This window comes from Triturus cristatus, chromosome 11 (genome assembly GCF_964204655.1).
Source record: "Triturus cristatus chromosome 11, aTriCri1.1, whole genome shotgun sequence".
NCBI lineage: Eukaryota > Metazoa > Chordata > Amphibia > Caudata > Salamandridae > Triturus > Triturus cristatus.
Genome location: NC_140594.1, coordinates 691,331,185 through 691,475,363, shown reverse-complemented (window position 1 = coordinate 691,475,363; position 144,179 = coordinate 691,331,185).

Sequence of the window (144,179 nt, the reverse complement as noted above, 5' to 3'; positions counted from 1 at the left end):
ACACACACACGTTTGTTTTTACAATGTAGGTGCCCGTATCATAAAGATGATGTGGTATCTTCAAACACACAAAAGACGATGGGAAAATGTTTGTAAATAGTCTAACTACTGTCAATCCCTTGGGTACTATTCCCACCTATTGTCCTTATGACCACCATGTCACCTCAGATTAAACCCAGCCGTACGAAATCTGACTTGGTCCTGCTCCAATAGGAACAGTACATCCCTAACTGCCAAGCCAGGTTCTCTCTGAACCAGAGCAAAAGCAGCCCAAGATCATTTTCACCTATTTAGGCCTCTTCTTTGGGGTGCAGCCTGGTTTCAATGGCACAGTGAGCATGAGTCCCACGTCTGGGCATACCCTTGGACACTTGGTTATTGCATCAAACGCACAAAAGGTGATGGAAGGAATGCTTCCAGATAGTCTAATCCCTAGCAATCGACTGGGGTAGCATTCCAACCCACTGTTGTTTTGATCACCATACCACTTAAGATTAGATACAGCTATATGGAAATCAGCCTTGGTTCATCTCCAATAGGAACAGTCCAACCCAAACTGCCAAGCCAGGTCCTCTTTTAACCAGAACACCACCGACCCAAAACTGATTTCGGCCTATTTAGACCTCTTCAATCGGGTGCAACTGGGTTCCAGTTGTCTCTTCCTCATACTCCTGTGTAATTAATGGTAGGATCTTTATGTTAACAGAATGTTATGTAAATATTGTAATGTGAGGAAGGACACAGTAGGAGGTGTCTTGACTGGGAGTAGATGTGTGCATCTACTTAAGCAGCTTCTAGAGATAGTTGCCTGTACTGTTCAAGTAGGCATAGGACTTGCTTCCTCTGCCACACAAATGTACCTCATTGTAAGGTTACACATACAATGCGAGAGCTAGGTGAGACCAAGTTAGTTGTGGGCCGCATTTCTTCGAGCCCACTCCTTAATTTTACTCCTGTTCAGATTTTATTTTTGCTCAAAATTTCCATAATTTCCCTACTTTGGCACATACGTTTCTATTTCTTTAAAAGTCATAAATGCCTTCACTTTATTTGCTTTTGTTTTTAATTAGCTTTTTCCATTTCCTTCTATTTGTTTGTACTCAGCAGGACATTGCCACTTTATTTGTATTTTTGTATTTCAGTTATCCATTTTTTGCCCAATTTCTTTGTTCTTTATTCCTTTTCCATTTATATTCTGATGTCATTTAATTAATTGTTCAGGAACAAGAAGAGTTTCCCTTCATCCCTCAGCTAAGTGAGCAGACATCAGATCATACATATAAAGATGCTCACTGCCTGTGTCCTTCCAAACACGGATGGCACTCCTGATTCCTACACACCCTTTCCCTCCTTATAAGCATAACCAGCCCCTTAAAGTCCTCAATGTTTTCCCACTCACCATCAAGTAATCAATCTCACATTGCTCACCAGCACTATAAATTGAGTGCATGTACTGATTAACCCAGCCCTGGCCGGATGAGTTATAAAAGTTATCCTCTTTACACTGTCCCTCTTTAATGTGCAACACTGTTCGATGTGATCACAAGATACTACAAAAAGATTGATTACATATATATTAGGTGACAAAGCTTTCCAAGTTCATCTCCAGAATTTGAACATCAAATTTACCTCATACTCCCAAAGTTTTGGTGCAAGTATACTTTCTCAGTTCAATTCTGCCAACAACTTCTAAATGCATTTTCTTTTACTTTATGTTGCTCCAGGTACTGACCATTTATTTTTTAAATGTGTGGAGCTTAGTTCTCAGTATACTTCCCAATATGATGTATTCTAAAATTTGGTAATCTAAATGATGGGATTTGTCTTCCCACTCTACTTTTGATGTAATCTACAGTACTGGACTTCTCTGTTCTTAATAATTATCATTTAGTGACCACAGCAGATCACGACAATTCACCCTCTGGTCATCTTATATGCCCTATATTTAGCTCCATTTCTCTGGTTTCAGTGAAGAACATTACATCTGAAATTAACACAGTGGAATTCATTCCAAATTAAATTATCTTCAGATCTGCACTTCCAAGACTTCCAAATGCATCCATCTTCTAGAAGAAAGTTACATCTGATCTCTTCCTACTAAGTATGATAACCCATGTATCATTGAAAAGCAATCCACATATGTAGAGCTGAGGCTTTGGCAAGGTTAGGGTTATATCCTGCATGGCAGGAGTTTACAGCGTGGGGTGGTTTGCAAACTGTATAAGTCATCCTTGTACTCTTAGTGGTTGGGTGGATGATGGGCACAATGAATTTGGGACAACTATACGAAAGTGGCATTTGCAGCACCATTAGCCCCACAGGAAGAGTCACAAAGGGTTGCAGGATTTATAGCCCATTTTAATGAAATGCGTGTGATTGCGCTGTGTTAGAAATTGGGTCTCTAGTTGGTGGAGGTTTTGCACCCTGTCCAAGTAGGGACCACAATCCTAGTCAGGGTAAGTCAGATAGACAACCTAAATTAACTTGTGTTCACTCTCTGGTAGCTTGGTACAGAGCAGTCACGCTTAAATTAAGAGCCAATGTGCAAAGCATTTGTGCAACACTTTATTTACAATAACACAGTGAAAACACTGCAAAAAGATTCCCCACCAGTTTAGAAAAATAGATTTTTTTTTATCTGAGTAAAAGAAGAGCAAAACAACAAATATCCAATAAGTAGATCTTGAGTTGTGAATTTTTAAAGAATAAACGACAATAAAGTAACTGAAAGCCAATTGCGCTTAGGGATTACTTGACGTTGGTCTGGTCCGTAGTAAATTCAAAGAGCAGGCCGGCTACAGGACCCATTCAGGGCCTGCTGAAAAAGTACCTTGGATGGAGCAAACATCATGGTCGAAGACTCAATGTGTCGGTTCTGATCCACGCAATCGGGTAGATGTGTCAGTTTCGAGCCTCACAGTCTGGTCATGTGTCGGATCGTGAAGCTGAGCTGAGATGTCCACGCGCTGGCGCTGCGTCAGCTTCGAATGGCACTGTGTCGGCGCCTGTCGGTGCAACGTCATCATTGCATTGATTGTTTTAGAAAAAGAGCTGCAGAATCCACTTTCAAGGCCCAGGACTGGATTAGCATCTCTTGGCCGGGCAGGACTCACAGTTGTCAGAGTCCAGCAACTGAAGGAGAGTTGAAGGAAGTCTTTCATGACCCTGAGACTTCAAAACAGAAGGCAAGCCAGCAAGCCCTTGGAGAAACCTGGGTTCAAAGATGTAGAGAGCAGGTCTAGTCCTTCATACTCCCAAGCAAGAAGCAGCAGGCAGCAGACCAACACAGCAAAGCAGGTAGCAAAGTGGCAGTCCCTCCTACGGCACAGCAATCAGCAGAGAGCAGCCAACACAAAAAATCAGTTAGCAAAGTGACAGTCCCTCCTACAGCACAGCAGCTCTTCATCCTGGCAGAATGTCCTTAGTTTCAGCAATGTTATTAAATCATGGTGGCAGAGGCTCAGTACTTATATTTATTTGAGCTTTTGAAGTAGAGTGAGGTTCTGCAGCGATCCGAACCCGTGTATTCGGTATCGTAGTACTGACACGATTTTGGTACCAATGAACCGTAAATGATCCATTATATATATGACAGTGTTTTCGCTGAGCTACGAGCATGAATTCACTGAGAAATAGGGCATTCTGTTGTAAAGCCATGGCATCCATTTTAGATACGGCACCCATTTTGTCTCTTGCCCTCACATAGTCAATGGACGAGCAATGACCCCGGCAGAATCACCTTGTTAAGGACACGTAAGCCCGAGCCCGAGGAGGCTGACGCTGCGTGACTAGGCAGAATCAAGCTGCCTCCCCTGCCTGAGGCCAGCCCTGCTATACTGGTTCTCGTGTCCATTGTCCTGATTGAGAGGCCGAAGACGGTAGCCATGCCCGTTTATGATCCATAAACATCCCTATCCTACTTTTCTATCTCCCACACCTGGCTCTGGTCCTCTCCTTCTGGGCTTTTACGATGGGGAGGATACGATTTTTATGATGTGGAGGATCGGTCAAAGAATGGGAAACTGACAAAGGGATTTGATCGAATACTGAAAACCTACGACTAATTATTGTTTGGTGTATATTTATTGTCTGTTTGGGATACCGGGTTGGGCATGAAAAGTATTCATGTAATGTTGCCTGAAGGCATATTTTATGTATTTAAGGTACAACCCACTTCTTGCAAATCGAACAGTCTCGTAGATTCTGCCGTTGTGTGGTTCCTATGACTTCTGTGTCCCTGCAGTAAATAAATCTTGGTCTCTGACGCCACCATCGAGAAGCCCGCGTCTCTGTTTCATTTGTGCACCAAGACAGGAAGGAACTCAGGGGTCTTTGGGTGTTGTTTCCCTGACACCTCTGGACTCTTAAAAGTCCAGAACCTCAAATTGGCGCCCAACGTAGGGCGACGTCATCTGGTACCGGTCCAAAGCCTGAAGATTTCGAGGAGTTTCGTGTGAAGATTCCGGAGGGAGGTACCCCGCTTCATCGATCCCTGTATGTCGTAAAAGTGGCCCGACGATCTCTTCCACGAGGGTTCCCGTTCCTAGACGGCTACAGAGGACCGTTGCCCTGACTGTCGCCCTGTCTTGGACCCGAGGTGCAGACCTTAGTACGGCGAGACGTAGACGGGTTCTCCTTGGTGACGTCTTCCACATTTCAGTTAAGTATTAAGTGGGTTGTGCTTGGTTGCTCTTGTTTTGTTCTCTGGATACGTTTTGTTTTTGAATTCGTAGATTATCATTGGTTGCTCTTGTTAAGATAATCTTTGTTTTGGTATTAGTTCATTTGGTAGGCCTAAGTTCTTTGCGCATTTTGGTTGGAATCTGTCCTTAGTTTATAATGACTAACAGTAGTAATTGTTTCCTGTCCTGGTTAAGTTGCAACGGGGATTCCCGGTTGGAGGATCCGTGTTCGGTTCCTCCAATTGGAACTCCTACATATGAGCTCTATTGTAAACACGGTGTAGGTCCTATCGCTTATAATGAAGTATGGGTCCGTTACACCAGGAAAGATGGTGTCCTTAGTTGGCCACCGCATGGTAGCTTTGAAACAGAAATTCTCGACAATCTAGAGATGAAGTTGTTTAAAAAGAAAGCCCGGCCGGCAATGTTTGATTCTTTTCGCTTATGGCGTAAAGAAGCTAAACAGAGAGAAATTAGGAAGATGAAGAAGGAACAGAAAGAGAAAGGGTTGACATTAATGGAGTCTGCTAGACAGTTGCATGTCAACGAGACTGAGAAAGCAATAGAGATAGTGAATAGAAAACATAATTTGGCGATTGATAAATGCTACCCTGTCTTGCCATCTTGTCCTGCTAAGCCGATAGAGGACCCTGAAAAGGATCCTCTGTTGTCTTATCTGTTGAGATCACCTCCACCGTATGCACAGGGTAATACAGCACCACAGTTACTACCGGTATTGCAGCTGCTCCGGCACATTTCCATAGAGTGTGGATACACATCCCTTGGAAGCGGGCAGAAGTATTAGCAGTAAAACAGGCATTGCCGGACCCGCGTAAGAATCCTGCTGGTTACTATAAAGAGTTAACGCAGACGGTTCAAGCGTGTGTCATGAATTTGGCAGACATCGAAATGCTATTTGGCAATGTAGTGCCACAGCCTATATGGGCCAAGATTCGGCAAGAGAACCACCCAGTCGCCTTAGGAGGTGATTGGCCAGCTATTGTAGCGGCAGACGCGCAACAAGTTGGTGGTGCTAAACCTGAGCCACTGATTGCTGCTTTACCTGGCAGAATAATTAATCTGATGAAAACGCTGATGCCAGCGTTACGGGTCAACTGGGACAAATTATCAGCATGCAAGCAAAAGATGGACGAAAGCGTCTCTGACTTCTTCACTAGATTTGAAGAGACCTTCGTAGACCACAGTGGGCAAGATATGAGTACTGAAGGAGGTCAGAGGTTGTTTGTCGACAAGTTTGTGTTTAATTTACTGCCTGAGCTTAGTAACAAATTAAAAGATTCTGAGAGTGCATGGGCAGTGTCGACGACAGCACAGATACTTGCAACTGCTCAGTATTACGAGAATAGAGAGAAAGAAGAGAGGGAAAAGTCAGAAAAGAAGACAAAGGATTTAAAAACTAAAGTTCTTTTGCAACAGGCATACCCACCTCGCACAGTTCAGTCAGATTCACAGCAGCGACCTCAGTTTCAGCAACAGCCACAATTCCAGCAAGGGACGTCCCAAAGATTTAATTATGGTTTTCCCCGACAACAGTTAGCATGGAATCAGTGTGCCTATTGTAAAAAGGAGGGCCATTATAAGAACGAGTGTCCAGTACTGCACACACAAACCAGTGGTGTCCCAGCTCATAGAGGTAGTGGTGGGTTTATGCAAGCTCCTAGAGGTAGAGGACGTGGTACAATGACTCCACAGGCTGATCGCCCATCAAATTATTTCGATCAGCGAAATGTACAATCTACGCGACCAGGTAGATCTCCACAGTATCATGTTGAGGATTACTATGATAATAATGAAGAGATTCAGAAAAGCGAGTACTAGGACAGCCACAGGCAAAGAGAGGGAGTAGTATCAGTTCCAGTTGATCAGAGTGGACCTTATGTCGCAGTAGTTACATCAGGCGTGGTCGAAGCGTTTCTGTTGGATACTGGTGCGGCAAAAAGTTCAATTATGCATGCGAAACTCCCTGGCGCACCTTTGTCTGGCTTAACGAACACTTCAGTAGGTTTCTCAGGCGCCCCTGTTCACAATCCCGTTTCTAGTCCTTTGACAATTTCTGTTGGGCCATGCGAACTAGAAGCACCCCTTATTCTGACAACCGGTTGTAATGAGAATCTGCTTGGTTTAGATCTGTTGAAACGCCTGCATGCGACACTGTACTGTTCTCCTTCGGGAGTACAGCTCACATTGGGTAAGAGAGTCATTTCTCCAATGTACATGTCGATGGATAAACTCCCACCGGAGCTGCGTTCTCTCCCTGATACTCTTTGGGCAACTGGTCCTAACGATGTAGATCTTTTGAAAATTCCCCCTTATGTGGTGAGTCTGAAAGCGAATGTTAGATTCCCACGAATCCCACAATATCGGATTTCGAATGAAGGTGAACGTGCACTTTTACTGATCGTGAAAGACTTAATACAGAAAGATGTGATAGAGGAAACTAGAGGAAATGTCTGCAATAGTCCTGTTCTGCCGATTTTGAAACGCACTGACCCTTCCAAACCTCCAATCTACAGATTTGTGATTGACCTCAGAGAGGTTAACAAAATAGTGATTCCACAGTTTCCTGTGGTACCAGATATCACTGCATTATTGACGTTGATTCCTGCATCGGCCTCATGGTTTACAGTGATAGACTTGAAGAATGCCTTTTTCAGCATCCCGATAGCCGAGGAAAGTAGAGACATTTTTGGTTTCTCCCTAGGTGGTCGCAGTTTCAGGTTTAAGCGCGCTCCACAAGGTTATTGTGAGAGCCCTTCAATTTACAGCCAAGCATTAAAAAGTCAATTAGATGCTCTTGTACTTCCTCCTGGTGTTGCCCTGATCCAATACGTAGATGATCTTTTACTGGCTGCTGATGACAAGGAAACTTGCAAAACAGCTACAATTTCTTTATTACGTAATTTGTCAGACTTACATCACAAGGTTTCACCTTCTAAACTGCAATATTGTTGCCAAGAAGTGACCTACTTAGGTCATCTTTTGTCAAAGGAGGGAAGAAGATTGACCCCAGAGAGAATCAAAGCAATTTCGCAGATGACGGTACCAAGCATACAGAGAGAAGTGAGTCTGTTTTTGGGTATTACGTCATACTGCAGGCAATGGATCCCAAATTTTTCTCTCATGACAAAACCATTGGTAGCCCTGACTGGAAAAGGTGTTCCGAGCCCTTTGCCATGGTCTGATGAATGTCAACAGAGCTTCTCCGACTTACGTGATGCGCTGTGTTCAGCTCCTGTGTTGGGTACTCCTGACTACAGTAAGCCGTTTACTTTATATGTCCATGAAAGAGAAGGTTGTGCGTTGAGTGTTTTAACGCAACAATTTGGTGACAAACAGCGACCTTGTGCATATTTCTCATCCTCATTAGATCCGGTAGCCAGAGCATTGCCAAGTTGTTTGAGAGCTACAGCAGCAGCTGCAGTGTCTATTCGACAGTCTGCTGGACTAGTCATGAACAACATGTTAGTAGTCATGGTTCCACATGCTGTGGATACACTCATGAATCGAACGAAAACTCAACACCTCACCAGTGCTAGACTATCAGGCTATGAGCTGACGCTTTTGGCAAGTCACATTCAGATCAAGCGATGCAACATATTGAATCCAGCAACGCTGTTGCTGACTACTCAAGAGTCGAGTGATTCAGAGCCCCATGATTGTTGTTTTAGAACTGAGGAAGAGACAAAAGGTAGGATTGATTTAAAAGATACTCCGTTACTAGATCCAGATGGCACTTTGTACGTCGATGGGTCATGTTTTAAACTACAGAATGGTGATGTGACGGCCGCGTATGCAGTTACGACTTTGAGCACGATTGTTGAGACCGCAAGAGTAAGTCAGAATTCTGCCCAAGCTGCAGAATTAATTGCATTAACAAGAGCGTGTGTTTTAGCTGAGGGAAAGAGAGTGAATGTGTTTACCGATAGCCAATACGCCTTCGGCGTAGCACATAGTTTTGGACGTCTGTGGATAGAAAGAGGTTTTCTCACGTCCCATGGGACTAAGATCCAACATGGACAGTTAGTCAATGACCTGTTGGAATCTCTGACCTTACCGAATGAAGTTGCGATTGTGAAGTGCAGTGCACATCGGAAGATTACGGATGATGTTGGCCATGGGAATGCGTTTGCTGATGAGGTCGCCAAAGAGACGGCCAAGAACATGATGAGTCGAATGTACGTTGCAACGTCTGCGAGATGGATTGCTGAATCAGGAATGTGTGAGAATACAATTGAAAGTGTGAAGGCAATCCAGAATGAAGCAACTGAAAATGAGAAGAATGAATGGAAGGAGAAAACGGGTAGAATGAATTCAAGTGGATGTTGGGTTGATTTGTCTGAACAGCAGCGTTGGATGTTACCTGATGCGTATGTACTTGCGGTAGTCACGATGGCGCATGGAGCGGCACACATTAGTTCGAAAGGGATATGTAAGATGTTAGCTCCAGGATGGAAGAACGATGGAATTACTAAGTGTGCGGAAAGAGTGGTGAAAAATTGCATGATATGCCTGATGCATAATCCTGGCAAGGGAACCCCAACCCCAGTTGGTCACTTTGCTCCCCCTTCTTGTCCCTTTGAAGTGATTCAGTTGGATTTTATCCACATGGACAGATGTAATAATCTTAAATATGTCCTAGTGGTAGTCTGTGCTTTTTCAAGATGGATTGAGGCGTATCCGTTAAAGGACAACACTGCTATGTCCACTGCAAAAATCCTCCTCAAAGAGTACTTCCCCAGGTATGGTATGCCACGGATTGTATGGTCGGACAATGGAAGTGAGTTTGTAGGGAAAGTTATGAAGAGTGTGTGTGCGGGTCTGGGAATCACCCAGAAATTCCACAGTGCGAATCACCCACAGTCAGCAGGCTTGGTTGAAGGGTACAATGGTACCTTGAAGCTAAAACTTGCTAAGATTCAAGCTTCCACTGGTCTATCGTGGCCAGACGCACTGCCTTTAGCTTTACTGTCCACCAGAGCGACTGTACACTCTCGAGTAGGGCTTAGCCCATATGAGATTGTGTTTGGTCGTCCTGCTAATGTTTGGGGAGTCCCTAGGCCAAAGGAATTCAAACAGATCGAATATCCAATGTTGATCGATTACCTTTTTGACCTGACTGCTAAATTGAGCCTTATTCATCAACAGGTATTTGAATCCTTGCCTAAATTGCCAGAGAGTCCAGGCCACACGTTGAAACCCGGTGATCAAGTGGTGGTGCGGAATTTTGAACGAACCCGGAACCTCCAGCCAAGATTTGTGGGACCGTTTCAGGTGCTCCTGGCAACAAGAACTGCTGTACGCCTAGCTGGAAGAAAGAATTGGGTGCACGCTAGCCATACGAAGCGTGTCCCTCTCCCACTCCCCTACGACAACTGGGTTAGACAGGGATTTGGTGTATCCGAGACAGAACCTGTTCCTAGGCTCATCCCCTTCAGTGATGCAGAGTACATAACGGACAAACGAACTGAAAGGCAGAACTCTGATACCCCACCAGGAACTGTTCTTTCGAACCCTGAACAGAGTGTTGTACAAAGTGAACATTTGTCACCTGTGGATTCGAACATTACTGCACCTGTAGACCAGCTATTTCAGGATCAGACAAGACCCGGAAAGTACAGATATAACCTACGTTCTCATTCTATGAACCAATAACATTGCATAATTACCTTTCTATTTGAAAACTGTTTTGATCTTATCACATTTCCATTCAGTCAGGAAGTTTGCTCTATAATTTTTGTGTTTTGTGTTTTTTTTTTTTTTGTGTTGTTCCCTCACCTTGCCATCTGGGTTACCGTAGGGTCGTAACGTGTGCCTTGTTTTAACTTGCAGGGAACCAGACACAAGGTCGGTTTCTTCTGTTTATCTTGGGAACTCCCAGGGTAGACAGAGGCAATTTTTAACCGGTAAAAACCATCCGTTGCGAACGGTTGTAGAAGATGGAGCTTCCTGAACTGCGACGGGCTAACGTCATAAATGCTCGCAAGACAAAACTGTATGAAATATTATATAGCAAATGTTTTCTAATGCAATGTGCTCTGACATTTCTGATTGTTTTAATAACTCTGGTAGGCGGAATTATTTTTGGTATTCAACTGATCTTTGCACCTGTTACATCTACGGTATCTCCCCATGTTTCTGTTTCTCCGACTACTGTTTCTGTTCATTCTTTCCATCCTTTTCCTGCACATGAGCAAGCTTGACGCTCTGAGTTTATAAATAACACTTTCATTCAGCTCTTGCACCAACACCAACTAGTGGTAAACACAACGAACTGCTGGGTGTGTGGTTTGATACCACATACCATGGACAAGGGTATCCCTTTTCTGGTTCTGCCATTTAGTTATAATGGATCATTCTGGGCATTTCAGACCATGTTCGTCTATGCTCTAGAGACCTATCCCCCGCGACCTCCGCGTTCCACTAGGTATAACTCCGCTAATAGAGCCTTGGTAAAGGGGATTACTGACATGGTTAGAGATGTCAATAACACTCCGTTTATTCCCAAGGATGAATTGCGAGTTTACATGGGTTGGAACGTTACGGAATATGGCATTACTTTGGGTGAGAACAAACGTAAAAGCTCGACTCCGATCTGGGTCGTACCCCACCAAGGTCAGGTCTGTCTGCAAGGAAATGGGAGGAATCCGAAAGCTCGACTAGGGAAGAGTGACTGTACCGAGACATACGTTTTCCCGTCACAGTTTTCCCCTGCATTCTTAGCTGCTAAGGGCACCTATTTTGTTTGCAAAGACAGAGCATATACGTGGCTGCCCGCTGACTTTTCAGGCTCATGTTATGTCGCTCAACTGTTGCCTCCGACATACACTGCTGCACCGGATTATCACAAAACTAGAGTTGTGAGAGGTGTTTTTAATAAGGAAGACACCGCTGGCCAAGAAGCAGGAGACTTCTTCAAAGGTTTCCTTCCGTTCTGGGGGCCTATGGCCAACAGTAGAAACTTACGTCAACTAACACGGGTAGTTGAATCCACTATTACCGAGACTGCGGGTGCCCTTAGCAACCTGACAGCTGAGCTTCAAGCGGATCGCCTCATGACGTTACAGAATCGTATGGTCCTTGATGTATTACTTGCAGATCGAGGTGGGGTATGTAAGATGATCCAATCGAGTTGTTGTGTTTTTATCCCAGATAATGCACCAACGGTATATAAGGCCATTTCGAAGTTACACAAAATCTCTGACTCTATTCATGTAGAGGAAGGTGACTGGTCACTAATGGGATGGTTCTGGAATTTGTTATCTGCGTGGGGATGGAAGGTTCTGATAGTCACTGGTGTTGCGTTGGTATTTTTATTCTCGTGCTGTCTCATTGTTCAGTGTGGTCCTGCCTTATGTGGCCTTTGTGTTTCGACATGCGTAAGAAGACCACCTGTTCTTGGAGATACGCCACAGGATAGAATGATGTTCCAGCAACATATCAGTTACCTGATGAACATAGAGATGGACTCTGACATAGAGTGAGTTATTGCCTATGTAAGGGCAAAAGGACGGTCTGAGGTTCTGCAGCGATCCGAACCCGTGTATTCGGTATCGTAGTACTGACACGATTTTGATACCAATGAACCGTAAATGATCCATTATATATATGACAGTGTTTTCGCTGCGCTACGAGCATGAATTCACTGAGAAATAGGGCATTCTGTTGTAAAGCCATGGCATCCATTTTAGATACGGCACCCATTTTGTCTCTTGCCCTCACATAGTCAATGGACGAGCAATGACCCCGGCAGAATCACCTTGTTAAGGACACGTAAGCCCGAGCCCGAGGAGGCTGACGCTGCGTAACTAGGCAGAATCAAACTGCCTCCCCTGCCTGAGGCCAGCCCTGCTATACTGGTTCTCGTGTCCATTGTCCTGATTGAGAGGCCGAAGACGGTAGCCATGCCCGTTTATGATCCATAAACATCCCTATCCTACTTTTCTATCTCCCACACCTGGCTCTGCTCCTCTCCTTCTGGGCTTTTACGATGGGGAGGATACGATTTTTATGATGGGGAGGATCGGTCAAAGAATGGGAAACTGACAAAGGGATTTGATCGAATACTGAAAACCTACGACTAATTATTGTTTGGTGTATATTTATTGTCTGTTTGGGATACCGGGTTGGGCATGAAAAGTATTCGTGTAATGTTGCCTGAAGGCATATTTTATGTATTTAAGGTACAACCCACTTCTTGCAAATCGAACAGTCTCGTAGATTCTGCCGTTGTGTGGTTCCTATGACTTCTGTGTCCCTGCAGTAAATAAATCTTGGTCTCTGACGCCACCATCGAGAAGCCCGCGTCTCTGTTTCATTTGTGCACCAAGACAGGAAGGAACTCAGGGGTCTTTGGGTGTTGTTTCCCTGACACCTCTGGACTCTTAAAAGTCCAGAACCTCAAGAGGAAGGCAAAATGTTTGGGGGTGACTGTGCAGATGGACCATTTCCAACACAATCCTCCTACAGCCAGGGTAGACTAATAAATACCTTAATGGACTTCTCTGCTTAGGGTGATAGAACATTGAAAATAACCCACTACTACAGTGGCATTTGCCAATTCTATGCCTCCCTGAACCCAATTGGATCCCTCTGTCTATACTCTTGGGCTAACTGAAATGACCCATGGGGAACCCTTTTCCTCACCTGTGGACCCCATCTGTGTAGCTCCTAACATTGCTTTGCTCACAGATGCATCCCAGTAGGCAGACAGAGCCACCATGGCCAACAGTGTGATGTGGCCCATTCCACCCCTTGGGTCTGGCTTCAGTCCTCAACTCAGGGAACACTATGACCACAAGGACAACAACCAACAGACGCCACTGGCAGCTGTCAGTGTCAAAAGCCAGGTCCCAGGCCATCCAGGGCTTTCTGACTTCTGTGGTTTCTCAAAGTGTGGGTCAGTAGCCCTAGGTGCCTTGCGCCCTGGTTCTACTTCACCTCCTACCAGTTATTGTGTTGTATCCTGAGACTGGACACCCAGTCCAGGGTCTGCACCCTGAAGCTGAACAGGTGACAGGGTTAGGCTCTCTCTCACCCTGCTGCTCCATCTGAGGTCCTGTACCCTCTGCTTGGGAGTGGTACTCCCAGAAACCTGAACTGTTAGGGCACCTGTGGTGGCTGCCCCTCCAAGTACCCCAGACACTGTGTGCAACCCATTCCCCAGAAGGCACGCTATGGGCATCTGGGAAATAACTATGACCATCCTCTGGGTCACCTCCCCACCCCACTCTAGGGATGCCAGAGCCATAGGGCAGAATAAATCCTGCCCATGGTTGAAGTTACCCTACACACCTGGCCATTGTACTGCTCTTGGGAAATTATCCCTTCCACAACCATGGCCCGGCTAGCCCTGGTTTTTCTCAGATCAGTGACTAGGGACACTATCCACTGTCACCTGGTGGAAGTGGTGAATCCCAACCTCAGGGATCACAAACTCACCCTCTGAGCTTACCTTCCTGCTGAAGGAAATCATAGCATGGTCTATGGCATGCTCCTGGGGATTACTTACTCCTAAGGCCACATTGGCCACCCGTGTAGAAGTATCACCAGTGGATGATTTCCTAGGACACACAGAGTCCCTCTGCTTGTGCCCTAGCTAGTTACAATCAAAGCAGCTGGGTTGGAAATGGGGCGCTCTGGGCCACTGCCCACCATAACCCCCTCCCTGTTTCTCAGAAAAGGCATAACATCCCTTTCCTCACCTCTTACCCCAGAAACTGTCGGTGTCTCCCTTGACCTCCCTCTCACCGTTCGGGGGGGAGCCTGAACCACCCCTCTCGGTATAACTCCCAGGTAACTTCGTTTGGACCCTGGTGGTGATCCAGAGATCTGCCCTCTTAAGAAGCTCCATGAGGTCAGAGAGCCTCCTGTCAACAAGGTGCTGGCGCAGATCTAGAGCAAAAAAATCTGACCATGTGCTCATTTGTAAACAAATTATACAGCTGCTTGTAGTCTTTTACCTCACTGCCCTTCACTTAACCCCTTCGGTGCCCGCCCCTTTCCCCGCCCTGTGCCGGCCGTTACATTAGCGGGCGGGGTTTGTGACGAGCTGGACTCGTCATGGCCACAGCGCCACCGCGGCCCATGACGAGTCCAGCTCGTCACGGGCATTGAAGAGGTTAACCAACCACTGCCTTGCAAAAATATTCTACACAACCCACCCAGATCTGTTGAGATAGCTTCTGACTGTCCCTGAACTTTTGCCTATACTTTTCTGCAGTTAAACCAAATGTCCTTATTAGGGCCTCCTTCCTGGAGGGGGTATACCTCATCCTCTCACTCCCTTCTAGGGCTAGTAGAGTGTCCCTCCCCTCACTAGGGATATAACTCCACAGACTAGCTCCGCAATCTTCCTCACAGACCTTGTGCATCTGTAAACTTATTTTGTAGGCATCCAACCATCTGTCTATGTTGTCTCCACCACAAAGTGAGACAACAGACCCTTGGGTATGTGGACCCTCCTGTTAGAGGACACTGCAGAAATTCTGCCATCAATTTGGTTAAACTCAGCCCTCATGGATTTAATGTCCAGCTCCCTCAGGCTCAGCTCCTGAGCCAACATCATTTTTTTCTTCTATAGCCAATTTCTTTATGCTTTCCTCTATCTCCATGGTTAGCCTTTCCTCCTCTATGGCCTGTTTCTTTTGCTCTGCCTCTAGCTTTAGCTTGGCAAGTTGTACCTTTAGATTCCTCTCATCTCTCTTGTACTCCAGTTTCTCTTGGGACAGGTCTTTAGAGAGCACATTGCTTCCTACCCTGGGGGAAGCATCTCTCCTTGCAGGCTGATTGCTCCTTGTCCCCAGGCAGTCCCAGATTATCCACTGAATCCTGGTCCAGCTCTTCCTCATCCTCTATTTCCTCATCCTCTGAGGTTTCTCATGCTGCATCTCAAGATTCCAACCAGGCCCTCAACACCTTTTGCAACTTTAACTTTGTACTGAATCCCTTGGTTAAAACCTTAAACCCTTTTGCAAAAATCCTGAAGTTGGGTCACTGTGTACTTCTCCAACTTGGCTAACTCAAAATCCATTCTTGCTGGTGCAGATGCAGTTATGGGACCTCCAATCAGAGACATGATTGCAGGAAAAAGCAAAAATGGCAATCAGAAGAAATGGAAAAATTAAAAATGCCAAGAAAAGAGATCAAGAACAAAATACCAAATGGGGATCAGAGACAATTTATTTGAATTGGCCTTAGGTGTGGATAATAGTCTATACCAAATTACTGTAAGGTACTCCACAAACACAAGTCCTAGCCCATCGCTGTCTCCATTGCTAGAAATTGGGTCTCTAGTGGGCAGAGGTTTGTACCCTGCTCAAGTAGGGACCACATTCCTAGTAAGGGTAATTCACATACACAACCTAAATTAATCTGTGCTCACCCTCTGGTAGCTTGGCTCTGAGCAGTCATGCTTAACTTAAGAGGCAATGTGTAAAGTATTTGTGTAAAGATGTAATTAAAGTAATACAGTGAAAACACCACAGAAAGACTCTACACCAGTTTTAAAACAAAAGAGACTGCTTATCTGAGTAAAGCAAGATCAAAATTATAAAAATTCAATAAGTAGAACATAAGATATTACTTTTTAAAGAATAAACTGCAATATAGTGCTTAAAAGCAAATAGCGCTTTGCGGTTACTTGAGTATTGCTGGAACAGGGTAAATCCACAGTTCAGGCTGACCATGATGGAGGGCAGGGTGGCTACAAGACCTACAGAGAGCACGCTGAACAACTACCTTGAATGGAGCAAACGCCTGGGTTGTAGACTCGATGCTGGGGTTGTGGTCCATGCGGTCGAATAGATGCATCTCCACTGAGCCTCGTAGTTGTGTCCCATGTTGTCGTCAAACATCTTTTGATGTGGGTGATGCGTCATAGTCGAGCCTCGCAGTCGGGTCCCACTTCGTCATCAAACTGCTTATGATGCAGGAGCTGCGTTGTCATCGAACCTCGCAGTTGAGTCTAACATCATTGTAGAGCCACGCAGGGATATCCTCAAATCAGCGCTGTGTTGGCGTCGAAGTGCACTGCATTTGTGCTGATCGGTTGCTAGTCTGTTACTTTTGCAGAAAAGCAGCCACGGAACACACTTTCAAGGACTAGGACTAGATTGGCACCTCTTGGCAGGGCAGGACTCACAGTTGGCAGAGTCCAGAAGCTGAAGCAGCATTGAAGTTAGTCTTTGATGGCCCTCAGACTTCAAAACAGGAGGCACGCCAGGAAAGCTTTGGAGAGGCTTGGGTTCAAGGATGTAGAGAGCAGATCCAGTCCTTCTCACTCCCAGGCAAGAAGCAACAGGCAAACACAGCAAAACAGGTAACAAAGTAGCAGCCCCTTGTACAGCACAGAAATAAACAGGCAGCAGGCCAACACAGCAAAGCAGTTAGCAAAGTGGAATTCCTTCCTACAGCACATCAGCTATTCTTTTTGGCCGGATGTCCTTAGTTCCAGAACGTTCTAAAATCATGGCACAGAAGTGTAGAAAAGTGGGTTTCTAGTGCAGCAACCCCCTCACTTTTTGCCAGATTACTGATGCACGTTTTCTTGGTGTGCCCTGGGTCCCTGCCAACCAGGTTCCCAGGGCCTGTGTTCTTTCCCCAAAACTAACCCAATTGGCATCCTTGGCCACAGGTCAGCCCCTGGTAAATGGTCCCACAGGTACCCAGGACACTGGGACCAGGGAAGACCTCTAAGGGCTGCAGCACTTATTGTGCCACCCTTAGAGGCCCTGTACCTTTACACATACACAGTGCCTTTGCAGGCTGCGTGTTTTGGTGCAGAACAAAGTGAAGAGTCAACCTGGCACACATCCCTGTGTGCCATGCGTACAACCCATTGCCCTGGCATAGATCAGTCCCCCCTCTAGCTGGATGCCCAATGCCAGTGGTGAGGGTACAGGTGCATAAGTCCTGTACCCCTACAGTGTTTAAGTCCATTCTTAGACATTGTAAGTGCAGTGCTGCCATTAAGAGTATATGGTGCTGGGAGTTTGTCATTACGAACTCCACAGCACCATAATGGCTACACTGAAAACGGAGAAGTTTGGTATCAAACTTCTCAGCACATTAAACCCACACTGATGCCAAAGTGGAATTTAATGAAGAATGCACACAGAGAGCATCTCAGAGATGCCTCCTTAAAACTAACTCACCTCTAGTGTCCTGACTGCATGGCTGCTTAGGCTGCCATCAACAGACATGTTTCTAATCCCCTGGGTCGAGATCCTGCTGCTCTCGGGGGCCTGAAACAATGCACATCATGGGACGAGGTGCCAAGTCTCCTCCCCCAGGATGGGCAGGGTTCACGAAGGGGAAGCTTCAAAAGCATGCCATCTTTGTGAGCTTCCCCAGACCACTTGCTGCTTTCAGCATCTGGTCCCCACTGGTCCTACCCCCACTTTTGGGTGGGAGAACCGGCAGGAAAACAAGTGAGGAAAAGAGATGTGCCCACCTCTGCCAACTCCACCCCTCAAGAGGGGGAGGCGAGGTGAAGCACAACTCCGAGTCCCCACCATCTTGAGGATGGGGGGCCAAATGAACCAGGGACAGGCTCCTGCCCCCCTCCCACAGGAGGGTGGCACGATAGGGGGTGTACCCACCCCAGGGAAGGGACCCATTGGTCCGTGCCCTTTACATACCTGTAACGCCCCTAAATCTAGTATTTAGGGGCACCCTGTACCTTGCTTCCTCAGATCCAGCAACAACAAGAGGAAAAGAAGAAGAAGGACCGAACAGCCGTTCAGCCAGCTAACAAGAGGAAGATGCCCACTGACTTGGTCCCAGCCCTACAGGCCTGTCTTCCCTCGAACCTGCTCCTACGAAATCCTGCTGTGTCCTGCTGCCAGCAACCTCAAAAACCACGGTGGACCTGCCTGCCTTCACTTCCAAAGACTGCTTCTCCCGTGAACACCAGATTTATTCAACTACAACCTCTGACAGCAGCCGGAGACCGCAAATCCAGTCCACTCTGCACCTGCCGAATCCGGCCCGAGCTCGAGTGGGAAAACATAACGAGGAGGTCCCCCCTGGCGATCCTGACCTGAGATCCAGCGACCCCTGACCTGCCTCAAACCTCCAGCTGACGCCTGCAGCCTAAATCCAGAAGGCACCCTGACCGCGACCCGGAGCTGGTAAGAAGATCCGACCCCAAAAGGCACCACCCCACCCGACGCCCCATGGCCTTGTGTGCCCAAACCAACGGTGCCTAACCAACCCTTACCTTCCCAACTTACCACTCGAAGTGGTGGTCGCACCCAAAAGTCCTTCGTCTCCCTGCCTGCAGTGCTTTTGCAAACCGGAGTTCTCCATTGAAAACAACAGGGCACCCGACCTCAAAACAGCACCCTGCACCCGGCCGCTCCAGTGGTGCTGAGAGTGCACCTTCTGTGCTACTTTGTTTCCCCATTTGCCCTGACCTAAACCCTAGGAGCTTTGCTCCCACAACCCAGTGGCATGCTTGCCAGCAGCCACCAACCGGAGGCCCCCTATCCCTGATTGGATAACATTGGGCCTCAACACTCCGCACCCGGCCACCCTAGTGCCGCTGAGGGTGCAACCAGAGTGCATCACTGACCCTGGGGGACCCCCGAGTCTAACCCCAGAACCTTAACTCCTACAGTCGATAACCTACCTGTGAACCGATAACCTGGTTTTCCCCCCATAGTGTAACATTGACAATTTTCCTCCAAAAAGTATCTAAGTGTGGAGTTTTGAAATCTAAAAATATTCTTTCAAAATTGCACAAATAACCAAAACGTATTTACTTACCTGTTTACAGGAAATGTCGCAGTGCTGAATCTAGGTATCCAGCACTGAGTTAGAAAAGTAATGTAAAAAGTAACGTACCTGTAATTAACTGAAAAAGCCTATTCATTTCAATGTACTGCATTTGCTAAGTATTGCAACCTACTGCATCCACTGTAAATCAACCAAAGTACAATTCCTATTGCATTTTCAAACTGTTCTACATTCAGCAACTTATTACTGTAAAGGATTTAATGCTTACTTGTGCCAGGCTTGATTGGTTCTAAAAATAAAACAACAGTATATTTTTTTTATACAAAAACAATTGGCCTAGAGTTCAGTTCTTGAGTGTGTGAATTCATTTGCTGTCTGAGTGTGCACATCAAATGCTTAACACTGTCCTCTGATACTGCCTTACTGCTCGACCACTCTACCACAAATAGAGAGTAAGGTTCTATCTAACTTTAACCTCTGCCTACCTCTGGGGTCACCTGAACTCGATACACACTGTACCTCATTTTGGTGTAGTATATATAGAGTCAGTTTCCTGCAAGAGGTCCAGTACTTGTACTCTTTTGAGCCTTGAAGTAGGGAGAATTCACAGAGATGCTTTGAAGTGCACAAGGCCCTGTTTTTCCTGCCCTGTCCCGAAACTCAGTATAGGGGGTATGCAACCCTTTGCGTGGAGAGAGGCACAGCCCTATTCAGATGCAAGTGTCAGCATCTCCCTCTCATTCTGCATCAAGATGACCCTTTAACATGCAAATGGCTGCTCAGTTGCACCTACACTGCCTTCAATCAATCAATCAATCAGTGAACTTGTAAAGCGCGCTACTTACCCATGAGGGTCTCAAGGGTGTGAGGGTCTTAGGGGTGAGGTTACGGTGGGTCATTGTTGGTCCTAGCGCCTAGACACCTCCGGGTATATGTGCGCTCTTATAAATTTCCTTCACATAACATAACATAACAAGGCACTGGTGGGGGGGGGGGGTGCTGCAACTGAGCAGGTCTTGGGTCTGTCGTAGATAGGTGGGGAGGGTGTTCCAGGTCTTGGCGGCGAGGAAAGAAAAAGATATGCCGCCAGAGGTTGTTCGTTGGATGAGCGGTACAGTGGCAAGGGCGAGGTTGGCAGAGCGGAGCTGGCGGGCGGGGGTGTAGAAGTTGAGTCTGTTGTTCAGGTAGGCTGGTCTGGTGTTGTGGAGAGCTTTGTGTGTGTGGGTGAGGAGTTTGAATGTGATCCTCTTGTTGATGGGGAGCCAGTGCAGGTCTCTGAGGTGGGAGTTGATGTGGCTGCGGCGGGTAATGTTGAAGATCAGTCGGGCTGAGGCGTTCTGGATGCGTTATAGTCGTCGCCGGTGTTTGGCCGGGATTCCTGCGTAGAGTGCGTTGCCGTAGTCCAGCCTGCTGCTCACGAGGGCTTGGGTCACTGTTTTTCTTGTTTCGATTGGGATCCACTTGTATATCCTGCGAAGCATGCGGAGGGTGTTGTAACAGGAGGAGGAGATGGCGTTGACCTGTTTCGACATGGAGAGGGAGGAGTCGAGGATGAACCCTAGGTTGTGTGCGTGGTCTGTGGGAGTTGGAGCTGCTCCTAGTGTGGTCGGCCACCATGAGTTGTCCCACACAGAGGGGGTGGGACCTAGGATGAGGACCTCTGTCTTGTCCGAGTTCAGTTTCATGCGGCTGCTCCTCATCCACTCGGCAACGGCCTTCATTCCCTCGTGGAGGTTGGTTTTGGCGGTGTGTGGGTCCTTGGTGAGGGAGAGGATGAGCTGGGGGTCATCGGCGTAGGAGATGATTTTCAGGTCGTTCTGGCGGGCCACTTGTGCGAGGGGAGCCATGTAGATGTTGGACAGCGTCGGGCTGAGGGATGAGCCCTGGGGTATGCCGCAGATGATGTCGGTGGCTTCGGAGCGGAAGGGCGGGAGGCGGACTCTCTGGGTTCTGCCAGAGAGGAAGGACGTGGTCAAGTCCAGGGCCTTCTTCTGTATACCGGCTTCTTGGAGGCGTGTTCTTAGTGTGCGGGGGCAGACCGTGTCGAAGGCGGCTGACAGGTCCAGGAGGATGAGGGCTGACGTTTCGCTGTTGTCTAGTTGGCGCCTGATGTCGTCTGTGGTGGCAATGAGGGCAGTCTCGGTGCTGTGGTTGCATCTGAATCCGGACTGGGATGGGTCTAGGATGTTGTTGTCCTCGAGGTGGTGGGTCAGCTGCATGTTGGCGATTTTCTCGATGACTTTTGCCGGGAAGGGGAGCAGGGAGATGGGCCGGAAGTTCTTGAGGTCTTTGGGGTCCGCTTTGGCCTTTGTGTGTGGCAGTCTAGAGGGAATGCAGGAAACCAGCTTTACTTCTCACTGGGGGCAGCCTTACCTGCCCAATTTGCGATAGGTTCCTCTCAGCACCGTCTGTAGACCCAGGTCCATGAGCCTGAGGTGAGAACTTTTTGTTAATGGAATCAGTAACAAGAATTACATATACTTTGTGGCGTGCATGAATGTGTTTACGGTATTACTAATGAGTTTTGCATTTGCATGGATAAAACATTTCTGGTTGCTTCTCTAGGGGTGACAGGCTGTTACCTGCCATCCTCCAGCTGTGTCAATGGCCTAGCTATTTTCGTTAAAAAAAAAATAATTATTTATTGTGTCAGAATTCATCAGAGCACATATATAATGCTACAATGAGAAAAAAGAGAAAGTACTAGGGGACACAGCCCCTTTGACCAGCAAATGGGAGCACATCATTGAAGCAGACATTAATATTTCCATCTGAGAGGAGATAGTAATCAACAGGTATAGGGAGGGAAATACCATTAGAAACAAAAGAATTCAATGACCAGCACATAAATAAATAAAGCACATGAAAGGCCGACAGAAAGTGAAGTACAAAAAGTATAAAATTTTACAATTTCAGCAAGAGTCAAAATTCTGCTCAATCTAAAGACCTCAATTGAACCCTCCCCATATTCTCTCAAATTTCTTAAATGAACGAGCACTATTGTTCTAGCAAGAGCTTGTTCTGAGTCATGTATTTGCTGGATAGTCGCCCACAACTCGCTGGGAAACATACTGAAACCAAGATGTAGCAATGCCAAGTCTAGCAGAGACTATAAGTATAGACAGCAGCCTTCTTATCCCAATATCATATTCCATTCTCTATCCTAATAGTATCTCCATAGGAGTAAACTGAGTTTGATATCCTAAGCTTGCCATAACCAATTGAGTGACCCATTCCCAAAACTCCTTAAGAGCGGGGCATGAATGTAACATATTGAGACTGTCCACTGCTTGGCATCCACAATTGGGACAACTAGCTTTATTCGAGTTAAGTTCGCACCCCACCTCATGAAAGATACGGCGTATGGTACAACATGCAAACAGTCTTGATTTAAAGAATTCACCACGCCCTCCACCGATATATGTCTGATGGTAAGACCTCGCAAAAAAAGCACTTTGCTGCATTTAGCTGCCAAACGGTGGCTATTGTCACACCTATGCTCACAAAACCCTTGATTGTCGTACTTATCAGAGATTTCCAACTAGTTTTAGGAATCTTTGACCTAATAACGGAGCCTTCCAGATTGATTGAAGTTTTAACCTCAGGGGAGCAGATAACCTGGCGGTGCAATACTCCCCATGGAAAGCATCATCTAGAGGTCTATGGGAAGTTCTGGACAAAGCCCTTGTCCCGTACGAGCCGCCATAAGAAACCGCTCTGCTCACACTTGCGTGCAGTACAGTACCTTCCGAGCAAGAGACCTGTTGAGGACTAGAACAATCTACGACCAGTCCAAAAAGGATATATATAGTTGTATCTCTGTCCTATCATCCTCCTCAGCTTATTCCAATCTGTCCTGTACTTTCCTACCTAAGATCTACCTTCTTCACAAAAATATAGCCAGCAATGGTGGACCCGACCGGAATGTACTCTATGCTATTTTTATACCATGTTAGACCAACGGGGGTAAACCCAGATAACAAATGTATGAATGTATAAAAAACTTATAAAAATAAAAAAATAAAATATTTTTTTTAAAAGGGTTCATTAAGGGCATCCTAACTCTGAATGCTCAGATCGATGCAGTCTGCTGCAGCTGTATATTTTTGTTCTTTTAAATGAAGCTGCTAAAATAAACTTGCCTTTAGATTTCTCCTACAACTGCATCATGCCAATAATATTTCCTTGGGATGCCATTTACGAGTATATATAGGTTGCTGTTTGTGCAGCATGTGCCTGCCCCTCCTTCTAAAACATAAGTATGTTCAAAGCTCTCTGGCATTCAGATCTTTAAAGGAGAGCCCGTTTAAAGTCCATTTTTCCTTGCCCATAGGCTTTGCTTTTTCATGAGTACATTTCTTTGCTATTGGTCAAGGTGGTCTCTCAGAAACTTGGGCCTTGGATCTTAAACTGCACCTTCGAGAGTGTATACTGACCAAAATCTGGTGAAGAACGTTCACAGTACGGGATGATTTGCTCTGGAACACACAGCCTGTTAAACAAACATCTCAAACATGGCTCTTTATCTAATAAATTTCATATTGGTCTTTTATGCTCCAGTCTTGTGCACAATATCCTTAGGGCCTCATTTATGGGACATTGGTGTAGGGCAGATCCGCAAATCTTCTTGCTGCACTGCCATACACTAATATGAAAGGGCAGAAATGCCCTGTATTTATGAAATAAGGTGCATTCCTGTCCTTTCCCCCCTTCACTGGCGCACAACTTGCTGCCTAGCGCCAATACAGGCACCCTTGCACCATGGTGCAAAGGTGTCCGTGTTGCATGCAGGACTGGTTTTGAGCAGGAAGGGGAACCTTCCTGCACAAAAACAACACAGAGAGGCTTTTTTTTTTTCTATGAGTGAATGATGCACACATGGAGAGAGTTTCTCTTTGTTACGCCTGCTCTGGGGAGGCATAAAGTTTTGGTGCTGTCCCAGGTTTACGAGACTAAGTAAATCTGGGGTAGTGTCACAATCCATGGGTGTTGCTTGGGAAAACCCTCCACAAGGCCAATGGACATCTCCCTGACGCAGAGTAAGGCAACGCAGTGACTAGCGCTGCTTTGTCTCACTCCATATCTATGGTGCCATGCAAAGTGGCTTTGCATGGCCTCATCGGTATGGTTTAATTAGAGGTTTGTGCCGTCGGAGCGTCAGAGAAAGTGACACTCCGGCGGCGCAATCATCTCATAAATAAGCCCCTTAGTTTCTACAAAGCTAGAATGCTTTGAGTGAAAGCATGAACTACAACTACCGTTAACATACTTCTCCTGGTGCGCTTTCTTTATGTATCACCGGAGTTTGTTTTTCTCTCAATGTTTTTGCCCTGCCTGAGGACTCTTCGAGCTTTCCGATAAAGCTGTTGCCCATAGAACATACGAGCACATGTCCAAAGAAGTGTATAATTCCCCTGTTTACTTTTTGGATTCATAAGGTCACTACCACATTCCGGTGTCTGCCCCTGTACATTTCCAAATATGTGACATATTTTGTTCTATCTAATATCCCACTCCAGTTGCATTCAAAACCCACATGTTCTCCCAATACGCACCCCTCAAAATGAGCTTCATAGTGTCCCTTGCTTGCACCCTAGAAGTTAATTGTGTATCTGCTCTTATTCTCCATTTAGGAACCTTAAGTCTTCTTGATCACACCTCAACATAACTTCTCTTTCATGTCCCTTTATTTCTCGTACCTGGTGTTCCTTACACACCCTTCCAGTTTGTCATGCTCGTTCACAGACTCACCAAGCATCACTGTCTCTCTCACTACTGTTATGAACATGTTCCATGGTGATTTTTCAAACTTAGACTGGTGGGAAAAAAACTGTTCCTTAATTGGAACCTAGAGGGCTTGCTGATGGTGTCGGGGTAAAATCCTAAGTAGGTTTCTAGACTTAAATAATGCAGTGACGATTTCTAGATGAATTCTTTGATTGATAGATCGATTGGTGCTTTGCAGAGAACATGGCAATTGATAAAAGGGCCTATTGGTGCTGAAGAGGCCTACAGAGTGAGTGGAGAATAAATTCCTTTAAGAACAAAGGTGTTTTGAGAACTTTAAGTAAAATCGTCAAGCAGAGGTGGGTGGTCAGACTGGAAGGAAGATTGTTCCTTGCATTGGAGGTAAGAACTGGGAAGCTCCTACCTTTGATTAGAGATTTCCTAAATCTGGGGCAACGAGGTAATTGACAGAGCTTAAGACCAATGTTTTAGGGAAGTCGAATTTTGAAAAGAAAAGACATGTCAGCGAATGATGATGAACGTATCACTTTGTGACATAAGCAGGTGCCCTTAAAGATACATCTCTAATTGATGGGTAGCCAATAAAGATGATTCCGGTTGTGAGAAAGCATAGATTGGCAATTAAGACCGAGCTTCAGGTAAACTGTGGCATTCTGAGTGCAATAAATGTTGGCTAGAGAATAGAGAGGCAAACCTGGTAAAAGAGCATTGCAGTAATCCAGATGGGAAAACATAAGGGTCTGCACAGCTCTTGTCTGGTAATTAGGGTGGAAGAAGAGGAAGGAGCTTCTTATAAGCCTTGAGGTAGGAAAAGAGAAAGTATTGGAGAGTTACAGTTTAGTGGGAGCCTCCTAATCTTGCAAAATCCTCCTCAACTGGCAGGTCTGGCAGTCGATGGCAGGTAAGCAGTTCCCGGGCTCTTTGGGCTGGGTGGTGCACACTCTGGGTCATGTATGTACTGAAGTCCAGCGACCCCCTTTCCTGGCAGATAGGAGCGGATGGCCCCATGGATTCACTTGGTTCCCTGAGCAATGGCCATGACAAAGCTCTTGGGTGGCCTTCTGGTGATCCAATGGCAATGGCCCCCAAACAATGCTAATGGGAGCTGTTCCCAACGATGACCCTGGGTGACAGCCCACAACACACAGGCAAACTACCCTCGGTGCACTGTGGTGGTCCTGCAGCCTAGTCAGTCCCAATAGACCTTCTGCCTCACACTTTGCGCTCACCAGGATCCTCATCTCTGGATCCCAGCTGGGCCCCTCTCCCTCCAGGCTTACCACCTACTCACAGAGCACAATGGTCTTGGCAGTTAAGCAGGCTGGGGCTTCAGGTTCAGTGGTAGTGTTCTTGGTGTCCTGATCAGTGTCACACTGCACAGCTGGAAGACCAGCAGACCTCAATCCCTCGTCCTGGTGGCAGTACCTCAAGTCACGATGATCTTGTCACAGTGCTGAACAAATGGGTTTTCATCTTCCACTTGTATAGTGTCTCTTCAGACACAAATCTGATTTAGTCACCGGCCCTTTGAAATTTGTGTTGTGGATGTAGGGCTCTTTGAAGTGTTCTATTATTTGTCCAGTGGCCCATCTGCCCAAACAGGGGTGGCACCAGAGCTGATGGTACAACACAGGTCTTGGATGCAGCAAAGGGTTAGTTCTGGGTGTCAGGCTACAGTGATATACGCATCTAAAGGGTTCAAAGGATTAAACCTCTCATCTTTTATGATTTTGTGTTCCATTAATATTGTGCTCTGGATGCCCTACCCAGCACCCTTCCTGAATCATAATATGCCCTTGATGTGCACAAGGGGTGCTCTTCTCCCCTTCTATTGTAGTGCTTCCAGTAGCCCCAGGAAAGTCAGCTATAACATCACCTGTCATGTCTGCTGTCCACACAGCTCCATTGTAGGGTTTCCTAGTCCCAGGTAAATTATTATTAACTAAACAGTTGACATCGGAAAAAGCTATGACGATTACAAAACTGTGTGAGTACATCCCAGAACATTTCAAACCATTAGAAAGAAATGAGGTGGAATAATGTAGTGTGGAAGATGTTAAACCTAATAAAGTTATCTTCAGCTCTAGTAGAGGTGTGGCATTCAGGGGGTTTCCTAGGTGCAAAAGAAAAGAAAGAAAATAGAAAGGACAGTGTGTCTTTCAAGATTGGACATACTGGGCATTTAGCATCTGACAAATGTTTTCCAGCAAGCAGACAAATCTGTAAGAAGTGCAATCAAAAAGGACATTATGTGTGTATGTGTAAATGAAAAATCGTCGAAGGGCAATGAAGCAGAAGAAGATGTCCAACAAGATGAGGAATTTGTTCTTCATATTTGTGGTACGTGGTGCCCCATTTTGTGAAATTCGTATAAAGGATAAATCTATTCAGTTGATAGCAAATTTAGGGGCAAGGTATACTTTGATTGGCAAAGTCGCAGTACAAGTGTATCAAGATGAGAAGTTAGATGTATCAACAAAATGGTCTACTTCAGGAAGTGAATCAAAGTCAGAGAATGTTATGAAGCAAAAATGAGGTTAAGGGGAGAGATTCGCAATCTAAAATGATTGTAGCCATCGGATGGTGAGTGCTGCTTATGATGGCCTCAGCTGCAACATTTAGCCATAACTCTGGATCTCAACCATCCTGACCGGGTATTGAGCACTGAAGTTGACAAGAGAGGAGAATTGTACAATAAGTGGGAAAAAAACAGAAGTGTTAAGTGATGAGCTTGAGCTGTTAAAGACATTTAAACACAGAATCATTTTAAAGGAAGGGAAAAATGCTGAAGGCTCACACAATTTGGCCACATCCTTTGGCATTAAGAGAGGAGTTAGAAGGCCGCTGTGAGGAAGTAGTATTTGTTGGTCTGAAGAAGGAAGTTTGTTAAGCACTTTTTCCCAAACCATTGGCCATGTGTTGCGAATAAACACTAGTGACAGGTACGAGTGATTATGGGTTGGGGTGGTGCATAAGCAGGTGATAGATGGAAAACATTTGTTAGTATTGTATACATTCAAGACATTAAAAAATGCTGAATTCAAGTACTTGGTGGTGGAAACAGACACCCTGGCTGGATGGTGGGTTGTCAATCATTTCAGCTAAAATGCGTGGAGGACAGATTTTGTCTGGTGATTCATAAGCCACTGGTAGATCTATTTACCACAAAAGGAGTGGGCAAGGTAGTAACTCCACATTGCCATATGGTTATTCGAGCTACAACAATTTCCTTTCGTAGTTGAGTATGTTCTTGGATTCAAGAATGTGGCATGTGGTTGTTTGTCACATCTACCAGAGGAAGATGATGATGAACTTGTGGTCACAGAGTTTCGGGAAGTAAAACAAAGATGTGTTTCTTCTGAGGAGTGGATGAAGGAAGGAGAAGATGATGACACTCTGAAGTAGATTTCTTTATTCAAGATCTTCTCTTTTTATAAAAAAAAAAGTTCTTCTTTTATCTTGAAGTTGGCTAGGTCAACATAAAAGAACGTTTTTCTATGAAAAAAGAGATTTTGTATAAAGAAATCTAGATGGAGTCTGTGTATTATGTTATCTGAGTGTTACGTAACAGTATAACTGTATTTAATTGACTTATGCATTATCTGTGATAAGTAGTGGGTGCTGAGTCTTTTGTCCTGGAAGAATTCACAGAGTTTTCTCCTCTGTGGAACATTAAGGTGACTGGTCTTCCAGATTCGTGCACCACTGTTTTCTACTACTAAACCCACTATAGTGATAGGTGCGTTTTCTCATTGTCTCAGTGTCTTTTTGTAAAACATTGTTGGGTCTTGAGCGCTGTGGTGTAAATGTGCCTTCTTCCTTAATTAGAAATGTTAAGGAAGGGGAATGTGTAGCATCCTATTTACATGTGTGCCGAGTCTGATTTGGCAGTTTGATGGCGGTCCTTCTCACATTAGGATGTTTTTTGCTTTAAACATCAAATAATTTTAATAAGTATAATCACAGAGTGGTGATTTCATGTGCATTGAGGAGCAGGTCTTTAACCTGTAGGACGATTGTTATTTAACGCGTCAGCCATCTCAAATCAGGCACACGGTCACCAAACACTTGTTGAAATTGCTGAGTGGAATAGGACACGTTACAACGGAAGCATTTACAATGCATGACTTTACAACGCGGTTTTTACATTGCAACATCCATTACAACGCATGATTTTGCAACGCATGCCATCACAAAGCATTTTTTGAAACTACATTTACAACGCATTCCATTACAACGCATACCATTAAAACACATAATACTTTTAGGGCAACAGTAGGTTAAGTGTTGGATAGTGGAGGGGTAAACATTACTATTCCCACTCCAGTGAGTGCAACAGTAGGGTAAGTGTTGGGTAGTGTAGGGGTAAAAATGACTATTCCCACTCCTGTGAGTGCAACAGTAGGGTAAGTGTTGGACAGTGTAGGGGTAAAAATTACTATTCCCACTCCAGTGAGTGCAATAGTAGGGTAAGTGTTGGATAGTGTAGGGTTAAAAATTACTATTCCTCATTACTTATCTTATAATGCTTTGTAATGGCATGCGCTGTAGTGACATGCGTTGTAATGGCATGTGTTGTAGTGAAATGCGTTGTAATGGCTGCGTTGTAATGGCATGCGATGTAAAGGCAGTTGCGTTGTAATTACTGCGTTGTAAATGTAGTGCGTTATAATGACTGCCTTGTAATGGTTGTTTCCCGCTGAGAGCCGCTACCAGTGCCAGATTATCAAATAGGCAAAGTAGGCCCCAACCTATGGGCCCAACTCCTTCCAGGGGCCACTCAACAACGGATACAAATAATACAGATTTGATCTTGAAAGAAAATTACCATCAAGCTTTCTTAAATATTGTTTCCAAAAGATACAAAAAAATGAATTAACTCAAAGAAACGAAACCTTCACATTACAGGCTCTGTAGAGAAAATACTGAATTAAGGTAATGTAACGATTAGCAAATTAAAGTAGGTAAACCAGACACATCAGCTTCACATAACAATTTGTCTCTTAAAAGCTCATCTTCCGGCAGCTGTCAGTTTGTAAACGTAAATCCGGTGCATTGGGTATGAGGAGGTAATTTACAGGGGGGGGGGAGCGAAACGTCTACTGCACAGGGGCCTCCACAGGGTTATTCCGGCACTGTCCGCTACTGCATATGAAGGTGAGGAGTCGGTGTGTCTGATTGAACATACATCAGACTGATACAGCACACACATGTCCCAGTGCCCCAGACATGTTCGCATCCTCTGGCTTTCACGTTCGTTCGAGAGTCGATGCGCTGCATTCGTTCTTTCTTTGTCGCTACCAAACAGCTTAAACGACTTGTCTTGTCCCATCCTTTTCCGTGTTGGTGGCTCCTGGTTACGGGGATGTCTTTCCCTTTCAGTCTCTTGGTTAACTTTCTATTAACACGCTTGTCTGGTCGCGTGCGGGCATTCTGTAAATATTTCTGCCTGCGCCCATCTGTCTGTCTGTTTCTGTCTATTCCCGTGTAAGTGTTTCTGTCTGAGTGAGCGTCTGCTGGCTTATTTCACTATATATGCTTCTGTCTGCATGTTTATCTGTCATGTCTGCATATTGCCAGTGTATCTGTGCATGAAATTGCAAATGACAAAAACGCTGCCAGGCTATCTGGAGAGCAGCAAGCAGTGCGCTTTTAGCAGCTTCGCATGTGGTGCTGCTGAGAGGGGGAGGGGCGGGGGCGGGGGCGGGGGCTCCGGCTCCTCTGCTACCCTGTCTTTAGCATTTCCTGTACACTGCGTTCTGTCTCCAACCAGCCTTTGTTTATCTATGGCTGCCAGTCCTTGTGCCCCCCACATGGGGGAGGAAGGGAGCAAAACAGAAACTAAAGGAGCAGCCAGGTACTACATCTGTTTTGGTAGTTAAATTCCTCTCTGTGGCAGGAAGAATGGCCCAACACCTTACTTAGTCAAGGGGGGCCACTGCAGCACAGGGTGGCCCCAAACCTTAAGGGGACCTCATTCGGCCCAAGGCCAATGAATATCTGTGAGACATTGGAGACTCCGGGGCCCCTCATCACATTCTGCAGAGAGGCCTCATCGTTTCCTTCACGCCACCTACTTAGCTATATCTGTGCATCCCAAAGTTGCATCATGGTTTGCCCTGCCCCAGTCTGCGGGCTTTTGAAGGGGAGCTCTGGCTACTATTGGTCAGGGTCAGTCTGAAGGGACATTGAGGTCTTTATTTCTCTGCTGAGCCGCTAAACTCTTGTCCAAACTACAACCAAAAAGATGTGCTTAATTTGTAATGAATATCTGCCAGGGCCCAAAGTTTTGCTCAGAAGTTGACAACCGGTTCTATCGAAGTTCCGGTTGTCGAACACTAGGGCTGCCTAGGCTTCACCCAAGCTCATGTTTCTTTGACCCCCCCCCCCCCCCCCCGCCCACCATCCCCCCGAGACTCCCTGCCTTTTTAGCTCACTCTTTCAGGCTCTATTTCATCTCCACATTCCCACCTTGTCACAGCTTTTCTGTCTTTCTCTTCCTCCTTCTTTCTCCCTTTTGAGATTTAGCTCTCATGCTCTTGGCCCAAGTCTGTTGAGGAAAAATAAGTTCCGGTCTCCAAAGATGAGGGCCATTAGGCCCCACCTGCGACCACCACTCAATTTAAGCACTGCAAGGGGAGGCACCCCTACAAAGCAAGAGGGTTGGGAGATAAATAGCCTTTTACAGTGAAACACCACCCTCCTGTGCAATGTCAATAAGCATCCATCATTGACTTCTAATTTAATCAAGAAAAACACCAATTCAGAATTCTAAATTCAATATTCTTTATTTTGTACAAAAGCTTCTTATATGGCTCTGAATGTAAAAGTGTTTTAAAATGTACTCGTATATATCAATCAATCAACCTCATTGTTTCAGCCTATGAGTGTAAACCGTACAACATACAACAGAAGCACAGATTCTATAAATAATGCATGACTAAAAGCATGTACAAAAGCATATCTAAAAATACAAATATTTAAAATGACTCATGTTTACCAATTACTGCAAATGTATTTTCTATCACTTCTGGTTTTGAATTAAATATGTGAATACTCATTTCCAGTTGCTGTGCAGTCTGATCTTTACAAAGCTAGGACTAGTTGTGCTGGACGATTTTGCACAAGTTGAAGTTGGTTTATGGACGTTCTGTGTAAGTGGATTATATGCTCTTACAGTAGTCTAGCCATGGAAGAAGCAACAAGGCCCACCCAACTGTCCTAGAATCGTAGAACAGCTTCCATGCGAATATATGTCGATACTACGCATTCCGTTGCAACGCATGCCTTTACCACGCATGCGTTACAACGGAATGTTTTTTCTACGCTTTGCCTTTACCTCGATTTTTCCTTTACCCCGCTTTTTCTTTTTTTGAGGGGAGACCCCACCAAGCCCCCTTTCTTCTCTTTTTTATTTGCCTTTTTCGCAGGTCTCCGCCGACACTGAAAACGGACTGACGCATTTTTTCGGATTAGGAAGACGTTGTTCCATGATGACGTTGCTTGCGTGGTAAAGATGGTCGTTGAAGCATTATGCGTTGTGAAGACGTTTACAAGGTAAGTGTACCGTTGTAAACGTAATGCGTAGAAAATGCTTCGTGGTAAAGGCTGTTTCCCCTTCCATGCATGTACGGCAGAGACTCACCAAACTAGGGGGAGCCGTGCATATGTCTGTTACCCGGGGGTTGCGGCGCAGGTCGCCACGGCCATTGGGCAGGGTCAAGTGTGGGACTGGTTGGCCCCAGGGGACATTGACTTCTACCTGACCATATGAGTAGACACATCTGAAGTGCTGCAGGTATGCACATCTCGTCATTTGCTGGAGGACGACTCCCAGAGTTCCAACTTTGGTAGCAGGGGTTGGAGTGATGGGCAGGAAGGCTATTCAGAGTCACCGGCAGTTGAATTAGTACATTGCTTTGACTCACTGTACCTAAGAGTAACACTTGAGTGATCATGATATGACTTCTTCCTTGTCCTAGTTCATGACCTCTTCATAAGGGTGAAGAGTCATGGAGTCTACTCCAGAGAGCCAAGATCATTGCTCTGTAGTCCTCTGCACAAATCAGTGTCATTGGTTTGAATCTAAACCTTTCATTTCCGTGGCTGAAACAATGAGTCTCTTTGTGTTGGGTAATAATCTTAAATCTTTTCAGCTGAAGTCTCAGTTGGCCTTGACTCAGCTTACCGATACGCAGCCCGTCACTCTTTCATCAGTCGAGGCAGAGGGGCCTTTCCTGGGCATGAGTTTGGCAGGCAGAGATATTTAGGTGTCTCCCAGGACACTCTGGAGCCAGTGAATGATCAGCTGTCCTCAGTATAAACCTGTAAGCAGAGACGGTTTAACCCCTTCAGTGACACGCCTTTTCCCCGCCCTGTGCTGGCCGTTACATTAGCGGGCGGGGTTCATGACGAGCTGGACTCGTCATGGGCACAGCGCAACCGCGGCCCATGACGAGTCCAGCTCGTCATGGGCACTGAAGAGGTTAAGGCATGGGCAAAGTGGGCGTTGACCCAGGGTCCCAGCCTTTCAGGGGCCCCTGATAGAGCCAGCTCTGTGCGACAGAGTTTCACCCTAATGACCTTGAATAATTCTTAAACAGATTGTTGTAAATAGCGTTTTCCTTTCATTTATTTTTAATGTGGGTGTTGTGTGGAAGTCTATTACAGACATTTTGCAGAGAAATGTGTGTTTCATGTAACAACAGCAAAATAAAGTTTCTTTTAGATCATACCGGACCTCATGTGAGAAATGGGAGGGGGTCACGGAGATTATATGCAGCAATATCCGTGAGCTGCTGCTGTGTTACAACTTTGAAAAGCAGTCACTATCTCTGAATATTAAATATAAACACATTTGGGATTTGGACCAGTGTGTCTTTGCGCTGTCAGTGACCTGGCCAAAGAGGGCATAAAAGAGCGGAAACTGATCAGACATTCAAAGCTGTTCGGGACATGGACCCCCAAAATGCGTTTGGCGCAGGCCCCCAAAACACTTAAAATGTGGCTGTCTGTACGGCTATTTTTCTGACCAAAGGGTGCATGTATGTGTAGAAACTGCAAAGTAAAGGGGAAGTAGAAATCTTGGGGGGGGGGGGGGCAAACATTGCATCCAGCTTTGCATGAAGGAGGCAAGCTGATCCAGAGTGATGCCCATGTAATCTCGATGCGCTGTAGTAAGATGGTTTTGTCTGCTGCGCATGCCCCTTTGAGCTCAGAAACCTTAGTGGAGACGCAATATGCAGCATGCCAAGGAAGGGTTGCCAGATGTATGCTGTGGAAGTCGTCGAGTAAGGAGGACAGAATAATGCTGACGAGAGCAAAAACTGAGGACGACGAACAGATGAATAAAAGCCGGGGATAGAGTGAAGAATGTTATCAACCTAGGCACAGTGAGATCTTGGTGCACCTCATGCTCACGAGCACACAGGAGCCTATCCGGCACCCCATGCTGGCACTGCCATGTTTAGTTTCCTTTAATTGGCACTCAAGTGTTTAGATGTAGACACAAACGACGCCGCTCTGCTGCTTTATGGTAGCTTATGCTAGTGGGAGTTCTCTTCCAATTCACATTTGTCAAATGAGGTGTGGAAGGTAATTAGACACGGTCTGCGGGGATTACAGAGCAGTGATTAACATTGAAGTGTCGAGGGAACACGTTACAAGTGAAGTTAGGAGCAGAGATAAACACATGATCTCCAAAACTATGCAAACACTGAATGTATATTGTACACATTTTGTACACGTGCTTCATCCAAAATATAGTGATTAACCTAGAAAGTGGCATATATTACACAGCAATGGAGGTTCAAACAGCAGACCCTCTGTCGGGTGACCCCTCTGTCCAATGCTTCAAAATCTCCGAACATGTCGCAGGTACAGAACAATATTAGCTTTGGAAATTGGCATGTAATTCTAGAGAATGTTGTAGTTTATACAACTATAGTTTCTGCTATGCTTGGCGACACGTTCCATTATTTTTGAGGGTGAGTGAAAGTGCAGTCACTTGTTGCTTCAAAGGATGCTTTATGTCAAGGTGTGGGACTAAAGTCAAAGAGAGACTTGACTCCATTCCACAAAAGGTGTGCTCATAACTGAGAGGCAGGCAGTTGGGCAAGTATGTTTTTGTTAATCAAGTCATTTGGTAATTTGGATTTCCATTTGCTTTAAAACATAAATAAAAAAAAGAGATCAGAACACTTCAAAGCAGTTTGTTGTTGCTGTGGCCGCCTTATAAAAGAGGAGCATTGTGTCAGAGTGTCGTGTAGTTCCTATAATCCAATATAGGTTTTGCGCGTTTAGACAACATACACTGTAGGATTGGTGTCCGTACTGATTCTAGACACCCCTACTGGGTATGTTAGCCTATATAACAGCTAGCTCACAGTGCCACTAGAAACCCCTCTCACCAGGGAGAGAATAGTTCTTGGCAACTATCGAACATGACAGCCCTGATCCCTCAAGATCATGGAAACAGTGCGATACTTTTTGCTCAGTCCCTCGTGCTCACTTTGTCTCAGAGAGATGCACAGAATAAATGGTGGGGACGTTTTTCAATAAGCATTTATTGAGCTAGCGTCATTCTAGTGTAAAATAGGTGTGCTGAAACAACCATTAGACAGTGACAGATATAAATGATTATAAGCACTAACAGAGTAAAAGGGTGGTAAAACAATGAATACAGGCAAGTATATAAAATACATAACAGTAGTAAATGCGTACTCCTATGATGCGACCCTAACTAGATGTACCTAAGTGTACCTAGCATGTATGTAGGTGTAAAGCCAAGAATTCCTCTAGGATAAAGTCAACCTCATTACCTGAAGTGAGAGACTGCTGGACCCTGTCTTGGTCTCAAGATGGACAGCCTGCAAGGGATGTCAGACCAATGCGAGCTGGAATGTCTGCATACAGGAACCTCAGCGTCTTGTGTCAGTATGTTGGCATGGAAGTCCTTTTCTCCTCTGACTATCTCAGCAAGACATGATGTATATATACCCAAAGTGGTACCATCAGGGGATATACCTTGCTGTGTCATGTCGGACTAGGATGACGGAAGGAATGACCTTTGTACATAGTTATTATGCAGGAGATGGTGTCCTGCTGTGATTCCAAGAATCCTCATGCATAATGAATGAGGCTAGTTTTCAGAGAAAACCCCATGACATTTAGGCATTACCATAAATAGGTAAAAGGTCAGTACTTAAACAGTTATGTAGTGTAATGGTAGGGGAGAATATAGATGAAAGATTACGTGACTACCTGAGCCTATATTGGGGTACCTATATGAAACATAACAAGAGGCCAGCATAATCATCGTAGGCGAAGGGTTCTCCTTACCATCACATACCTTACCTGAACTGCAGGGGGCCAGCCGCTGCCATTACCAACCACTGGGGACTCGTAGTCTCACAACCCCCTTCGCCTCATCACCTGCTCGCAATCTGCTGCATTTAAGGAGCTCCGCAGTCCTGCTGTGCGACAAGCAGTTTGTTGTTGCTTTGGCTGCCTCGTAAAAGAGGAGCATCGTGTTAGAGGCCAGCATAACCATCACAGACCTTACCCGAATTACTGGGGGCAAGCAGCTGCCATTATCAGCTGCTGGGAATACTCAGTCCCATTACCTTCTCGTCCCTCCCTCGCTTCCCTTCATTACACACATGAGGCATTCCTGCCTCACCAGACACCCAAACCACGTGATAAAAATCCTTATAAAAAGCTCCCTCTCCCCCTTCAACCTCCTGTTTTTTCCTTGTCTCACCTGACGTGAGAAGCGTGTACCACGTGCTGGCCGTGTGAGGTGCTGCAGTAGTTTACTTTATTTTTTGATGGATATTCATTGTTGGATTGGGCATGGCGGGTCAACCTGGTCTGCAGAGTGGCGTTGCCTCGCTGCATCTGGGATCGCGGTGCGCTCTTGGCAGCTGAGCAGGCTGAGTCCGAATGAGGGAGTCACTGGCTGGGTGTGGCTGGGGCTGAACTTCCAGGTTGAAGACTGGATTGGAAAGCGGCAGCATACGGGTCAGCATGACTCCTCAGCTGTCTACTTCTAGATTCTGTTCACAGTAAGGGCCTCGAAAAAGAATTTTAAAAATCATTTTTGCTGTCATTCATGTAGATTTGGGATTGTATGATTGTTTTACCGTTGATTATTAGAGGCTGGGCTTCCTTCCCAGTTTGTAAATGATATTCATGTTGGTTATTTTGTTGGGGGGTTATACCTATATCTAAGTGTCTCCCTCCTGGGTTTTTTACTGTGTGTCATTATGGTGGGGAAACGTGCATCCAAGCACAAGCATGTTCTGTCCTCTTCTGATGATGATGAGCCCATTCCTGTTCACCGGAGCAGGTCCAGGGGCGCCAGTGGATTCTTCTGCCCTACTCTCGGCTTCTGAGGTTCTGGCTATGATTTAGGCTGCTGTTGCTCGTGCTTTGGAGTCCTGGGTTCCATCTGAAAGAAGGAGAGGCTCCCATTCTGCAGTGGGTCCGGTGGATTCGCCCTCTGACGACTCCTTGACTTCTGAAGCTGGCCATTCCTCTACCTCTACTGGGAAATTTGTGCATAGAGAGGAAGTTCCAGATATTCTGCAACATATCCGGGAGAACTTAGGATTTGCGCCTTTTTCCCAATCTGCGGGAGCAGAAGGCATTTTTCAGTATGTTAAGCCCCCTGATTCTGCTATGTCATTTCATGGTTGAATCAAGGACTTGATAGCTGGTGAATGGCATGACCTGGAACACTCTTCAGTTCCACACTTTCTACAAAAGCTATACTCTCAGGAGGAGGGGGAGGACTCTATTCCTCACTCTATTAATGTAGACGCCATGTTGACCACTCTGATTGGTCGTATGGCAATGGATGCTAGGGACAAAAAAGGTGATGGGGCTTTGAAGAAGGCTTTCTCTGTGGAGAATTAGACTTTAAAGGCAGTAATCTATTCTGCTTATGCTGCTCAGTCCTTGGTGTTGGACTTTGAGAAACAGGCCACAGCAATTCGGGAGGAGACTGATTGCTCTGACTTACTGGTTCGCATGGAACAACAGGCGAAATTATTGGTGGACATCTCTTCGGATGTCCTAAAGTCTTCAGCCATGGCGTCTGGTTCCATGATATTGGCATGGAAGAATCTGTGAATGTGAAACTGGAAGGCAGATTTCTCTGAAAAATCTTCTCTCCTTAAAATTCAGTTTGAGGGTAAAATGCTGTTTGGGGAGCAGCTGCACAGCATGAATACCAAAGCTTTCAAAGATCGAAAGCATGCTCTTCCTTACAAGGGGAAGACTTCATTGTCTTGCTACTCACGTCGTTTCTGGAATTCTCCTTCTTCCTCATCTTCCGTTCATTCCTCCTGTCAGTCCTCCAAGCCCTTTTCGGACCCTTGTTGTAAGTTCCAGCCCAAGAAGGCCTCTTCCTTGGCAGGCACCAAGGGTCAACTTGATTCCTTCAAGCAGAAGTCCTACCAACAATAGCGGGGCTGCTTCAATGATTGTGGGGAGGAGACTTGTATTTTCAGGAGGCTTGGAGTCGGGATGTGAGGGATCATTGGGCTTTAAACATTGTTAGGAGTGGCTATCATATAGACTTTGTTGCTCTGCCTTCCTGCTGGGGCACCATCCGTACTCCTTTCCCCAGGGATACAGGGAAGATGCGGGCTCTTCTGGATGGGGTTCAGCCTCTTCTGGAAAATAATTTGATCATTCTTGTCCCCCTTGAGGGGCAGGGAATAGGTCGCTATCCCATTATTATTCTGGTTCAAAAGGTGTCCAGGGGGTTCAGGCCAGTTCTGGACCTAAAGAGAGTGAATGGGTGGGTCAAGACCATTGACTTCAAGATGGTGACTTTACAGTCCATAATTCCGTTGGTAGGGATCCAGGCCTTTATGACATCCATAGACCTCTAGGATGCTTATCTCCATGTTCCCATGGCATGGGAGCATCAGAAGTTTCTGCGTTTTGTGATAGGGGACTGCCACTTCCAGTTTGCGGTGTTGCCATTCGGGCTCAAGTCCACTCCCAGGGTCTTCAATAAGCTGTTGGCTCCATTGGTGGCTTTAGCTCATCATCGGGGATTTTCTCCATCCCTACCTAGATGAATGGTAGGTTCACGCTTCCTCCTTTACGTTGGCTCTCAGTCACAAAGGGGTAGTTCTGAAAATTTTGCAGGAGCACGGTTTTCTTATCAATCAGTGAAAGTCCTGCCTTTTTCAATCCCAGGACCGTATCTTTATTGGAGCAATATTTCTTACAGATTTGGGGGTGGTCACGTTGCCCGAGGTTTGGGTGACCAGGATCCAGTTTCACATTTTGGATCTCTTGTCTGGGCAGGAACAGGTGGCAGCTCGATGGCTCCAAGTTCAGGGGGATCTGGCAGCCACAGTGTTTCTGGTTCCATGGGCCCTGTCTCCTTTGCACAAGCTGATGGCACACATTCTGGTGCATTGGTCTCCCCATTGTCTCCCCCTCTCTTCTCCGATACCGGTTTCCCCTCAGATCAGGGAGGATCTGGGTTGGTGGCTGGTTCAGGATCAGCTGCTGTGGGGGTATCTCTCTCCCCTTCTGCCCCTTTAGTGGTCACCACAGACGCCAACCTCTCCGCGTGGGGAGTCTTGATGGGGGTTCATCGGACCATGGTCTGCTGGTCCCAATCTCAGAGCAGGAGGTCTTCAAATTGGAGAGAGTTGGAGGCTGTTTGATTGGCTCTGCAGGCATTCTCGCAGTTGCTGAGGGGTCAGTGGTCCTGATCAGGACTTACAACATCACCACCATGGCCTATGTGATCACACAGGGGGGGACCAAGTCCCCTTCTCTAGCTCTGATAGCAGAGAAGTTGTTCTGTTGGGCAGAGTCTGGTCTGCTGGTGCTATCGGCAATTCATATTCGGGGGGTGTCCAATTCTCGTCATGTGAATTTTTGCCTGCATCCAGAGTTTTTTGAGGAGCTGACGGTGCGCTGGGGTGTTCTGGTGGTGGACCTTTTTGCAAGTTTTGCCAATGCCAAAGTGCCCAGAATTTATTCTCGGAATCGGGAGAGTTCAGTTTGGGTTGTGGACGCTTTATCCTGCCCATGGCCTCTGGGTCATCTGTAAACGTTCGCTCCCTTTCTACTGCTTCTCCGGTTCCTTCTCCGGGTTCAATCTTTCGGGGCGTTGGTAGTCCTAATTGCCCCGGCTTGGCCACGGGCCTCTTGGTTTCCTCTTCTGGTGGAGATGAGGTCCGAATTTGAGTGGCTACTGCCCCTGACTCCCTCACCCTTGATGTTCCCTGTGTTGCAACATGCTATCTTTGTTTTTTGCCGATGTGTTCCTTGAGAGTGAGGTTGGTGTCCAGTGTAAATCCAAGTGATTTGGCTTTTGGTGAAAGTTGGGGTTGTATGCCGTTACGGGTCATGTCATTGAAACAGTTTTTTTCTTTTTAATGTTTGTTCTTGGCAAGTGCTGAGGCATTAGATGTGTGAAACAGAGGAGGTCATCATGTAGAGCAGCAAGTGGGAACTGAGGTCTCTGGGTAGTTAGGTGTTACAGGGTTCCAACTGTGTCAATGGGAGCCATTTACATTTGGTGTCCAGGGACCTTTGGCTAATGACCCCAAAACCAAGCAATTAAAACACTTCATTTACACTTGAGGTTCAAGTCAATGAAGCATAACAATGGCAAGACACTGAGAGGTCGCACGGGCTATGAATTCAGATAATCTACACATAATAAATCTATTTCCAGTCAGTGCTTGTCTTATTAACGTAGTGCTTTTACATTCACGTTCAGCTCAATACTGCACACGGGGAACTTCACAAAGGATTAATGAATTATAAACGAACTCTGCAAAGTGGACACAGTGATAGTCCAAATCGGAGCCTATGGTGTATGTTCTCTCATTCTGGTGAACCATCCACCCTTACTCTTTCAGCACAAAGAACTGCTGCTGTTCTAAAGGATTCTCCACGTTGTGGTCCCAGCTATCAAAGTGTGTGTCTCAAGAGCGCTACTTGAGGTAGCTGGTTCAAGAAAAGAAGATCTTCCAGCCAATGCTGCTAATTTAGCACGCAAGCTCTGTCACATGGCACACTTCAGAGTTACAGTCACAGAGCGATCAAGGTGGAAAAGAGCGGTTGCTCGCCACAGGAACACACACAATTCCTGGTGGAGTCGCCTTATTTGCCGGCACCACACTGATCATCTTTCCTAGAGATCTCTCTGCCCCAAAAACACCGATGAGGGCAGCAGTAAGACATTACATACATCAAAACAAAAGTGATGCTCTTTGGTAAGGTGAATCTAAACTAACTCCCATTCCAATACCAACTTTATTCTTTGTCCTGCAATGGGATGTGTTAAACCTGAACAACGCATGGCAAGCTTCCCATACAAGGCTAGCATTCATCAATCCGTGGGGTATTTGCCTGGGTTAGTGCAAAAGTGTGTTCCAGTGCCTTGCTGAAAAGTTTATGAAATATAATTTCCTTCTGACTATACCTTGGCATGAAATGTAAAGATAGCATAATATACAAAAAAGTTTTTTTATTAAACTGCTACCAATGAATAAAAGTCAATGGATTATGGTCAACTGTGCATAACCCACAATGCATGCTGGAAGTAGGTTGTTTTATGCTTGAGCATATTGATTTGCCCTTACAGACTAGCTTACAACTAAAGGTGAGCTATCGAGAGCACATTCACACCAGCAGCATTCAACAGAAATGCCATCAGAGGCGAACCTTTGGAGGTACAAAACTCCTAAGCATAGGACAAAGAGATCTTCTCCGAGTCAAGAAGTCTATAACCAAGAGAGTTAAAAAAATATTATTTTCCCCCATACCTTCTTAGTAAATTGTATTCAGTACATAACAGTCACGAAATACTAGTAGAAATTCACGAGTTTGCCCAGTGTAATAAACATTTGCATGTGCCTCGAGATAAGCCAATCAATTCTTAGGCCTGACAAGCTGGATCTGCAAAGTGGAAACTGTAAAGACTCCCACATAATTTCATTTTTTGTCTACTCGTGTTCTTCTCTCCCTATATCTTTTTTTAAAGACTCCGGTCTTGCGCCTGGTACTGGAATTAACTTTCAGATCGAATGGAGAGGTCTGTCCCTCAGCAGCCATAGACTGGTAGAGGTAAACGTTTTATAGACATTAAAAATAATATAGACATTAAGCAAATTAAACTTTAATTTGAATCGTGAACGGTGCCAGTCACTTGACAGGCTGGACAGCTTTTTCAATATAGCTTGAATATTTCAGCACTTTTATTGAGAGGGCTTCAGTCTTGCAGACTGCACAGCAGTAGATTACTATCGGGAATGCTAAAGTACAGGCTGCATCTGAAAGGGATTTCCATTTTAGCAACCTGTCTGCCTCAGAGAGTGGGACCAAGACCGGTCCTGCCATCACACTTTCATGGTTTGCGGCTGCAGTCACAGCATGATCCCCAAATGGGGCACAACATATTTATGAGGTGGTGTGATAGCAGATTAAAGCTTCATCCAGGTCACCCGCACATTGTCCTGATTCCGACAAGGTCCATGCTTGCGGCTTCTGCCTATAGGGTATGTGGACAAAATATTGAGTTGTAAATATCGGGAGACAAATATCGGAAACAAATATTGTGATACAAATATATTGTGGTGCAGAAAAATTGTTGTCAAGAATATCATTTTTTTCAGCTAAGTAATACCATTATTAAGAATATTGTTGTTGTTAATACATTCAATGACATATTATTTAATTTTATGTTATTGTTTGTATAATTGTTAATAATATTTTTAAATCTAGTTTTTAATTTTAAGTGATACATAATTTTTTTACGTAATTGCTAATAGTAATTCAAATTGTTGAAGTGGGTTGCTAGGTTTGTAGACGTATATGGTCTGAACTTACTTAAGTAATAATTGTATATATTTTTATTTTAGGTGAGGGCTGCTAAGTTTGAAGAGGTACAGGGTGGAAGTTAATTAAGTAATTCTTAATTGACAATTAATAATTATTTAATTGAGTATTTTTTATTTGTAAAAATTATATTTTGTAGTATATTTCGGTACTGGCCGCCGATATGTCGGGGGTAAAGTGGGAAAATAACCAAATAATAATTGATCAAGAATTAATTAATTTATTTCTAATTATATAGTTGATTATTATTTATGTGAATTATGTCATTATATTTTAGGTGCAGGCTGCTGGGTTTGTGGGGGTGAAGGGTGGGAAGTTAACAAAGTAATACAAATTCTTTATTATTTTATTAATAATTATTTAACCGATTATGAATTATGTAAATTGTCAAAACTTTAGATTTTAGCTATTTTTTAGGTGTGGGTTGTTGGGTTTATAGGGAAGTTAATTAAGCAATAATTAACAATTATTTATTTATTATTAAATGTTTAATTAATTCTTTTAGTTATATTTTAGTTGTGGGTTGTAAGGTTTGTAGGGGTAGAGGGTGGGATGTTATGTAAACTGTGTTCTACTTATTTATTTTAGTTATATTTTAAATGTGGCGCTCTAGGTTTGTAGGGGCATTGTGTGGAAAGTTAATTGGTAATACACATTTTATTTATTGATCATTGATATTAAACTGTTTAATACTCATGTAAATTGTTTAATTGTTTTTTGGTTAATTAATAGTGTTCATAGTAAGAGTTTTATATGTGTTCTAAATGAATAGAGTTATGTTTGAATTGAAGTACTCTCCCTACTGTTGGTTAGACTGGAGTGGGAATAGTTAATGTAACCCTTCAAAAAGTCCAAAACTTGCCATACTGTTGCACAGACTGGGGTGCATATAGTGAATTTAAGCCCTCCAAAATGCAATGCTTTCACTACTGTTGCACAAACTAGACATGTAATAGTAAATCTTACCCCACCTCAGTCCAATACTTTCCCTACTGTTGACCTGTTTGGAGTGGGAACAGTAAATGTAACCCCTCTAAAAGCCTACACTTTCACTACTGTTGTATAAACTGGAGTCGGAATAGAATATCTATTATTCCCAGATGCCAATACTTTTCCAAATATTGTTTAAATATATCTATTATTTATTTATTTTTCAATGTTATATATTGTATGTGTGTGTGTGTGTGTATATATATATATATATATTCACTTAAAAAACCATAGGTTTCACACATGTAATAGTTAGGTGGACATTTCACTCGTAAAAAAACAATGAAATTCCCCCGTTATAGTTAGGTCAGATAACTATAACTTGCGTGCCCGCAATCCAGTGCTCATGACGTCACATATTACATCACTCATGACATGGTCAGTGGCATCACTCATGACATCACTGATGACATCATCCTTGTGATAGAGTGGCGGTCGCGCGAGTTATAGTTATCTGACCTAACTATAACCGGGGAATTTCATTGGTTTTTTACGAGTGAAATGTACACCTAACTATAACATGAGTGAAACCTATGGTTTTTTAAGTGAATTTGCAAGGTTTTTTAAATGCTAATTCCTAACTATAACGTGTGTGAAACCTATGGTTTTTTAAGTGAATTTGTACGATTTTTTAAATGCTAAGTTATGTATGGGGTTTTTTTTTTCAAGTTTTTCACCGTGCGCGCACCGTGCGCGCACCCCGCAATTTTTTTCAATAAAAAATAAAATGTTTTTTCACCCTTCGGGTCCTTTAGGGACCCCCTGACAAAGGCTAGAGGGTCAGGAACTCTCTACCCTGCCCCCTTTTCACGTTCGCCACCTCTATTTTTCACGCTCGCACCCACAACAAACAAAATGGCGGCTGACACTTCCTGATTTCGACCGATTCGAACATTGACTGACATGTAACCACCAATCAGAATTACGCTCGCGCACGTTAGGGTGCGCGCACCGTGCGCGCACCGTGCGCGCACGGTGCGCGGCTATAGATATTTATGTGCTTTAACTGCAATTTTCTCAGGAAATACTGAACAGATTTACTCCATACATGCAAAAGGCACATGCCTGACCTGAGGACTTCCTCTCTGCCAAATTTCAAGTAATTCTGTTCAGCCGTTCGGGCTGTACCTTCGACTAAATATCCTATGGAAAAATGCATGGTGAAAACGTTTTGTGGGACCCCCCTTTTTTCTCGGCCCCCGCTTGACGAATCACCCCGAGACTTTCAGGGTAGGAGCTGAGCGCCCCATTAGTTTTGAAAATTTCGCGAGGATTCGTCAACCGGCGCCAAAGTTATTCAAAATAGAATTTTCAGATTTCCTATGGAAACACAGTCCTAACTATAACTATCTACTGGCGACCGCCAGTAGATAATATATATATATATTACCTACTGGCGGTCGCCAGTAGGTACTTATAGTTAGGACCACGTTTCCATAGGAAATCCGCAACATTCTATTTTGAATAACTTTGGCGCCGGTCGCCGAATCCTCGCGAATTTTTCAAAATAGGTGGGGCGCTACGCTCCGCTCCTACCCTGAAAGTCTCGGGGGGATTCGTCAAGCGGGGGCTGAGATAAAAGGGGGGGCCCAAAACGCGTTTTTCCCATGCATTTTTCCATAGGACCTTTAGACAGGGCTACAGCCCGAACGGCTGAACAGAATTACTTGAAATTTGGCAGAGAGTTAGTCCTCAGGTCAAGGAAGTGCCTTTTGTAGGTTTGGTGTAAATCTGTTCAGTAGATTCTGAGAAAATAGCCTTTAAATCAATATATATATCTGAGCCAGCTTACGGTGCGCTTACGGTACGCTTACCGTACGCGTACGGTGGCGTGCGCGAGCGCAATTCTGATTGGCTCTTAGATCTTAGTAAACATTCGAATCGGCCGAAACCAGGAAGCGGCGGCCGCCATTTTCTCTCTCGCACTGAGAGTGATGATGAAAATACAAAGCACAAAAACATGTAAAGGGGCTGTTTAGACAGCTCCCACACACATAGCCATGTTGAGGGAGTCCCCAAAGATCCCCCAAGGCCAAAAACGGATTTTTTTTTCTTTCGCTAATTTCGCCGATTACGCTTACCGTACGCGTACGGTAAAAAATGATATAAAAAAAAATTATCCACACTCTCCCCACCCCGTGTGCAATTGGTGGCCGAAGGCCACCAATTGGGCATGGCTTATAACATGATGAGATAAACAATAATATTTAAAAAAAAAAAAAAAATTATCCACACTCTGTTCACCCCATGTGCAAATGGTGCCCAAAGGGCACCATTTGTGCATGGCTTATAAAAATTACGAAAAATTAAAATATTACCTTTCAAAACGAAGTGCATCATATGTCCTCCATGTGCGCACGGTTCGCGAAGCGCAGCGTGCGTACATGGCCCATCTAGCGTAACGTGGGCACGCGGTGCGCGTAGCGCACCGCGTGCCCACCGTGCGTGCACGGCACTAACTGCGTAAAGTGGGCACGCAGTGCGCGAAGCGCACCGCGTGCTTACTGTGCGCGCACAGTGCGCGAAGCGCACCGTGCGCGCACAGAACGAACTGCGTTAAGTGGGCGCGCACGCCACAAATGGCGTAAAGTAACTTAGCATTTAAATAACCGTACAAATTCACTGAAAAAACCATAGGCTTCACACACGTTATAGTTAGGAATTAGCATTTAAAAAACCTTGCAAATTCACTGAAAAAACCATAGGTTTCACACATGTTATAGTTAGCGGAAATTTTACTGATAAAAAACCAATGAAATTCCCCCGTTATAGTTAGTGCAGGCAGCTATAACTCACGCGACCGCAATCTTCTGCTGATGACATATGTGTCTTTATGAAAAAAAAATATTTGTAATATATGTATAGCTAAAAGACATGGGCAAATAAGTGTCTAAATACAGTATTAGCATCAGCAGAGGATTGCGGTCGCGTGAGTTATAGTTGCCTGCACTAACTATAACGGGGGAATTTCATTGGTTTTTTATCAGTAAAATTTCCGCTAACTATAACATGTGTGAAACCTATGGTTTTTTCAGTGAATATATATATATATATATATATGTATGTATACATATATATATATATAAGAAATAATCCCCAACCAAATCTGATTAAGGAGAAAGCACTCGTCATCATGGGGGTTCTCTCGTTGATTGTGCATGTTTCATCAGGCTATGGACAAACAGGAACGCGTTTCGGCAGACAAGCTGCCTTTGGTTGAGAAAGGCAGCTTGTCTGCCAAAACGCGTTCCTGTTTGTCCATAGCCTGATGTAACCTGCGCAATAAACGAGAGAACCCCCATGATGACAAGTGCTTTCTCCTTAATCAGATTTGGTTGGGGATTATTTCTTGTACATTCATGGCGCTAGCAGTAGCGCTATTTTTAAAGCACCACCGCAATTTGGATTCTGGATATATATATATATAACCAGGGTGCTTTGCAAAAACACGCCCACTAAGGCGGGATCAAGACAAACTATATCACCTGTGAAAACATTGTGCACGCTTTCGTCTTCCCCATCAACGCCATGCCATGAAGAAGGGACAAGCTCTCGAAACGCGTAGGCAAAAGGCGCTAAACTACGCTGTAGAATGCTCCCTGAGTCCGCTGCTGCCTCCCGAATGAACAAGGATTAAGCTTACGTTGTGTGGGTGTCTTCATTTGCGTGGCAAGTACATTTGGAATATTTGGTGGCCAGCCAGGGTCACGAAGACAACCCCGCTGCTTGTCGCAGGTCCGAGTGTTTCAAGTTGTAACACATTATGGGGAACATAGTGCCTGTTCGATGGGGCATCACTAAAGTAGCGGAAGCAGAAGAGGATCGCCAGCGACCCACTGGGCAAGAATCACAGAGGGATTAAGGGAAGCAGCACCCACCATGGACTCTTGTAATTGCCCAGGACTACACGAACCAGGGTGCTTTGCAAAAACACGCCCACTAAGGCGGGATCAAGACAAACTATATCACCTGTGAAAACATTGTGCACGCTTTCGTCTTCCCCATCAACGCCATGCCATGAAGAAGGGACAAGCTCTCGAAACGCGTAGGCAAAAGGCGCTACACTACGCTGTAGGATGCTCCCTGAGTCCGCTGCTGCCTCCCGAATAAACAAGGATTAAGCTTACGTTGTGTGGGTGTCTTCATTTGCGTGGCAAGTACATTTGGAATATTTGGTGGCCAGCCAGGGTCACGAAGACAACCCCGCTGCTTGTCGCAGGTCCGAGTGTTTCAAGTTGGAACACATTATGCGGAACAACGTGCCTGTTCGATGGGGCATCACTAAAGTAGCGGAAGCAGAAGAGGATCGCCAGCGACCCACTGGGCAAGAATCACAGAGGGATTAAAGGAAGCAGCACCCACCATGGACTCTTGGAATTGCCCAGGACTACACGAACCAGGGTGCTTTGCAAAAACACGCCCACTAAGGCGGGATCAAGACAAACTATATCACCTGTGAAAACATTGTGCACGCTTTCGTCTTCCCCATCAACGCCATGCCATGAAGAAGGGACAAGCTCCTGAAACGCGTAGGCAAAAGGCGCTACACTACGCTGTAGGATGCTCCCTGAGTTGGCTGCTGCCTCCCGAATAAACAAGGATTAAGCTTACGTTGTGTGGGTGTCTTCATTTGCGTGGCAAGTACATTTGGAATATTTGGTGGCCAGCCAGGGTCACGAAGACAACCCCGCTGCTTGTCGCAGGTCCGAGTGTTTCAAGTTGGAACACATTATGCGGAACAACGTGCCTGTTCGATGGGGCATCACTAAAGTAGCGGAAGCAGAAGAGGATCGCCAGCGACCCACTGGGCAAGAATCACAGAGGGATTAAGGGAAGCAGCATCCACCATGGACTCTTGTAATTGCCCAGGACTACACGAACCAGGGTGCTTTGCAAAAACACGCCCACTAAGGCGGGATCAAGACAAACTATATCACCTGTGAAAACAATGTGCACGCTTTCGTCTTCCCCATCAACGCCATGCCATGAAGAAGGGACAAGCTCTCGAAACGCGTAGGCAAAAGGAGCTACACTATGCTGTAGGATGCTCCCTGAGTCCGCTGCTGCCTCCCGTATAAACAAGGATTAAGCTTACGTTGTGTGGATGTCTTCATTTGCGTGGCAAGTACATTTGGAATATTTGGTGGCCAGCCAGGGTCACGAAGACAACCCCGCTGCTTGTCGCAGGTCCGAGTGTTTCAAGTTGGAACACATTATGCGGGACAACGTGCCTGTTCGATGGGGCATCACTAAAGTAGAGGAAGCAGAAGAGGATCGCCAGCGACCCACTGGGCAAGAATCACAGAGGGATTAAGGGAAGCAGCACCCACCATGGACTCTTGTAATTGCCCAGGACTACACGAACCAGGGTGCCTTGCAAAAACACGCCCACTAAGGCGGGATCAAGACAAACTATATCACCTGTGAAAACATTGTGCACGCTTTCGTCTTCCCCATCAGCGCCATGCCATGAAGAAGGGACAAGCTCTCGAAACGCGTAGGCAAAAGGCGCTACACTACGCTGTAGGATGCTCCCTGAGTCCGCTGCTACCTCCCGAATAAACAAGGATTAGCTTACGTTGTGTGGGTGTCTTCATTTGCGTGGCAAGTACATTTGGAATATTTGGTGGCCAGCCAGGGTCACGAAGACAACTCCGCTGCTTGTCGCAGGTCCGAGTGTTTCAAGTTGTAACACATTATGCGGAACAACGTGCCTGTTCGATGGGGCATCACTAAAGTAGCGGAAGCAGAAGAGGATCGCCAGCGACCCACTGGGCAAGAATCACAGAGGGATTAAGGGAAGCAGCACCCACCATGGACTCTTGTAATTGCCCAGGACTACACGAACCAGGGTGCTTTGCAAAAACACGCCCACTAAGGCGGGATCAAGACAAACTATATCACCTGTGAAAACATTGTGCACGCTTTTGTCTTCCCCATCAACGCCATGCCATGAAGAAGGGACAAGCTCTCGAAACGTGTAGGCAAAAGGCGCTACACTACGCTGTAGGATGCTCCCTGAGTCCGCTGCTGCCTCCCGAATGAACAAGGATTAAGTTTACGTTGTGTGGGTGTCTTCATTTGCATGGCAAGTAAATTTGGAATATATATATGTATGTATATATATATATATATATAGAAATTCACTGAAAAAACCATAGGTTTCAGGGGTGTTATAGTTAACTGGACTTTTCACTTGTACAAAACCATTGAAATTCCCCCGTTATAGTTAGTTCAGCTAACTACAACTAGCGCGCCTGCAAAGCACTGCTGATGACGTCACATATTACATCACTCATGACATGGTCAGTGACATCACTCATTACATCACTGATGACATCTCAAATGACAAATCCTTGTGATAGAGTGGCAGACATCCTCTCACCCTAATATAACCTTTGATACACACATTCAAAAATAGAGACTAAAATTTTCAACACAATGGACATACCAATACCAGTTACAACAACCTCTTCAGTAATTCTAAGATCCACATACACATTCACTCATTCACCAACAGTCCTATACAGTCACTCATACATGTACTCACTCATCATATGTACTCATACACCTATACATCCTGTTACACAATGCCACTCATCCATAGAGTTACTCATACACATAGTCATCATGCTAATAAAGAATCAAACATACATTTACTTGCATATACAGTTATACACACACCACCACACTTACTTCTACAGAAACTTACACATACTTAGTCTTTTAAACAATCACTTATAGAAACACATACTTATTCATACAGGAACTCTTTCAATCTCTCACTCTCACATATACTCACTTATATACACCAATAGTCACATATACTAGTTTAAAACATATGTAGTTACTTATAAAGACACTATTGAGACAGTCATTCACTCACTAACACACCCATACACACACTCATCCACCCATACAGTCCTGCACACATGCTGTCTTCAACACATACAAACAGTGAGTCACTCATTCATGCACCTATGTACTACGTAATACCCCCCACCGAACCATGCAGACAGTCAGACTGATACTCTAAAATCCAACTAATAACCTATATAGACACCCATGTAGCTACTCACCAACCCATGCAGCCACTTATACACAAAGTGAGAGACTGATACAGATATTTACATATTTAAACATTACTCACTAAGCCATGTATTCACTATGATACACTTAATCAGTCAGTTACGCAATCAATTTTTCAAAAACAAATCATCCATTTAGACACTTATATACCCATTTATTCTTCCATCGACCTTGAGATATACATATATAAAACATATTTAATTTTCAGAAAAAACAGACATTCACTGGATGATGTCATCAGTGATGTCATCATTGATGTCATTTGAGATGTCATCAGTGATGTCATGAGTGATGTCACTGACCATGTCATGAGTGATGTAATATGTGATGTCATCAGCAGTGCATTGCGGACGCGCGAGTTATAGTTAGCTGAACTAACTATAACGGGGGAATTTCAATAGTTTTGCACAAGTGAAAAGTCCAGCTAACTATAACACCCCTGAAACCTATGGTTTTTTCAGTGAATATATATATATATATATATATATATATATATATATAAATATATATATATATATAACCTACTGGCGGTCACCAGTAGGTAGTTATAGTTCGGACCTATTAGCCATAGGAAAATCGTAACATTCTAATTCCAATAACTTTGGCGCCAGTTGACGAATCTTCGTGAAAATTTCAAAACGAATGGTCCGTTACAGTCAGCTCCTATCCTGAAAGTTTGGGGGTGATTCGTCAAGCAGGGGACGAGAAAAAAGGGGGTCCCAAAATGCGTTTCCCCCAATGTTTTTTCCCATACGAAATTTTATACACGGCTACAGCTCGAACTGCTGAACGGAATTACACCAAATTTTTCCAAAAAGGTAGCCCTTGGTTCAGAAAGCGCCCTTTTTTTAAATTGCGTAAATCCGTTCAGTAGTTCCTGAGAAATTAAAAAAATAGTGGTCAAAAAAATCATTTTCCCATAGGAAACTTTAGACACGGTTATAGCAAAAGCTGCTGAACGGAATTACACAAAATTTGGCAAAAAGGTACTGCTTGGCTCAGATAGCATTTAAAAAATGGTGTAAATCCGTTCAGTAGTTTTTGAGAAATTAAGAAATAAAGATAGTGATATCTATGGCCGCGTTGGATCCGCGCACCATCCCGATCACGAGCTACATGCTAATTGGCTGTCAACACTCCAAACCAGGAAGTGTCGGCAGTCATCTTGTGCCTCGAGGAACGAGAAAACAAAAAAAGAATCGCAAAAAACAAGAAAAGGGGGCAGGGTAGAAACACCCTGACCCCCTAGGCCGGCTCAGGGGGTCCCACAAGGACTGCCTGGAACAAAAAAGCATTTAAAAAAAAAAATCGGCGAGATTCACTCACCCAGCATGAATTTCGGCCTAAATTTTTAAATATTTAGCCCCTGGGTGGGCCAAGTCCCGGGGGCAATCTTTATATTGTAATGGGGGGTTCAAAGGGGCCTCCCAGCCCCAGGGACCGCCACCCCCGGGGCTATTAAAAAATATGTGCGGAGGAGGCTCACAGCTTCCCCCAGCCCCGGGGACCTCCACCCCGGGGCTTCTAAAGTAAATAAATAAATGGGTGGGGGGGCTCAAAGGCCCCCCCAAGCCCCGGGGACCACCACCCCCGGGGCTTTTCAAAAATATTTGCTGGGGGCTCACAGCCCCCCCCCCCAGCCCCGGGGACTGCCATCCCTGAGGCTTCTAAAATAAATGGGTGGGGGAGCTCAAAGGCCCCCCAAGCCCCGGGGACCGCCACCTGGGGCTTTTCAAAAATATTTGTGGGGGGGCTCATGCCCTCCCGCAGCCCCGGGGGTGGCTTGTATTTTATTTTTTTAAAAACCTAACCTGTGGGGGGGGTTCAAGCCCCCCAAACGCACCGGGGACCGCCACCTCCCCGGGGCACTAAGTATGCAAATTGGGGGGTCCGTTACAGACCCCCCAGTCCTGGGGACCACCACCACCCCGGGGCTTTGCTACTGTTGGGTGGGGGGGCCGCACGGCCCCCCTCCTGGAGCCCTGTCATGGCCCTGAGGACCGCCACCCACCAGGGCCGGCTCCTGCAGTGTCCCGGGGTGCCCACCCCTGGGGCACTGCAGTTTGCTATGGCAGGGCGGGAGCCTCGCGGCTCCCGACCTGTCATGGCAAACTGCTTTGGTTTTTGGAAGAGAGAGCAGGGAATGGCCTGAGGAGGGGGGACACGCAGCCCCCTCCAAAAATTTAAATAAATAAAAAAAACTGGCCATGCCCCGGGTGATGGGGTACCCGGGGCCGATCATGGCCACAGGGCGTGTTTGCACACATGTCCCCTCAGGCCCCGCCCCCTTCATTCACCACTGTGCAAACGCACCCCCTGGCGAGTTGTAAGTTGGGGAATTAATTCCCCTTCAATACTGAGGGTACCTGGGGCCCAACTAGCCCACCAGGTACCTCCAGTATGTGCCAGGGAGCTGCGTTGCAGAGATGTGTTCAGAGGCCATGCCCCTTTTTACACCTCTCTGCAACGCAGCTCTGTGACGCTTACTGGAGGTACCTAGTGGGCTAGTTTGACCCTAGGGACCCTCAGGCTTCAAGGGGACTTAATCTCCCAACTTAAAAAGGCCACAGGGCATGTATACACAGTGGTGAAGGGAGGGGACGGGGCCTGAGGTGACGTGTGCAAACACACCCAGTGGTGCGTTTTAAATTGGGGAAATAATTCCCCTTCAATCCTGAGGGCCCCTAGGGGCTAACTAGCCCACCAGGTGCTTCCAGTAAGCGCCACTGCGCTGCGTTGTAGAGAGGTGGTCCAGGCCGTGCCCCTTTTTACACCTCTTTGCAACGCAGCTCTGTGGTGCTTACTGGAGGTACCTAGTGGGCTAGTTGGACTCTAGGGACCCTCGGGATTCAAGGGGACTTAATCTCCCAACTTAAAACGGCCACAGGGCGTGTTTGCATACGTCAGCTCAGCCCCCACTCTCTTCACCAGTGTGCAAACACGCCCTGTGGCACGTTTTAAGAGGTAGTTTTAATCCCCCTGCCCTATTATGTACTAGGGTCTTACAGAGGAGGCCATGGTAATCACAGGGGTACCCCAATGCATAGTGTTCCATAGTGTATGTAGGTGTTTTAACTGTGTTCTAAGTGTCTTTTAGCATAGCACTGTGTAGTGTTCTTAATTAATGGTGCTGAGCATCCATGCCAAGATGATGATGTCAGCTGCTGTGGGTGTTCTGTTAAAGAATCTTTGGTGTTAAGAATGTTATGGGTTGAAGCTATTGTCAGTTGTACTGGCTTTGCTGGAGGATGAGGTCTCAAGATTACTCTCTTCATTAAAGAGTTCTCAACCCACCTAATGCTTCCTGCCTATTCAATTCATCATCCATACTTCATTTTGGCGACGAGTGGAAACTGGAAGAGACCTCAACTCATCTATTTGAGCATTCTGCCACACGCTCCTTACCGTTGACTTCCTCTGCGCTTCGTGGGAGCCCATCCACTGGATGTATCGTGTTTCGGCAATTTGTGTGAACGGTTCACCTCTTGTGTTGCTTTGAGCAAGCAGTGAGAGCGGAGCCTCCGCCGTTCCGAGTATCGGTTCCGAGCGGAGCATCTCCTGCGTCTGTCAAGGTGAAAACTCGCCTCAATTGCTTTGAGCAAGCTGTGAATTCTGAGCCTCCGCTGTTTGTTGGAACTCTCTTCGAGTACCTGTTCCGAGCGGATAAAAACTCGCCTCAAGTGCTGGTTCCTGTTTTCCTCCTCTTCAACTCTTCAACGTTGTTTTCGGGAACTGCCTCCTCATTGGTTGGTCTGTGCTTCTCGACTTCCTTGTGAGGTGCTTCCTCATTGGTTTGCGTAGAGGCCTTATCGCTAGGCCTCGGTGTGCATCGGGTGCTGTTGCTTAGCAACCCGCTTTCCTTTACGCAACTCTACCAACTCCCGGCGCCTCCCGTTACACATCAATAATAAAGGAAAGGAACCACGTCCTTTGAACGTTGCGAGGTAAAACGTTCCTGTTTCTCTGACTGCCTTCCACATTGCGAGATAAAACGCTCCCTTTCCTTGCCTCATCTGTTCATGTTCGACGTTTGCCACTCTGACTTTTCTTTTCTTCACAGTGGTAACAGATTTGCTCACTTATTACTTTCTGCCATTTCTTGGGTCATACTGTTATATGACAGCTTCAACGCTTATTTTCTAATGTTTATTTACCTGTATTGAATGCTTAGTCCAAAGGTACTTTTGGTACTAGTGTTGTTTGGGTTTTATTTTCATCTTTGCCTTAGCTTTGTTGCAATTTTACACTGTTACAGTCTATTGATTTTATTTGTGACTAGTGTACTTTGGTTTGTATTCATCCTCCGAAATGCAGAATGTAACCGCGCCACCGTTCTTTCTTTCTGCCCCAGAAGACCCTCCCATACCTTGGTTGAAATGGAAAAAAGTTTTCTCCAATTATGCCAGGGTCTGTGGGACGTCTTTGAGTGCAGAAAGGAAGTCTGCCTTATTTTTACACTGTCTTGGTTCTGAGGGGCAAGAAGTATTCGAACACCTTCCTGACCTACCGGATAGTGAGGGTAACTCTCTAAATGAATACGAAATCTGCATTAAAAAAATGGATTTGCATTATCTACCCAAAATGAGTATGGTATTAGAACGTTATCATTTTGGTAAGAGACTCCAAAAACATGAAGAATCTGTAGAACAATATGTCACCTCCTTGCGCAAGTTGGCTTCCACTTGTTCTTTTGGGGCAAGTTTGGAGGAAAGACTCAGAGATCAACTCATGCTTGGGTCATCTATTGACAAAGCAAAAGACTCACTCTGGCAAAAAGACAATCCTTCTCTTGAGGAAGTCATCACCACTTTAAAGTTGCACGAGCATTCAAAAGCTTGTTCTGAGGCTATACGCAAAGGAGTAGACAACAATAAAAGTTCTGATGCAGAGGTTAAGGAAGTAAAAACAGATGCACCTTCAGGGCCTGATAAAGCCTCCAAAGGTTCCACACAAGGCACTTCAAGCTCTTCAAAGGGTGTGCGCCCGAACGTAAATCCAAAGTATTCATCTGTAAAATGTTTTCGCTGTGGAAACACAGGACATTTGGCTAATTCCAAAGACTGTCCTGGGTGGAAAGCTATTTGCTCTGTTTGTAAAAGGAAAGGTCATTTTTCAAAATGTTGTAGATCCAATAGGAACCAAAAGAGTGTGAGGGAAGTTGATCTCTATGAACAAGACGGGGAAGATGTAATAGTTTCTCAGATTTGTTGCCAGGTGAAGGATGGTCCTATGGAAGATGTGTTAATTAATGACAAGTGTGTTAAGATGTTGTTCGACTCTGGAGCTAAGATCACTTTGATTCCAAAAGACTTTTATGAGAAATATTTACTCACAAAAGTAAAGTTATTCAAACCGGATATTGTGCCAAGAGGTTATGGGGGACAAATAATAAATCTCTTAGGATATTTTGAAGGAACAATTGATTACAAAAGTAGGCTCACTGCAGGCAAGATTTATGTTTCCATGAAAGGAGATTCTTTGATAAGTTGGTCTCATCAAAGGGATCTTGGGGTTTATCTAGATCCTAATCAAACACCTTCAGTGTGTCTGAGAGATCTCTCGACTATAGCCTCAATCTCTGACCGCAACAATTGGATCAATAAGTTCCCACATGTTTTTGATAAAAAACTTGGTTGTTTAAAAAAGTACCAACTCCTTATTAAGTTAAAAGACAATTCTGTCCCTGTAGTGGCCAAAGTCAGCAATGTTCCCATGTTGGTCAGAGACAAAATGAAAGAAGAATTGAACAAGCTACTGGTTAATGGTGTCATCAAAGAGGTAGAAGCTACGGAGTGGGTCTCTCCGGTTGTGATGGCTCGAAAATCCAATGGTGAGGCCAGGCTCTGCATTGACTTGAGGGAATTGAACAAGGCAGTGGTAGTGGATCACTATCCTCTCCCAAACATAACAGAGATGTTATCCTCGTTAGGTAGTGCCACGCATTTCTCTACATTAGACTTGTCTTCTGCCTACCACCAGGTTAGGCTACACCCCTCCTGCCAAGAATTGACCACTTTTATAACACCTTTTGGAACGTACAAATTTCTTAGGATGCCGTTTGGTCTGATATCTGCTGCATCCGTGTTCCAAAGGGTCATGGAAAACATATTAAACGGCATAGGTGGGGTCAAAGTCTACCAAGATGACGTTCTTGTGTACGGTTGTAGCTTGCAAGAACATGATGAGAGGATGGGTCTTATACTTTCTAGGTTGCAAGACCATGGCCTTACTCTTAGATTGGATAAATGTAAATTTGATGTTAAGGAGATTGAGTATCTGGGCCATTCAATCTCTGGCTCTGGGATCAAACCCAAGCCTGCCTTGGTTGAAGCCATTTCCAACCTCAATTACCCGGCAAGCAAAGATGAACTTACTAAATTTTTGGGCATGGCAGAATTCTACAATAAGTTTGTTCCTGGTTTTGCTAGTAAAACTGAAAATTTAAGATCTTTATTAAAAAAAGGGAGCGAGTTTGTTTGGAATGATTCGTGTAGCAAGGAATTTGATTTAATTAAGGACTGTCTAAATAAAGCACCCAATCTCTCTAGTTTTGATCCCAAGAAGAAATCCTTTGTCATGACAGATGCTAGTGGTAAAGGATTAGGTGCTGTTTTGTTGCAACCAGGGGAACATGTAGACAACACGGTTTTGTTCATCTCAAGACCTCTTAGGGGAGCTGAGTGCAACTACTCAGTAGTAGAAAAAGAAGCTTTGGCCGTCTATTGGGCAGTTCGCAAGCTCAAGAAATTCTTGTGGGGGAAGGCTTTCTCTGTGATTTCTGATCACAAACCCTTAAAGGAAGTATTTGGGAATAAAGGGATTGATCGAGTATCACATAGAATAAGGAGATGGGTGGTTGCTTTGCAAGATTTTGAATTCTCCGTCTCTTACTTGCCAGGGGCTAGCAACATTCTGGCAGACTGCTTGTCAAGACTGGTTAATTCTTCTGGCTCAGATGATGATGAAGATGACTCTTTTCTTGGGGAAGACTTTGGGGAAGACATACAGGTGTGTTTAGTCACTCAAGGTGTGATCACTGAAGAGGAATGGAGTGTGGCCTTAGGCAACGATTCTGCTTTGCAACAGGTTGTTTCTTATATTCGTGATGGTTGGTGTGAAAAACGGTTGTGTGATGAGGAGGTTAAAGGGTTCTGGTCTATCAAGGAGGAGTTATCGATTTCCAGCGGTCTTCTTTTTAGAGGAAGCAGATTGATTGTTCCTTTGGTGTTGCGCAAAAAACTGGTTGATAGTGCACATGCTAGTCACATGGGCATTGCCAAAACCAAAGAGAGGCTTAGGGAAAATTATTGGTGGCCCGCGATGGATACTTTTGTAGAAAGATTGGTGCGTGATTGTCCTCTGTGTGCCAGTAGTGATAAAGTTTTAGGATGTAGAACTCAGCCGATGCTGGTGAGGAAGCAGGCTACTGGTCCATGGATTGACATTGCTGTTGATATTTTAGGTCCTGTAAAGGTAAAGTCACAAGATCGGTATGTCCTAGTTTGTTTGGACATGTTTTCCAGGTGGCCTTCTATCAAAATAGTGAATAGTGTAGATTCCTCTTCGGTTATCAATTTTTTGGATGAGTTGTTTGCAAATGAAGGGTTGCCGAATTCGGTGTTGACTGATAATGGGGTACAATTTGTCTCCAGGGTGGTTGAAGAGTTTTTGAGTGAGAGAGGTATCATGCATAAGCGTGCGGCTCTTTATCATCCTGAATGCAATGGAGTTGTTGAGAGATTTGTGAGGGTTTTGAAGGAGGCTATGCAATTAGCCGTGACTTCTAGCTATAACTGGGAGGAAGCTATCAAGAAGAAGGTGTTTGAGTATAGGTTCACTCCACATTCTTCTACGGGTGTTACTCCTTTTACTTTATTTAAAGGAAGGGTTGCAAGCTCTCAAGTAAGTCCTCTCTGGGTTTCCTCTAAAAGGTTGGAAGTGGGTGGCGTACCTGATAAAAAAGCTGATTGGAAAGACCAAGAGTTCAAGAAAATGTTGAGGAGAAAAGAGATTTTTGACAAGAGAAAAGCTGTCAAAAGAACTGTCATTCAAGTGGGTGACATGGTCAGGGTAAAACTTCCTGAAAGAAGGTGGGGTGAATCCAAGTTTAGTCAACCAATCAGAGTTAACAAGCTTCTGGGCAATGCAGTGAGGACACAGGATCACAGAGTCTGGAACCTCAATAGGATTGTGAAGTGTCCCTCTATATGTGGTCATATTGCTGTCCCTGAGATTCCTAATAACCTTTCACACTCTCTAGGTACGAGACCAGAGTAAAGAGTGTTCCTCTTCGTTTGCAAGATTGATGTGTTGGTGCATATACTTGTTTTTATTTGTTTTAGTTTGATTGATGAAAAGGGGAAGGTAATGTAGTGTTCTTAATTAATGGTGCTGAGCATCCATGCCAAGATGATGATGTCAGCTGCTGTGGGTGTTCTGTTAAAGAATCTTTGGTGTTAAGAATGTTATGGGTTGAAGCTATTGTCAGTTGTACTGGCTTTGCTGGAGGATGAGGTCTCAAGATTACTCTCTTCATTAAAGAGTTCTCAACCCACCTAATGCTTCCTGCCTATTCAATTCATCATCCATACTTCACACTGGCTCTAGGACTGGTTTGTCAGAGTCAGTTACCACCAGTACCCATCTGAAAAAGTTGAGGGTACAGGATGATTTTGCAACAAGGCCTCTTTCTGCTCCTCTGTTTATTCTTTCTGCACGTCTTCCTTCTTCCTGCACTTTTCTTCGTCTTTGAGGACTTCTGTTGCTTCTTTCTGCATTTCTTTTTCTTCTTTCTCTGTGTTTTTTCTTCTTTCTTCACATGTCTTAACTCTGTAGGCATAGTTAGAAACTAGCATTTAAAAAACCTTTGAAATTAACTGACAAAACCATAGGTTTCAGGCACGTTATAGTTACAAATTAGCATTTAAAAAACCTTTGAAATTCACTGAAAAAACCATAGGTTTCAGGCACGTTATAGTTAGAAATTAGCATTTAAAAAACCTTAGAAATTCACTGAGAAAACATAGGTTTCAGGGGCGTTATAGTTAGTTGGACATTTCACTCGTACAAAACCATTGAAATTCCCCCGCTGTAATTAGTTCAGCTAACTATAACTCACGCGCCCACAATCCACTGCTGATGACATCACATATTACATCACTCATGACATGGTCAGTGACTTCACTGATGACATCTCAAATGACATCACTGATGACATCATCCAGTGAATGTGTGTTTTTCTGAAAATTAAATATGTTTTATATATGTATATCTCAAGGTCGATAAATGGGTATATAAGTGTCTAAATGGATGACTTATTTTTTTAAAAATTGATTGTATAACTGACTGATTAAGTGTATCTTAGTGAATACATGGGTTAGTGAGTAATGTTTAAATATATAAATATCTGTATCAGTCTCTCACTTTGTGTATAAGTGGCTTCATGGGTTGGTGAATAGCTACATGAGTGTATATATAGGTTATTAGTTGGTTTTTTTAGTATCAGTATGAGTGTCTGAGTGCCTGCATGGTTCGGTGGGGGGTATTACGTAGTGCATAGATGCATGAATGAGTGACTCACGGTTGTATGTGTTGAAGACAGCATGTGTGCAGGACTGTATGGGTGGACGAGTGTGTATGGGTGTGTTAGTGAGTGAATGACTGTCTCAATAGTGTCTTTATGAGTAACTACATATGTTTTAAACTAGCATATGTGAGTATTGGTGTATGTGAGAGTGAGAGATTGGAAGAGTTCCTGTATAAATTAGTATGTGTTTCTATAAGTGATTGCTTAAGAGAGTAAGTATGTGTAAGTTTCTGTAGCAGTAAGTGTGGTGGTGTGTGTATAACTGTATATGCACTTTAATGGATGTTTGATACATTATTTGCATGTGTGACTATGTGTGTGAGTAACTTTATGGATGAGTGTCAGTGTGTAACAGGATGTATAGGTGTATGAGTACATATGATGAGTGAGTTCATGTATGAGTGACTGTATAGGACTGTTGGTGAATGAGTGGATGTGTGTGTAGATCTTGGAATTACCGAATAGGTGTGTTGTAAGTGGTATTGGTATGTCCATTGTTTTGAAAATGTTAGTTTCTATTTTTGAGTGTGTGTATTTTTTTTTTGAAACATGTTTTTATTGCAGAGTTGTAAACAAGGCATCCATTAAGTCAACCTGTACACGCATGTCATCTCAAAGCACATCCATCGTTATAAAAATGCACACAGCCATTCAGCCCACATCCCGGGGGCCGGGCGGCGTACCAGTACAGTGACTCAGAGTATCATGGCGAACATCTCATAGAGATGTCAGGTCAACAGCATATTATAGTATCTGCTTTTATACCCATCAAACTCCCTCCCCAAAAACGCCGCCAAGTATAGTCAGCCACTCAGAGTGGTTGGCACCAGTATTGTTCGTGTCCACAACATCAGGTCCACACTAGTGCCCTCCCGTGGGAGCAGTTCCTAAGGCCTATCGGTAATCACATTATATGTACCCAAGGAGCGCTGCTCTGGAACCCTGTTCCCCTGTAGTCATCAGTCATAGATCCTTTCTGCAGGCGCTCTTCTGATCACTACCGCAATACCCCATTAACTCCCCTCCACCCTTCCCACCCCCCAAACTGCTGCTGATGTGGGTTATAATTGTGGGTTCTGACGCTAAAGTTTGCCATTAATCGGGTTTTGCATTTGGTCTCCCAAGCCTCATGGAACCCCGCCCTCCGAATGTTCGTGTTCTTCGCACTCCAGCAGGTAGTCTTGCAGAGCCTGTACTATCATCTCCCAAGCCCTCGCCAACTCCAAGCCCTTCTCGTTACCCGCCTTGGCAGCCTGTCGCCTTCTGAGCAAGCTTTCACATCTAGACCATTTCAACAGCTCATTCATCCATCTCCTAACTGACGGGCCCTCCCTGGATTTCCAGTGCCATGTAATCTCTCTCTGGGCCAATATGAGACCTAGGTCAATGAATTTGCTCGTTACTTTCGTCCTTGCCGTATGAGGGAACCAGAGCAGTAGACATGTCGCCATGTCGAACTCTACCTCCCGGTCAGTGACTGCGTTCAGAAGCTCTCCTACCTCAGCCCAATACGTCCCTAGCTTTGGGCTTCCCCACAGTAGATGGTCTAGCTGGGCCCCAAGCGCTAAGCATCTCGGGCATGCCGCATCCTGCACCTTAAAGTATCGTCCAATCTTTCCCGGGGTCAAATAGGCCCTATGTAGGATGAAGAAATGTACCTGCTGAAAACGGGCATTCCTGCTACCCTTCCACGTCCTTCGCAGAATATGGCTCCAGACCGTGTCCGGAATGGGTTTGCCTATACTTTCCTCCCATTTCTCCTTCAATGCTGTGAGCGGCTCGATTCCCTCATGTAGCATTCTAGAGTGGAGGCAGGTCACCGCTTTAATCGTTCCCGCTGCCATCACCACGTACTGGCAGGCCATGGTTGTGGTAGGTTCCACCAGCCCTTCCCTCCAGTGCTTTTGTATCGCTGCAATCACCGCCGCATGCAGGAGGTAACTCCCATCCGGGAGGCCAAACTGATCCTGCAACACCCCGAAGGGGGCAAGCACCCCGTCGACATAGAGGTCCCCTACCATCTGCAGCCCTAACTCTTCCCACTCCGCCAACGGGGACCAGTCGCCTCCATGCGGCAACGCCGTCAGCATTCCCAGAGGGATCTCTGGTGCATACGGTCGTGCTGCTTTCGCTCTCTTCATGCTCCTGTGCCAGCACAGCCGAAGAGTTCTCTCCTCTATGGATAAGCCTCTCAGATCCAGTTTCTGTTGCATGACTATGATTTTTGAGTGTGTGTATCAAAGGTTATATTAGGGTGAGAGGAGGTCTGCCACTCTATCACAAGGATGATGTCATCGTTGATGTCATCAGTGATGTCATTTGAGATGTCAGCAGTAATGTCATGAGTGATGTCACTGACCATGTCATGAGTGATGTAATATGTGACATCATCAGCGGTGCATTGCCGGTGCGTGAGTTATAGTTAGCTGAACTAACTATAACGGGGAATTTCATTGGTTTTGTACGAGTGAAATGTCCAACTAACTATAACGCCCCTGAAACATATGGTTTTTCAGTGAATATATATATGTATATATATATATATATATATATATATATATTCACTGAAAAAACCATAGGTTTCAGGGGCATTATAGTTAGCTGGACTTTTCACTCGTACAAAACCATAGAAATTCCCCCGTTATAGTTAGTTCAGCTAACTATAACTCGCGCGCCCGCAATGCACTGCTGATGACGTCACATATTACATCACTCATGACATGGTCAGTGACATCACTCATGACATCACTAATGACATCTCAAATGACATCACCTAGGACATGCTGGACAAACCATATGTACCTATCACCATGACGATTTGCGTGATAGTCATTAAAAGGCGACTATGCATACAATGAATCCACGTAGAATGTATTCACACCGCTAGTGAAGCTCTGACATGTTTGACACCCTACCGTGCCTAATCCCGGCGCCCCCGCTGGTGGGTACTCTCCAAGTAGACACCCTTGTCGTTTATTTATACAAACATGGGTAGCTATTGACGGGCACATTTAATACACATGCACAACAAGCCATTCAAATGGGATTCGACAAAAATTCGACCAAACTATGCAAGAAACCCCCTCACGGTTAATAAAACACACATCCACCGCCGGATGTGTAATACTTTTTATTTTACTCTCTGGAAAGGAGACAAACCTCACTTGAGAGTCACAGCGTGCTCCTGGCTGAGCCAAATGCTGTGTTACACCCACCAGTGCCCGCCGAGTGCCACACACCTCTGTGTTGTATTCCACCAGCTAGTGCGTATGCTATGACACTCTCTAGCCCATGTGCACTGTAACACCACCCCGTGAATATGTCATGCCACACTTGCCTTCCCACGGGTTATATTGCCCCATCTAACGTGCCTTCCATGATGCCTATGTTATAAAGCACAGCGCTATGCCATACATATTACAATCTGGGATCCATATCTTTGTCACAGTGCATATGCAATGTTACACTACATAGCATATATTTTATATTACAACTTTAGAGACTACTTAGGTTACACAACACTGCCCTGTGCATATTACACTCCAAGGCGCATATCACATAGCAAGCGCTAGTGCCTGTGCTATCTCGCGCTCTCCAATGAATCTGTCATTGCGCACAATGTATTGCATATTATATTTCACCCCCCGGTTCATCTTATATCACACTTTTTGGTGCATAGTTTATACCATATACTATATCTAGTTTTCATTTTCAATCGTGCTCTCAGGACTCTGTTCTATATAACACTGCGTCCACCTACCCTTTTCACGGGCATTACATTTTGCGATGGGGGTGGAGGGTCAGGGGATGTTTCTGCCAAGTGAGCCCGGAGTCACAGTCACAAACGTCCTCTTCTTCCTGAATAAAAGTGAGATTATGCTGCATACTTGTTCATATTTTAAGTAGTTCGCACAGACACACATTTTAAAAACAATAAAGTTCCTAATACCCACCTTCTATGAACAGTTAGCTTGCTGCCCCATCCACCTCCTCCCTATCCTCTGTTGTCTGAATCCATGGACTAGCCTCTCCCTCATGCCATGCATGGTCTTATGTGCTGCCACTGCCCTGCATTTAGCATGATGTACCAGTCCACTCATCCTGCCCTTCATTGCCCAATTCTATGGCCCATCATTGACCTCCTGCTTAGCCTCTGTGCTTTGCTTGCTGCCCCTATTCTCCTTCCCCCTGCCCTCCAATGTCTTTGTGCATGCCCCTGCTCCATCCTTTTTGACCACCATGTTCCATGGACCTGCTACTCCTATCTACTCTGAGTGTTCTGTTGAGCTGCCACTCCCCTACCACCTGCCTAGCATTGTCAGATGACTGTAACCTGTCCCTGCCACCTCCACCCTGCCTGTCCTCATGCCATGACCCTATCCCCTTCCTCCTGTCCTCCATGGTCCATTTTACTGCCACACCCTTCTGCCCTCCCTGGTCTGTTGTGCTGCAACTGCTCCTCCTGCCTGCCCCGCGCGGTCTGTTGTGAGGCCCCTTCCCCTGAACTCTCTTGTCTGTGCCCAGGTCCTGACCCTCCCTTCTATCCTCCATGGTCCTTTGTGCATGCCCCTGCACCCTCCTTTTTGCCCATCATAGCCATTGTGCTGCCACTAACCCTACCGCTTGCCATGCATGGTCTTTTGTGCTGCCATGGCCCCTCCCACCTTCCCTGTGTGGTCAGCTAGCTGCTCCTGACCCCCTCCCACCTTCCCTCCATGGTCTGTGTGTATGCCATCATAGTCTCACTGTTGCTCTCCATGGTGTGTCTTGTTTCTAGTGCCCATCCTGCCTGACCTCCATGGTCATCTTGCTGCTCCCGCCCTGCCCCCTTGCCCCCAGCCCTCTGTTTCCATGTGCAGACCCCTATTCCCTCCCACCTGGCTTGTCGGTTCCATTGTAATGCCCCTGATCTGTCCCTCCTGCCCTTTATGGTCTGTTATGCTGCAGCTTTCTCTCCTGTCTGTCCATTATGGTCAGCTAGCTACCATTGCCTCTTTCCCCTCTGTTGTCTGTTGTCCATGTGCATGGTCCTGTCCCCTCCCTATTGCTTTCTATGGATTGTTGTGCTGCACTCCCGTCCCGCATGCCCTGTGTGGTGTATTGTGCTGCTGCAAACCCTGATGCCTGCCCTGTAGGGTCAGTTTGGTGCACCTCTCAATGTCCCTCCTGTCCTCTGTTATCCGAGTCCATGTCCCTACCCCAATTCCTCCTTCCTACCACGATCCAATGTGCCATACTTGCGAACATTTTGAACTTGGTAAGAGGGAGATTTTGAAATAAAACTGGGGTATTGATTTTCCCCTTTGAGTTACATTGAAAAAGAGAAGATTGTAGACAGGAAACAGATCAAGTAAAGCCCATTTGAGCTTAAAAACATTGGACGCTTCCTGGCTGAAACGGGTCTGTTGGCATGTATGGTTGTATGACCACTGCCTCTTCCTTCTGCCCACAATGGTCTATTATATTGCCACAGCCTCTCTTGCCAGTCCTGTATTGTTGGTTTGTTGCCCCTGCCCCCCTTTCCACTGCCCTCCATAGTCTGTTGTGCTGCCACTGCCCTTCCTGCCTGCCTAGTGTGGTCAAATTTGTGCCTCTGCACTCTCCTACCTGCCTTCAATTTTCAGAGTCCGTGCCCCTGGCCTCTGCCTCTCAACAGTATCCCAATGAACAACGAGATTGCTAACATTCTATATTTATTACAAAAGTGTGGAATGCCTGACGTCATCTTGATGAAATCAAAACTGTAATGCCTAGAGCATTTCCTTTAGAAATTACATATATGAGAGGGTCTTATTTGCATCAAAATTATGGTTAGTGCTCTAAAAAACTAAAATGAGGACATATTTTCTGAGTTTTCAAATAGCGACAAAGAACTTTTAAATTATTTGTAATCTTAGTTTTTTTATCCAGTTGACCACTTGATTAAATGTTGCATCCAAGGGGAGAGGGTGTGGTGTTACTTCCAGAGCTGCAGACTTTGCAACTGGGGAACGAGGTTGGAGTTTCTGCTTCAGCTCAACATTCTGTGATTCTGGTCAAATCACTTAATCTCCCCATGTCTACAACCAAAATGAATTTGATCTTGTGTGATGTAACCAATGTTCATGTAAAGCACTCCAATACCTGACAAGTCTGCACTATATAAAACTGCAAATACACAAAAAATAAGTGTTTTGCACACTTCTGTCATTGGGCTACATTTGGGCTACATCTGGGTGATATTTGGGCTACATTTGGGCTCTTTTGTCTCTGGTGGCCATCTTGGGAGATTTATTTGTTATGAAGTTTCCTAATTTCCTCATTTACTGCAGTCTCCTCAGTAGGAAATACTTTCAGTTTTTTACTTTGATTCCATCAAGAAGGCATTCAGATGTGTCACACCTTTTCCATAAATTCTGAATGTTAGCACTCTAGTTGCTCATTAGATCACTGTAGTAAAGCTACTGCTCACCAGGCAAGTCTGCTGCTGGTATTCAAAGTGCATGTTTCAGTCTGCATGTCAGAATGTTTTTAATGAAATAAAAGAGGATTTCAGAAGTCAAAATGTGCCCTAGTTTTTCTTTCTGCAGCACTAATCATAATTTATATGGCAACATGAACCCCCTCATTTTGTTCCTTTGTAAATTAAATGTTTTAAGTGTTACCACTTTATTCCAATCAAGATGGCTTCAGGTGTGCCATAATTGTGTCATAAGTAAGACTGTTAGCGCTGTAGTTGTTCTTTAGAGCACTCTGGGAAGCTGCAGTAGAACACAAAGGAATCAACTGACAGTCTCTGCCCTTGTTGGATGTACATGTTTTACTGAGAATGTCAGACTTCATTCTTACATGACTGAGAAAGATAATGTGAATTTACAGAAAATATGCTCTCAGTTTAGCTTATAGATCACCTTCCAAACCTCTGTGGGAAAAGTATGAGAAAATAGTTTTCTCTCAAACATGGTTCGTGGTATCACAGCAGAAGGCTTTTTCACATGGTAAAATCACCTTAGAACACACCACAATTCCTAAAATGAGTATGGTATCATCAACAAATGATTTATAATGTAACTAAAGTCTTAAAACCTTCTATTAACTGCAATGCTTTTTAATGAGGTGCTATCATGTATATTGGTCCCAAGATGACTGCCAACACTTCTTGGATGAAGTACTGACAGCCAATCAGATCTCACGATGAGATGTGTGGCTAGGCTCCGCCCAGATATGTATGTGATTTTACTTTTGGTTTTCTCAGGAACTACTGAACAGATTGACACCATATATGCAAAAGGCACATGCCTGACTTGAGGACTACCTCTTTGCCAAATTTCAAGTAATTCTGTTCAGACGTTCGGGCTGTACCTTGGACTAAAGGTCCCTATGGAAAATTGCATGGGGAAAATGCGTTTTGGGACCCCCCTTTTTTCTCAGCCCCCGCTTGACGAATCCCCCCGAGACTTTCAGGGTAGGAGCGGAGCGGAGCGCCCCACCTATTTTGAAAATTTCGCGAGGATTCGTCAACCGGCGTCAAAGTTATTCCAAATAGAATGTTGCGGATTTCCTATGGAAACACAGTCCTAACTATAACTATCTACTGGCGACCGCCAGTAGATAATATATATATATATATATATATATATATATATATATATGCATGCACAGTCGAAGACGGAAATTGTGTCAGCCGACAAACAGGAGCACACACAGGAGTTCGTGATGAAACGTGACAAACACGTTTCGCCACTCCGGCTTTGTCAATGTCGGAGTGGCGAAATGCATTTGTTAGAGCTGAGGGGGGTTCTACACAAATAAAGAAAGATTTCATCATGGACTTCTGTGCGTGCTTCTGTTTGTGTCGGCTGACACAATTTCCGTCTTCGACTGTGCATGCACGTAAATGCGGCTCACCACAGCGAGAGGAAGCAGCCAGGGCGAGATATTGCGACGGCGGTGAACTTTTGTGTTTTATATATATATATATTCACTGAAAAAACCATAGGTTTTAGGGGCGTTATAGTTAGCTGGACTTTTCTATGGATTGTTGTGCTGCACTCCCGTCCCGCATGCGCTGTGTGGTGTATTGTGCTACTGCAAACCCTGATGCCTGCCCTGTAGGGTCAGTTTGGTGCACCTCTCCATGTCCCTCCTGTCCTCTGTTATCCGAGTCCATGTCCCTACCCCAATTCCTCCTGCCTACCATGATTCAATGTTCCATACTTGTGAACATTTTGAACTTGGTAAGAGGGAGATTTTGAAAAAAAACTGGGGTATTGACTTTCCTCTTTGAGGTACAATGAAAAAGAGGAGATTGTAGACAGGAGACAGATCAAATAAAGCCCATTTGAGCTTAAAAAAATTGGACGTTTCCTGGCTGAAACGGGTCTGTTGGCATGTATGGTTGTATTACCACTGCCTCTTCCTTCTGCCCACAATGGTCTATTATATTGCCACAGCCTCTCTTGCCAGTCCTGTATTGTTGGTTTGTTGCCCCTGCCCCCCTTTCCACTGCCCTCCATAGTCTGTTGTACTGCCACTGCCCTTCCTGCCTGCCCAGTGTGGTTAAATTGTTGCCTATGCACTCTCCTACCTGCCTTCAATTTTCAGAGTCCGTGCCCCTGGCCTCTGCCTCTCAACAGTATCCCAATGAACAACTAGATTGCTAACATTCTATATTTATTACACAAGTGTGGAACGCCTGACCTCATCTTGATGTAATCAAAACTGTAATACCTAGAGTATTTCCTTTAGAAATTACATATATGAGAGGGTCTTATTTGCATCAAAATTATGGTTAGTGCTCTAAAAAACTAAAATGAGGACATATATTCTGAGTTTTCAAATAGCGACAAAGAACTTTTAAATTATTTGTAATCTTTATGTTTTTTTATCCAGTTGACCACTTGATTAAATGTTGCACCTTGGCGAGAGGATGTGGTGTTACTTCCAGAGCTGCAGACTTTGCAACTGGGGAACCAGGTTGGAGTTTCTGCTTCAGCTCAACATTCTGTGATTGTGGTCAAATCACTCAATCTCCCCATGTCTACAACCAAAATGAATTTGATCTTGTGTGATGTAACCAATGCTCATGTAAATCATTCCAGTACCTGACAAGTCTGCACTATATAAAGCTGCAAATACACTTCTGTCATTGGGCTACATGTGGGCTACATGTGGGTGATATTTGTGCTGCATTTAGGCTCTTTTGTGTTTTCTCTTTTTTTTTTTACCAAACAGGTAACATATATTAGTAAAACATAGAAAATATATATATATTTTTTTTTTTTTTTTTTTAGTGCGCGTACGGTAAGCGTACGGTAAGCTTACGGTTTACGCAATGTTTGTAATTTATCTACTCTGTTTGCGTATAGTTACGCAATTTGCGTAGCCGCGCGTACTGTCCGTGGGTCGCGTAGGCGTGCACGCTACATGCGCACGTTACGCGGAAGTGTTGTAGAGTGACTCTTTTGCGCATGCGCGCGAGCGCGTGTCTTTTTTACGCGCATGCGCACTTTTACCGTAAGCGCACCGTAAGCGTAACGTAAGCGTAACGTACGTGCACGGTGGGTCATGTGATCATGAAACACAACTTTTGATTGGTTGAAACTACTTTCAGTTCTAGAACTCTCCTACACCACACCCATTCCCCTCATTTCTGCTTGTGATCCCTTAGGAGAAGGAGCTGAGTTGTCTTTGGGATACGATGGCAGACCAGCACTCTTCTGCTGAGAGTTAGGCTAGCAGCACCACCATCAGGCAGAGAAGGAGGAAACAGAAGAGCTCTTTCATATGGGAGTATTTCAGTTTTCCAGAGGGTGAGAAAAAAGTCAATGCTGCACTGGTGACTTGCAAGCTGTGCCAGCGTGTACTTTCGCGAGGTAATCCCAACAAGAAGTATTCCTTTGGGAATCACACTATGTTGAGACACCTTAAGGATGTGCATCCTAGGACACATGCACGACATACTAGGGGCAACCCTTCAGTAAGTCGAGCGAGCACATCCACAGCAGCTCAGCCGAGTCCTTCTTCGGAAGCTCAGCAGAGCCCTTCATCTGTGGGGGCACATTCACCTTTTTCTGAACCTCTGGAAATGAACCCTCAGTTTGGTAGGGTTACTATGCGGTGTTCATTTTGCCATAATCTAATTGTTCACAGGGAGACCAGTGTTTCCCTCATTAACAACAGAATAGATCAGCACAAATGTCCTACCAGCTAATGTTCCCATACTTCCTTTCCTCTGTCCCTGCATGAACACAACGGCTCTTTTAAGAGCCAACCTTACCTCTCAACTTTTTTTATTTTTTCTTTAAAACTTTTTTTTTTTTTTTTTACCGTACGCGTATTTTTTTTTTTTTTTAAAATACTAAAAATCAATTACCACATCTCAAGATCCTTGAGGAATTAATAACTAAATACTAAAAATCTTTTTGAGATAAAGTGGAAGAAAGAGACCTTCTAATTTCTCAGTTACCTGTCCCACCCAACAATTTAATTTTTAATTAAAATGTAATTGAAATTACTTGAAAAAATGGTTGGTTTTTTTTGAAAATTTTCTTTCACAATCTGAAAAAAAAGAAAAAAGTATTAATATTTAATAAATCAATATATTACACAGTACACGAATTTACATGTTTTTCCCAAAAAATTTTTTGCCTTTTTTTTGCTGTTTTCAGAATATATTGCATTTCACTATAAATTGTGAAAGCAATTGCATTCATCATTTAACAGCGGGCAAAAAAAAAATAACAATCTCAAAGATTGTATAAAAAAAGCCCAGAATCTCTTTTAACTTAAACATAACATTATAGAAATGCATAATATTCTAAAAAAATATCAACTAATATCAATACTTATTTCTTTAAAATATCGTCTGACATTTTTGTTTCAGAAGTATAATCACAAAAATATATCTCAAATAACTCCACAATACATCTGGTTCCATTTCCTTTAGGCCAAATAGTAATTTTAAAATTCTTTTTTGATTAAATTTCCAATGGTAATCCAATAAAATTCTAAAGTTTAAATTGTACAGATCTTACCGATTCTCTGTAACATTTTGGTTTCCGAACGATTAATTAATAATTAAATAAGTCCACAATACAATTGGTTACCTTTCCTCATGGCCAAATAGTAATTTTAAAAATCTTTTTTGAATAAATTTCCAATGGCAATCCAATAACATTCCAAAATTTAAATTGTGCAGATGTTACCGATTTTTTCTAAATTTTTGGTTTTCCAAAGTTTCATTAAAAATTTAAAAAGTCCACATTACAATTGGTTACCTTTCCATTAGGCCAAATGATAATTTGAAAAATCATTTTTTTTGAAAATTCCAATGGTAATCCAATAAAATGGTAAAATTGTTTTGTACACATCTTGCCAAGTCTTTCTAAAATTTAGGTTTCAGGAAGATTAGATAGGAATTTGCTAAATCAAAAGGCAAACGTTGCTTGAAAATCAATTGGGAATCATTACACAGTGTCCAGCCTTTTTCACATTTAAGATAAACTGTGTAATGTCCAGAAGTAACAGTAGGTCCTTCATGGAAAATTATTGCAACTGTTACAAAAGTTTTTCCTGAAATTGATAATTGCTGTCCTGTAAACTTCTTTATTAAAGTATCCAATTTTGAACCATCAGCTTTACATCATTGCATCATTAAAATTACATATTGTCCGTATTCCTTTAAAAGTAACGTTGAAAACATTTCAGATTGACACTCACTGCATTCCATGTTATGATTAGCATCTTTAACTAATTTAGCAAAAGTGACTGTTTTACTTTCTGGCAATGTTAAATAAATAAACCTTTCAGAATCAACATTAGAGCCACATGTATTGAAACAGTTTTCACAACTATGTTCCCATTTAGAAGAGAGACCAAACAAATTTTTAATGGGAACCCCTTCTTCTTCCAGTACCTGAAGAAAAAACATCAAGAATTCCTGTGCGTCTTGCTGTACATTTTGAGAAAACTGTGTTCGTCCTGAACATACATCTAAAAGTTTTCTAATTTCAGTAGCACTTTCTATTTGAGTTTTATCATTACTCAGCTTTTGAAAAAGGAGACTCAACTCAGAACAGAATCTTTTTCCCTGATTTACTATTATCTGCTCTTGCACACTTTCCAGATAAAATGCAACATTCAGCACTACATTAGCGTAGCAGTTGACACCAGAGCTATTTTCAAAATGACATCCTACAACCTCTTCTTCATTTTCCTTTTTCTTTTTGCTTGCAATTACATCACTCCTCTTTTTTTTCCTTCTCTCTACATCTTCATTACAGATATTCTCATTTCTCCTTTTACGAGAAACTACACGTTTCTCCAACACAGGATACTGACCTAAATGAGGAGCATAGGTTCTTCTTAATCTATTATACTCCTTTACACAATTTGTATCAGCACTAACTTTTGAGTCATCAAAGTCTATCATGAATAAACCAGATAATGTTTTCACTCGTGACAAAGCTACATAAGCCATACCTTCTTTGAACACAGTTGAACCAATGTTCACAAAAGCACAATCTACAGTCAATCCTTGAGACTTGTGAATAGTTACAGCATATGCTAGCGAAAACGGAAACTGCTTCCTACGTACATATAAGTCTTTCACAAGCATGAAACGAACTGAACAACGACAAATGTCTTTAACTTCTTCTATCTGATCAAATTTTATTTTTAAACATTCAATTCCATCTTTTTTCTGGTAATTAATAAAACCCACAACTCGTCCCATAGCTCCATTAACTAAACCTTTTTCAACATCCAAATTTCTCCTTAAAAATACTCTACAGTTCATGCAAACATATAGATTTTTTTCTAATCCAGCTGTTTTGGAAATGTTCTTCTCTAGTGAATCCAATTTATTTTTCAGTGTGCCTGTTAATGTGATAGTAATTCTTCCATCCTCAATTTTGTCCACTGCTTCCAATTTCCTGATATCTTCCTTTTCCAATTTCAAAAGCTCCTCATTGAATATTGAGCATTCACGTAGAGTTGGCATTAAGCAGATGACACTTTTCTTTTCTGCAATGTTCTTGTATATCTTCTCTGCAACTATTTCTTCCTTTGGAAATAAATTATGTAGCAACCGACTCTGTAATGCTTTTGTGCCTGCTTCAGTGAGTAGTCCAATCCTGATATCTTTCAGAATACTTCCATATTCTTCATCGTTTGCTTGCCTCATATTAGTAGTAAGTTCCTTGTACTCAAAGAAGGACCAAATAATTGCATTACCAATGCTTCCCAATGACTTCTTTGTGTCTTCATGTGTCACAGTATTAAACACTGGTTGTCCTTTAACTGGAGTAAGCTGTAGAAGATCCCCAAAAACTATGACATGTTTTCCACCAAAGAACACGTCATAGTCTGTCCTTAGAATTTGCTGCATTCTTAAATGCACAAAGGCAAGCATTAAGTTTGATACCATGCTCACCTCATCAATAATGAGAACTTGCATCTTCTTCAATACTCTTGAAACTTCCAAGCATGCTTCTCCAGTTAGCTTGTTGTATTGTATTTTGTTCTCATGCTCCACTGGTAACATTAGCAAACGATGTAAGGTGATTCCTTTTATGTTATAGGCTGCTAACCCAGTTGGAGCAGTAACCACACAAGACAAAGTAGAATCCGTTTTTTGCTGTAGGTAGCTTCTGATGACTTTTATTAAGAAACTTTTTCCAGTTCCAGCTTGTCCACTTACATACATCCTGATTGGATGAAATGATGTGCATGAGCACTCTTTTTTTTCATGTAGAAATCCGTGATCAATTTTGTTTCTGATCTCTTCATAAATTTGTTGCTGCTCTTCGTTCAGTTGTCTTTCCAAATTTTGTAAGTCTATAAATTCTTCTTGAGCTTGATTCATAGCCGTTTCCACTTCATTCATGGCTATTGATGCTTCATTTTCAACGATTGGTTGTCCTAGGGGATCTTGACTGAGTGTTCCTGAACTTTGGCTGTCTTGAGAACTGTCTCTAGCTACTTCAGCTGCAATTGTAGTTTCCTGTTCAATTTCTTCATTTAACATTTGCAGATAAGTTGAGAATGTACTGCATTGTATGCTGTCTTTGCAAGCATTAAAAGAATCTTCATAGCTTTGAAATACTCCCAGTAGTTCATCCTCTGTACGCCATGGTTTAAACAGCTGTAAAAGAGCCAAGTAGTAAAATTCCTTTTTGTCAGTAGTGTCGCAACTCAGCTTCCGGTGATTTATCAAACTTCCTTTTGTTTGCTTCACCAAACATCCTTCCTCACCAATGACTTTATATTTTCCATTTTTGATGTCTTCTGCGGCTTTCCGTGAATAAATGTAGTTCTGCAGCACTTCATAGAGACACATGTTCTCCAGATGTTGACTTCTCTTGGGATAATATGTGTCCAACATGTTTGATTTCAAAATATCTGTACTTTCTGGGTCATTCTCGGCCAAATATTCAATTTCTCCAACAGATTTCAGTACCCGATTTCTCATTGCTGCAAGGCCTAAACTTGCCCAAATTATTCTTCTTGATTTCGAGTAGAGACTTGCAGAAGATAACCTATCTGAACATTCGTAGGATCCAATTTCTCGATGCGATGACATCTTTAAACTGAAACTGTACAGCTTCTTACTGACAGTCTTCTCGTGAGAAATCTCTTCCCACATTTCTTTCAATTCAGTTTTTTCTGATTTAGTAATGTAAGACGTTACATATCGAGCAACAGCAATGGAATTGTCAGCTACATACTGTATATCCATGTTAGCATTCCACATGGATAAAATGACTGGGTTGTAGTCATTTATATTTTTTGATTCTTCTTTTCTTTTTAGGTTGTAGGTATTCTTAGGTGATTTTCTTGTGATAGTATGTCTCACAGATGACATAAAACTGTTTACTCTTCCATTTGAAAGAACAGGTCTAGGAAATCCAAATCAACATTTAGTGTAGTATTTATCTTTGCTCTTGTATTTCCGTCGACAGTATTTTCCACACCGATGACTTTGGAAACGTAAAACTTGCTCCTTTAACTTTTTCTCTTCTGTGCTTTTTGGTATAGCACATGTTGCATATTCTTCAATGTAAGATAACACTGCTTCATCAGTATCTGTTCCAAACTTTGGGGCATCCTTGATCCACAACAGCATATGAATATGAGGAGCACCTCTTGCCTGGTACTCTTTTCTCCAAAAGAAATCCACTACTTCTCCTAGAGGTGGATTTTTTTATTGCAGATGAAGGACATCATAGCCTCAAATCTATGATTGAAATATCTGCAAACATTAACCGGATCCAATGAGCACAGTTCTCCTGCTGTCTTGTATTCGATGTTTTTAATGTTTGAATTTGCCTCTCGTAGAAAATCCAGTAAATCATCCCAAGCGTACTCAGCACAGCTTAGGGTAAGGAACCATGTTGGTGTTCCTAAATTTCGTAACATGCATTTTAATTCACCATGGCGTCGGTACCAATATTCATTTGTCCCACGCTGACAAGCCATCAGATTGATCAGTTGTGTTTCCAAATGATCATCTCGGTGCTGCACTTTCTCCATAAAATCCTTAGCAGACACATTTTGTAAATGTACTCCACTTTTTAAAATGTGATTTACTGCATATGATAATGCAGACAAGTCGCTTTCAAATAAAAGATGGAATAAATAAGGAATACTTTGTCGAAATCTGGGATCTTCAGCATATAGTCTTGTAGTCCGATACTCAGAAACTGGAATCTGTTCTGGACGTTCATCGTATCGTCCTCCTTTTCCTTTAGGAAACAGCTGGGGAAAACATCGAGCTTCCAAGCTCTCCTCCCATACACTCACGGGAGTTCCTTTTGCTTTCTTCATCTGAAACAGATCAATATTGTCTCCCATAACTTCTTTTGAATGAAGAGGATGTATGCTAAAATGTTCATAAATTTCTTCTTCCTTTGACTTGTCCACTTTTTCAATTTGTCCAGTTGGTGTTTCTGTGTCTTCTTGTAAATCTTCTTCTTCTTCTTCTATATAAATTGATTCATACCATTTGTTATTCCTTTTCAAATAGAAATTTGCTCTTTGTACTTTCCGTACATCTACCAGCTCCTGCCAAATCTTCTTATTCTTTGAAGGTACACCATTAACCAGAATAATTAATGGTTCAGTTTCCAAAGTATCCGCATCAATAGTTTCCATATTTTTTTTCAAATCCAAGGGCAAATACACCACTCTACCTTTTAAACCTCTCAGTAAATCTGAAGGAGGTAATTTACCAGTTTTGGGCTCCATACGTACTATGGTCTGGAACGGATGAACACATTGAATGAGTATAGACTCATATGTATTTAATTCAGAAAGTTCAGCAGGAATAGCATCCAATTCTAAATTATTATGTACAGCTCTGGTCGGCATTCTATTTTCCTCTAACTTGTTGTAACAGTATTTACAAATACGCTGATCTTCACCCAATTCAAAACAAATTTCAAGAAATATATATGTGGCAAAATCCTTCCACTTATAATTATCTTCATTTTCACTCTTTCTGTAGAGATCAACATTCCTAGTTTGTTTTCTATGATGAGTTCTGCGGCAACAAATACAAGTAATATTTGGTCTTTCATTAGAGATTATTGCAAATTTTGTTATGTGATCATTAAATGTCTTACTTACAGAGGGTTCTACATTCTCTTCCACTTCTTCCTCATTTACTGTGTCCTTTTCTGCACTGTTTTGTTCAGGACCAAAGTAACAAAACTGAATTTCATCAACAACCTTCTCTACATCTGATACCGATCCACGGAACAGAGCCCTATTCAATTCATCTAACTTTATTGCTGGACTTTTAGCAAAATACAACCGTCTCACAAACTTTCTCATTTCAGTATGATGAACAGCCAGCATCCTAAAATGATGGAAAACACTATTACACACTTTTCTAGATAGACAAGCCAGAGAATGACCCTGCAAACCAGTATTCTCTCTCACTCTGCATGGATCTAGACTTTGAAGCACCTTAATCTTCTGTTTTACACTTTTTTTACTATATTCTCTTAGAAACTCACGAAATTTATCAATAGATTCCTGACGCACAGTGCAAATACTACTACAATTCCAAGTGTACACTGGGGCTTTAGGACGTCTCCCCATAGCCTCATCCGCCATCACTTGTACCTCATCTCTTGGAACCATTATCTCCTTCTCCATTATGCAATCATTTTTCACTTCATAAGCACGACCTCTGGTGTCAACTGCATGCAGCAAACTATTACTTTGAAAATAGCTCTCTTCATTAAAAAAAGGTTCACTACTTGAACTATGCATCCATTTTCCTAAAAACACTTTACAAAAGTTTGTTCTGTTCACTACTCTTTTCCTTTTGCTTTGTGATTTCAGTACATTAACCATTTTATCTAATGTACGCATCCTATTCAAAATTAAAATGAATAGTTTCCTTTTTAATTCTAATGCCTTTGCTGCAATGGCTTCAATTTCTTTTTTTTCTCTTGTAAAATTTTGCCTTTTGCTTATATTTCTTCACATCCTTTATCAAATTGGACATAACTCTTCTCTGAAACATTTTTCTACGTATCTCTTTAAACGCTGTTTTTCTGTTTAAGTTAATCTTTATAGTTGCAGAAGGTATATTTGCATTAACTAAATTCTCAATTTTTTCCTGTTTTTTTCTATTGAAAACATTCTTTCCAGTACAGACATTTTGTACATTTTTCCTTTTTTTGAATATGTTCTTTAAAAAATCTTTTGTCTGCTTACCAGAAGATTTTTTCTTTTTCCCAACATGAGCATCTCCAACTAACTTAGGTCCTCCAGTTGTCTTCAAATATAGGTTTTTTTTGTGGTCTTTCTTTAGTCTGGATTTTGTAGGCATCTTAAATTTTGTTCACTGCTCTTCAGCAATACCTGAATAAAACTAAAAAAAAATTCCTTTATTTTATTTAAATATATTACTACATTTTTTATGTTCTTTAGAAATGTTAAAATACCATAAACCCCTTTCCTATAAATGAAAATCACAATAACACCTTCACAAATTAAATATCTAAAAATAATTCCTGTGTGCACACAAAGTCATGCTTTGAAATTAGGCAGAAAACGAAATTTCTTTGCCAATTGCAAAGCATACTTTCTACTACTTTTTAGGCAAGTGATAAGTACTTTTACAGACTGACACATTTTGAATCCACTTTTCAGATTCTTAAAAAAGCACATGTCCAAACTGCTTTTTCAGACCAGCACCATGTGTAACCTGGGTGACTGACTACACTCCAGCAAGGGCAACCAGCCTTAGTGATGCTGAATGTATTTGCATTACTGACTGAAACCTCAAACCCCACTCGGTTGTGAATACTGTGCATGATTCCACAGGATAAGCAGCTGGGTGTGTGCTAAGAGTCTGCTTCTGCACAAAAAATGGTTCCCCCTTTCCATCTAATGCAACTGTGAAATCACCAGAGCAATACGCAATAAATCTATGCTTGTAATTCCTATTTACACACAGAGTCATGTTTTCACATTAGGCCCTTAAACGAAATTTCTTTGCCAATTTGAAAGCACACTTACTACTCTTTTTTTTGGCAAGTGATAAACACTTTTACAGACTGACACATTTTTAATCCATTTTTCAGATTCTTAAAAAAGCACATGTCCAAACTGCTTTTTCAGACCAGCACCATGTGTAACCTGGGTGACTGACTACACTCCAGCAAGGGCAACCAGCCTTAGTGATGCTAAATCTATTTGCATTACTGACTGAAACCTCAAACCCCACTCGGTTGTGAATACTGTGCATGATTCCACAGGATAAGCAGCTGGGTGTGTGCTAAGAGTCTGCTTCTGCACAAAAAAAATGGCTCCCCCTTTCCATCTAATGCAAATGTGAAATCTCCAGAGCAATACGCAATAAATCTCTGCCTGTAATTCCTATTTGCACACAGAGTCATGTTTTCACATTAGTCACAAAACGAAATTTCTTTGCCAATTTGAAAGCACACTTACTTCTCTTTTTTTTGGCAAGTGATAAGTACTTTTACAGTCTGACACATCTTGAATCCACTTTTCAGATTCTGAAAACAGCACATGTCCAAACTGCTTTTTCAGACCAGCACCATGTGTAACCTGGGTGACTGACTACACTCCAGCAAGGGCAACCAGCCTTAGTGATGCTGAATGTATTTGCATTACTGACTGAAACCTCAAACCCCACTCGGTTGTGAATACTGTGCATGATTCCACAGGATAAGCAGCTGGGTGTGTGCTAAGAGTCTGCTTCTGCACAAAAAAATGGTTCCCCCTTTCCATCTAATGCAAATGTGAAATCTCCAGAGCAATACGCAATAAATCTCTGCCTGTAATTCCTATTTGCACACAGAGTCATGTTTTCACATTAGTCACAAAACGAAATTTCTTTGCCAATTTGAAAGCACACTTACTTTTCTTTTTTTTGGCAAGTGATAAACACTTTTACAGACTGACACATTTTGAATCCACTTTTTAGATTCTTAAAAAAGCACATGTCCAAACTGCTTTTTCAGACCAGCACCATGTGTAACCTGGGTGACTGAGTACACTCCAGCAAGGGCAACCAGCCTTAGTGATGCTGAATGTATTTGTATTACTGACTGAAACCTCAAACCCCACTCGGTTGTGAATACTGTGCATGATTCCACAGGATAAGCAGCTGGGTGTGTGCTAAGAGTCTGCTTCTGCACAAAAAAAATGGCTCCCCCTTTCCATCTAATGCAAATGTGAAATCTCCAGAGCAATACGCAATAAATCTCTGCCTGTAATTCCTATTTGCACACAGAGTCATGTTTTCACATTAGTCACAAAACGAAATTTCTTTGCCAATTTGAAAGCACACTTACTTCTCTTTTTTTTGGCAAGTGATAAGTACTTTTACAGTCTGACACATCTTGAATCCACTTTTCAGATTCTGAAAACAGCACATGTCCAAACTGCTTTTTCAGACCAGCACCATGTGTAACCTGGGTGACTGACTACACTCCAGCAAGGGCAACCAGCCTTAGTGATGCTGAATGTATTTGCATTACTGACTGAAACCTCAAACCCCACTCGGTTGTGAATACTGTGCATGATTCCACAGGATAAGCAGCTGGGTGTGTGCTAAGAGTCTGCTTCTGCACAAAAAAATGGTTCCCCCTTTCCATCTAATGCAAATGTGAAATCTCCAGAGCAATACGCAATAAATCTCTGCCTGTAATTCCTATTTGCACACAGAGTCATGTTTTCACATTAGTCACAAAACGAAATTTCTTTGCCAATTTGAAAGCACACTTACTTTTCTTTTTTTTGGCAAGTGATAAACACTTTTACAGACTGACACATTTTGAATCCACTTTTTAGATTCTTAAAAAAGCACATGTCCAAACTGCTTTTTCAGACCAGCACCATGTGTAACCTGGGTGACTGAGTACACTCCAGCAAGGGCAACCAGCCTTAGTGATGCTGAATGTATTTGTATTACTGACTGAAACCTCAAACCCCACTCGGTTGTGAATACTGTGCATGATTCCACAGGATAAGCAGCTGGGTGTGTGCTAAGAGTCTGCTTCTGCACAAAAAATGGCTCCCCCTTTCCATCTAATGCAACTGTGAAATCACCAGAGCAATACGCAATAAATCTCTGCCTGTAATTCCTATTTGCACACAGAGTCATGTTTTCACATTAGTCACAAAACGAAATTTCTTTGCCAATTTGAAAGCACACTTACTACTCTTTTTTTTGGCAAGTGATAAGTACTTTTACAGACTGACACATTTTGAATCCACTTTTCAGATTCTTAAAAAAGCACATGTCGTGGGGAGGAGCCTAGCGCTTGACCAAGATGGCCGCGTGAGCTTTGAGCTCCCGAGACCCTCGTGCCCTCCGTCGTCTATCCTGTATATAATCCTGTTTGTATGCATGGCATCGTGTAGATGACTTGTCAGGGAGGCGATCGATGCCGCCCAAGGTCGAATCGCCCACCATGAACCGGAGTTATGCATGGCGGAAGATTGAGGCCCATCTCCGAGGGATGCCAGGGGCTCGAGTTGGCAGGATGCCCGACCTCTAATTGAACAACAGCGGCCAGGCGAGGTGTGAACTGCCGGACGGAGGTCCCTATCCTTTCACTTTCACTTTCTCGCCCTTTGTCTGCCCAGCCCAGGGAGTGCTCGCGTCTGCTTTATTATCATTTGGACGCTCTGCATGCCACACTGGCGACCCATCGTAAGACGGAGCACTCCTGATCTCTCTCGCTGAGAGAGGGCAGTCCTGTTTGACCCGACTTGCTTGAGCCCACCATGTCGGGCAAAGCAGAGGTGGACCGGCCGAAGCCCAAGGCCACCAGGCGGGGAACCTACACTCAAGCCAATAACATGGACCGCTATGCCCAGCAGAAGGGGTCACCGGGTGCACCGAGCCAGTCCCCGGACACACAGAGGACTGCCTCACCCTTGGCCCCGGAGCTCTCACTGCAGGATGTCATGGGTGCACTCGATGGGCTGCAGACTTCGATTGGGAGACAGTTTGATGCCCTGGCGCACAAAGTGAATACCATCTTGGTGGATGTTAACCTGATCCGCGCGGATTTGGGCAAAACAAATGAACGGGTCAAATCCCTGGACATCAAGACCACGGGCCTCGCCGATGATGTCTCGGACCTGCAGACCGAGGTCCGTAAGTTGCGGACCGAGAATGATCTCGCAGCCCGTCGGCTGGAGGACTTCGAGAGCCGGGCCAGGCGCAACAACGTGCGCGTTATCGGGGTCCCGGAGTCCTCGGACGAGACTTCAGTGGACCTGCTCGTGGAGGACTTGGTGCTCAATCATCTGCAGCCTAAGGGTCTAGGGAAGTTCTTCGCAGTTGAGCGGGCCCATAGAGTGCCGGGTGGGCGGCCCAAGGTGGGAGCCACACCGAGGCCGATCGTCGCCCGGCTCTTTCATTTTCGAGACCGGGACGCTATCCTGCAGGCCTCGAGGGTAACGGGCCCGGTCCCCTTCCAGAACGCGTCGGTGAATTTCTATCCTGACTTCACCCAGCAGGTGCAGAGGCAGCGGCAGGGCTTCCTGGGGGTGAAGAGGAGGCTTCGGGAGAGGGAACTGAAATACGCCATGCTCTTCCCTGCCAGACTACATGTGGTGTTTGAAGACCGAACATTCTTCTTTGAGTCGCCTGCCATGGCGGATGAATGGCTGGACGCTCTGCCTCGACGACGCACGGAAGAGGACACTGCCGTAGACGGGGACAGTGGCCGGGATGAACAAGGTTGATGTCTTCGGAACCGGACTGACTCGGACTGACTTTAGATAATGACTTGCAGTAAATACGGAGGTTGTGGGAGGACGAGGGGAGCTCTTTCCTCCCTTAGGGTACTTTTTGTAGATTTTGGGTTTGGTAGGGCGACAGGCACACTGCAAGTTGGGGGGCTTTGTAAGCTGCAGCAGGGGTGCAGGGTGGGGGGGGTTTCCGGGATTTTGGGTTTGTTGTTGGGGGGTTTGTTTCCACAAGGCATAGTGATTATTTCCAGGACTGTTCCATGGTGGCTCTTCGGGTGTGGGGTGGGCCTCTTTACGTTTGGGGATGGGGGGTAGGGGTTTAAGTGTTATAAGCTGGAATGTTAATGGTTTGGGGGATCGCATTAAGCGTGGGATTGTTTTGCAATTCTTGAAACGGTCATTGCCGGATGTTGCCCTGCTGCAGGAGACGCATCTTATAGGTAATACGTGCTATGCCCTGAATAGGAAGGGTTATAAATTCATAGCTCATTCGGGATTCTCCTCTGGGTCCAGGGGTGTGGGCATCCTAGTCAGAGCCTCGCTACCATTTGAGGTGGACTCCACCATTGTTGATGATAGGGGGAGGTTTGTGGTGGTGGCGGGGCGGTGGGAAGGAAGAACTTTGGTTTTAGTTTCGGTTTATGTCCCGCCGGCCCTGCAGGCCTCCACGTTCACAGATCTGGGTAGGGCCCTGCTGGATCTCCCGGGGGGTATGCTTGTAGTGGGAGGTGATTTCAACGCTGTCGGCTCCGGCCTGCTGGATAGATACCCGCCCAGAGACACTGGGGGGGCTCAGAAGTGGCTTCCAGACTTTCTAGATACGCTTGGCCTGATAGACTGCTGGAGGCTCCGGCACCCCACACAGAGCCAATACACTTTCCACTCCGGGGCGCATGGTAGCCTTTCTAGGATTGACTACCTACTCACTCTGGCTGCGCATGCCTCATTGGTGTCTGAGGCCAGGCACATGGCGCGTGGTATATCTGACCATTCGCCGGTGTGGGTCAGGCTGGATCTGGGTCGAGAGGGAGGGGGAAGGGTGGCCCCTATCAACCCTTGGTATTTCCGAGACCCCAAGATGCGCAGCGCGCTGGTAGAGATAGTAGATAATTTTTTCAAGGACAATCAGGGATCCGTGGACTCGGCAGTGTCGCTGTGGGAAGCATTTAAGACCGTGCTGCAAGGGGAAGCCCTCTCCCTTGTAGTGGCTGCCAAGCGGCGGAGAGATGGCGAGGTTTTGCAGGTTGAGGAGGAGATCGCGGCTTTGGAGGGAGCGCTGGAGGAGGAGGTTACAGAGGCCTCACTGCATGAGCTGTGCTTGAAGCAATCCGAGTATAAGGACCTGGTGACGAATGCCGCTAAGACCCTCGGTAGGGAACAGCAGGGCCGTCTGTATGATGTTGGTGACAAGGCCGGGAAACTCCTGGCTTGGCTGGACAAAAAAGAACGGGTCAATAGAGTAGTGCCGGAGTTGACGGGAGAGGGGGGAGAGGTGATTGTGGAACCTGAGAGGATTGTGCAGTGTTTCTCGGACTATTTCCGTATGGTTTATGCCTCAGTGTCGGACAGGCCGCCCGAGGACTCGCGTGACCTCCTGCGTGATATTGCATTGCCCTGTCTCTCTGATATGGATAGGGACGATCTAGATGGTGACATAACGGTCGATGAGGTGGCGGGGGCTATCCGCGCGTTGAACGCGGGCAAGGCCTCGGGTCCGAACGGCTTGCCGGTCGACCTGTACAAGCTGTTTCCAGATAGGGTTGCCCCTCACCTGCGCGCCATGTTCGTTGAGACGCGGGGGAGTGGGGCCCTCCCGTTGGATCAGCGACTGGCGACGATTGTGGTTATACACAAAGAGGGCAAACCCCGAGATAAGTGCGCCTCATATAGGCCTATCTCACTCCTTAACGCAGAGCCGAAAATTCTGGCTAAAATCCTGGCGGCCCGGTTGATTAGGGTACTCGGTGACTTGGTCCACCCGGATCAATCCGGATTCATCCCGCACCGTAACACAGCGTTAAATCTTCGGCGCCTTCATGGTGTAATCGCCATGGCGGGCACGCTGCGTGAACCAGCTATTGTGGCGTCTCTCGATGCCACGATGGCCTTTGACAAGGTGGAATGGGCATATTTGTGGGCTGTGTTGACCAAGTTCGGCTTTGGCCACGGTTTTGTGAGCTGGGTGAGGTTGCTGTATGAGGGCCCTCTTGCGAGTGTGGTGGTAAATGGCCGGGCGTCGACTCCGTTTCAGCTTGGGAGGGGTACTCGGCAAGGTTGTCCCCTGTCGCCATTGTTGTTTGCCCTCGCCCTTGAGCCGCTGGCTGCGTGGATACGCTGGCACCCGGATATACGGGGACTTAGATGGTCGCCTGAACACGAGGACCGTATATCGCTCTATGCTGATGACATCCTGTTGTATCTTGCCTCACCCAAGAAATCACTTATAGTGGTCTGTGACGTACTCACATCTTTCGGTAGGAACTCGGGTCTCGTTATCAACTGGAGTAAATTGTATTTATATGTTCTTAGTGGCGAGGATCCACCGATCCCTCGAACTTGTTCGATCCAGGTTGCTCAGCAGGGCTTCGAGTATCTGGGGATCTTTATCTCCATGGACTCTGCCGTGCGATATGAGAGGAACCTGCTCCCCCCCCCTGGCGCGCCTGAGGCGGGATGTGGAGGGCTGGCGGAGGCTGCCGCTCTCCCTCGTTGGGCGCGCGGCCCTGTTCAAAATGATGTCTCTTCCCCGGTTCCTCTACGCACTGCAGAATACTTTGGATTGGGTACCGGCCAACTACTTTCGGGAGGTCGAAGGCCTCCAACGAACGTTGCTGTGGGACGGGCGGCCGCGAATAGCTATTGCAAAGTTGACGCTCCCATGGTACGACGGGGGTATTGTGCTTCCAGACATCCGACGGTACTCTTGGGCCACCCAGCTGAGTGCGATTAATCAAGGGTTTTATGGCCCTGCCCTCAGCCCTGGGTATGCCATGGACAGGTGGTTGCTGCGTGGTGGTAACTATTACAGGGCGTTGTATTCGCGGTCCCTGGACTCGTCCCTCACGGGGCCCACTGGTGTGGCGGTGCGTGTGTGGAAGATGGCAACTGACTCGCTGGGCTGGAAGGATAGGCTCACCCTCGCTACCCCGCTGTTTGAATCTGAGAGACTAGGTAGGCTTTGGCACACAAAAGGCTTTGACAAATGGGACTTGATCGGCATCTCCAGGGTCGGAGATGTCCTGATTAAGGGGAGGGTGAAGTCCTTTGAAGAGTTGCAGAAGGAGTATGAGCTGGGGCCATCTGAGTTTTTCCGCTATATTCAGGTGCGTCACGCCCTCCGATCAGTCCTCATAGAGGGTGAGAAGGTGCCTGAGTCCTCTCCTTTGGAGGACCGGGTCCTTGATGGCCATATGCCCGAGAGCACGATCTCGCTCATCTATAAGAAACTGATCAACGTCCGGGCGGATATGCTTCTGGGGTTGAGGGACCAGTGGTCTAGGGATGGCCTCGAGTTGGATGACGAGGATTGGCAGTCTGCTGTTTCCTCTCCTAAGGAGGTTGCGATCCCGTCGCGTCTGAGGCTGGTGCAGCTTAAAATACTGCATCGAGTGTATGTGACGGGGCCAAGGCTGGTTCACATGGGATTCTCGGAGGACGGCCTATGCAGGAGGGGATGTGGTATGGTGGGTACTTTCCTGCATATCATTTGGGAATGTGGTGTCATCACGGAATTCTGGCGGAGAGTCCATGCAGTGATGGGGGAGGTGACGGGCATTGCTATGCAGCCGGAAGCGCGGTGTTGTCTCCTGAATGTCTGGGGGCCCACTGATCATAATGCGGCGCAGACCCAATGGGTGACTCTGGGTAACATGGTCGCTAAGAGAGATATAGCGCGATTGTGGGGATCCGTGGGGCCCCCCACATTGACCGCGTGGAAAGAAAATATGGACTGGAGTATGCTAAGGGAGAAGACGGTATATTGCGCTAGAGGCCGCCCTCGGAAGTGGCACGCCATCTGGGGGCGGTGGAATCAATACAGGGGGGGAATTTGTCTTGCCCCTGATTTGGATCCCCCCGAGGAACAGCTTTCCTCCTAACCTTCTTTCCAGCTCAGTATGGTTAATGGACTTCTTTGGCCTCTGCTGTCCCCCTTCTTCCTCTTTTCACAGTACTGTAAATGGTAGATGATTGGGGTCCTGCCTCCCCTGGGGGGCTATCACCATGGGCATTCAGTGTTCTTGCCTTGCTGGGGGTTGTTGTGTGTTTTGTGTTTATTTAAAAAATGGAATCTTTGCACTCCTCTTTCACTGTACTGTGGACGCGTCTCTGTTCCTCTTTACCAAAGCTGCCGAACCTCCGGGTTGTCGGCTGAATAGCTGTGTCCAGACTTTTGAAAATAAAGGTTTTTATAAAAAAAAAAAAAAAAGGATTTACCCTTTTAGATGTCTTCTTAAAAAAAAAAAAAAAAAAAAAAAAAAAAAAAAGCACATCTCCAAACTGCTTTTTCAGACCAGCACCATGTGTAACCTGGGTGACTGACTACACTCCAGCAAGGGCAACCAGCCTTAGTGATGCTGAATGTATTTGCATTACTGACTGAAACCTCAAACCCCACTCGGTTGTGAATACTGTGCATGATTCCACAGGATAAGCAGCTGGGTGTGTGCTAAGAGTCTGCTTCTGCACAAAAAAATGGCTCCCCCTTTCCATCTAATGCAACTGTGAAATCACCAGAGCAATACGCAATAAATCTCTGCCTGTAATTCCTATTTGCACACAGAGTCATGTTTTCACATTAGTCACAAAACGAAATTTCTTTGCCAATTTGAAAGCACACTTACTACTCTTTTTTTTGGCAAGTGATAAACACTTTTACAGACTGACACATTTTGAATCCACTTTTTAGATTCTTAAAAAAGCACATGTCCAAACTGCTTTTTCAGACCAGCACCATGTGTAACCTGGGTGACTGACTACACTCCAGCAAGGGCAACCAGCCTTAGTGATGCTGAATGTATTTGCATTACTGACTGAAACCTCAAACCCCACTCGGTTGTGAATACTGTGCATGATTCCACAGGATAAGCAGCTGGGTGTGTGCTAAGAGTCTGCTTCTGCACAAAAAAATGGCTCCCCCTTTCCATCTAATGCAACTGTGAAATCACCAGAGCAATACGCAATAAATCTCTGCCTGTAATTCCTATTTGCACACAGAGTCATGTTTTCACATTAGTCACAAAACGAAATTTCTTTGCCAATTTGAAAGCACACTTACTACTCTTTTTTTTGGCAAGTGATAAACACTTTTACAGACTGACACATTTTGAATCCACTTTTTAGATTCTTAAAAAAGCACATGTCCAAACTGCTTTTTCAGACCAGCACCATGTGTAACCTGGGTGACTGACTACACTCCAGCAAGGGCAACCAGCCTTAGTGATGCTGAATGTATTTGCATTACTGACTAAAACCTCAAACCCCACTCGGTTGTGAATACTATGCATGATTCCAGAGGATAAGCAGCTGGGTGTGTGCTAAGAGTCTGCTTCTACACAAAAAAAATGGCTCCCCCTTTCCATCTAATGCAAATGTGAAATCTCCAGAGCAATACGCAATAAATCTCTGCCTGTAATTCCTATTTGCACACAGAGTCATGTTTTCACATTAGTCACAAAACGAAATTTCTTTGCCAATTTGAAAGCACACTTACTTTTCTTTTTTTTGGCAAGTGATAAACACTTTTACAGACTGACACATCTTGAATCCACTTTTCAGATTCTGAAAACAGCACATGTCCAAACTGCTTTTTCAAACCAGCACCATTTGTAACCTGGGTGACTCACTACACTCCAGCAAGGGCAACCAGCCTCACTGATGCTGAATGTATTTGCATCACTGAGTGCAACCTCAAACCCTTAAAGTATTCCTTATTTTTACCAGTACACCTTAATTTATCGTGAAAACATAGTCCATATTATTTTACATGTTCCTCACATTTTAATTTCTCCCAAAACAGAAAATAATAAACACAACTTCAACAAAAGGAATTCAATTTCTATTATTCATTTCTTAATTTACCATATACATCCCCTCTCAAACTCTAAACTCACCTTTAAAATTAGTTAGTTGTGAAAGAAATGTGGCACTCAAACAGCAGATTATCAGAGCCAGGATCTCTGTTCTTTACACCTCTCTCCTCTCAGCAGAACCAGATAATGGCAAACTTTCCCTCTCTTTTTCCACACATATACATGTTAATTTCAAATCTCAGTGCTTCCCCCTTTTTTTCAAATGTAATCACACATTTCTATTGGTTGAAAACCAACCCTTTTCCAAAAGTACCCTTCCCCCAACTTGACTTCTGCCTAGTACCCTTCCCCCAACTTGACTTCTGCCTGCTACCATAGCAACAGCTCATGGAACACTGCTGTGTGGAGTTAGGTCAGAAGTTCACCAAACAATGTTTCAATTCCACAGAGCAAGAGTGCTTGACTTTTCAAACCTAACAGCAAATCCATAGTACTGTTCTTTGGTAACACATTTTTCTGTACCAATACAAAACATGCTTCTATTAATTTACACATACAGCCTAGTTTTTATTCTAGAATAGTATGAAACAGCCAATCAGTTCTTTTTTTAATAAAAAAAATATGTATGCCTCCATTTCCAAACTGTCTTTCATTTCTTTTTACCATTCTACTGAATTACACCTCCTGAGTGCATCCAGTTCTCCTTTGAAGATGTTCACAGTGTGGATTGTAGGGCACATCTATGTCTTCTGGAGTGAAAAGTATGCAGAGAAAACAGATATGGTGAGAGACCTTGCTTTGCCAAATGTAGACATTAAATGGATTGGTCAGAGAGGGTTAAAGTGGCACCAATTGATGCCATTGGTGAAATCCTTCATGCAAATCCAACACCCTGACCTCATAATAGTGCACTGTGGTGGCAATGACCTAGGCACTTTGACTGGGGTAGGTCTGGAAATGCTTATGAAGGACACCTTTGCACAACTGTTTTCACCTTTCCCTAAAACTGCCTTTGTGTTTTCTAACATATGCCAAAGGCAAAAATGGAACTGGTCCAATCATTTCTGTCCGCAGATTGACAAAGCAAGAAAGCACGTCAACAAATCTGTTTCTGCTTTCCTCCGTGACTATGGTATGGGTTCCATTTACCACAGCAACTTGCGTTACGACATGCAAGACATTTATAGAGGAGATGGTGTACACTTCACTGATGAAGGGAACAGAGTCTTCCTCTTGAACCTTAGACTCTGCATCGGTACTTACTTGTAGGTACCACTAAAAAATCACTTCATAAACACAACGGCTCTTTTTAGAGCCCCCTAATATCTAAACTCTTAAATCTGCATTTCATTTCTTTTTTTTAATTTTTTTTCTACCGTACGCGTACGTTGAGCTTACCGTACACGTACCCCGCGATTTTTTTTAAAATCAATAAATGTTTTCTTTGTACTTTTCTGTCCTTCTTTGACCCCCTTACAAATGTTAGGGGGTCTGTAACTCTCTCCCTTGCCCCCTTTTCAAGATATCACCCTTTTTTTTCTGAGTGAAACACACGAAATGGCGGCCGCCGCTTCCTGGTTTCGACCGATTCGAATGTTTACTAAGATCTAAGAGACAATCAGAATCGCGCTCGCGCACGCCACCGTACGCGTACGGTAAGCGCACCGTAAGCGCACGGTAAGCTGGCTCAGATCTATATATTGATTTAAAGGCTATTTTCTCAGAATCTACTGAACAGATTTACACCAAACCTACAAAAGGCACTTCCTTGACCTGAGGACTACCTCTCTGCCAAATTTCAAGTAATTCTGTTCAGCCGTTCGGGCTGTAGCTGTGTCTAAAGGTCCTATGGAAAAATGCATGGGAAAAACGCATTTTGGGACCCCCCTTTTATCTCAGCCCCCGCTTGACGAATCCCCCTGAGACTTTCAGGGTAGGAGCGGAGCGTAGCGCCCCACCTATTTTGAAAAATTTGCGAGGATTCGTCGACCGGCGCCAAAGTTATTCAAAATAGAATGTTGCGGATTTCCTATGGAAACGTGGTCCTAACTATAACTACCTACTGGCGACCGCCAGTAGGTAATATATATATATACTGCATCCTGGGCCACGAACATCAGAAACAGAGAGTCTACGTTTCATAACCACATACTCAGGACGAGCGCATGATGTGCGCCGTGTTCTAGACAAACACTGGCATGTCCTATTAACGGACAACAATCTCAAAAAACACCTGGCCAGCCATCCACAAATTACATTCAAGAGAAGCAATTCTCTGAGAGATGAGCTAAGTCCCAATGTAATATCGAGCTTAACACCTTTAAAGATTGTTGGTAGACCAGGATTCTGTTGTTGTAAAAACTGCAAGGCTTGTAGAAACAGCGTGGATTGTATGGAGGTACAATTTTCCAGCATGAATAGCAAGTTCATTATCAAAAAAGCTTTAACCTGTAATACAATGTACTGTGTTTACGCGTTAACTTGTCCATGCAATAAGGCATACATTGGCAGCACAATTCATCGCGCCAAAAAGAGAGTGTTAGAACACATAAGGGCTTTACGCCACAACAACAAACAATATCCTGTTGCCCGACACTTTTTTGAACAACATGCACAGAATGAAGGATTGTTGAAAATGGTGGTGATTGATGCTGTTATTGACACTGTACGTGGGGGCAACAGATTGCTCCATCTGAGACAATTGGAATCCAGATACATTGTAGATTTCGATACAATGTTCCCTAGAGGATTGAATTCAAGTGAAGAACTTTCTGTACACTAACACAAGTAGAATATGGAACTGCCATCATGTGTTTACTGTGGTTCTCTCTTTTGTAAATACACTAAATCCTATTTTATTTCGTTTTTCAGAGAATGGTATTGAATTATGCGGTGGCACTGCAGAACTTCGATGTTTATTTCAAGCATCAATTTATTCTTTCAGTATGCCCACTGGGGCGAGATTGTTGGCATATCCTTTACGAAGTTATATAATTTTTTGATTGGGGTGAATGCCTATTATTTCAGCAGAAACAATTATGGAGGTTTGCCCACTGGGGCTTAATACACTTCTTTATGTTATATTCACAACATGACAGCGCGATTCTAATCGCTACCCTAATCTAATATTGCATTGGATATGTTTATTCTGTAAATTGATACAATTTTGTTACTAATCATCATGTATGTAGTGTATTTTTTGATATGCTACTGGGTAACTAATACCCTTTGATTGATTTTCGGCACTAGGCTAAGATGGCCGCCAAGTTTACCAATTCGCCACTCCACACATTCTCTGTTGCTAAGAGTCTGTTGTTTATTTTGTTTATTTTGTGTTCATGAACTGTATTTAACTTTACACAAAAAAACGTCATTGTAACGTGAGCAAGGCGAAAGCTGAAACGCGTTGTTTGTGCAGTCCATTAAACCAATTTGAAAACTGCAAATCTCCTTGGTGTCCGTGTATACTTCCTTGAGGAGAAGTGTATGGTGTTGCATATATATATATATATATTCACTGAAAAAACCATAGGTTTCAGGGGTGTTATAGTTAGCTGGACTTTTCACTTGTACAAAACCATTGAAATTCCCCCGTTATAGTTAGTTCAGCTAACTATAACTCGCGCGCCCGCAATGCACTGCTGATGACGTCACATATTACATCACTCATGACATGGTCAGTGACATCACTCATGACATCACTGATGACATCTCAAATGACATCACTGATGACATCACTGATGACATCATCCAGTGAATGTGTGTTATTCTGAAAATTAAATATGTTTTATATATGTATATCTCAAGGTCGATGGAAGAATAAATGGGTATATAAGTGTCTAAATGGATGATTTGTTTTTGAAAAATTGATTGTGTAACTGACTGATTAAGTGTATCATAGTGAATACATGGCTTAGTGAGTAATGTTTAAATATGTAAATATCTGTATCAGTCTCTCACTTTGTGTATAAGTGGCTGCATGGGTTGGTGAGTAGCTACATGGGTGTCTATATAGGTTATTAGTTGGTTTTTTGAGTATCAGTCTGAGTGTCTGCATGGTTCGGTGGGGGTATTACGTAGTGCATAGGTGCATGAATGAGTGACTCACTGTTTGTATGTGTTGAACACAGTATGTGTGCAGGACTGTATGGGTGGATGAGTGTGTGTATGGGTGTGTTAGTGAGTGAATGACTGTCTCAATAGTGTCTTTATGAGTAACTACATATGTTTTAAACTAGTATATGTGACTATTGGTGTATATATGTGAGTATATGTGAGAGTGAGAGATTGAAAGAGTTCCTGTATGAATAAGTATGTGTTTCTATAAGTGATTGTTTAAAAGACTAAGTATGTGTAAGTTTCCGTAGAAGTAAGTGTGGTGGTGTGTGTATAACTGTATATGCAAGTAAATGTATGTTTGATTCTTTATTAGCATGAGTGACTATGTGTGTGAGTAACTATGGATGAGTGGCATTGTGTAACAGGATGTATAGGTGTATGAGTACATATGATGAGTGAGTACATGTATGAGTGACTGTATTGGACTGTTGGTGAATGAGTGGATGTGTATGTGGATCTTAGAATTACTGAAGAGGTTGTTGTAACTGGTATTGGTATGTCCATTGTTTTGAAAATTTTAGTCTCTATTTTTGAATGTGTGTATCAAAGGTTATATTAGGGTGAGAGGAGGTCTGCCACTCTATCACAAGGATGATGTCATCAGTGATGTCATCAGTGATGTCATTTGAGATGTCATCAGTGATGTCATGAGTGATGTCACTGACCATGTCATGAGTGATGTAATATGTGACGTCATCAGCAGTGCATTGCGGGCGCGCGAGTTATAGTTAGCTGAACTAACTATAACGGGGGAATTTCAATGGTTTTGTACAAGTGAAAAGTCCAGCTAACTATAACACCCCTGAAACCTATGGTTTTTTCAGTGAATTTCTGAGGTTTTTTAAATGCTAATTCCTAACTATAACGTGCCTGAAACCTATGGTTTTTTCTGTTAATTTCAAAGATTTTTTAAATGCTAATTTCTAACTATGCCTACAGAGATAGGACATGTGAAGAAAGAAGAAAAAATGCACAGAAAGAAACAAAAGAAGTGCAGAAAGAAGCAACAGAAGTCCTCAAATACGAAGATAAGTGCAGGAAGAAGGATAACGTGCAGAAAGAACAAAAAGAAGAGCAGAAAGAAGCCTTGTTGCAAAATCATCCTGTACCCTCAACTTTTTCAGACGGATACTGGTGGTAACTGAGTCTGACTAACCAGTCCTAGAGCCAGTGCTATGTTAAAAGACACTTAGAATACAGTGAAAACACCTACATACACTAGGGAACATTATGCGTTGGGGTCCCCCTGTGATTAGCCTTACCTCCTCTATAAGCCCCTAGTATATAATAGGGCATGGGGATTAAAACTACCTCTTAAAACAGGCCACAGGGCGTTTTTGCACACGTTAACTCAGGCCCCGTCCCCTCCTTTCACCATTGTGTAAACACGCCCTGTGTCCGTTTTTAGTTGGGAGATTAAGTTCATTTGAGTCCTGAGGGTCCCTAGGGTCCAACTAGCCCACTAGGTACCTCCAGTAAGTGCCACAGAGCTGCGTTGCAGAGAGGTGTAAAAAGTGGCACGGCCTGGACCACCTCTCTGCAATGCAGCTCAGTGGCGCTTACTGGAAGCACTTGGTGGGCTAGTTAGCCCCCAGGGGCCCTCAGTATTGAAGGGAAATTATATCCCCAATTTAAAACGTGCCATGGTGCGTGTTTGCACACGTCACCTCAGGCCCCGTCCCCTCCCTTCACCACTGTGTAAACGCGCCCTGTGGCTGTTCTAAGTTGAGAGATTAAGTCCCCTTGAATCCTAAGGGTCCCTAGGGTCACACTAGACCACTAGGTACCTCCAGTAAGCGCCACAGAGCTGCGTTGCAGAGAGGTGTAAAAAGGGGCTTGGCCTCAGAACACCTGTCTGCAGCGCAGCTCCCTGGCGCATACTGGAGATGCCTGTTGGGGGCGCGTTTGCAGAGTGCTGCATGGAGTGGGCATGGCCTCCGGCACGATGCCAGTCTTTTATTTATTTTATTTTTTTAAGAAGGGGGGCTGTGTGGTTCCCCTTCTTATTCTAATTTATTGGCCCTGATGACCCCATCCCCCAGGGCCTGTCTCCTAATTATATTTTTTTGACCCCAATCCCCAGGGCCGGCCACTGTTTTTTATTATTTTTAAAAAATATATATTTATAGACACACCTAGGACATGCTGGACAAACCGTACGTACCTATCACCATGACGATTTGCGTGATATTCATTAAAAGGCGACTATGCATGCAATTAATCCACGTGGAATGTATTTACACCACTAGTGAAGCTCTGACATGTCTGATGCTCTACCGTGCCTAATCCCGGTAGACACCCTTGTCGTTTATTTATACAAACATGGGTAGCTATTGACGGGCACATTTAATACACATGCACACCAAGCCATTCAAAGGGGATTCGACAAAAATTCGACCAAAACTATGCAAGAAACCCCCCTCACAGTTAATAAAACACACATCCACTGCCGGATGTGTAATACTTTTTATTTTACTCTCTGGAAAGGGGACGAACATCACTTGCGAGTCACAGCGCGCTCCTGACAGAGCCCAATGCTGTGTTACACCCACCATTGCCTGCCGAGTGCCACACACCTCTGTATTGTATTCCACTAGCTAGTGCATATGCTATGACACTCTCTAGCCCATGTGCACTGTAACACCACCCCGTGAAAATGTCATGCCACACTTGTCTTCGCACGGGTTATATTGCCCCATCTAACGTGCCTTCCTCGATGCCTATGTTATAACGCACAGTGCTATGCCATACATATTACAATTTGGGATCCATATCTTTGTCACAGTGCATATGCAACGTTACACTCCCCAGCACATATTTTATATTACAACTTTAGAGACTAGTTAGGTTACACAACACTGCCCTGTGCATATTACACTCCAAGGCGCATATCGCATAGCACACGCTAGTGCCTGTGCTATCTCGCGCTCTCCAATGAATCTGTCATTGCGCACAATGTATTGCATATTATATTTCACGCCTGGTTCATCTTATATCACACTTTTTGGTGCATAGTTTATACCATACACTATATCTAGTTTTCATTTTCAATCGTGCTCTCAGGACTATGTTCTATATAACACTGTGTTCACCTACCCTTTTCACGGGCATTACATTTTGCGATAGGGGGTGGAGGGTCAGGGGGTGTTTTTGCCAAGTGAGCCCGGAGTCACAGTCACTAACGTCTTCTTCTTCCTGAATAAAAGTGAGATTATGCTGCATACTTGTTCATATTTTAAGTAGTTTGCACAGACAAAATGTTTTAAAAACAATAAAGTTTCTAATACCCGCCTTCTCTGAACAGTTAGCTTGCTGCCCCATCCCCCTCCTCCCTATCCTCTGTTGTGTGAATCCATGGACTAGCCTCCTCCCTCCTGCCATGCATGGTCTGATGTGCTGCCACTGCCCTCAATTTAGTATGATGTACCAGTCCACTCCTCCTGCCCTCCATTGCCCAATTCTATGCCCCATCATTGACCTCCTGCTTAAACTCTGTGCTTAGCTTGCTGCCCCTATTCTCCTTCCCCCTGCCCTCCGATGTCTTTGTGCATGCCCCTGCTCCATCCTTTTTGCCCACCATGTCCCATGGACCTGCCACTCCTATCTACTCTGAGTGTTCTGTTGAGCTGCCACTCCCCTCCCACCTGCCTAGCATTGTCAGATGACTGTAACCTGTCCCTGCCACCTCCACCCTGCCTGTCCACATGCCATGCCTCTATCCTCTTCCTCCTGTCCTACATGGTCCATTGTACTGCCACACCCTTCTGCCCTCCCTGGTCTGTTGTGCTGCAACTGCTCCTCCTGCCTGCCCCGTGTGGTCTGTTGTGAGGCCCCTTCCCCTGAACTTTCTTGTCTGTGCACAGGTCCTGACCCTCCCTTCTATCCTCCATCGTCCTTTGTGCATGCCCCTGCACCCTCCTTCTTGCCCATCATAGCCATTGTGCTGCCACTAACCCTCCCACTTGCCATGCATGGTCTTCTGTGCTGCCATGGCCCCTCCCACCTTCCCTGTGTGGTCAGTTAGCTGCCCCTGACCCCCTCCCACCTTCCCTCCATGGTCTGTGTGTATGCCATCACAGTCTCACTGTTGCTCTTCATGTTGTGTCTTGCTTCTAGTGCCCATCCTGCCTGACCTCCATGGCCATCTTGCTGCTCCTGCCATGCCCCCTTGCCCCCAGCCCTCTGTTTACATGTGCAGACCCCTACTCCCTCCCTCCTGGCTTGTCTGTTCCATTGTAATGCCCCTGATCCGTCCCTCCTGCCCTTTATGGTCTGTTATGCTGCAGCCTTCTCTCCTGTCTGTCCATTATGGTCAGCTAGCTACCATTGCCTCTTGCCCCTCTGTTCTCTGTTGTCCATGTGCATGGTCCTGTCCCCTCCCTCTTGCTTTCTATGGATTGTTGTGCTGCACTCCCGTCCTGCATGCCCTGTGTGGTGTATTGTGCTGCTGCAAACCCTGATGCCTGCCCTGCAGGGTCAGTTTGGTGCACCTCTCCATGTCTCTCCTGTCCTCTGTTATCCAAGTCCATGTCCCTATCCCATTTCCTTCCATGATCCAATGTACCATACTTGCGAACATTTTGAACTTGGTAAGAGGGAGATTTTGAAAAAAAACTGGGGTATTGATTTTCCCCTTTGAGTTACATTGAAAAAGAGGATATTGTAGACAGGAGACAGATCAAATAAAGCCCATTTGAGCTTAAAAACATTGGACGTTTCCTGGCTGAATCGGGTCTGTTGGCATGTATGGTTGTACTACCATTGCCTCTTCCTTCTGCCCACAATGGTCTATTACATTGCCACAGCCTTGAAGGAGGGTAGATTTTGTATCACAGGGGGCCCCTGGCCCGTTCTGTCCACACCTGAAGTATGAGACCCTTGTCCTTGCCCTGCCAGCCGCATTTGTAGGCCGTATTAAATTGACCAGCGGGTCCTGTGTTGCTATATAATTATCCTGAGACATCCTTACCACTCAGCCAGCATAAAACCCCTGTGTAGGCCCTTCTGTTCAATATGTAGGCCTCTTTGTTAAATTGACCATAGCTCTGCAATTTTAGTGTATAGCAGTCTGAAGGCAGGTCTGCGAGGCCTTCTGCTCCAAACTAGTAGCCCCCACCCTACCCGAGTGCTCCGTGCTCGGTATCAAAGTTCAACATCCCCCTGAAGCTGTCGACATACAGTAGGCTGCATCCTGGACTGGTACTTGCTTCCTGGGCAGGTTTCCCGCTTTTAAGTGGCAACCGCAGAGCCTCAAGTTAGGAGAACTGAGGAGATTTTATACATGAATATATTGAATTCCTGTACAATACCCATTATTTTCTGCTTGCTCTATGGAACTTACGATAAGCGATTGGCCTGAGAGACTGACCTTTTCACCCAGTCCATTGTCAGCATTAAGTGGGTAAATGACGAAATGTCTGGTAAAATCTGCAGACGAAGCTTTTGGGTAGCATATGTAGGTAGATGTAGCGTGCAAAGGAGCCCACAAAATGATATAAAAAGGGAGCACCCACAGATATCGACGGACAACCTCGCCGTCTGCATGTAGGTTAACAGGCTGTGCAGGTTTTCCCCAAGAACTGGGAGCTCTTGTCTTCCTTTTCTTAAAATGTCTTGCTCGGCTTTGCTTGAAGTATCTTATTCTACTTTACCTATATGAAATGTCATGTTATGTTTAACCATTGTTCTCTTTACTTTTGCATTTAAAAGATGTTGTATTGTAATTGCAGGAATGCTTGCTCTAAGAGTAAATGTGAGTGTCCCTAGGTAACATTTTCCTTGGTGTAACTTGTTTCTCATGATGCATTTATAGATGTGTTTTCTCTCTCTCTCTGTCAGTCCATTAATTGAGATACAGAGAATATCATGACAGCTGTATGATTATCTGGATTCTGTATTTTGTACTTTAGGTCTCTATTCTGCGGTTTCTTTGAAGTTGCATCTTCTCATTAAACTGCCATTGTATTCTGCCTCCAATTCCATGTCTCATATGTCTGTTTTCTTCATTTTTGGAGCAAGCGTTCCTAGGCACCCCGGCTCAAATTAAGGTGCCCCTTTTGTCCCTGACTCACTCTCCTGCTCAGTTCTGTGGTGGCTCCCGGGGCTCTGGGGACCGCCCCTAGCTTCCTTGACCCGTAATAGATCTTCCCTCCAACAGCCTCTCTTGCAAGTCCTGTATTGTTGGTTTGTTGCCCCTGCCCCCCTTTCCACTGCCCTCCATAGTCTGTTGTGCTTCCACGGCCCTTCCTGCCTGCTCAGTGTGGTTAAATTGTTGCCTTTGCACCCTCCTACCTGCCTTCAATTTTCAGAGTCCGTGCCCCTGGCCTCTGCCTCTCAACAGTATCCTAATGAACAACTAGATTGCTAACATTCTATATTTATTACAAAAGTGTGGAGCGCCTGACATCATCTTGATGTAATCAAAACTGTAATACCTAGAGCATTCCTTTAGGAATTACATATATGAGAGGGTCTTATTGGCATCAAAATTATGGTTAGTGCTCTAAAAGACTAAAATAAGGACATATTTTCTGAGTTTTCAAATAGCGACAAAGCACTTTTAAATTATTTGTTATCTTTATGTTTTTTTATCTAGTTGACAACTTGATTAAATGTTGCACTTAGGGGAGAGGATGTGGTGTTACTTCCAGAACTGCAGACTTTGCAACTGGGGAACCAGGTTGAAGTTTCTGCTTCAGCTCGACATTCTGTGATTCTGGTCAAATCACTTAGTCTCCCCATGTCTACAACCAAAATGAATTTGTTCTTGTGTGATGTAACCAATGCTCATGTAAAGCACTCCAATACCTGACAAGTCTGCACTATATAACACTGCAAAAACACAAAATAATAAGTGTTTTGCACACTTCTGTCATTGGGCTATATTTGGGCTATATCTGGGTGATTTTGGGCTACATTTGGGCTCTTTTGTCTCCGGTGGCCATCTTGGGAGATTTATTTGTTATGAAGTTTCCTAATTTCCTCATGTACTGCAGTCTCCTCAGTCGGAAATGCTTTCAGTTTTTTACTTTGATTCCATCATGAAGGTATTCAGATATGTCACACATTTGCCATGAATTCTGAATGTTAGCACTCTAGTTGCTCATTAGATCACTGTAGTAAAACTACTGCTCACCATGGAAGTCTGCTCCTGGTATTAAAAGTGCATGTTTCAGTCTGCATGTCAGAATTTTTTAATGAAATAGAAGAGGATTTGAGAAGTCACTCAAAATGTGCCCTCATTTTCTTTCTTCAGCATTAATCATAATTTCTATGGCAAAATGAACCCCCTCATTGTGTTCCTTTTTAAATTAAATGTTTTAAGTGTTACCAGTTTATTCCAATCAAGATGGCTTCAGGTGTGCCATACTTTTGTCATAATGAAGACAGTAAGTGCTCTAGTTGTTTTTAAGAACATTCTTGGACATTCTGTCATTGGGCTATACTTGGGCTACATCTGGGTGATATTTGGGCTACATTTGGGCTCTTTTGTCTCTGGTGGCCATCTTGGGAGACTTATTTGTTATGAAGTTTCCTAATTTCCTCATTTACTGCAGTCTCCTCAGTAGGAAATACTTTCAGTTTTTTACTTTGATTCCATCAAGAAGGCATTCAAATGTGTCACACATTTGCCATAAAATCAGAATGTTAGCACTCTTTTTGCTCATTAGATCACTGTAGTAAAGCTACTGCTCACCAGGGAAAACTGCTGCTGGTATTGAAAGTGCATGTTTCAGTCTGCATGCCAGGATTTGAGAAGTCACTCAAAATGTGCCCTAATTTTTCTTTATGCAGCACTAATCATACTTTTTATGGAAAAATGAACCACCTCATTTTGTTCCTTTTTAAATTAAATGTTTTAAGAGTTACCACTTTAATCCAAGCAAGATGGCTTCAGGTGTGCCATACATTTATCATAAGTAGGACGGTTAGCGCTCTAGTAGTTCTTTGGAACACTCTGGAAAGCTGCAGTAGAACACAAAGGAATCAACTGACAGTCTCTGCCCTTGTTGGATGTACATGTTTTACTGAGAATGTCAGACTTCATTCTCACATGACTGAGAAAGATAATGTGAATTTACAGAAAATAAGCTCTCAGTTTAGCTTATAGATCACCTTCCAAACCTCTGTGGTAAAAGCATGAGAAAATATTTTTCTCTCAATCATGATATCCCAGCAGAAGGCTTTTTCACATGGTGAAATCACCTTAGAACATACCACAATTCCTAAAATGAGTATGGTGCCATCAACAAATGATTTATAATGTAACTAAAGTCTTAAAATCTTCTATTAACTGCAATGCTTTTTAATGAGGTGCTATCATGTATATTGGTCCCAAGATGGCTGCCAACACTTCTTGGATGAAGTGCTGACAGCCAATCAGATCTCAGGATGAGATGTGTGGTTAGGCTCCGCCCACATATATATATTGATTTAAATGCTATTTTCTCAGGAACTACTGAACAGATTTACACCAGACCTACAAAAGGCACTTCCTTGACCTGAGGACTACCTCTCTGCCAAATTTCAAGTAACTCTGTTCAGCCGTTCGGGCTGTAGCTGTGTCTAAAGGTCCTATGGAAAAATGCATGGGAAAAACGCGTTTTGGGACCCCCCTTTTTTCTCAGCCCCCGCTTGACGAATCCCCCCGAGACTTTCAGGGTAGGAGCGGAGCGTAGCGCCCCACCTATTTTGAAAATTTCGCGAGGATTCATCGACCGGCGCCAAAGTTATTCCAAATAGAATGTTGCGGATTTCCTATGGAAACAGGGTCCTAACTATAACTATCTACTGGCGACCGCCAGTAGATAATATATATATATATATATATGTATATATATATATATATATATATATATATATATATATAAACAGTCCTTTCTGCTCTATATATATATATATATATTTTTTTTTTTAATAATATTTTTAGCAAGTGTGTTTTGGGGATTTAAAATATGTTATATGTTATATTATAAATTTGTCAATTTATTTAATATTTTGGAAATGATTTGTTAATATATGCTTTTTATATTTGTAAATTTTACAAACTAACCAAAAAATGTAAAATACTATTAAATACATATTTTAATATTATTACATTTTATATATATATATATATACACACACATACGCCCACATATATATGTATGTGTTTTTATTTCTATATAGTATTAAATATTATTTACATGTATTTCATTTACTTCAAATTAATGTTATATATTAAAATATTTGATTTACTTTTTTAAACTCTAGATATATTTTATACAAATACATTAATATTTTTTAATGTTTTTTAACGCTCTTAGTGTCAAAATATATTTTTGGGGATATTTTTACAAGTATAGGGGCACAAGATTTTTGTAATCGATTTTTTTGCCCCATATTTTTGTTTCACAATATTGTTGTTTTTTTTATTGTGCCAGTAATCCGCCAATAGAGAACGTGCTTCTAGGTCACAGTAAAGGGGTATGGATCCCATGCCTAGCATTGCAGCATATGAAGGGCACTCACAAGAAATTTGTATCTAACCCACACAGCCCAATATTTAGTCCATGTTAGGTATCTTTTTGGTCTAATCAAGATGAGTATTCTATCCTTTATCTCCCCTCCCACGTTTGGTAATATGAGAGAGTGGAATGATAAGGCAAGGTAGTAGCACTCCTTCCTTTATTTTGAACACTGTGATTCATAGTTATTGAGGATAATGACCTACATACTTTCATAGGGTGGTCTATGGGCTTTTGATTATGCTTTCGGTTGCACGGAGCAACCGCCCATGACTCCAGGTACTCGCTGTGGATACAGAGATTTGTGCGAAAATGTTCTAATCACTGACATCTTAAGGATTTGTGGGGCCTGGGCAAAGAATATTTTGGGCCCCCTGTTAGGAAGAACTTTGAATTTATTATCCCTTTTCGGTTCATCCAAGCCCTGTGATGTTCAATTATAGTTAACTGTTCAGAAATGAGAGCCTGGACAAACAGCTGAAAGCTCAACCTGCATGAGGTCCATCATCCAAATAATAGCAAATGAAAGTCTCAACAAGCTTTGACTAAGCCATTTCTTTTTGCGTTTGGACCTAGATCTTTTTAGTACCACTGCTACATTTTAAATGGAATTCAGCGTCTAACCAGCTTGTTAATTCCATTGTAGGAACACCATGCCAAGGGTGACATGCTTGATGTTTAGTGCATAACATTAAAATAAGTCCAATACACATCGCACGTTTGACATTGAAGATTATTTGCAGAATAATTGTAATCACAAATATATGCAATTTCACTACTGGCATTCTTGCTGCAGCAGTGAAAAGCAAAGGGCTGCTCTAAGGATTTTTACCATTCCATTAGTTGAAATCTAATTACATTTTCCCTATTTCACTTCTTCTTGTTTATCCCTCTTGCCCTCTTGAAATGTGTGCGCTAGACAGTTACCTGTGGTGGTGCTGAGTAAAAGAAATTGGATGGAGAGGATTACAGGAGATGGGCAAAGATATAAAGATGTGAAATAGAGGGAGAGGGAGAAGAGAAAGAGATGATATAGAAAGATAGATACGGACAAAGGGACAGAAATAAAGTAAACAGAGAAAGGTGAGGTACCAGGCAGAAATATAAAGGGTTGTAGAAAGAGGACCTATAGAGACAGATAGAGATGTACCGAATAGGTAGCGTTTTGGAATGTGGTAAAGACAGAAATAGGGAGTAGGAAATGTAGAAAGAAAAAGAGAAGTGCAGTACTCCAAGTGGTGAGGTAGAGGTAGAGAGAAAGGTAATGCAGAAAAATGTGAATTGGAGAAAAGTAAAGGCACCAAAAGGTAGACATTAAAACTTGATGGAAAAAAAAGATGCAAGTTACATAGGATGCGCAAACTGAGAAGAGGTATGGAAAAAAAAATGTCAGTTAAAGAGTATTAGGGAAGAGAGAAAAGTAGCGAGAGGGGTAAAGGCTAGTAAGAGAAATGTGGTGTGTCGCAAAAAGGTGAAGTTGCAAGATGTGAAATAGAGAGAGGTAGAGAGTACAAAACAAGAGATGTGTGAGAGGAAGTGACAGGGAAGTAGAGTGATCCATAGAGAAAGAGGTTGAGAGTGATAGCTGAGATGGAAGGGGTGAGTTGTAATAAGAGAAAGATATGTGTTTGTATGAGAAAGATTCTGAAATATAGAGAAAGAAGAAGACAGAGGAGTTAATAGAGAAAAAAGATTAGGGGAAGCTGGAAATTGGTAAGATGATTAGAGAAGTGAAGGAAAGTGAAAAGAGATAGAATGAGAATAAGGAAAGTTGGAGAGGTGAGGTAAATTAACAGCAAAAGGTTGGGTAGTCTGGGTGGGTGAACCCGTAATATTTAAAAACCCAAAATATTACCTCAACAGTACGCCCACTAATTGAAGAATAGGAGAAGGTTTTGAACCCCCGTTTAATGAGGCAAAGTGCCCTCGCGATGAGGCACCTTTCAACATATTAAAAATGCAGTCAATCAATCACTTTATTTCGGCTCAAAGAACCATAAAAGTACAAAAAATACCCAGTAAAATCATGTAAAACATATAAGAATAAGAGCATAGTTCATTACAGTAATTACCATAATCAATTCGAAACCAAAATACATTCCTTTGAAACAGATACAATAAGGTATACCCTCATGCGATCTCTGCTACCAGACAGCAAAAACCTCAGTAAGAGTCCAAAACATGGACTCAAGAGTGGGTCCGATATGCCATCCAGATAGATATTATAAACCTTCCAGGTTAAAAAGTAAAGTGCATAGTGCAAAAAATCCTTGAGAACATGTGTGAGATCAAGGGGGGGGACCCTGGTGGCAATACACTCTCACTAACATACTTCACCCTCATTTGCCAGATTGAAATGAATAACTTTGAGACTGAGTACACAATGCTGCTTCTATTATCTGACATGCAGACTCTCAGTGCATGGCATCTGTCTCTGAGCCCAAACAGCCGACATAGAGGGGCAATCCACTGAGCACGCCGCTTAACATAAGCGCTATAGAAAAGTAAAGTCAATTAACTGACTACCTACTCAATAATTCTAGTTAAGGAATACATGTTAAAGATGTAATACAAACTTCAAAAGGTATGGTACAGAGATCATAAATCCAAGAGCATAAAATCAAATGCTGTAAAGGCTCAGATATGTAGGGCATTACAGAACAATGTACAAATCAGTAAAATTCTGAGTCCCAAATGAGCAGCAAAATCAATTAAGAAATGGACAGGATCCTTAGTAACATTGGAAAGTCTTCTGGCTCACCCACAAAATCTTCTCTGTAACCAAAATAGAAAGTGCAGATTGAGCATGATTTGAGCAAAAGATTTTCAGTTTCAACAAATCAGAGCACATTATAAAATGTCATATTGCCTTAGCACCTAGGCACTATCCCACTACATGAATTTTGATTCTGCCCACTCTGTGCTACCGTCATCACTAGTTGACAGGACAAACTTGTTACATGGACAACAACAAACTATTACAAATGAATATGGTACAGTGAGTTTGCGAATGGTTCTTGGGGAAAGCAACATTTCTGTGACCATGTTGGACAGTTTTAATTGAGATCAACAACAACTGCTTCAATGGATATAAATGAACATGACTCTGCTCGACTGCATGCTGCAGATATAATGAACATCATACATACTGAAGGAGATATCCATTCAGGAATAAATGGTGACTATGCTTAAATTGAGGCCTAGTTAACATGAGCAAATAATACACGTTTCACTATATGCCATAGGAAATTAATTTCAAGTGTGTGCAATAGCATTTTGTCACTGTGCACATGTATTATCAAGAGTAAATCCATGTTCTTAGTGTTGATAAAAATACATAAAAGGATCTAATGCACAAATACTCTGACAGTAGTGAGAGGGATATAAGGTGGCAAGAGAAGTGAGGGGAGTAGAGTGGAGAAGGGGCTGATAGGAAAGGTAGTAGAGACATGGAGAGACCAATAGAAAGGTGAGGTAAAGATATGGATGAGTTTGTGTGAGAAGTGAAGTTGATAGAGTAGAGATACAGGGAGGCCAGATGTAAACAAATAAAAAGAAAGAGCAGGCAGGTACAGAAAGGGATCAGGTAGAGAAAGGTGTCAGATAGGCAGAGCTGATTATAAGTCATAGATATAGATGTAGGCACATAGAGTTACAGATAGAGGTCATGCGAAAGAGATTAAGTTGAGTGAGGTATTTTTGGTATATTGAGAGAGAGGAGCGGTAGACCAATGTGAGGTAGAGGGAACTGACATAAAGAGCTGAGGCTACTTGGGGGTATATTTACAAAGCGGTAGTGCCACCAGATCGTCACTTTTAGCGACATTCTGGTTGCGCTGTGTCCTTCTCCATATCTACTGCTGCCTTGTAAATACAGCCCCTTTGCCCGCATCACTTTGTATGAAAGGGGCACGCAATGGGTGTTGCTGTGGGCATTCCATAACAATGACCATTGCTTTTTGACTCTGCCCCCGATTTACAAGGATATGTAAATCTGCGGGAGTACTAAAAACTAACGCCATGCAATAGCAGGCATTAGAATGGTGAAACAAGGAGAAATATTTTTATTTCTCCTTGTTTTTGCTTTTCCTACATGTGCTGCATTCTGCAGGACACATCGAAAGAGCAAAATGCCTTTAATGATTGTTAATGTGCAAGAAGGTGTCTCTTCCTGCACATAAACAATGATTAAAATAAGGACGATTTGCTACTTCTATGTGTGCTGCATTCTGCAGCACACATAGGGGCCTGTTACAAGTTTTTGGCGGAGTGGTGGCACAGCAGTGCAAACCGCCACATCACTGCCCCACCAAAGCTTTGGCCACTTGCCAGATTATGACGTTATAGAAGTCTGGCAGGTGGGCGGCATGGCAGTCCCATGGCGGTGCCTCTTTTAATTGTGGCGGTGACCTTAAAATAGAATCTGGAATGGAACCACACTACAAGGTTCCTGCAAGGCATGGACTTGAAAGTCCATGCCATGCAGTAACCTATGTGCATGCACACAGGGGGCACATGTTATGCCCCCCTGTGTGCATGCACATGTGGTTGAGGCACAAGGGGGACCTGTAGGGCCTTTGTTTCCTCTCCACCACGGTTTTCATGGTGGTGGAACTTGTGATGTGCTTGGCTGGACCGTCGCGGTCCTGCCAAGCATATTGCAGCCTCTAACCGCTGCTCCTACGCCAGGGAACGGCAGTTCCCTTGATGGAGCTAGTGGTCCCAGTGTGGTCCCATTGCCCGAGTCCTAATCGGGTGGTCAGACCGCCGGTGCTGGTGTGGCTGCTATCTGCCACAGCTGCACCACTACGAGTCTGGTGGTCCTTGAACCGCAAGACTCATAATAGGGCCCATAGAAGTAACAAATCGCCATTATTGATTGTTTATGTGCAGGAAGGGGCACCTTCCTGCACACAAACAACAATTCCCTGCAACTCTGACACCCTTGCACTATGGTGCAAGGGTGCCTGTGTTGGTGATAGGCAGCTAATGCCAGCGCTAGGAAAAACACAGGGGTGCACCCTATTCTTGTAAATACAGCGTAATCCCTGCATTTTGGAAATGTCGGAGAGAGGCGCTGCCAAATATGTCACAGCTCCGCACTCCGACATTTCTTTGTAAATATGCCCCATAGAGTATTAAAGAGAGTGTGTGTTAAGAAAGTGAGTTAAGATATAAAAGGTGAGTTGAAGTATAGAGAGATAAATGGTGCAGAAAAACAATTTTTCTATTTACTTGCCACCAACTGCCTTGGAACAGGAAAGAAAAGGCTTGGCAGGCCAGGCATGCATAGTAAGGGGCAGATGTATTATTTTTTGTGTACAATGCAGCACTGATCGGCAGACCGTAAAGAAAGCAGGACAGAGCCATTTTCATTAAAAATGGCCTGCTGCTGCTCACTTGTGCACAGGTGCACAAACAGGCTACCTAGTGCCATGCACAACCTTCGCAGCAAGGTGCAGATGTGTGTGGGTGCTGTATAGCATAGGATTTGTCCTGGAAGTGTACCCTTTCAGTACAAAATCCTAAACCTAGGAAAATTCTTTAATATTCCACGGATTGTATGTGTATTCTTAGAATATGCTGATGATATTGACCTAATGGACTATGCAAAATCTGGTCTCCAATGTGGCCTGAGTAAGCTCGATGAATATAATAAGGCCAACGCCCTCAAAATTGATCAGGTTAAGACCAAGGTCCTGATTTTTGTTTGCTGTAAAAAAAACACATTTTTAACCTGGAGCATTAGGTCCACGAGATCAAATCGACACCCAAGTACAACTGCCTGGGGGTATAGTTCAGCGAGTCCTCTAGACCACTAATCCACCTAGCCGCCCTGAAAAAGAGAGCCGGAGCTATAACACACAGCTCAACACGTCTCAGTCAGACCCTGAGCAGCGTCTCTGCCAATCCCATATTAAAGGTGATAGAAGCCACCCTTCTTCCTGCCCTAAGCTATGGGCACCAGGCTTTCCCTGAGACATGTGCAGCCAGTCTTGATAGCACCCAAAATATGACTTACAAACAATTTTTTGACTCCACAAACACACACGCGGGGCAAGATTACGACTCGAGCTGGGACTTTCAAGACAATCTCTTATTTGCGAGGCCGATACACTGAAATACTACATAAGGGTAGTAAAAGTCCCAGACAACACCCTTAAAGCCCGCCTAAAAGAAACCTTAGAGAGTCCCGGGAACTCATGGAACCGACAAATCGAAAAGGCTATAAGATCTCTACGAATTGACGAATCAGCGCTAAAATCAGACTCCATTTCTTATGCAGTCTGGAAAAGGACTATAAACAAGCAGGTGAGACAGAGCTCGTACCAGCAGGATCTCTGGACTCTAAAAAAGTCAACTACTCTGTCTGTTTTGAACTATTCCTATCTCCCAGGGTTATAGGAACCATACCTCTCAGACAGCTTAAACGCACTGGCTCGCATGAACATCATGTTTATGCACCTCCTAGGCCTGCGTATCATCGATTTTAACCAACGGGCCCCATGTGGTGAGGAGAGGGCCTGCAGACTATGTAACTATAGGTCTGAATCGTGGCTCCATCTCCTGTGATGCTGTCCTTCCTCTGACGCCCTCAGGAGACCTCTTCTAAAGCCAATATACCTAAAAAAAGGGCATCTAGACATGCTTGGAGGCAGTAGCACTTCTTTTACCCAAACAGACACTCAAACGCTTGCAAGGTGCGGAAAATTTGTGAGAATCCTGGAAGACTTACTTTTCCCTCATCCAGTCCTTCCAAACCAGTTTCTATTCATCAAAAACGTATAGCTAATTACTTTATGGTTTGCCCTAGAGTTTTATTAACACACAAAACTACTTTATACGTCTTAACTTCAAATGTAATGTTTTTTTCTTAGCAGGGCTACTGTATAAGAACGCCTTTCATGAATAATGATTTTACCTTAATTTTAATAGGTAGTGTGACTATTGCTAACCAAGGTTGTATCGAAGGTCTTTTACTGCAATGGATTTAAGTAACTATGCAAAGAATATAATAAATACACTACAATACAAATATAGGGCAGACCACATGAAATATGTGGACTCTTTGGATAAATTAAAACAATTCTCCATTTTCCTGCATGCTTCAGGGAAGTGTTATTTTTTTACGTAAAGCCCAATCTGGCTATTTTAGTAGATCAGTCTTTGCACCAGAAACTGTCTGTGCTTTGCTAATCAGATCAAGTTACACTCAAATAATGCACTCTTGACGCAAAGTGGCGCAAAACAGCACAAAGAGCTATGGGGCATATCAACAACAACCGGCGATAATTATCTCTAAGCGCACTTAGCGCTAGGATAATTATCGCCGGCTAGCGTGAATTTTTATCGCTGAGATAGCGTGCTATTAGCAATGCTTATCTCAATAGCGATAAAAATCCTCACGCTAACAGGCTAACGTGAGATTATCGCTGGAAACCCAGCGATAATCTCACGTTACCTTGTTGATAGGAGGCAAACTTAGCCATGGTATCCTCCTTCCATTGGATATCATGGCTAAGTCAGAAAAATACCAGACGTAAAAAAGCAGCGTTAACCGCTGCTTTTTTTGTCTCTAACAGGGTTAGCGACATTATTGATAATAGGAGATATGTCGCTTAGCGACATTTCTCCTATTATTTTACTCTGGAACGCCCCCTTTGCATCTCATTAGAGATGCAAGGGGAAGCGTAGAGTAAAAGGGTGCTAACATGCAAATTTGCATGTTAGCACCCTGTTGTTGATAGGGCGCTAGTTTTATCTCTTCTTTTTTGGCTTTTAAAGCCAAAAAAGCAGAGATAAAGCCCTTGTTGATATGCCCCTATTTGCGCTGAGAAAAAAGCACCTTTCCAATGCAAAATACGTTTTGCTCTGGAAAATAAACACCCTTGAATGAGTCTATGTTGATTTGCATCACATTTGTGGCGTTATCTTGAAGAAAGCCCTTAGTACATCTGGCCCTACATTTTCTGTTAGGCATACTTGATTGTCGAGTTCTAAAAAGACGCTGCTTTTTATGAGCAACGTTATAATGTCAAGAATTTCAACTGTCCCATCACTTTACCATGAACCCCTTCAGAAGGTGGGTGGCTGGGCAATTGCCCCCTTTGTCAATGCTGTAAAATGTCTCTGGTTCTAATGCAGATATTGTCTTTTCTAATCCCTGGCAGCTTCATGAGGCACTTTGGATCTTATGCAGTTTTACGAGATGTACATATTAACACTGGGTTTCAATTTCTTGATTTCTTTATATGTATATTTTAACTTGTAATAATTAGGACCTAATACGCATACAAACAAAAATTTGGTATGTGGTCGAATCAAACGCCTCTCTGAATGGTGTGCGAACATTTATAAAAATCTAACCAAATCAATATGTAGAAATAGGAAAGGTGTCAACCTAATAATGTAATTTTGCTACGATCAGGTGTGTTTCCAGTGTAGGGAAAAGAACGCGTATTATGTTCTAAGGGGCCGCCACTAAACTGTATTTTCTTCTGTAGATCTGCCTTCCAGCGAACGCTTTGATGTTCCTAAACCCTGCACATGCGTGAGCGAGCTTTCAGAGCAGCCGGGTCCCCGCTTCAGCGTCATTCTCAACAGAACGAATCCTTTCAAAAGTAGCCTTTTTTCTTCCCGACTGCTTTATTTATGAATAAATAATCTGCTTTGCCGAGGATAAATCACACCGTTCTCCGCGAGCTGACACTTTAAGTGAGCTTGTTACTTCTCCTTTATCCAGCCATGATTGATGGTTGGCCGAGTTCACACAATCTCTCTTTTTCAAACCAGTGCCCTCTCGCTCGGATTTCTTTCCCCCCTCGCCCGCCCTCTATTCACTGGTTCTCGACTCACTCTCCTTCTGACTCCCTTCGCCCTCTATTTCGGTCATTCGAATCATCGGTCTTGCAATCTTTACTTTTCCATCACTCCTCCTTTCTCCTTAATGGTTTCCCCTCATGCGCACTGTTTTTTTTCTCGGTAGTACACGCGCATGAGTTCCAGCTGGTATTACTTGCTTTCATTCGATTTCTTGTCTCTCTCTTAACATTGCTTTACCTTCATCTGTAAAATACTCCTCCTTCTCCTTGACTTTCCTTTCTCCATTCCCTCTTCGACGTCACTCCTCCACCTGCTCTAATTCCTTTCATCTCTTTTTGCCTTATTTCCTGCTCACCAGTTGTCTTTCCCTTTTCTCTTTTAGAGTTTGTTTTATCTGTCACTAATTCTCCTCCATTATCTGTATTCTTCTGTTTTTTCTTTTCACTCTCCCCTCTCTCCCTTTATCCGCTCTCCTATGGCTTCTCAAACTCGCTCAGATTTACTATTCTTCATTTCTTTCTATGGTTCTGCCTTTGCTGCGGATTTCCTCTCTCTATACTTTAATACCAAGAGCCATATTATTTTAGGAAAAAAGAGTAACTTGATTGTGTAGGAAGCTGGGTTTCTGTTGCAGTAACCCCCGCACTTTGTGCCAGACTACTGATGCACTTTGACTTGATGGGCCCTGGGTCCCTGCCAATCAGGTTCCCGCCGGAGCCTGTGCTCTTTCCCAAAAACTGTATATTGTACCCCCAATTGGCACCTCTCTGGTCACATGCCAGTCCCTTGTAAAAGGTACCATGGGTACCAAGGGCACTGTGGCCAGGGAAGGCCTCTAAGGGCTGCAACACTTATTGTGCCACCCTTAGAGGCCCGTACCTTTACACAAGCACACACTGCCATTGCAGGCTGTGTGTTTTAGTGCAGAACCAAAGTGAAGAGTCGACATGGCACATGTGTGCCATGCCTACAACCCACTGCCATGGCATAGGTCAGCCACCTCTCTAACTGGGTGCATTATACCAGTGGTGAGGGTACAGGTGCATGAGCCCTGTGCCCCTACAGTGTCTAGACCAATTCCAAGACATTGTAAGTGCAGTAATGCCATTAAGAGTATATGGTGCTGGGAGTTTGTCATTACGAACTCCACAGCACCATAATGGCTTTGCTGAAATCTGGGAAATTTGGTATCAAACTTCTCAGCACTTTAAACCCACACTGATGCCACTGTGGGATTTAATGAAAATGCACTCATATGCCCCCTGAAAAACGACCAGCCTCTGGTGGGTTCCCTGACTGGTACACACTAGGCTGCCACCAACCATGAGACATGTTTCTGGACCCCTGGGGAGGGAGCCTTCACTTCCTGAGACCAGAATCAAAGCCTTTCCTAGGAGGAGGTGGTCACACCTACCCCAGGCCAGGCAGAGCCATCTGTGGCAGGGGAGCTTCAAAGGACTTGCAGCCTTTGTAATGTGGCGCCCAGCCTCTCCTTCTATCAGGAGCAGGCCCCCTTCCTGTTTTCCCTCCTTTTCGGCGGGAAGACAGGCGGGAAAATGTTGCCAGCCCAGAAGGTGTGCCCACCTTTGCCAATCCCACCCCTCAGGTGGGGGAGGCGAGGTGAAGCCCACTCTTCAGTGCCCTCCAAGATGGCAGCCACTCCCCAGTCAGGATTAGGGATTGTGCTCACTCCCCCACGTGGGGTGAGCACACCAAGGGTGTAGTCACCCTAAGGTCAGTAGCCCATTGGCTACTGACCTCGAGACCCCTAAAATGCCACCTGCATACAGTATTTAGGGGGCAGCCCTGAACCAAGAAGTCAGACAAGCAACAACCAAGAAGAAAAGAAGAAGGAGGACCAAACAGCTATGTCGAAGCTAAGAAAAGGAGGACACCCACTGACTTGGCCCCAGCCCTACCGGCCTGTCCCCACCTCGAACCTGCAGAAGCAAAATTCCGGTGTGTCCTGCAGCCAGCAACCTCAAAAACCCCAAGGACCTGCCCTGCCTTCCAAGGAAAAGACTTTGTCTCCCGTGATCACAGGATTTGTTCACCCACAGTCTCCAGCTTTTCCAAAATCTGCGAGTCTGCACCACTCTGCACATGTCACCCACGGCCCAAGTTTGAGTGGCCCAACACCACGAGTAGGTATCCCCGGCAATCCAGACCCAAGATCCAGTGATCCCTGACCTGCCTCAAACCTCCAGCCGATGCCTACATCCTCAATCCGGAAGGTCGCCCTAACCACGACAAGGAGCTGGTAAGAAAATCTGACCCTAAAAGACACCATTGCATCCAATGTCCCATGGCCTTGGGTGGCCCAACCAACAGTGTCTAATCAACCCCCAGCATCCCAACTTACCTCTCCAAGTGGTGGTCGCTCCCTGAAGACCTTCGTCCCCGAGCCTGCAGTGTTTTTGCAAACCATAGAATCCCCATTGAAAGTAACAGGGCACCTGATGACAAAACAGCACCCTGCACCCGGCCGCCCTAGTGCCGTTGAGGGTGTACCTTTGGTGCTAACTTGAACCCCCATTTGCCATGAGCTCAAGTCCAGGAGCTTTGCTCCTACAACCTTGTGGCCTGCTCTTGGGCAGCCACAAACCAGAAGCCCCCTGTACCTCATTGGATAACATTGGGCCATAACACTCTGCACCCGGCCACCCTAGTACAGCTGAGGGTGCTATGAGACTGCACCCTTGACCCTGGGGGACCCCTGAGTCTAACCCCAGAGACCCAACTCCCACAACAAAGTGCATATCTCTGAACCGATAACACTATTTTCTCACATAGGATAACATTGACTGTTTTCTATGAAAAAGTTTCAAAGTGTGGAGTTGGAAAATCTATAAAAGTCTCTAAAACTGTAACCAAATAACCAAAATGCTTTTACTTACCTGTTTACAGGAAATGTCCCAGCGCAGCATCCAGGTATACTACACTGTGTGAGAAAAGTAATCTGTGAAGTAATCTACTTGACATCCTATTGAAAAGCCAATACAAAGTATATGGACAATATTTCAAAATATTGCATTACCAGTAATTCTACTGTAATCAAACCAAAGTATATATATAACTGCAATTCAAACTGTATTATTACTGCAAAGTATGAATCACTTACCTAAGCCAGGCTTGCTTGGCTCTAGGAAATAAAATGACTAAAAGAATATTTTTATACAAAACCAATTGGTCTGAAGTTCAGTCTTTGAGTGTGTGCAAATCATTTGCTGATTGAGTGTGCACAACAAATGCTTAACCCTACCCTCTGATAAAGCCTTACTGCTCACCCACACTACCACAAATAGAGAGTAAGGTGCTATCTACTTTTACCTCTGCCTACCTTTGGGGTTTCACTGGACTCTGTGCACACTCTACCTCACTTTGGTATATTATATACAGAGCCAGCTTCCTACTGATAGGCCAAAGTGAACCTCAGGAAAATCATATACATTGTTACAGTGGCTTACGAAGGACTCCATTCAGAACACAAATCAATCATTATAGAGGCACATGAATTCACTACAAACTTAATGCATTTTCAGACTCATACCGTACGAAAAAGTACACCTTACTGTGTGGGTGCACCTGGTCCCTTAGTAGCAAAGCTCTTTTAGGTCGAGCCTACCAGACAGCATGGGCCATCTGGTTGTGAAAAACATATTGTGGGATTACCAAGAACAGGCCGGAGCATGTAGCACACCCATGGCTTACCACAGGCTAGCTTTATTGTCATGCTAATTTGCTTGCTTTCTATTCAGTGACATCATTTGTTTCAACCTGTCCATCTTACGTTTGACCCTACCTTGGAGCATAAACTATTTACCATCTCTTTGATTGGCTGGCTCCTATGCTTCTTCTGCTCGTTTTTAGGGAACTACTTTTTTCTTTTTGGTAAAGGAGCTATTAAAAGTGCATGTGTTTTCCAGCTATCTTCCTGGAGCGTTTCTCCCCATACGTGGATGTCTTGCTTATGTGCTTCTTCCCTCTCACCCCAACCTGTGTTGCTCTCTCTTGCCTGTGTGTTTCTCTCCCATGCTTCACATTGCTCTTTCGCCCAAATGATTCTACTTTTGCCACTGTGTTCTTTCACTTGTGTTGCTTCTACCCCTGCCTGCTGTGTTGTCTTAATCCCTCCTCTACTCGCTACCTTCTCCCCACTCATTAGTTTTAAATGTTATTTTAAAGTGCTTTGCACTAAATTTTCAAAAGCTTTTGACTACTTTTTATTTAATTTTCTGATGCCTCTCGGATCAGTAATAAAGAGGGAAAAAAATGCCTGCATCCTTTTTTAGTCGCACAGATGAGTGTTGAACGGTGCTGGACTGTTCCTGTGGGGATCAGGGTCAAGGCTGATTTGCATATGGCTGGGTCCAAACTGGGGTGGTGTGGTGAGCAAAAGAACAATGGAATAAACCCAGATCTTTGTGACTGGGGATGAATGTTTGCATTGTTCAGCATTCCGTCCATCATTTGTTCCATTTGCAAATAAGTGTGAGTCAAATCTTCTCTTATGTACATTTTTAGTGATGGCGAATTTTGGTGTGTCTTCATGGAGGAATATTTAATTGGTTATAAAATTGTGTGATATTAGGCAAACATGTAGCTCTAACATTGAGGCACTGCATACATTCATATAGAGCATCATGAAACACTAAATATTGATGTGAGCAAAGAATACAGGTCCTTCTCTTTACTGATTAATATTGTCCCCTGTAATTGGCTGAGTTTCAAGGCTGGGAGCATGAATATATTTTAAGTAGCAGTTGGAGCAGATGGAAGTGGCAGAGGCAGGCAGAAGCACTTCCTTTCTTCCATACTGTGGGTTTCATTTCACTGCCCCTTTAGGCCTATTGAGTGTTCTCCAATGACTTTTATGCCCATAGTGAGTCAAATAACAGGCAGTGGACCTTTGCTTCAAACTCACAAAAAGTGATGGGAGGAATGCTTGCACTAAGTATAATCACTGGCACATTCTCAGGGTAGCATTGCAACCCATCATGATTATGCCCACCATGTCTCCTCAATTTGGACACTGCCTTATGCAAAGCAATCTGGACTCTGCTGCAATCGGAACAATCCAGCCCTAAATGCCAGGTCGGGTCCTCCCTGAATTTGAACCCAAGTCCCCCAAGACCATATTCTCTCTGATTTGGGATATACAGTCAGATGGTTCCAGTGGCACAGTGAGCAGGGGACCCACATCTGGGTATACCCTTGGCCGCTTAGTACACAACACCAAACAAACAAAAGGTGGTAGGAGCTTTTTCGGCTATTTTCTTATTTGACTGAACCACTTTTCTACTCTTTGACACTCTTGTCCCAAGATGTAACAGGTGGAGGCTGCATGCCTCTTCAGTGCTATGTTGCTTCCCTCCTGTATATGTTACCACAACATTGCATACACCTACATTAACATTATATGCACCTTTAACATATCGTGAGGTCTAAGCTCTGCACTGTTAAAAGCCTATGTCTTGGCACTCCCTGATTCATCATACAACATATTTAGTAAATCCAAAGAGGTTCAGCAATATGTCTCCTCCACTTTTGCTCCAAAGAACACATGATGGTAGTCCTTCAAGCACACCACTGGAAACCTGTATCTAGTTGTTAAATGTTCAAAGCAATTTGCATTGTTCACTGAGGCTTTCAAGGGTAAGGACCACTATCCCTACAAAATATTAAGCAAAACAAACAAAGCAGGTCACTGTGCTCAAGGCTAGCATCATCAGGTCACCATATTGTATTGTAATAAGAGGAAGCTAGGAGGCTCTGTTTTCTCGGTACAACCCATCACACTTTGGAACTCATTGCCAGCCGAGAGTCAAAGCATCCAGGAGAGATTAAAGTTAGGAAAAGATGATAAAATATGCTTTCTCAAGATAATTACACCAGCCACTGACCCTGGCATACAACACAGAAGGGTTACCTTTCTACCCCGTTAGCCACAACCCATACCTGTAAAACTGTCCTGACCTGCACACCACACTGATAAGACAGACATAGGCACCCAACCCAAATGGGGGAGCTCCACCCAGCATACCTTCTCAATGACCACGACATATGGACTGAATTTTAAAATCAATTTTCGGAGTGCCTTCTGCCACTCTGCACCCGAAGACCAGCAAACTTCATAATGACATAGAGGACACTAACTTAATCCCTCCGAAATTGACAGCCTTAGGGAGTGCTAAAATTCATAGACCGCTTCAATGACTATTGCAATATAAATGGCCTGGAAATTAATTCTATCAAGACAAAATAGATGACCTTGAAGCCTGCATAATTCTCTCAGGAAAAACATTACAGTCCAAAACCAACAGTTGGATTATGTGCCTAATTTTAGTTTTCTGTGTGTCACACTAGACAGGAAATTGTCCTGGAAACAACATTTAATTAGAACCAAAACTGTCCTGTTACAAAATTCCATGGGCATTGCAAAAAAGCATCAATCTACCAAATCTAAAGCAATGTCACCAGCCTTGGAGGGTTACAAATATAGCGCCCAAACTGCTGCTCTTTATGGGATGGAATTGTGGGGGGGGGGAACAACTTGGAATCACTCACTCCGGACGAAAATAAATTTGTAACAGCGTTACTTCACCTACCAAACCGTACACCAATTACACCAGTGTACAATGATATCAGCATAAAGAGAATAGTACAGCAAGCCAAATTAAGACTTCTACTCTTTTGGGTCCATCCATGGATCACTGAAGGACTCCCTCACTACAAAGAGGGATTAAAGGGAATTCGAGGGATAGATAGCCATGCTAAATTTCCTTCGCTCCATCATGTTCAGACCTGGTTTCATAAACTGGGTCTGAGCTGCTTTTGGGATACCCCCAATCAACTAACAATCCACTCTAAGAAGGTCTTGAAAAACTCTTTTTGGGACTACATATTAAACAGCGTTCAGAGCAGTTCCAGTGAAGGTAGGCTCACTACACAATTCCTGAGTGTTAAACTGCTCCCAGGTTTCAAATCTTATTTAGATAATGTACAACCACAACTGGCAAAATCATTAAACATGAAGTTTTGTTTCAATATTTTCCAGATCAAATCAACCACAATTAGATGTGAGGAAATTGGATTTTCAATCACGATCGTATTGAGCCGCCATTTTGTGTTCCGCCGCCATTTTGTATTGCCCTCACTCAGGCAGCACGACGAACAAAGTCTTTTCTGCTTTTCCTGCAATATTGTGTCAAAATAGCCTTGTGCCTCTGTTTACAAAGCTGGTGTTAGAGACTGGTCGAGTACACTAATCCCTGTCTGGTTTTTCTAATCCCCGTCTTAACTATCTGTTGGTTCACACTATTCTCTCCTGATTTTATCTTATCTTCTGGCCTTCGCTGTCCTCCGCTCGTATTCTCTCGTTTCACAACTGTCCTCCAAAACACACAAACGTATCTCGCCACCTGCAAGTCAGTAACAGACATGTTAATACCTTAACCTGTGGGAGGGGTGGCAAACACAGTTGGAGGAGAGACTTCTTCGGGTTACTCGATACTTATGTTTTCCAATCCTTTCCATTGGCTCTGACTTACTTCTAGACTATTCTTATTGGTTTTTCATGTATGTCTTGGGAGTGTTCTTGGTTAATGTATATGTCACCTATGTACTATAAAAGATTGTGCGCCACGGAGTGAAGTGGCAGTCTCCTGAGAACATACCGTGTGTACTTCTAGGACAACTGTACTAGCTGCAGCTAATAAAATCTGATCTTTTACGCCGACAGAGTGTCCCCGTGTCTCTGTTAGCTGAAGCAGGTGAACCCAGGAGATTAAGGCGTACCCTGTGCCGCCAGACCCATAAGGTTTCCGGTTCTTCAGATGGTCATCTGGTAATTTTGCTGAGGGGGAGGCCTATTGCACAGTATGCACTTTAAATCCGTAAGAAAATATTGCATGTGTTGTTCTTTTGTCCAATATACGGATATGTACCATATTACAGTTTTTGCTCTTAGTAGATACCTTTTTGCTGTATATTTAGTACACATGAAAAAAGACTAGACATTTTAACCATTAAATTAAAATACGATCATGTTACCTTATTAACTGGTTTTAGTGTTACTTCGTTTTAAAGAATTTGTGATGAACTATAATTGTTTTAAAATCGGTATTTGTGTTTTTGTATTATATGAAATGTTCTATTGTATTTAAGGTTTCCAACCGAAATAAAAGCTATTTTGATTGACAGACCTAGTAAACATTGTCCATCCTACATGTATTCATGAGATGGAGGACAGTAACTCTAGTCATTATGGTGGTCTTCTGTCTTAATTTGATATAATTAATTAATGCTCCCATACAGCAAATGCCAATTGATTGCCTCTTCCCTAATTGTCAATAAAAGAGGCATACAGTGTATGAAAGGATCTGTGGAACCTTGCTGCCAACTGAATTGGCACCGACACAGGCTATGCCAGTTTACTTAACTAGATACCAATGCAAATTAGACAAGCACACTGTAACTTGCCGGCCAACCTGAGTTCCTAAGACAGACAAACCTGTGTGTCCCAAATAGTGAAATACTCTGAGCACTGATATCCTATAACGAGTATTGTCAACTAAAAAACACTTTTTATCCCTGTAACTAAAATAGTCTGAGGGATGTAGTATTATATTACTTTTGTAAATTTGCCATTGGAGCAGAAGATTACTAAAGAAAATGGCACCATTTCTATTTTTTTATTAAAAAAAAAAAAAGTCTACAACGATCTGTGTTTTAAAAAAAGGCTTGAGCGAGCTACACAAATGTGCCCTTAATGATTTTAGAATTTTATTACATTTCTAGAAATATATAAACAATAGCAATATATAGCTTTCGATGTTGACCCATGGTTTTCATACTTGTTTCCACCACAAACCACAAGTAAGTAGAAATCATAAAAAAATAGGAAAAATCGACCACAATTTACAATTTTTATTAACTTTGCTATTTTTTTACAACTCTGGTTTCTTCTAAAAGCTGGGAAGATGATGATAGGAAAGGAAGCCTATCGTCGACGATAATTTTGGACACAAAAAAAGATAAACTTGCTAAGCTCTTTAGAAAGCCCTTTTTTGCCTGTCCATCCCCTACATTTCACCTGTTGCTGGATATGAAATTTGTGCTGCTGGTGTTGAAACTCTGTGCACCTTAACCCAGCTAACCAGTGGCAAAGTGCCTGTGCTCCTCCTTTAAACTCAGCCAAATTTGCATACTTCAGACTGGTATATTTAACGTACCTATAGGTCCTTAGTATATGGCACAAAATGTACTTGAGGCTTATAAGATAAATGTCATTAGTAGACTGCAGCACCTCTTGTGCCATCCATTATGGTGACAGTGTAAAACATGGCGGAAGGCCTACCATTATATCCAGAATGTGGCAGTTAATCACTCCAGTTTGATCTGTCAAAATAAAGCCTTTTGAAAGGTCAAAACCTTCCTTTTAAATATTTATAGGTCAGCCCTATTTGGTTCTTATGCAGGATGCTTGGCATTTAAAAGTAGGACATGTAAAATTTAATGTAAGCATGTCGTTACAGTCATTACCACTCAAAAGTTATTTTTCATTGTTGCAGGGTTAGCTTTCCTACGTAGACAACCAGAGTACAGGTTAAAATCCTAACACTGTATCTCAGGAGTGAGCAAAATAGTTAAACAACTATTTGTAATAGTTATTAAAAATAAAATTCAATGCTGACATCAGATTTGTAATAAATATTAAGGAAAAGTAGATCTTTAGAAAGCTACAGCTTCCCTGCATGTAGGTTCCTGGAAGCTAATTTGCTCTCCAACGTCTCCCAGCCATGGATAAGCATTTCAGTAGGTATGAAGAATGTGTGAAATACCTGCCAGGAGCAACCAATAGGCTGGCCTGCCTGGGCAGAGATGACATATCTGAACCTCACAACATATACTCGGTGGGGGCTAGGGCATCCTTTTTAACACTGTAGTGCCAAATCCTGCTTGACTGGGCTGCTGAATTTACAAATAGCACTGGGGGTGCAGTTGAAAGAACGGGAACAGGATGCCAAGACAGGTCTTGTGTTTCCACTGTCTAGTAGCTGGGTGTATTAAGGTAAAGAAGCTACTTCAGAATTTAGGTGTTAGATGCGGGTGGGAATTAGACTTACCATAGCATACTCTTCACATATACCACCAGCCCTCAGAGCCCAAGTTTAGTGTGGCTGAAGACTTTCTATATATTGCAAATGCCCAAAGTGGGTAGGATTGGCACCAGAAACGTTTGTCTCATTGGTTATGACTTACCTAGGTATCATCCCCACCCACAAACTCATGTTAGACATAAAAGTGGCATCTCCAGGCACTCATTTCAAAACACTGCTGGACCTGAGGAAGACGAGAAGAGCACTGGTCCTGATGTCTATGAACTGAGGGAAGCCCTGAAGGACGTGACCTGTTCCTTTTTGTACCCAGGACATAGAAGTGGTTGCCAAGGGTCATAAGGCTGATCTCCCGATCAAGCTACAGGGAAACAACAAGATTTAAGAACCTTCCCTTCAACTTCCCTGCTGACCAGTGGCGATTGGACCTAGACTAGACCTTGCTGTTGGCCTCTGCCTGACACCTTGTGAGGCTCTAAGTGCCTCCCCTAGGAGCTTGAAAAATGATTTGTTGTGTTGGATTTGGACTTAACACACTAAGTCAGAAGGTAAAGTCTTTGACCAGGACAAATCTGTTGGTGTATCTGATCTGTGCTCTATAACGGCCAGCATCAAATTGCATCTAGGTCACGGTCTAACATGAACATTGGCCATCATTGTCACTTTGTGCTTCTTGGTGCTATTCTTACTTTAAGAAGTCCTATCTGCGGTTGCCCAAAACGGATTTCTATCATTTTGTTGGAATATTTTATTAAATTTTTCTCTAGTGTTCTGATTTGATTTGGGATATTTATACATTTTTTATTCGACTTCATTACTGTCTGCTCTTTGCCATAACTATCAGAGAGTTAAGCTCAAGTTATTTAACTGAATTTGAGGGTTTACCCTTTCAAGCGTTGCGATTATTCTTTGAGGTGGTTTGTCATGTGCCCTAAATAATAATCCAATTTGTAACATTTTTGCTACATTGTCTTTTCCCTCCAGGGAAGTCCACAAACCCTGGGTTCTTTGTAATCCCCAACAGGTGAAAAAAAGGATGCACATTTTACCTGGATATTTTGGGTTAAAAATAAATATGAAGTCTTAAGCGCGAACTTCACCAAATATCAAACAAGCATTGGGAAAGACCCAACTTTGGCTGCTGGTGTGGTTTCAGCAATATGCTACTTTATACATTGCCTCTTTTTCATATGGAAAAACTTTGAATTTAACAATTTGTAAACTCCTTTACAATGCTTGTATGGTGCATATCAGCTGAGTTACATTTAGGTGTCTGGTGAATTCCAGTTGTGGAAAGGTGTTCCTAATGGGGCACAATTAAAGAGCTTTGGAACAGAGTATGAAGACAGTGTAAGTCAGTGGGTCCTGTTAGTGTTCATATTACGTGCTTGTTCAATCCTTGTCCCCTCTCCAGTGCACACTTAGTGATAGTTACATATTTACCTTTCGTAATTACAAATTCTAATTGTTGACAGCAAAATAAGTGGTGTTCCTCATTAATATTAAACTGATGACAAGTACTCACCAAGTCATGAGCCTGGCTTGTTTTAGGAATCATTTTGTTGTTGTGTGATATGCCTGGATGCAGGAGAAGAAAACTCACAAAGAGGAACCTACATGATGGTCAGAGAGCATGCTTTTTTTAAAGCACAATGTTGCATTTCACATGCTTGAAGCCACTCATGTAATTACTTACTGCTATGTCTATTTGAGAGCCTGCCTACACTTTTCATGCCACTTGAGGCAATGTGATCTAACATAGGCTTTTGCATACATAAATCTGAAATCTGTCCCATATGCCAGAACCAAAAATGTTGGTGTTGTAAAACTGTGGAGAGCTTGCAATCCAATTTAAAACTTATGAAGCAGAAAGGAGCAACTACCTTGGTCCTCTGCATTGTCTCGTACAGCTTGTGTTATGCTTCTGAGTGGGGAATTGTGCACTTCAGTGAAAGAAATCTTCAGGCCTGTACTCCTCTGTGACACACCAGGGCACGATTGTAGATCCTGGGGTGTTTGTTGCCATTGTACCGCTTTAGAAGTGGAGCTGCTGTATTTGTTTCCCTGCAAAGTTGATCCACTAGTCATGCAGGCTACTTGCTCCTTGGCGAAGCAGATCCAAATGTCCTCAGATTCTCTTGGAGTCATGTGCAAAGGGAGAAACACACAGCAGTGACAGCAACTTACACTGCAGGCAAGGCGGAAGCAATACAGAAGGTAGTGGGTTGGAATAACGAAGAATAGGAGTGTGGGGAAGCAACTGGAGGTGGAGGAAGAAAAACAGAGGATGGAAACCCCTTTGAATTGTGCACTCTAAAGAGTACCAAGGAACTCAATGAAATTCAAAGGGTTCCATGACCTTCGTAAGTGCCAGGAAGTGTTCTATGTATGTAATGTGAGCAGACCACTCTGAAAAATGCTTGAGGCCTTACGAGAAGTATGGAAAGATATTTATAAATAAAAATGGAATGCAATACAATCCAAATACACAAAAATTGTCAACACATGCACCTATACTTCACCCACCTGTATCACATTCATCCACACTGGCTACACCTACACCACATACACTAACATATCACAAATGTACACATATGACACATACAACACATTGGCCTACGGTCTATTGCAATTACATCACCACCACCTACAACATATACTCTGACACCACATACATCTCCAATACATCAACCTACCCCTAAATAATCCTAAATCATATAATTAATATTACCAATGCAAATACCCACATCAACACCATTACCACCCACACAACATAACCTCCCCTTAATACTCCACCACCACATATATCTATCTCATATGTACCTACAATTACACTGATGCATACGCAATCTAACCTAAACCAAGACCAGTCTATATCTACAATACCTAATCCACAGAGGCCCAAACCACTGCATCAAAACTACATCTACTGAGCATACACTTGCAAGACATATAAATATACCAGAACTAGATACAATCACACCTAGAGTCCATATACCAACCACACCACATACACCTATACTACCACCACAAAAATACACCAATACCATACACCTAAATGTAGATTATTTACACAAATTCATCACATAATAGAGTCTCACACTACTAGCACCACATATAACACAGAAAAACACATATGTATCAACTACTCCTAAAACAACTACACACTTATTACAAACCACATGCATACATGCCATGTTATGTGCTGACAAAAGCACTGCAAACACCTACACTGCATAGCAATAACTACACCATTCCATCAGCATAGACGTGCACCTCCACAACACCTTTAGCACCACCACACCACTGCCACCTACACCTAATACATCTACATCTCTAGCAATACACATACACTACACTTCATTCTGCTACATGAAATATAGCTATACAACATACACTAGTAACTACACTACTAACACACAGTGCTATAAAATATACTGTGTTGAAATATACCTACAAGATATAGTTCTACTTCAAGTATCCTATACCACATATATCACCAACAACTATGTACATCAATACTTGCACCTAAACCACCACTGCCTACATTACATACTCCATCACCACACATACACTCTACTCAAAAATCTACATCGCATACTTGGATTTCTGCCAAATGCACCTGCACCTCATACACAAAATATACAGAAATCATACAACGTACACCTAAAATCTCAAACCAAATGCATACATCATGAACACCATTTCCATTGTTCTACTTTCAGTACTCCACATAATTAACCAGCGCTTTCACCTATGATACATACACCCAGCCTCCTTGCTGATACACATACATCAATTTGCACCTACAGCACCATTACATAATGCATGTACACCAGCCAAACCACATAGATCTGCAGCACCATGTTAATCCACATGTACTCAATCTGGAGGTGGAAGAAGAAACACACAGCAGTGACAGCAACGTACAGTGCAGGCAAGGCGGAAGCAATACAGAATGTAGTGGGTTGGAATAACGGAGGACAGGGGTGTGGGGAAGCAACTGGAGATGGAGGAAGAAACACCGAGGATGGAAAACCCTTTATTTGCTGGTTTGTATAGCGCTGGAATCGACTCCTGGTGGAGTATCTCTGCGCTTTTGGAGCCGGTCGAGACAGAGGTGTGAAAGAATGGGGCTAGATCTCATTTCTGAACAGTACAGTTTTCAGGTGTCTCCTGAAAGTGAGGTGTTCTTTACACTGTCTCAAAGACAGAGGGAGTTTGTTCCATAATGTGGGTCCTGTAATTGATAGTGCTTTGCTCCCATGTCTGGCTTTTTTTGCATGGGGGATCACTAAGAGAGGATTGTTGCTGGACCTGAGCGATCGAGTTGGAATATAGGGAACAAATTTGTTTAGAAGGTAGGCGGGCCCTTGTCTATTTAGACATTTATGAATCAGACAACATATTTTAAATTTAGTTCTCTGCCGGATTGAGAGCCAGTGCAGTTGCTCAAGGAGGGGCTTATAAGCAGTTCTCGGGGGGACGTTGAGGACAAGGCGAGCTGCTGTGTTCTGAATGACCTGAAGCTTGGCCAATACGCCTTCGTTGGCAAAAAGCAACAGGCCATTACAATAGTCAATCCGACTTAAAACCAAAGCCTGAACAAGAGTTCTCCTAAAGGAGTCAGGTAGTAGAGGGAAAACTTTACGTAACAGGCTAATGGTATGGAAGCATATTCCTGAAATATCGTTAACATGCTGTTTGAGTGACAAATCTTGATCCAATCGGATCCCTAAATTCTTCACGACCTGTTTGGGTTTGGGAACTGTTCCCAGGTCGTGTGGCCACCAATCAGGGGTCCATAGTATTTTAGCTTCTCCAAACAGCATTACCTCAGTTTTGCTGACGTTGCACTGAAGATAATTGGAGGACATCCAATGTGCCACTGCCTTCATGCCTGAAGAGAAAGAGCTTCTTACATCAGCGGAGAGAGTCTTAAAGGGGAAGAGGAGCTGTGTATCATCAGCATATGATACTGGGATGAAACCATACATGCGCATCACTCTTGCCAGGGGTGCCACATAGATGTTAAAAAGGGTTGGGCTTAAACAAGAGCCCTGTGGCACCCCTTTTGAAATCTCTACCTCCGCTGAACGATACGTATCCATGGTGACTCTCTGGGAGCGATCGGATAGGAAGCTCTTTAACCAGTCAAGGGCTTTATCCTTGATGCCAGCGTTCGACAACCGATCGGTCAGGATGGTGTGTGACACGGTGTCGAACGCTGCCGACAGATCTAAAAGAACCAGGATCACTGAGAAGCCCTTGTCCTGGTACATATGTAGATCATCAGTGACAGACAGAAGGGTGGACTCCGTGCTGTGTTTCGGCCTGAACCCTGACTGAGAGTAGTCCAGGCCGCCAGCAAGTTCGATGTAGGTGGACAGATGGTGGTTTACATGCTTTTCAATCAGTTTCCCTAGAAATGGTAATAAGGATATGGGCCTGAGATTAGCTAGTTCGTTCCATGGGATGGTAGTATTTTTCCTGATAGGTCTAACAAGGGCTCGTTTCCATTCTCTGTGGACGTTGCCTGAGCTAAGTGAAAGATTCACCAGTCTTTCAATCACGGGGCAGAACTGTTCAGTCAGGGCAGGCATTATCCTAGCTGGGATAGTATCATCTGGACTACCACTTTTGATCTGTGATACTAATGAGGAAGTTTCTTGTAAAGAGATGAGAGGGAAGGTATCTAACGTATATTTGTCCTGCTTCAGTTCGGTATCCATCTCAAGGGGCGCCGTATCTATAGTAGTTGCTCTATTGGCGCAAACTATTTTATCATAAATTATGTCTATTTTATTGGTGAAGAAGCAGGAGATTTGAATTGTGCACTCTGATGAGTACCAAGGAACTCAATGAAATTCAAAGGATTCCATGACCTTCGTAAGTGCCAGTAAGTGTTCCATTTAAGTAATGCGAGCAGACCATCATGAAAAATGCTTGTGGTCTTACAAGAAGAAAGTAAAAAACTTTATAAATAAAAAGAAAGTGCAATAAAATCAACTACACAACACTTTGTCAACACATGCCCCTATACTTCACCCACCTGTATCACATTCATCCACACTTACTACACCTAAACCACGTACACTAACATATCACGTTTACACATATGACACATGCAACATATTGGCCTACACTATGGCCTATTGCAATTACACAACCACCACATACAAAATATACTCTGGTACCACATAGATCTCCAATACGTCAACCTACCTCCAAATTCTCCTAAACCTTGTATATAATATTATTAATGCAAATACCTATATCAACACCATTACCACCCACACAACATAAACCTCCACTTAATACTCTACCACCACCAATACCTATCCCACATGTACCTACAATTACGCTGGTGCATATTCAACATAACTGAAACCACGACCAGTCTATACCTACAATTCCTAATCCACAGAGACCCAAACCACTGTAGCCAACTATATCTATTGAGCATACAAATGCATGACATACAAATATACCAGCACTAAATATATTCACACCTAGAGTCCATATACCAACCCCACCACATACACCTATACCACCACCTCAAAAATACACCAAAACCACACACCCAAATGTAGAATATATATACACATTCATCACATAATAGAGTCCCACACAACTAACACCACACAGAAAAGCAAATCTTTATCCCCTACTCCTAAATCAACTACACACTTATGACACACTACAAGCATACACACCATTTTCTTTGCTGACAAAAGCACTGCATACACCTACACTGCATAGCAATAACTACACCCCCTCATCAGCATAGATGTGCACCTCCACAACATCTTTAGCACTGTCACACCATTCTGCTACATGAAATATAGCCATCCAATATACACTAGAAACTACACCACTAAGACACACAGCTATAAAACAGACTGTGTTGAAATATACCTACATGATATAGTTCTACTCCAAGTATCCTATACCACATAAATCACCAACAACTATTAACATTAATACATGCACCTAGACCACCACTGCCTACATCACATACTGCATCACCACATATATTTTCTACTCAAAAATCTACATCTTAAACGTGGATCTCTGCCACAAACACCTGCACCACATACACAAAATGTACAGAAGTCATACAACTTACATCTAAAATATTAATGCAAACCCATACATCGTGAACACTATTTCCATTGTACTACTTTCAATACTCCACATAATTAACCAGCACTTTTAGGGGGGTCTGCGCAGCCCCCCTCCTTTTATAAAACTAAAGCCTTGGGGTGGTGGTGGTCCCTGGGGCTCCAACGAAGCCCTGGAGAGGGGCCTGCATGGTACCCTGGATAAGTCCAATGTAATGTCTTTTTTAAGGGAAGACAACTTTTAAAAAGTTGCCACCCTGTTGTCCTGTTTGTCCATTGGCCTTGCACAGCTGTTGGCCACCAGGCAGCCTTCTGACCTCCTGGTGAGTTGCGTGAATGACTTCCAGGCTAAGTAATAAAGGAAGCCTTCTACAGGGAGATGTGTTACCTCCCTCTTGCAAGATGCCACTCAGGGTGTCATCTGAGAAGGCAAGCTTCAAAAGCGAAGCCACCTTTGGTGGGCAATTGACGATCAGACTCCTGAATATTTGCCCCTTTGTTCAGGTAGAAAGGCTGGTGACGGGATTGGAAACTTGTGGTTAAACCAGTTTTCACATGAGCGTGTAGTCCACAGGTAGCAACACCTCGAGGGTGGACACCAAGCTCCTACCATCCAAGGAAGGGCTCAGACATCTTGGTGGTGCACACAATAGTGCACTCTGGGATAGCTGAATGCCACATATATGGTCTGAGATAATCAAAGGACAGGGGGGATCCTTGTAGCCCATTGGCTAGGGACCACAACATCCCTCCAGGGCACATTCTGGGCATAAATATGTCACCGCTGTTGCTCTGAACTTCCGATCACATCAAAACTGGAGAACAGATTGAGAAAAGACTGCCCTTCTGACCTCTGGACATGGCAAGAGAAGCTGCACCGACTGCTGGGCAGCACCTGCCGTACCTTGGGCTAGCAAAGAGAGGGTTGTGCCTGTGACTCCTGACTCAGGGAAAAGTCACTCTCAAGTCCCAGACCAAAGAAAAGACTCCAAAGGTCAGTGGCCCACACCCTGGAATCAGCAGCAAAGCCATCAAAGCTGAAGAAGCCTACTCCAGCAAGTCAGTAGCCACATTCTTTGAATCACTGCTGACTGCTGCTGGGCAACCCAAGAGACCAATTCTCGATGACCAGAAGTTGCACTTGAGTCTGTTGGACCCGGGAGTGACATCAGATTTCACCAAAGATTGTCACTAGACCTGCTGTGTACAGAGATCGGTAGTCCAGCCACAGCTGGCCTTCTACAAGGCTCAAAGAAGACTTCAAAGGACACCAACCCCTGTGGCCAAAGTTACCATACCTTTTCAGTTGACTGAGGAATAACCACAAGGACACCCTCATCGACGGCACAGCACCTGGAGCGTCTTTCAGCATTCTCAGCATCCTGCACCCCCAGCATCAGTACCACTCCATTGAAGTCTAAGGCAGTCTTGATGTAAAGTGTAGAGGTGGACTTGAGACTGCTTTGGAGACCAGGTAATTGTCCAAATACGTGTTAGTGGACCCTCCTATCTTTCTCCCCGCCAGAATTGGTCACCCACCTAGGCCAGAGTAGCTGAACACAATTCTTTCAAACTTTACAAAAGTTTCTAAACTTTATGGTTACTAATGCTTGTATGCGCTTTGGACTAAAAACTCAAATTTATGTTCCTCTTCACATAAAACTCATATACCAGAAAAATCACGGACTGCCTTCAAGTCCATAATGTGTTTCCACAATGCGAGTACCAGTAGCCTGTATGAACATACACAGTGATCATCCATAGGAAATGTATCACATTCAGATATAGTTCTTGCACTGGTTTGGTTTGCCAGTTAGACCAATCATTGATATGCTCATGACTATCAACATTGGTCTTGCTTTTTGTGTCTTAGAACCTTTGCTGCAAACCGTGGCACTGGCTCATGAGAGGTCATTCAGAATATGCCAACACTGTGGCATTCCCAGGGGATAAGTGAGTTTCACCTGAAAAAACAGGGTAAATGTGCTGCTCGTCAGTACATTCAGAGCAGCTTCTTTGTATGCCAAACTAGTTGGGTTGGCCTAGGCTCTAACCCATTTTAAAAGGCAGTGCAGTTTGAGTTGGCTTTCTACTACTTGGGAGAGGAATCACTCTTGAGTCAAATTCTGTGGTAAAGTCCACTTTATTGAAAGCAGGCGGAGCTCACACTTCTAACAACCATTGGCTAAGCCACATACTCAACATGCCTAACATTGAGAACTAATCCAATCTCCCCTCATGCCATTCCAATCCTATGTTTCTCACACTCTTCTCTCCCCCTGCTATATCCTGAGCTCCTCTTTGCCACTAGAATAACAATTTGCCATGCAGAACCTGACAACCTCTTTGTTCACCTCTTTGCGGACTTTTTTGCCATAGACTTCCTGGACCCTCTAAACATCTTTCAGTTTAGCAGCTTTGTCAACATCTTTTCTGCCTTGTCCCATCTGCTTTGCACTTCCTTCAAGTCTTTCTTCATCATCTTCAGCAGCTCTGATCCTGTACGCTGCACCAGATGGTTTTCTCCCAAATGAATTAAATCAGATCCGGCTTAGGCCGGTTCTGCCTCAATCCACATGGGGAACAACTGACTTAAATTCATTCCTCCTACTCCCTGTCTTTTGACTGCTATCCTGTCCTCATCCAAACCCATCTGCACACCATAACATTGCTTCCTTGCATGATCTCTCACCACTTTACAAACGTTTGGCTTAAAATTCACATTTCTTTCTTACTTTATGCCATTCACCTTGTGCTTTCATATTCCTCTTTTAGGTCGAGCCTAGGCAGCGCACATGCGCTGTCTGCAAGACCTGAAAAATTCCATAAAGGACTTTGCTCCCTCCTGGTGCCTCTTTTCTCCCATCTGCTGCCTCACCATTGGTTTGGTGCAGTGTCACTCTACGTTGCTGCTTTCAAAATGGTGGATGCAGCCATGTGTCACTTCCGTTTTTTCCGGAAGCAGCACCGCCGAACTACAGTTTTCCTATGGCTTCCATGGTTCGTGGGTTGTTGAGGAGAACTCTTTTTTACAATTGTTGCAGCCCAGGATGATGAGCTGTTGCTTGTAACATGGCGGCCGCACATGTTTTTTGTTCTGCACGTCTAATTATGATGGTTTGATGTGTATAGCGCGAGCACGGCACCCAATTTCATTTAAGTTTAATGGTGCTCGCTTCTTACATCAATTTAGTAACACCCACACACTTTCATGTCAGTTTAGTGCTTGTATAATAAGCTTCCCATTGTGCGCTTTCCTGTAATAGCTGACACGCCACTTTGTTTTTTAACAAGCATCCTGTGGTGCACTTTCCTGTAATGGCGGCCACACAACTTTGTTTGCACGTGGCTCCTTTAGCTTACCTTTTTTTAACAAGCGCCCCGTTCTACACTTTCACGTAATGGCAGCAGCGCAACTTTGTTTACATGCGGATCATCAAAACCAAACTAAGTGGCCGCTATTAAAATGCTGGACCCATGCACAATTCCACCGTCAGATTTCTGGGTTCCAGGGTCACGGAGGATCACCTTTCCAGGTTCTCAGAGATGGTTAGGGGGTCTTGCAGGGAGAACCGAGGTGAGGAGTCAGCCTTTAGTGGCTAGAATGAAGGCATCAGTACCTGTGCTGCTCGTGAGAAAAAAGCATGGGGAACTCTGCTTCAGATTTCTCTGAGTATATTTTCCAGTTAAACATAGATCATTGCGGCGTGGGGCATGGCTTGCAGCCGACAAGTATGGCCGCAGCCTGAGCGAGCTCCCGCATCCCCGCCAGCTATCCTGCAATATTCCTGAGCCATCACTAAAGGAAAATAGGGTCCGAGAGTGCAGCAGAAGTGGAGACCCAGTGGAGAGTACATGTAAAGAGATTGAGCCCAAACTGAGGTTCCTGAGCAGAGGACGGACGGATGAAAGTGGCGCCGAACATAGCGGCCTCCTGAGACCTGAAGATCACGTCCGGCGCCCTGTAGCCTGACGGAGCGGTTTTCTGGCAGAAGTGAGATGCGGAAGGAGGCACGGGACTGCGGAGGGGACGAGTAAGGCGGCAATGGTGCTGAGCGGTGTGAAGCGGGTCTCTGTCAACCCTTGGGAGATGTGGTGAATTTCCCGGGGCGGCTTCCCTTAATTGAGGCCCCGGCTTCTGTAACTCAGCCAGGCCCGACCAGACTACGGCAGCCACGGAGATAAGGTAGGAGGCAGACAACGGCAGTAGGGCCCAAAACTCGAGAAAGGACACGGTCCCGTACCACAGGCCCCAACTGAATACTATCCTAGTACGTGGGACGTAGTGGTGTGGACCCAGTGACGTTGGAGAGAGTACCTCCCGGAGGCCCTTCCAAATCGAGGCCCCGGCTGCTAAAGGCTTATCAGGTCCCACATGCCCTTGAGGTTACCACATCTCCGGGTGAAGGCAAAGAACGGAGGGGGCGCCTGAATCCATAAGGAGCTAAGGACGAAAACCAGAGCCAGTGAGGGTGGCACCCAGGTGCCTCCCCCCCCCCCCCACCGAGTGGCGCACATCCCTCCTTTGTACTGAGCAGGACACCGACCCAGGGCAATCACGTAGCGATGTGTGGGCCATAGATACAACTGGTGGACAAAGTGCTTCCTCACTCTGTGCTATCCTGTCGCCGCGGACTCTAGGCTGTCTGCTGGATAGTTTGTGCGAAGTGCGGTCTCTCTGGCTGTGATTGGCCACCTAGGAATTAGCGGCGGACTGGGGAGCTGAACTGCACATGCTGGCGACAACTTGGGGCCGACGCTAACCTATACCTTTGAGAGAAAGATCTGCCAGAGTGCAGTCCCCTACAGCAGCATTTGTTGTAACCGGGGGTGAGGCTAGGCTCTCCCCCTGCCTTGGCCTGCTAGATCACCCAGGAACACCGAACGAGCACAGAAGGATGGAGTGGCGGAGCTGATGACCTGGCTGGGTAACCTTGCATACCATAACACGATCAGGAAAGCATGTGTGAAGAACAGAAGGTTGCAGCCCTATCCTGGTTTATGTGTGGCACCCGATTGCTGCAGAAATCGCTGGGCAGTGAGAGTTTCGACTTCGTGAGAATTGGAGATAAGGAACCAAGGGAAAACCCATAGGCCGACGGCGAGTCCGTTTGGCTCACTGGGTAGGCGGCGGGGAATACCCCGGGTCCCTCTGGATTCATACACTGGCCCGCAAGATGTTGTGGTGCATCAGTGGCATTGGGCAGGGGCCCTAAGGCCAACGCACAGTACAAATTTGCAAAATTCGCTTGGACCAAGACGGGAGAAGCCAGAGGCACGCCTCCAATGGAAAGGGCTGAGGTACAACCTTCCCGTGCACCGGGGACGGAGCCGACCCTACATGAAGTAATGGCAGCAATAAATGGAATACGTACATCGCTGGACTCAGTTACCGTAGAGGTTTCATTAATAAGAGCAGACTTTCGTAAAATGGATTACAGGGTCAAAGACCTTAAAATCATTACCACGGCGTTGCAAGCTGACACATCCAAGCTTCAACAGCAGGGGGTCGACCTGCAGACTAAACAGGAACGAATGGTGCAACAACTTGATGACTATGAAGGTAGGGCGCGCCGTAACAACATAAGAATTTTGGGCGTTCCGGAGCGAGCTGAGGGGCCAGCAGCCGACCTCTACGTAGAAGAATTGATAACTACACATTTGCAGCCCAAGATCCTCTTGCACTACTTCTCAATAGAAAGAGCGCATAGGGTGCTGGGAGGTAGACCAAAACCAGGCCCCCCCCCCAAGACCCCTTATCACCCGTGTCTTCAACTATCGAGACAGAGACATAATACTGCAGATGGCGAGATCCAACCCGCCGCTAAAGGTTGATAACAGCGAGATTACCTTTTTCCCAGACTTCACAACGAAGGTTCAGGCACAGCGTCGCAGCTTCCAGGCAGTAGAGAAGGAATTACGAGACAGAGAAGTGAAATATGCGATGCTCTTTCCGGCGAAACTAAGAGTGGAGTCTGATGGCAGGACGTGTTTTTCACATCGCCTGAGGAAGCATGGGATTAGTGGACAGAGAAGATATCATATCATTGGACCTAGACAGAAGAGGGGGACCATGGATAAATCATCGGTGAATGGCCCATCAGACAGAAGTGAGAAGACAACGGAGCCGGAGTAGACTTTAAGGATTCTGAATGCCAGCCGGAAGCCCTGCAGAAGCGCAAGTATTGCTGAGGGGGGAAGCAGGTTACTAGGTCTCATGCGCATCTGTGGCTAATTGATGACTTGTTTACTGTATGTTTAACTGTTACACACTTCACTAGGAGGGGACCCTCTGGGGACACTCAAAAGTTACGGACAAAAGTTGAAAGGCATCAGGAGAGATGTAAAGCGTAGCTTGCGGGGATGGGGACTGGCTAAGCCTGCGCTCTTTTGAGATGTTGGGGGGAGAAAGACACTCTGAATAGTTGGGGAGTGGGTAGTTTTGCATCCACAGGCAGTGGAGCAGGGAGGGGGGTTGGGGACGGAAGGGGGGAGGAATGTTTGTTTCTTCACTGTTCTGTCATTTTGAGATGTATTATCTGTAATTTGATATATGGCGATTTCTACACTTGTCTTTGAAAAGGGGACACCGCGCAGAGAAAAAGTACTCATGTTCAATTGGTATTTTGTGACAAATATCCACTACCATTCATCAACTGTATAGTGTGTTACATCATGTTATGCGATGGGGACTGATAGAGACCGAGTATTATCTGTCTTCTCCCGGAACTTAAACGAGATGGGTGATAAAATAAAGAGGGGAATCGTCCAGCAATATATGAAAAGGCATTCTCCGGACCTTGTATTACTTCAAGAAACTCACTTAGTGGGCCCTAAAAGTAAATCCCTCACCCGGTGGGGATACAAACTCCTGGTACATGAAGATTACACCACTGGCTCTAGGGGCACAGGGATCTTGGTGAGGAGAAGTACACCCCTGATTGTACTCAAGACATGGGCGGACCCCGGGGGACGATTTGCTGTACTGGAAGCCCAGTGGGAAGGGAGAGCACTTAATGTTGTCTCATTATACTTGCCGCCGACTTTGGGTAAGACAGCCCTGGCAGACCTTGGCAGAGTACTGACCGGCCTCCCAGAAGGCACAATAATTATGGGTGGTGACTATAACATGACAATGAACGATAGGACAGACAGGCACCCACAGCGACCTGGACCTAGACTAAATGAACTTATGGTAGAATTCACCACGGCACTAGGGCTCACAGACGTGGGGTGAGAACTACAGCCGACCAACACACAATACACATATTTTTCTAGCATCCACAACAGTCTAAACCGTGTTGACTACTTTCTAACCCATACAGCCTCGTTAGGCAGTTTTAGGAACTTCCAGATCCTACCCAGAGGTATCTCAGATCTCTCCCCAGTCAGGATCGAATTCACATACGGGGAACAGCAGACACGCACCACCATCTTCCTTAGCCCATGGCTGCTGACAATACCGGATATAAAGGAGGAACTGTGCACACTAAGAGAGAACTACTTTAAAGAAAATGTGGGATCGGTTGATTCCGCCCAAACGATATGGGATGCATATAAAGTGGTCCTGAAGGGTCAGGCCCTGTCCCTAAAAAAAACGGATATATCAAAAAGAGGAGACAGTTATTAGTTCAGCTAGAGAATGACCTACATAAGCTAGAGGACGACCAAGCACGCAACCCCTCCAACGACACACATCATAGATTGACCCTAAAGCAAGACGAGTATAGAATTAAAGCTCGAGAACACATGATGGCAAAATATTGCAATACGAACTTAATCATCATACAACGCCTAGACAAAGGCGGGGGGGAAAAGGAATCACTTGTGAAATAAAAGAACCCTTACTCACCAAGCTGGTTGGTGACATGCTTCATCATTGGGTTCCCACCAGAGAGGCCGAATGCCTCCCTGGTGTGCTACTACGCCTGGTTACAGCGGAGTGTTTTTTTTTCAGGGTGTGGTGATATAGAAAGATAGTGTTTTAAAAAGAGCTTGGTTTATACCCAAATCAACTTTATTCGTGGTTAACCAAGTGCTGCTAAAAATGTGATTGGACGTGAAGACTGAATCTAATAGTCTAGTCCAAAATACAGGATGAAATAAAATCATGGTCAACATGTTTCTGCCTTTAGATTGGCCCATTCATTATCGTCAGGGTCCTGCTACTGGGCAGTCATAGGTGTTTGGCGAGCGGCGTACTTTGGAGTAGTAAGTCTTTTTAAGCAGTGTTTTTCGCCAGACGGGTGAGCAGCTTTATTTTGTCTAGGCGTTGTATGATGATTAAGTTCGTTGCGTACTCTTTCATTGTTTTTGTTTAGATTGATCAGGGGATTATGAGTGTCTTACTTTTCCCTTCCTCTCTTGTTGTTATAATATATACAAATATTGCAATACTCAACACAGATTGTACGAACTAGGTGACAGGGCTGGCAAGACCCTGGCATGGTTGGAAAAGAGAGAACAGGGCACGAGGTGGGTACCTAGACTGCAGCTACTGGAGGGAAGGATATTAACACACCCTAGGGACATTGCGGAGGCGTTTGCGGATCACCTAGAGAAGATATACTCCCCTTTCACCACCTATACGGCGGAAGACTCGCACCAGCTTCTCGCGGACAGCAATGTTCCGACTCTCACGGATTCGGACAAAGACTCACTTAAGGGGGACCTGACAGATGAGGAGATTCAACGGATCATTGGTCAACTTCACTCTGGGAAGGCGATGGGGCCGAATGGCACCCCCATCTAATTTTTAAAAGTCATGGCCTCCCAGGTAACCCCGCACTTACGAGCCATGTATGAGGAGAGCTATGAGAAGGGACTGTTACCAGCAGATCAACGTCTAGCTACCATTGCGGTTATCAGTAAGCCCGGGAAACCGGCGGACAGGTGTGGCTCCTATAGGCTAATTTCATTGATCAACGTAGAAGCTAAAATCCTTGCGAAGGTTCTCGTCGTACGGCTCATGACAGTGATCTCATCCCTAGTACACCCGGATCAATCAGGATTTATGCCCGGGTGAAATACAGCTCTTAACATACGCCGTCTCCATAATGTTATGTTATGTTATGTTATAATGGACTTATACGGCGCACAAATACTCAAGAGTGTCCTGGCGCGCAAAATAAAAGTGACCCTATGAAACAGAGCTTTAGCACGACTACGGGAAAAGGAAAGTTTTCAATTGTTTTTTGAAAAGTCTGAGATCCTGGATATTCCGTAGTTCCTGAGGCAAGGCGTTCCATGCCATGGCTACTTTGACAGACAGATAATGTGTTGGCGCGCAGAGAATTTTTGGAGGAAGATGCAGTTATATTGTATGTGGATGCCTCTATGGCATTTGATTCCCTAGAATGGCCATACTTATTTGAAGTCCTCACCAGAGTAGGATTGGGACCTAAATTTATCGGTTGGGTGAAACTGTTATATATGGATATCCAGGGACAAGTTAGAGTGAACAACTACACGTCTCACTCGTTCACGCTCCGAAGGGGCACTAGACAGGGATGTCCTCTGTCCCCACTGATATTCTCTCTGATGTTGGAACCCCTAGCAGTGTGGATACGTGGGGACGCAATGATACGAGGCTTGCGATGGACGAGGGATCATGAGGATCGAATATCCCTGTATGCAGATGATATACTATTATATCTCGCCTCCCCTTATAAATCAATACACGCGGTTCTGAACATATTCACAAACTTCGGGAAATACTCTGGGTATGCGATTAATTGGGGCAAATCAGTGTTGTTCGTAGTTCAAGGGCAGATCCCCCGTCTTCCTACAGACTGTCCGATAGAAATAGCCAGGGAGGGATTCCAGTATTTGGGAGTTCATTACAATAGACCCAGCCCTTTTCCATAATCTTAATTTGGCACCCCCGTTGGCTAGGCTGAGATCAGATGTGAAAAACTGGAGGTCACTGCCTTTGTCCTTGGTGGGCCGAGCTGCCCTTTTTAAAATTTTGGCGCTTCCGCGCTTCCTGTATATTCTTCAAAACTGCCCAAGTCGTGTCCCGGATACCTACTTCACAGCCGTGGATAGTGAGATCCGTGTGTTGTTATGGGATGGTAAGGCCCCGAAAGTGGCACTGAAAAAACTGACCAAAATTTGGTATGATGGAGGTTTAGCATTACCAGACCTTAAGCTTTATTATTGGGCCTTGCAGTTAGTGGCGGTGAATCACTGGATGTACCACCTACCCACAGACCCGGATTATGCCCTAGACAGATACCAGATGGACCGTTACAGGTACATGGGGGCCTTGTACTCACATACTAAGAAAAAGAGATACGTTAGACCCACCTCACACACAATAGAGATCTGGCGCTAGGTGAATTCCAGGCTGGGCTGGGCTGGGCCAACACCCTTACCAGGGTAACACCACTATGGTACACCCCGAAATTAGACATGCTATGTTACCAACCAGGGTTCGAAAAGTGGGACATGATAGGGATCTCAGTAGTAAAGGATATGATTAAGAAGGGATCGATCGTCACATTTGAGGACTCCAGAGGCAATATCAAATGGCCCGAGGGGAGATATTCCGATACATGCAAATAAGACATGCCCTACTAGCGGCATTCCCTGACTTCAAGGACATACTGGAATCATTACCGTTAGAAGATCGCTTGCTAGATGGCCCACTATATTGCAAAGCCATATCTTCAACGTATAAAAAACTTTGTAATAATTTGCCGGATAGTTTTGGTAAGCTCAGGGAACAGTGGGAAAGAGACTTGGGGTCAATAGATGAGGAAGAGTGGCGATCGGCTCTTATGTCCCCTAGAGAAGCAGCCATTACACTCCGATTTAGGTTAATACAACTTAGGATTCTACATAGGTCCTATATGACGGGGATGACTCTGGCCAAAATAGGCGCAAGATGTGATGACCTTTGTCTGTGGGGCTGCCGACAGCCAGCCACCTTTTATCATACTATCTGGGAGTGCCCGGCGATTCAACATCAACCACATACAGACCGCACTAGGTAAGGAGGTGACACTCAGTGGCGTAGCTGGGGGGGGGGGGGGTGGGGGCGGTCCACCCCAGTCGGCACTGTTTTGGGGGTGGACAAAGGCATTCAGATAAAGCGCAGGCCGCTCAGCTTGCTTTCGTGGACGATCGGACACGGGCAGAGAAGGAATAGGACTCGGGCAATGTCCTCTTCTTTTTTGTGCTGTCTTCCTGTTATTCCCTCTCTTTCTGTCTTGCTCCTCAGTTACTGATAACCGTAACTTGAAGAAACGGTTCACAACCTCTTTCCTTCTTTCATTTAGTTGCTTCCCTGTGAAATGGATCCAAAAAAGAAAAACACTCTTGCGGGAAAAGCCCTTTTTCTGACATTTTTCTATTCCAAAGTGCAGCGGGATGGAGAGAAATAGAAGGTTTAAAATATGAAAAATAAATACATCATTAAATAAAGCAAGACAGAGTGGTTGCAAAGTGGCCAGATTGGTTTTATTCACATCCAAACACATCAGCCTCACTTTACAGACTTTGCAGTGAAGCGCTACTTTTGTTTTCTCGTCTTTCTTTGAACAGAATTGTTGTCCCCAGGTGGGGAAGTGTACCATTCTTGGAGGTACTGCAATACCTGGTTGATGGGTGGATTGGAAAACAAAATGTGTACCATGGCCCTGTTTATGTATGTGGTCTTTTTAACCCCTTGTGTGCCACGCCTTTTCCCCGCCCTGTGCCGGCTGCTGCATTAGCGGGCGGGGTTCATGACGAGCTGGACTCGTCATGGGCACAGCGCAACCGCGGCCCATGACGAGTCCAGCTCGTCATGGGCACAGAAGGGGTTAAACCATACTGCTTACGTTTATTAAGGATATAAGCAATGGACATTGAAACGGTTCCCTTCAGGGCCCTGTAGTCATGTCCTTAACTTTTCAGGTAAAACCACTCGCTGATTTCTGAATAGTGAGTGAGAGATCGTTAAGGTAACCATGTTGTTTCTGCTTACATTTCACATGCTTTACTTAATCTTGCATTCCCTATGAGTGCTTGCTTTGACTTTTTTTTTTTAGGCAGCATATTACTCTTATCAAGTGCATAATTTGAATTGCGCCACATCCAAGTGTTTATAGCGGGCACAATTAGGTTGTAGCTGAAGGCAGTGCGAGTTTCTCTCAGTGGGGCAGTATGGTGTTCTGTGGGGGAGAGGATGTGGCACTATGGCCAGAGCTGTCGAATTTGGAACTGGGGAACTGGGTTCAGCCTTCATGACCAGTCCACCAGACCACTCTACTGAGGGAGCATATTCCCATGCTAGACTTTACAAGGACCCACTAGACCTTAGAAGGCTTGATGTCTTAGCACAAGCGGGTGTACCCTAGTGGTGTCAATTGTGAGTTAACCTTGAAGGCCTGTCCACCACAATCCATCCTGAAGTTCATCTCCAGTCTTGCGGGCAGGCCTATGAAGCAGCACACCCTAGAGCAACAGTGATCCAGTCCCTGTGACTCTGTCACTGGGGTCACATGAACCTTGAGCAGGTTAGGGCGGTGCAAACGGTGTGACCGCACTGGGTACCTATTTCGGATGGGTGCGTAGTGTTTGAAAGTATATTATGGTTTTAAAAAAACTTGCTGCCTCCTTCCTGGCCTCCAGCAATTTTCAGAAACAATAAAAATGTCATGATAACTTCAGTGATTAATGTTCTTCCTAGAGAGAGATCCGAGTTTTGTCTAGTGGAAGGGTTGACTCCTGGAAAGGTAGCACAGAGGGTTAATGTGCCTGCTGAAAAGAACAGGTACCATGCAGATCACAAAGTGCACTGCTTTAATGGGGGGACCATGATGAATGGTCATTTAATGTCAGCTGTAGATGATGGATCCCTGAACAGTGTCATGTATGTGCAAGTTTGCATTGTGCTGAGGGGATTACCAGGTAATTGTTCACGCAGCTCTCTGATGGATGTCACATGCGGTTTTTCTGAGTCCCCATATAGATCATGCAGTCTGTGTGTTCTCTTTTGTACTGCCAGTCACTGCTAGTCACCGGTGTATTCAACTGTGTAGCCTTGGACCGTGTCATGTATGTGCATGTAACTTGCATGATCGAGGTAACTATTAGCGGCGATACTATGTGTCTCTCGGTCCTCTTTCAAGTGCTTGCCGTCCTTTTTCCCCAGCAACCTCCCCCCCCAGGGGTGGCAATCTGAGGGATAGCCCCGGGCGCCACAAGCTCTAGCTACGCCTCTGGTGACACTGACACCGAAACTGGGATTACTGAACATATGGGCTGCAACAGACCTTACAGAAATTGAACAACAGTTAGGGAAGCTAGGATACACGCTGATAAAAAGAGAACTGGCAAAGGGATGGGGGGGAGAGACTCCACCTTCTACTGCTCAGTGGGCGAAAGAATTAGACAGATGCATGATAGCTGAGAAAGAAGTTTTCATAACCCGGGGCTGCCCCAAAAAATGGGACAGAAAATGGTCCAAATGGAATACTTATCGTGGTGACATTTGCATATCCCCAATGGTAGAGTTGGAATTACGTAGAAACTTGAACAGTGATGTACACGATTAATATATTTGTTTTGATGCCCTCTGTAAAATGTATCAATGATATGAGTAACCAGTCATTTTTAATCAGCAATGTTTATATGATTGTTTCTAATTTCAATATAAAGAATTTAAAAAAAAAACTTAGATCATTACAATAAAAAACAGCTGCACACTGGCTTCCACGTGAGTTTCTGTGATGCAGCAAGCACTGGCTGTTTCATAGATTTTTTTCATATTACTAACTTTGCGGCATGCTGTACAGCATAGCTAAAAGGCATTAATACATTGACAAAACCCAATGCCTTGAATAGGAGCGACCATTTACCTTTGCTGTTGTGTGTTAACGTTTGAATTACACTTGGCAACCGGGGTCTTTCTCCACATGCCCTAAGAAGACAGTGTATACAGATTTGGAACTCGTTGTCTAAATGTTTGGCGTATGGTGTTCACATTCATACAGCTGATCTTGCCTTTTGAAAGAGGCTTTCTTCAATTTCCATCTAACAAGTCACCTTATTTGACACTCTAGCAACTAGAGTAACCTAATTACCGTGGTCCACACAAGGATTGCACGCACTAACATTTCAAATTCCAGCTACTTGGCATTTGTTTTCATTATTTAAATATAACCAGGTTCCTCATTTTTCTTTACAAGTGTCTGGTAAATCTAAATCCTCTTCTCAAAAGGAAACAAGTATTTGCAATGGAATAGGTCTCGCATTTTCGCGAGTTTAAGCTATTGGCATCGTAAACGAAAATACCTTTTACTTATGTCTTAAAAACCAAAACATGAATAAAAAGCATTGTCATTTACAATACCAATAGCCCAAACTTGCATAAATGCGAGACCTATTGCTTTGCAAATGCTTGTTCTTTTTCCATCATTATTCTTTTTGCTAAGCAATTAGTTCAACTGTTTCTTCTAAAACTTCTCAAAACTACCTTTCTATACCTCCCATTACTCTTTCACCCTCTGGATCTTGCACCGTGCTCCTGACTCCTACTCCCAAGGCGCTGCACAGTCCTCTCAATACTCACTATCTACCTGTTAAGAAGTATCATGATCCTAGGACATCAAGAATTCTAATCACTGGCAATCGCTCTGGATAGAATTCCAACCCTTCATTCTTTTTCCCACCATGCCACCTCAGATTAAACCCAGCTATATAATAATACCAGTATTTGTAAAGTGTGAACAATTACCCGAGGGCATCAAGGCACTGGGGGCTGTCGGGAAGATCAAGCGAGCTATTGCCGAGAGTCACGTGGTGCTGGGCTAACCTGCCGCCGGCGCCGCGGATCGAACCATAAACCCCCGGTGTTACGGAGTCAGCCGCCCTGGCCGCTGCGCCACACCTCTTCCTTCCTGCTATATGCAAATCAGTCTTGACCCTGCTCTAATAGGAACAGTCCAGTCGTGAACTGTTATGCCACACCCTCTTTGAACCGGAACACAAGCAGCCCCAGACCGGTTTTGCCGTGACTGGGGCTTTTCAGTTGGTTGTAGCTTGGTTCCAGTAACACAGTGCGCAAGGGACCCACATCTAGGAAAACTCATGGCCACTTAGGGCGGTCCATCAAACATACACAAATGGTGATGAGAGGGTGATTACAATAGGTCTAACCAACCACTGGGAATTGCTCAAGATAGCATTCCAACCCTTTGTTCTTTTGCCCACTGTGCCATGTCATATGAGATCGAGTTTCATGCAAATCAAGCTTCACCCTGCTCCAGTAGGAACAGTGCAGCCCGAACTGCCAAGCCAGGCCCTCTCTGAACCAGAATACAAGCAACCCAGGACTGCCCACTCCATTGTATGTCACATGATACGAATTCCAAAGGGAAAGCAGTCCAGCAGGTAAAGATTCCCCTTTGGAAATAAGTTACCAATTTACTTGAGGTGTCAATAACTTTGCAATGATTTGCCACTGCAATTGCAGTCACGAACTATAGCCACATCTCATTAAAA